Here is a 143,199-nt window from a genome sequence, read left to right on the forward strand (position 1 = left end):
TTATAGTAGCTCTATTTCCAACAGCTCTACTTCCAATAGCTTTACTGCCAACAGCTCCCCAAACAGGCCGCCTAAAAGTCTAAAACCCACCACATTACAAGAGGGAACCCTGAAAACACGCAGAACTCGACCGGGAGGGTAGACAGAGGAGAGGAGGGGCGGGATATTCTTTTGTTTTCTATTTACATAGGAAGAAAAAAAAATCTCGTAACCTGTACAGAAAAGAAAACAAGGGAAAAATCTCGTACTCCCCCTCTTCTCTCTTCCCCGAAGCCCGTCTTCTTCGTTGCCGATATATAAATACAAACAAATAGACAGATCTCGCCCTTTCCTGGGCTTTTTTTATTTTTTTTGAAGTTCAGATCTCTCTCCGCCTCGAAATCAACGTCGCCATGGACTTGGATCTGTGGATCTCCAAGGTCAAGGAAGGCCAGCATCTCATGGAAAACGAGCTCCAGCTTCTCTGTGAATACGTACGTTCCCTTTCTTTCTCTCTCCAGGGCATTCCTCTTTGAGTTTGGGCGTCTCGTTTCTCTTCGAGCTTAGGGTTTGATGCGTAGTTACGGCGTCGTTCGCCTCCATGTTGTTTATTTGTGCTCTGTTCTTGAATCTGGAAGCCTATCTGGTGGAAATTTAGAAAAATGAATTCCCTTTGAGAATCCTAGATTACAAAAAGAAAAACGTTCCATGTGATTTTGTTGCAGCTTATATTATTTTTCTGCAGTTTAAATGAAACTTATCACTTAACAGATAGACACTTCAAGCACCGAAAACTCAATGATTTTCGAGCCCTTCGCGTCCTTAACACGCCATTCTTCTAGCAGTAGACTATGATTACTTTAATTAAAAGATTTCATAAGCTAATAGGTATGCACCATGCAGTACGCCGTCAGTTCTTGTGCGGGTCTAGAGAAGTGGTTGTGTGATTGTATGTGTGACCCTTTTTTCTGTAAAATATAATCTATGGTGTGGGAGGTGTCATCTATTGAAGCATAATTCGAGAAATGGCACCTGAACAGTTAACAATCCATGGGTACCTGCTAACTTGTGTAGAAAACGACAATATTATAATAAATGGAGCATGGTGTGCCTGCATATGTGTGTCTAGGAGAGAGGCTGCATAAATCACAAACTTCCTCTTCTTGATATAATGCTCGCATTGGAGACGTCTGGGGCCCATCTGTTATGAGGGGAATGGTGGGTTGATACAGTGTTTAGGCCTCTTTTCCATGCACATGCACGTAGTTTTAGTCTCCTTCTGAATTGAGAACAAATGTTATCACCCTCCTTGCGAGAAGCAAACCTGGACATGTATACATACATGCACAAGTACACTACTTGGATATGTACAAGATTCTAGAATTCCTTTATCCCCCCAGAAAAAGAAGAGGGATTAAATTGAAGAAAGATCACATTCAGTACATGTTTTTTATGTATGGGATATGTTTCAGAACGCATGGGAGCCTTCAGTATAAAATACAACGAACATATTCTTTTTTTTTTTAATCGCTATTCATGCCATGTGTTTGTTCGAATACTATTCTTTTTTTTTTATCAGTCATTTTGATATCTTTCTAGAGGGTCTAATGTGCTTTGGCTTCTAAATCTTTTATTCTCACCATGCTAGTTGACCTTTATCTTTGATCTTCAAAACAGAATATGCCATACATTATTCAAAATTGTGGATTTGGTTTTGCCTTTTGGGTAAGGTTTTCATCTCAGCCGAGATATTGGTCTGTATCGATAGCGGCCACTTCCTGGTACAATATATATAAAAATACCAGGCATATTACCTCTTCCAATATGAACAAATAAAATACGAGACATCAGCTGATACAATAATGCAATCATTCCTTAAATAATTTTTAACTAATAAATCATGAAATTAATGCTTAAGTATAGAATCACAGATTTGTCATCTCAGCTGAAATTTCAATACCTTGGTCCAAAAATATCAGCCGAGATCTCAGAAAATCTTGGTTCTCTCCAAATTTCCCCACTTCCCATGTTGTCCGAGATCTTGGTTATTCTTGGTCTTGGACACCCACTGAGATAACTGATAAATTGAGAATTAAAAACCTTGCTTTTAGGTGGATGAATCTTATAACATTGTGTAGGAATATGAAATGAGATCCATCCACGAATGTTATGAGATATTGCAATTTCATCTGATAAGTAGGTTGTTGTCATTCTAGTCTAGTCCTGGTGAAAATTGAACAAGGTTGATGTTAGTGGTTAGGAAATAATATTAAAATGCCAGATTAAGAAGTGTTTATGTCAATAAAAAAATTATGGCTTCGTAGGTCATATTTCAGAAAGCAAATTTTCTTGATTACGAAGCTTTGTGAATATAGTTGATAATGCTTATTGCAATCAGTTAACTAAAACAATTTCTTGATTCTGGTTTTCTCTGTCATTTCTTAAGGAGGCACCTCAATAGCTAATCCATTAATATGTGGCCTTTTAATTTACTTATTTTAGCTTGGTTTGATTCCTTGATGTTCGAAAGAAGATATATGTAGTGTTCATATTAGTTAATTGTTCCTGTATTTTTTTATTATTATAAATTGAGAAATTCTTATTTGGATATTGTATTATTGAACAAGATATTATCTTTAAGTGTTACTGGAATATAGCGATTTTTGCATGCTAAGTAACTTCCATCCAACTTTGGTTCCATTCCTGTTGAAGGAAGTGGAAATCCATACTATGAAATGTGCTCTAGTCATCACCTTTGTCAAGGTCTAAAAATGCTAATATCTGCATGGTATCATTTTTTCCTTTTAAAATCTGACACTTAAACTGCATATCAACTCTATCATCAGTTTTAAAACCTTTGATACCAACATATTTTTCTGAAGAAAGACCAATATTGTCTATTCATCCCTGACCTGTCTTTTTCCCAATTTGGCTTTTTTAGAGGTTTCATCATGCATAGAACTGGAACTACTATTTTTCTGTTAGACTCTTATAGAGTTATATCTTTAACCTTTCCAGGTGAAAGAGATTCTTATCGAGGAATCAAATGTGCAGCCTGTTAATAGCCCTGTTACTGTTTGTGGTGACATCCATGGACAGTTTCATGATCTAATGAAACTCTTCCAGACTGGAGGTCACGTTCCCGAGACAAATTACATTTTCATGGTAAACTTCTCATGCTCTTCAAACAATCGTAGCATTGATGATAAAATGTTCTCTGTATGAAGAAGCCGTCTGGTGATTCAGATTCTACCTATGTTACTGCCAGGGTGATTTTGTCGATCGTGGATATAACAGTTTGGAAGTTTTCACAATTCTTTTGCTTCTCAAAGCCAGGTATTCCCTTGCACAAGAGCAATGCTTGTCGGTGCTCTCTTCTTTGTCTATCTGCTTTTTTTTTTTTTTGTCAAGTACTACTGTGCATTTGCTTGCATGGGTGTGAGAAAGAGGATATCAAAATGTGAAATAGGAATTCCCCCCCCCCCCCCCCTTTTATTTTATTATTTTAAAGTCAGTTTGTTCTTCTTCTTTTTTTTCCTTTCCTTTTCTTTTCTTGAAATATGCCTTCTGGTGAACCTTTCCTTCCCTCCTTTGCAACTAGAGGAGTCTTCCAAGTACAGGACCATCTAGTTATTGGTGAGTTTCTGATATCTCTTGGCTTACATCGTCTGCCAAATATTTTTAAGACTTCTATCTTATATCTTTGCATCTTGTGGATAAGTATGTGGCAGTGTTATCTCGACCTTAGATTCTACTCTCAGAGTTCACTCTTTCTCCTCTCTTCTTCCTATTCTTTCTGCTATTTTAAGTAAGGAACAACCTAAACTTTCAGTTGACGCTTTTGGGCACTTGGGACTTTCAGTCACTTCATTCACACTTGTCATCAAAACAAGAAGATATCAGTCTATTAGCAATTGGCATTTCTGGCAAAGAGTTGTGTGATCTGACAATACATCAAACTTGCTCTTTTTAAGCCATTGAGATGAGGGGCAGCTATTCTAGTTTTTTGCAGAATTCTATTCTTGACATGCGTATTTGAACTTGATATGCATGGACTTGTCGCCTTTTTCCAGTAATGTTGATTTGTCAGATTTTATGAGATTCTTTGATGTTTGACATTCCTATCACATGTTCAGATTTCTTTATGTAAAATGACAATTGCAATTTAACCTCAGATTGCTGTTGTTTTTTAGCTGATGATGTATGAAATTGGTGCTTCTTGTCTTCATAGTACTGCTTCTGTGAGTTGACACTATCACATGATTGTCTATTTTTATATGCTCTATTATAGTACAGTTGTTGGAAGAATTGTTCTCCAGCTTGTTCTAATAATAGCTTGTGGCTTATGCTAGATTCTAGATTCTTGTAAATTTTGTTGCCTTATACTACTCTTTTTTCTTTTGAAGAAAAATGCATAGTTCCATACTAACACAATTTCTGTACTGTTATCTTTTGTTTGCCGCTTTATTCTTGAATTTTATATCTTTTGGTTTATCTTTATTACATCTATTTGCAATGGCCTTTATGATTTGATATTTTTGCTTGGTGGGCCGTTTTTAATTTGTAAAATTTGTCTGCCTCCTATTTTCATGTTTTGGGACTACTTTCAGCCATTTTCCTTAGCACGTGAAGTCATTTTCTAATGTTTCTTTGGTTTTCGTGTGTATTAGATACCCTGCAAATATTACACTTTTGCGTGGGAATCATGAAAGCAGGCAGTTAACACAGGTATGCTGTTAATTTAAGTAATACTGGATGATGATTGTGAGGTTTGAGTCCATGACATAATTAGCATCCTTGTCCAAATTGTTATATGGAGCATTTACACCTTCTGTCAAATTTAATATATCCATTACTTTAATATCTTAAACATCTGGTGGGCTATTTATTTTGTCACATTGCAGTGGTATGCATCTTCAATACATTAGGTTTGTGTATGAGGCTTTCTACTTTTGTAATCAATTAAAAACCAACCTACCTAAGAGTTTGTACGGTTTTGTTTAAATTTATATGTGCTTTTTTCTTGAGAAAAAAATGCTACATTTAGTTTTTTAAAAGTTCATTTTGGCACTAGAGTTCTCAAACAATTTATGGGGAAGTATATCCATAAATCTTACGCTCTTCTGCCTTCAAAGGTTTTAGCATTTGATCTATGGTCATGTAATACTATGGTGGTATTCTTTATAATTTTACTTCTTGGAGATTTTGCCTCGTATTTATTGTGTCACCTTTATACTCAAAAAGGATGTTTCTTTGGAGGTTAGACAGGTCACTTGCTGCCTTTCCCAATTTGGTTTTTCCTTTATGTAAATTCTATGTTTGGATAATTACCTTATCCTCTTATAAGAATAACAAAAGAGCTCCTCAACATGACTTGACAATTGGCTGAATGGTGTCAAATTCAAATGTCTGGACCCCAGGTTGAATCATCAACCTAATCAGGACCCTTTCATATGGTTATGCTGCACGTAGTCCTCAAGCATTAATTCATATTCTGCTTTAATTTGGACCAGACCTTTTGAAATTTGCTGCTCTCTTTGTTAGAATTCCTTTTAGTTTTTCAAGTAGGGTCTGTTTGCTTGTTTGGAAATCTTTGGAAAAGGAAAACAAAATGAAAAGTTCAATTTTCTGCTTGCTTTGTTTATCCAGGCCAAAGTTGGAAATTACATTTCTATATTAATTTAGTTTTCCTACCATCAAAACAGCTGGGAAATTCAATTTCCCAACAACTTAAATTTTCTAGAACCTTTTCCTTGCAACCTAACAGACACTCACAAAGGTGGAATTCACTGAAGTTTCCCAATTCTCTGAAGAGAAATCTTCAGAGGGAACAAACTGATAATTTCAATTATTAGGTTTGCAAAAGCCTAAAATGGAAGCAAATCAATTTTAAAGCGGAGTTGAACAAGTCAGAATTTTTGCCGTGGTTTCTTCCTGTTTTAATATTTTCTTTATTTCTTTCTTGGTTTCTTATGATCTTATCCAATTTTTCTGTTTCTTCCTTGTGTAAGTTAGGTACATGACACTATCCCCATCAACCCCACTGTTTGTTTCTGTTTATCATATTGTTCATTTGTCATCAAGAATTTGAGGCTCATTAAGGCTGATTAAAGTAAGAAGATGTTTGTTTATTTGTACATGACAGCTGATCTTTTCAAGGTGATTGCATGGTGCGGAGGTATGGTGTGTGAGAACCAGTTTTTCTCCTCATCTTCTGCTTTGTGTTTTACACATGATTACAGTAATCAATCTAGGTGTTTATATTAATGGTTGATTTCAAATTCTCGTACTGATGTTATGACATTTTCTCCTTTCTGTGTTTCCATTTCAGAAATAAATATAATGAATTCGTTTGTTTTTTTGGCAGTCATAATTGTTAATGCGAAATTATGCAATGCAAGCTTGTTTCTATATGATATATGCTAATGAAAAATGTTGTTTCTCTTAGGTCTACGGTTTTTATGATGAATGCCAGCGGAAATATGGGAATGCCAATGCATGGCGGTATTGCACTGATGTTTTTGACTACCTTACCCTGTCAGCAATTATAGATGGAACTGTAAGCCACTTTCTCACACACAGAATCAGATGCACATGTCCGCATGCATTTTTTCTACTTATTCTAATGCTAGTTACCCCAAATACACTACTGTTGTAGGTGCTCTGTGTCCATGGTGGTCTTTCGCCTGATATACGAACAATTGATCAGGTTTTGGTCTCTTATCTTTTTAGTCGAAATTTTATCTTTGGCATTGACATTTTCTAAATCCTTTAGTTGGGGACATAGTGATTTTGCATCATTCGGCACAATCTACACTTTGAAGATAAGAGAATCTTCTGTTATTTTCAAAACTTGTATATCTATCTATGGTGGGAAGACACAAGCATATGCAGACAACAGCATGCAGTGACTTAGACCATAAGCTGTATTTTTTTATGTGATCAGAATTTTGAATATTTGATTGTAAATTTATTTTTTATTTTCAGTTTTAGGAATTTTATTTTCTGTTTTCAGAGTCAGCGATGGTTTTGTAGCTAGCGGAGAAAATCATTGAGGGGTTGTGAATTGCATGTGATGAGGTGAAGTATTGACAAATATGTGCATAGGGAGGGGACTCAATGGGCACTAAGGGGCAGACAAGAGTTAATGGGGCTGTCGGCCAGCTCATGGCATTTAGAGAACTCAAGTGTGGGTTCTTGGTGGGTGGGAAGACGCGAACAAATGGTCGTGATTGGACTTTGGAGGGGTCTTTATGATAGGGATGGTTGGTTGGATTGTTGGGGTGAGTTAACTTGCACACATGCATGCATGTATACAGATACTTTTAATCTATTTATGTATCTACTAGAGTCACATGCATTCCATGTGCATCGGCTGTTTTTCTTTTTCTTCTTCTTAATTTTTTTATGGGTTAGGGTTTGCATGCTATACACAGACATACACTTATATAGAATGAGCTATTGTGATTGTGTGGGCGCCCACATAATAGGACCTGCAAGTTCGGTCCTCATTGGATGACGGAGAGCCCAACACCGATGATTCAAGCCATTGGATGTGATCTACTACTTCTAAACTTCTTACTATAAAAAAAGATCGTGCGACTTGAAGACCCTAGCCTATGCATCTATTGGTCAAAATATATGCATTTGTTCCATATTATTTAAATTGTCCATTTTTGATTGGCCGACGCATAGGCTAAGATCTCCAAATCACATGATTTTTTTACAGTAAGCAATTTAGAGATAGTGTATCAGATCTAATGGCTTGGATCATCGATTTCGGACCCATGTCGTCCAGTTAGCACTGAACATAGGCGCTTTTGACGATTCAATACATAGCCTAGGATCTCTAAATTATATGATTATTTGAATATTTGATAGTAAACAGCTTAGATATAGTATATCACATTCAATAGCTCAAATCATCGGCGTTGGGCCCTCATTATCCCGTCAAGACCGAATTCAAAATAGAGGGGAAATGGAGAGAGAAGAGATTATGAGTTTATTTAGTTATTTATTTTGTGAACTCTGAAACCTTGAGGCAGACCATGTGAAACCGGCCACAAGGCTTTCCCGCTATATATTACTAGATAGCAATGTTGCATGGACATGACCACAGACACAAGAATTGGATTAGGACACATGACTAAATCGGATTAGGATATGTGTCTGTGTTTGACTCGGCAAGAGGAGAAAAAAGAGATACGAGGCGAGGATACATAGAAAAAAAAATAATGTTAACTAAAAATATATGTTAAGTCTTGTATAAAGGAAAATGTTAAAAGATATTATTTGTTATGGTCTTTTATAATGTATGTTTCTCATCAAACTTTCCAGTTAGTTTAAGGATTTTAGAAATTGACAATTTGCAAAATCATTTTTTAAATATTTACATTCTCAACCGATCTCTTATAAGATCAAAACCTCATTTTAAAAATTATTATGATGGGTTGAACTCATTGTTTAGTTAACTCTCTACCAATTTCTAAAAACTGCAATGAATAAGTTTTCATAATTATTCATGTATCTGGTTTGTATTTGACTTGGATAAGTATTAGACATGGATTCTAGGAGCTGGGTGCGAGTGTCCTGAGGTAGAGAGCATACGCATGTCAACATGGTAATCAATCCATAATTTGAACTTCTTACAGCTGTTTATTTTATGTCAATAAGAACTTTCGGCAGCTCATAAAGTTAATGTAAAACAGTTGGGACAAGACTTGATGCTTATGTTTACATGTTTACATGTCTACATGTGCACAAAAAATAATTATATTAAATAAGAAATTTAATTCTATTATCAAGTGGGATCATTTTGTATGCACTAAACGTTTTCTATTAGTTTTCTTTCTGGGTTCATTTTCTTATCATTTATTTTTCTGCTTTCTTGTTTGATACTTAGATCAGAGTTATTGACCGCAATTGTGAAATTCCTCATGAGGGCCCCTTTTGTGATCTCATGTGGAGTGACCCAGAGGAGATCGATACTTGGGCTGTCAGTCCCCGTGGCGCAGGTTGGCTCTTTGGATCCAGGGTGACTGCAGAGGTATAAATAAAAATGTTCATTAGTTTCATAATCTGGATTTCATCTTGAATTGACCGGTCCTCGTCAAAAGTCACCCATGCTTCTTGCAGTTCAATCACATAAACAATCTGGATCTTGTTTGTCGGGCACATCAGCTTGTCCAGGAAGGTCTCAAGTACATGTTTCAAGACAAAGGCCTTGTGACTGTGAGTTAATCATGATAGTCTAATGTGCCACTCCACTTTGAATGTAGTTATAGTTATTAGCTTTCATTCTCTGAGATATTCAATCTAATTTTATCGAATCACCCAGCCTAGGGAAATTTTTTTTAGTTCTAAATTTGTCCGTTCAGCTCAGGTTTCCTGAATCCTAATCTCTGAAATGTAACTGCTGAATCTTCTGGTTTGTCCAGGTCTGGTCTGCACCTAATTATTGTTACAGGTGTGGAAATGTTGCTTCGATATTGAGCTTCAATGAGAATATGGTATGATAGTACAACTCTGGCAGTTGTTCCTCATGGTTATCATCTTTTTTTGCCTGTCACTGAATGGTTCTGAATTTTTTGCATTTAGTTTCAATATGAGAAATTAAGAGTATGAAAATTATAGAGCAACATCTTAGTTGTGCACTCAAACTGATCGGGATTGGAACTGAATCAGACTCATGGGTTGTGGAGGCCATTTCAAATGATGTTTGGTGTTTCATTAATTATACTTGTGAACGGAATCGTCTTTAGCAGTTGACTGTTTCTTCTCGATGTCAGGAAAGAGAGGTGAAGTTCTTCACAGAAACAGAGGAAAATAATCAAATGAGGGGGCCGAGGACAGGGGTCCCATACTTCCTATGATGGTGGTCACTGATTCTTTGTTCTTTCATCTGCATCAGTGCTCTACTGCCTGCCTTGTAAATTCTGGTGGAAACATTAGCAGTTGGTCTCCTTGCGACAAAAGGAAATTCTGACCATAAAGGTGATCAAATATGTTGATTACTGCTGTAATATGTTCGGCTGATTAATAGTTTTGGTGCAGTGTTTTGAAGTCTGTTGTATATTATGATTCTTGGGACTTATGTTGCTATCTTACTTTTATTTTATCAAATAAGCCTTGACATTGGAATTAACAGCTCTCTGGCATTGGAAGATTGAAGGATCAACTCATACGGCTTATAATGAAATCAAGCAGCCGTGGTGAAAGATTTGCTTGGGTCTCATTCCAGGCCTCATGTCATGTGGATTAGCAGTGTCTAATCTGTAAATCTGTATTATGTTGTATAGTAAATCATTATCCTTTACATGTACTATTAGACAAATCTACTAGCTGCTGGTAACCCAATTATTTGTGTATAGGTCAGTTTGAAAGGAGCACAAATTGCCGAGTCTTAAGTATAATTTCATTCCTGATCTTGTAACCATTTAATAGGCTGCTGTATGTCCTAGCTTGGTGTTTGTGCTGCTATATGCAAATAAAAAGTGCCAATTTTTCTGATTTGTGCCTTTCTAACCTGTTTTGAGACTGCTGAGAGTCATGAAGAATGTTGAATGGCCGGTGGCATCTCAGACGACTGGAACTCATGAAGTATCCTGGTTTATGAGAAAATTTGGTACCCTTCAAATTTTGTGAACATGAAATTGGAAATAGTCATTTTAGTGAAGGAAGTGAAACAGTGAATTTAACTACCCAGGAATTACGATTTTAATATTTGTATGCAATGTTTGAAATCTTATTATGATGCAGATTATGCCAATTGCTTAGAGATCAGTAATTACATTTGATTATTGTGTTTTGTTCATCCAGATTTAGCATCATGGAACTTGAAAAAGTAGATCACAACAAACATATTCTAGCAACGAGGATTAGGAAGCACTAAGCTGCAGTACCAAGTATAAACATTTCCTATGTGACTTTAGACAAACATATAAAGCGAGCTGGCCGCTTAACACACCACAATCTTATATTACAAGCAACGTCAGGAGTTATATTTTGTTGCAGAAAAAGGATGCGTGCATTTCTCGTAGCTGATCTTATGGTTGATGTCATGACTGTTCAAATGCTTCAGTTTATTCATACTAATATATTACCTGACCGGTAGGTATATGTCAAATTCAGTCAGGTTAAGGTGCAGATCGAGCAAGCCTTTAGGTTTTACCTGAATCTTCGTAACACAAAATCCTCGCAACTCAAAAAATTTTAAATGATCATCACCGGGAAGATTGCCTTTGAATTCCTTTTCAAACTCTTTTGGACTGGTAAGAGCCTAATGGTCACACGGATCTCATTGAAGGCTTTTATTCAGCTCTTGGAATGTACTATTTGTTATGATATTTAAGACTCCCGTGAGACTTCACTAGGTGGATCTTTCCTTCCTTTCTCTTTAACGAGGAAGCAAGAAAGAAGGGAAAAAATAAGACTTAATCAATAGTTCCTAGAATTATCAAGAGCACCTAAACAGATCGATATTCTGAATGATAACCATTTTTTTTTCATTTTCTAGAAAACTTTCTTTTATAAAACGATCTGCAAACAAGTAAAAATTAGGCCTTACATTGCTCTGACTTGGTTTATTGAATAAGAGAGGTATTCAATCCCAATTGGAGCTTGATTCAAGCTTGACACCAAGTATTTGAGGTTGATTCATTTGTAAAGCGAATGACCAAATCATGAGCAAGCCTATTTATCGTGTTTTAGTTAATTTTTTTAGAAATCTAAATTATCAAGAGTTGACTCGTTTATGAATTGAACTTCATGTGAAATTTGATGTTAGTTTCTAATTGAACAAAGAAGCTTAACCAAGCCCATCATTTTTTTTTTGCTACATCCGATGACTCATACTAGTCTGGTGTGGATATATCTAAAAAAATCAAAATATAACAAGTTACGAAGCGCCCGGGCACCACTTCTTTGCCTGTCCAAAGAACTCCTTCAGAGTGATTTGCAATAAAGGAGGCTATTTAATACGCAGCTCCATTGACCTCCCTAAAGACATGCTTCACCCTGAAGACAATGTCACCACTAGCCATGCCTCAGATATCCCAAAGTAGGGGGTGGTGACCCTAGGCAATTGACAAGACTTTGGGGTTTGGTTTCCTATGGTACCTAGAATTCCACTATCCTCATTTTTTATCCCACTTGATTAGTAAAAACATCAACAAAAAAAATAACAAAATTAACCAAAAAGTAAGGTATATTTATTTTTTTATACCCAAATAATACTAGGTAAATGTTAGCTGCAGTAGGATACTAAGATAATGATCGAGTGAAGATAAAAATACTAAATATGCAAGTTATTCTCAATTATTTATCTTGCTTTCCAGTTAAACCATAGTCATAATAAACTAAGCTTAATCAAGACTAGAACCAATCAAGCTTAGGTTGAAATCACTTTTGAGCTGGAATGTTGAGAGTAAGCTCAATTTGTTTATCCCTATTTCAAGCTCGCTTCAAGTTTAATTTTGAATCGAGTTGGACACGGGTATAATTTATCAGCTTGAAAGTCTTAAATTGAACTAGAAATTAATTCAAGCTTGAAATAAGCTCAGTTCAAGCAGCAATTAATGCTCAATCCCAACTTCTTATTGAACTTGGTTCAGATCTAAATTAACATTTAATAAATTCAAAATTTAAATAATTAATGTATGCTTGAGATTAATCTAACCGAGCTCGATCGAGCTAGATCTATTTTTGGCGTAGGTTAAAATTAATTTCAAGCCTATATTTCTACTTCAAGAATGGTTGGTCTAACTACAAATTGAGCTTGAGCCAAGCTTCACGCTAGTCAAGATTGAGCCGAGATGGTGCTCCTTAGATCATGTTCCGCTCTAAAGCAGCCCCTAAGTCGCCTTTCCCTGGTCTTGCCCGTTACGTCAATGCACTGACGTATGGATTGGCTTGAAAACAATTAACTAAATTCTATTCTTTGACAGCCATTATTTCTGAAAGAATGCTCTTTCACAACTATTATGGATTGGTGCAATTTGCGCCATTCATGAATGGATCAGTCTTCTACGCCCTAATCTCATGAAATGCAGATGCCAAGATGCTTTACGTGCATGTTCTTTTTATGGGAGAAAAATAGCTTATATATGTAATTCTAATTGAGCCTCTTGTTCCGTTGCACAGCTTCAGCATTCACTGTCCATCCAGAGCAACCCTTTCCAAGTCCATATATGTAACTCCAATATCTCTTTATATTGGATGAGATGAAAGGGAGCTGAGAGGGAATACTTACAGTTTCTGCCATTTCTGAGGTTGTTTCTGAAGTCATTTTTCCATTTAGTCCAACTCTTTAATTTAAATCTGTAGAAAAGTTTGGCAAATTTAATACAGTTAATCCACTTGTGTAACTTTTGTTGGATTTTGACCCACATGACTAAACGTGGGTGATCACTAGTTGGTTATAGTAACTACTTATGGAGAAGTTTACGCTGCGTTATCCTTGATGGAAGGATAATTTCATGGGTCTCACCCTCTGCCTATAACGATAACACAAAATCGGTCTCCATCACCGTATGTTTTAACAGAGGTCAAGAGGGAGAAAAGAAGCTTTAATCATTCAGAAAATCCATGGATCCAGGTACGCTACCCTTTCATGATCTATTTATGATCTTATTTATAGATTTTTACATGTGGTATCAGAGCTTGGTTCATTCTAGAACTAGATCACAGTAAAAGGGTAGAACTAGATCACGGTAAAAGGCCTATTATTTGACAGTCCATCAAGCCATGGATAGTCCACCACGGCCGCAGGGACATGACAATGGTTGCTTGGCCGGCCGTCACAGGGTCGGACCATCCCAATGCCGGATCTGGCCGGCATATGGCATCGAGAGCCAACAAAGGATCCGGCATAGCTGCTGTCCATGGCCTCACTCCCACCCGATTAAAAAAAAATAAAAAAAGGAAGAAAAACTTACCGGATGATCGCCGTCGGGTGGCAGATTCTTGCGGGTGGCGCGATCGCCCGGTTAGTCACCGTCGGGCGGCGTTGCATCCGGCGGCAGACGGCATAAATGCTGATCGCCACTCCTCGCCGTTCCTAAGGGCCGACGGGTTGGGCCACTGGTGTTGCCTCTGGCAGCGTGCGACCGCCGGCGTTGCCCCTAGCGGCGTGCGACTGCCGGTGGGCTCGCCATCGGGCGGCGAGTTCATCGGAGGCAGGCGGCGCGCTCGTCGCCGGCGATTAAGGGGCAGGCGGGCTGGGTTTGGCGGAACCCTAGCCCGCCGCTAAAAGAGGAGGAAGACGGGTCGAGCTAACTCGTCTTCAGTTCTTTTAAAAAAAAAATTAATTTATGGCATAACGGGTTTCGGGTTTGGGTTTCAATCTGAACCCGGATTCGATAACCCGTAAGCATTAAAAAAAAGGCATAACAAGCATAACGGGTTCGGGTTTTCGGGTTTCGACTCGAAACCCGAATTCGTTTAGCCAATAAAAGGGAAATTTTTAGTTAAGCCCCTTTGCACATTTTATTTATGCAGACAGTCCTTCCAGGGCTGTTAGAAGAAGGAATTATTTTAATTCAGTCCCTGTTAAATGGTACACTTATGCATGAGTCCTTCCAGGGCTGTTAAAAGAAGAAAATGTTTCTGTTAAGCCACTATGAAATATTTTATTTATGTTGACATCCTTCCATGGCTATAAAAATCAAAATTATTTTGATTTTGTCCCTGTCAACATATTATGTATGCAGAGGTCCTCAAAATATTTTTATTTAGTCCCTGTAAACATATTATTTATGCAGAGGTCCTCAAAATATTTAAAATTAGTCCATGTAGAATATATTATTTATGCAGAGGTCCTTGTAGGATGATGTGATAAAATTTTCTGTCTTTTATTCTACATTTTTGTATACTTGATAGCATGATATGACACATGTACTGGTTGTGTAGATTAGTAAAATATTAAATACAAGTTTTATTTTAATGTCATATTATGAATTGTCAATTATGTGCAATGTCATTATTTCAATTTGATGTCTATATTATGAAATAGTTTGGTGGTTGCCAAAGTAACCCAACTAGAATATTTAATAGACATCAAGTCATCAAATACTCTAATCCCAGGTATTAAAATAGTGACTTTGCAAATTATGACTTACAGTTATTCAAACATGAGATATTATGGATTGGCCCAAAGGTGCACCACTTTCAAATGATTGATTTGCTGAGTTAGGATAATTATTGAGTATCCTTGATTTAATAGGTATTGGATGCTCAAAGGCAACAGACCTAATTGAATTTTTAACCTATATCATTAATTATTCCTAGGTGAATTGAGAATCACCATAATAGTAATTTAGTGTTTCATAATTACTGCCCAAAGGTGTATTATGGAAACACTGTTTATGTTATTCATCATTATTACTAACTCAAAGTATTAATGTTGTAAGCATTTTCTTATTGTCGATTTTTTTTTATTGCAGTATCTATTTCTGTTTCGCTTCATTCGCAAGCTTTATCTGTTACGATCTTTAATGGAACCAATTTCTCAGAGTAGAATGAACAAGTCCAGTTTCACCTAGGTGTTCTGGATCTTGATTTAGCACTCCAATCTGGAAAACCGGCTGACATTACTGATTTGAGCAGCTTGAAAGAAAGGTCTTTTTATAAGATTTGGAAAAGATCGAACAGACTGAGCATTATGTTTATGCGGATGAGTATAGCGAACAATATCAAGTCAACGCTTCCTGAATGTGACAGTGCTCAAGCATATTGAAAACTGTGGAAGAATGTTTCCGATCTGCTGATAAGTCTCTGGCTGGGACATTAATGGCTAAGCTTACCACCATGAAATTTGATGGTCCTCATGGGATGCATGAGCATATCCTTGAAATGACAAATATAGCTGCTAAGCTGAAGGCTCTTGGGATGGATGTGAATGAATCCTTTTTAATTCAATTTATTTTGAACTCCTTGCCTCCTCAATTTGGATCATTTCAAATTCACTATAACACTATTAAGGATAAGTGGAATATGAATGAATTGACTTGTATGCTTGTTCAAGAGGAGACAAGACTTAAGCAATAAGGACATCATTCTGTCAATCTTGTAAGTCATGGAGCCAAGAAGAAATGGAAGAAGCCAAGAAAGGGCATGAAAAGTGGACCATCCAAGGGTAAAGAGCCTCATCATGATACTGAGGTTCATAAGAAGAAACGAAATAAAGATAGATGTCATTTTTGTAAGAAATTGGGACACTATTAGAAGGATTGCCATAAACGCAAGGCATGGTTTGAAAAGAAAGGTGAGCCTTTGGCTTATGTATGTTTTGAATCAAACCTTTCTGAAGTTCCTTCTAATACTTGGTGGTTTGACTCAGGTTCTAATGTTCATGTTTCAAATACGATGCATGGATTCCTTACAACCCAGATGCAAGATCCAAATAAGAGTTTTATCATTTTGGGGAATGGGGTTAGAGTTTCTGTAACAGCTGTTGGAATCTATCGTTTGTTTTCAAACACTGGTTGTCATTTAGATTTGCTTCAGACTCTTTATGTTCCTTCTATTTCTAAAAATTTAATTTCTGTTTCTAAACTTGATTTTGAAGGATATTTCTTTAAAATTAGGAATGGTAGTCTTTTCAAAGACAATGTCTTCCTTGGTTCTAGTATCTTGTGTGATGGCTTATATAAAGTAAATCTTGATAATCATTTTGCTGAAACTTTTATGACCTTGCATCGTAATAGTGGAATTAAACGAAACCTGATAAATGAAAGATCTTCTAATTTGTGGCATAAAAGATTGGGTCATATATCCAAAGAAAGGTTAGAGAGATTAGTGAAGGATGAAATTTTGTCAAACTTAGACTTTACTGATCTCGGTATGTGTGTGGACTGCATTAAGAAAAAGCAAACCAAATACACAAAGAAAGTTGCCACAAGAAGTGAAGAACTTCTTGAAATTATCCATATAGATATTTGTGAGCCTTTTGACTCTCCATCATTTGGTGGATAGAAGTATTTTATCACCTTTATTGATGATTTTTCACGTTATGGTTATGTCTATTTGTTACATGAAAAATCTCAGGCAGTGGATATCCTAGAGGTATACATTACTGAGGCTGAAAGACAATTAGATAGAAAGGTGAAAATTGTCAGGTTTGATAGAGGTGGTGAATATTATGGTAGGTATGATGAAACAGGACAACACCCTGGCCCATTTGCTAAACTCTTAGAAAAGCATGGCATACGTGCTCAATACACTATGCCGGAAACGCCACAACAGAATGGAATAGCTGAAAGGCGTAATTGTACACTTATGGATATGGCTAGGAGTATGTTGAGTAATTTTTTATTACCCATATCATTGTGGATGGAAGCCTTTAAGATCGCTGTATACATATTAAATCGGGTTCCTAGTAAGGCAGTTTCAAAAACTCCTTTTGAGTTATGGACAGGAAGGAAACCGAGTTTAAGACACCTGCATGTTTGGGCCAGCGGAGGCCAGAATTTATAATCCACATAAAAAGAAATTGAATTTTAGAACGATTAATGGATACTTTATAGGTTATCCTGAAAAATCCAAAGGGTATAGGATTTACTGTCCTAACCATAGTACGAGAATTATAGAGATCGGTAATGTCAAATTTATAGAGAATGGTGAAATCAGTGGGAGTGATAAACCACAAAATGTGGAAATTCAAGAAGTTAGGGTGCAAGTTCCTTTATCCATGACTTCTAAGAAAATTGTTGTTCCTACAGTTGTCACATAGTTTAATAATAATGAACAACAAATTAATGATCAAACACTCCATGATGAAGTTATCACCACTGAACAAGTTGTAGAAAAATCACAAGGGATGACATTAAGGAGATCTCAAAGAGAAAGAAGATCTGCCATTCTAAATAATTATATGGTTTATCTACAAAAATTTGATTTTGATATAGGGACAAGAAAAGATTCAGTTTCTTTTAAACAAGCCATAGAAAGTGTTGATTCTACTAAATGGATTGATGCCATGAAAGATGAGTTGAAATCAATGGATTAGAATGAAGTCTGGAATGTCGTGAAGGTTGTAAGACAGTTGGGTATAAGTGGGTCTTCAAGATCAAGCTCGACTCAAAGGGCAATGTTGAACGACATAAAGCTAGACTAGTGGCCAAAGGTTTCACTCAGAAAGAAGGCATTGATTATAAAGAGACATTTTCTTCTGTATCTAAAAAGGACTCATTTAGAATCATTATGGCTTTGGTTGCACATTATGATTTAGAGTTGCACCAAATGGACGTGAAAACTGCTTTTCTGAATGAGAGTTTAGATGACGAAGTCTATATGGACCAGCCTAAAGGTTTTCCATTAAAGGAAAAAGAACACATGGTTTGCAAATTAAAGAAGTCAATATATGGTCTTAAACAAGCTTTCCGACAATGGTATCGCAAGTTCAATGATATCATCACTTCCTTCGATTTTAAGGAAAACACTGTTGATCGGTGTATATATCTGAAAGTCAGTGGGAGCAAGTTTATCTTTCTGGTCCTATATGTTGATAATATATTGCTTGCCAGTAGTGATCTTGGCTTATTGTATGAAACTAAGGTTTTTCTCTCAAAGAACTTTGAAATGAAAGATATGAATGAGGCAACCTACGTGATAGGCATTGAAATATTTCGTGATTGATCACGTGGATTGTTAGAGTTGTCTCAAAAGGCTATATAGACAGAGTTCTAGAGAGATTTGGTATAGAGAACTGTTTAACCAGTGTTGTTGCAATTTAAAAAGGAGATAAATTTAGTCTCATGCAATGCCCACAGAATGAATTGGAACGTAAACAGATGGAAAATATACATTATGCTTCAGCAGTTGGTAGCTTGATGTATGCTCAAATCTGTACCAGACCAGACATCAGTTTTGCAGTTGGAATGCTAGGTAGATACCAAAGTAATCCAGGGATGGATCACTGAAAAGTTGCAAAAAAGGTGATGAGATACTTGCAAGAAACAAAGAATTAAATGCTTACATGCAGAAAGTTAGATAGCCTTGAGGTGATTGGCTATTCGGATTCGGACTTTGCTGGATGTGTGGATAGTAGAAAGTCAACGTTTGGCTATTTGTTCCTATTAGCTGGAGGAGCAATCTTATGGAAAAGTGCCAAACAGACAAGCACTGCTTCGTCCACCATGAAAGCAGAATTTGGGGCATGCTTTGAGGCCACGATTCATAGTTTGTGGCTGCGTAACTTCATCTCGGGACTTGGGATTGTCGACTCTATTGCTAGGCCGCTGAGAATCTTTTGTGACAATACTGCAGCCGTTCATTTCTCCAGAAACGACAAATATTCTAATGGTGCCAAGCACATTGAGCTTAAATATTTTGTTGTGAAGGAGGAAGTTCAGAAACAATATGTGTCTATAGAAAATATGAGGACAGAGCTCATGATTGCAGATCCATTAACAAAAGGTTTACAATCGAAGACCTTTAAAGAGCATGTTGAAAGAATGGGTCTTTATTGTAACCCATGATGTTAATTGAGGATTGTATTATGTTTATTTCTTTGACACTTAGATATAATTGATTATGTTTCTGATTTTCCTGTTCTTCAAATATATGTACATGTATGAGTTTGAATGTATGATCACAGAAAATGTCTTTGACAAAGACATAATGTTTGACCATTATAGACATTTCTCATTTATGGACTGTGGTTAAATAATTTGCTAGTGTTGTGGTACTTGGAAGGAACTATGTCATTTTGTTGATATGGAACCGCCTTGACTCGCATTAGTAAGTTGTTTAATTATGGTATTATGATGACCCAACTGACTGTGGATTGGAATGATGTATGCCTAATGTTTATATCATTCTAACCAAATTATGGTCATATGGGCCAAGTGGGAGAATGTTGGATTTTGACCCACATGACTAAACGTGGGTGGTCACTAGTTGGTTATAGTAACTACTTACGGAGAAGTTTATGCTGCGTTATCCTTGATGGAAGGATAATTTCACGGGTCTCACCCTCTGCCTATAACGACAACACAAAACCGATCTCTATCACCGTGTGTTTTAACAGGGGCCAAGAGGGAGAAAAGAAGCTTTAATCGTTTGGAAAATCCATGGATTCAGGTACGCTACCCTTTCATGATCTGTTTATGATCCTATTTACAGATTTTTACCACTTTTCCCCTAAAAGAATGTTTTTTCCTCCACTAAATGGAAAGAGACATACCTACCTCAGTTATCTTGCAAAGTTAGACGCTGCATTAGTTTGATAAGCCCACTCTAAAAAAATTAGGTGTAGTAGTTTAATAAAAAAATTTACATAAACTTTTCATATTTCTTGTATTAAAACTCGAACATGAGTTGTAAAACATTTCGACTATCGGATCAAAAACCTTTTTTGACCCCCTTCAAAAAAAGGGGTTGGAGATAGTAAACTGATCTTATTGTGTATCACCATGCTGCATGCATTTGATAGACAATGAAATGTGAGATAGCCTTCCTATTTGTGCGGTGTGTGGTCGAGGTTGTCCTTCCTATGTGCAAAGAAGATAGCCTTGTAGCTTTCGCCAAGGAATATTACCAAACAAAACCTTTATGTTTTTCTAAGAATCTTGCTAACGAACTGGTTTCCGTCCCACTTCTTTTCCAATTCCAATGCGAGCATTGGATGCGAGCAAGGCATGCTAAATTTTCTCTAGACCCAAATCACCCCAAGCTAACAGCACAAGGAGGGCTCAGCCTCAGGTTTGTGCATCTCCACCTCTCCTCTCAGCATCGTTATCTCTTCCTCTCTCTCTCGCTCTCTTAAATTTTTCTCTCTAATTTTTTGCATATATCCAAGGAAAATGGAGCATCTCTTCTACCCGACGTCCTTCGACGATTTTCAAGTCACTTTAATAGGCTCTAATTTCTCTATTTATCTGGATAACGTAGCCTTGAAATCCAATGGATAGAAGAAAGTTTGAGAAGCCAGAAGGAATCCGGCCAGTGAAAGCTGCCATCAGCCTGTACGGGGAAAGGATCCAGGGAAGAAAGCCAGACAAGTACAAGACCACCCAGCTCCCACTCAAAGAGGTATTACTTGTCATATAGCTTTGTGCATGTAGCTTGCTTTGAATTTGTCTCAGCTTCTTTTTGCCATACGTTTCCTGTGGACGTGTACCGTTTCATCGATCCAAATGGCTAAATTGAGCTCAAATACGTATCCTGAAGGATTCGCATTCGATAACCGGAGAGCTCCACCGCGCAAAAATGGATATTGGAAGACTGGATGAGAGCAAGAATTTCGCCGAAAAGGAGAAGGCCCGGGCGGAATCCGAGCTGTATAGGGCGAGGAGCAGAGCTAAAGAGTTGGCTCTCCAAATCGAGGAGTCTGATGCCAGAGCAAGGGCGTGGAAACTAGGGCTTCAGTCGCTGAGGAAGGCGGAGTTTGGTGATGGTCGGTATGCTGAAGTGATGCGGGAGCTGGATGCTGCGAAGAAGGAGCTGAGCAGGCTGAAGCTTGACGTGGCCTCTGCTTTAGAAGCAAAGGCTAAAGCTGAGAAGGAAACTGAAGCCTCTCGTTCCAAAGCTAGCTCTTATTCCCGCTCGGTCGAAGAACTAAGAAGGGAGATACGTGAAGCAAATGAAGAGTATGTTCTGGTGGAGCTTGCCCGGATCGAAGCTGAAAGAGAGTTTCGAGAAATAGAAGCTCGGAGAGTGGCTGAAGCTGCTCGGTTTGCGAAGAAGATGGAAGCCGCTGAGAAGAAAATTAAGGATATCCGCGAGGAGATCGATCATGCTGAGGAGCTCGAAATGAAGCTCGAAATGACAAATTCTGATGTCAATGTCTTGCAGAATGAAATGGAGTTGGTTCGAGCAATGGAGAGGAAGCATCAGAAGAATGATTTGTTCGAAGTCATGGATAAGACAATGGAAGAAGAGCCAGAGAGTCGGTCTTTGCTACGATCAGCTGAGGCTGAATTGGAGGCGGCGAGGAAAGAATTAGCTTCCATTAAGGAGGAGGGATTTCAGCTTATGGCTTCCATGGATCTTGTAAGAGAGGAGATGATGCACACTGCTGAAGAAACCAATAGACTAAAGAAACTAGAAATGAAAGCAGATTCTACTGTTCAGCATCTTAATTCCAAGCTTCTGAAAGCCAAGTCTAAGCTGGAGTCTGCCACACGAGCAGATGAGAGGGCTAGAGCAATAGTTTCCAATCTCTCAGCTGCGCTGCAACAACTGCAAGCAGAGGTAGAGTCGGAGAAGAAAGAAAAGGAACAAGTTAGTGAAGAGACAAAAAGTATCGAAATGGAAATTAAGAAGACAGACTTGGACATTAGCTCAGCAGAGGAAAGATTGCAAGCTGCTGTACAAGAGCTGGAAGCAGCTAAAGCATCAGAAGCTGTCGCACTCAAGAAGTTGAGGAGAGCTACTGAAAGAACCATTAAAGCAAGAGCTTCATCGATCCAACACAGCTCTACTATAACTATATCCAAATGTGAGTATGACTATTTGAATCGGCGTGCAGCAGATGCTCATGTTGTTGCCGACAAGAAGGTGGTGGCAGCTCAGGCATGGATCGAAGCGCTGAAGGTTGGAGAGAAGGAGATACTGATGAAGACCGAGCTTGCTAGGAGGGAGACTGAAGAGCTCAAAGCTCTGGTGGAGAAGTCATTGGTTGCTCAGGAGACTCTGGAAGAAGAACAATATAATTGCAGACAGAAAGAGAACGAGGCAGATATTTCTAACTTGCAGCTTGTGGGAGCAACACCAAGGAAATCCCTCAGAGGGAATGGAATACCAGCAGCATCAAGAAGAGCTAAAGTGAGAAGGCTGTCAGCATCATCTGGAATGCGATATACTCGCTCCCCATCTTTTACTGTTAAGAAGAAGAGGAAGGTAATGCCCAGTTTAGCCAAGTTTCTAAGAGGTCGGAAAACTGGAAAGCAAAAGTGAGCTGCAGACTGCATGGTCTGCATCTTGCTGATACTCCTACGCCTGTTGCTGATTTCTGAAAAAATTTTATGCAGCTACTTCCAATGTTTTGTTTTATCCCCCTCTTTATTTTCCTTCTCATCAGTCAACTTATTTGTTTAATACATGGATGACACATATAACCTATACAAAAAAGGAAAAATAATAATATGCTTCTGTAATCATCTGTAATGCATGCGCATGTATAAGTATTATCTGGGTGAAATCTTTTTCCAAATGATAAGCCAAGAAAGATATAAACTCTATCAGAAATTTTTGGTACTTATGGTTATATCTAGTACTCTCATCGATCTCCAAGTACATAGATCATTAAGACCTGCTACTCTGTTGCCTTCTGCTGCACTCTGCAGGTTCTGCATTTGAGTATTTTCTACCTCCTGTTTAATTATAGAGCACCAACATATGTCAAAGCCCTTTTAACAATCTTGAACATTATTCATATGAAGATGCATTCTCGGTCTTCTTATTTTTCAGTTATAGCTTCCATCCATCACAGGGTTAGTGAAGCCAGCACTGTCCAATCTGTCAACAAAGCTTTACACAGCTCCTCCATGCACTGAAAGCACCAAGATGGCTTTGGTGTTTCTCCATGCCAAACACAAACAAGTTATTCTGGTAGAGATATCTGCAATTGCAACAATAGCAAGCTAAAGCAGGCTTTTTAGTATTCATAATTATTCTTTTTATGTTAAACTGCTAGTACCCCTTTAATAATCAATCTGAGACAATGTGTTATCCTTTGAATTTTATTCTGGTAGAGATGCTTATTTCTCAAAGCATGGTCATAAATAATATTTGAATTTCTGACACATTGACTTTTGAATGATGCCGAAGTTCATATGTGAAACCTAGTTTCTAGATGAACCAAGTCACTCTGGAGTTTATCATAGGAAGGGTATGTCACACATTACCCGTCGACTCTATGTACTCGAAACTTGTTTACAGCTATGAAAGAGGTCAGATATGGAGGGCAAAATTAGAAAGCCAACTTAATAAACCAATATCAGGGAGTGTGATATCTATTTCCAGAGCATGACTCGCAAGTGCTCCATAAATATGAAGGGCATTTTGGTTTCAGTAAATCTGGGAACCAAAATTATGTTCTGTCCATGATACCGTGCTTTTCGTTGATAGAGTGAACTAGTTTTTGCAGATTTAAATAGGAGTATTAGGGATTCAAACACCAGCCCAAATAATAGTTGTTAGTTTCAAACCAGAGGCATGATTAGACATGGATGATGCAGGACAGGCAATCTGTGTGTATAGCATGTTTATTGTGAAATATATGCAAAATTAAAGGTTTTTTTTTTTTTTTTGTTTTGCATCAGTTGACTGGCCTATGCATAATCCAGTATATATGATGTAAGTGCTTAGAAGGCCAAGATCATTAGGACTACAAGTTTAACAATGCTCATTATTTACCCCGACGAACGTACAAGGACAATGATTGATGGGTTAACTTAAAATGGACGGCGAACTAGATAGCTGCACAAGCATATGAATAGGGGAAAACCATCGGTGCTATCCTGACTTAATTGATCTGTAGAGTCATAATCTTGTACTAGACTATATTTGATATAAGAATGAGTTACATTGAACTAATAGGTAGAGCTCATTAGAATGAACAAGACCCAAAGGCAATCTATCCCCTACCTTTCATGGTTAGGATAACTTCCAAGACCAGCAAGGCTCCTCAGAGGACTGGTGCTGTGGATGGCATCCAAGGATCCTAGCTAGCAGAAGTACTAGCAGGACTGCAGGACTGAGAAATGTTGAGGACTAAATATAAAATGGCTGTCGCTCGAAGGACCAGGCATTAAGTTCTCTAATCTTGGGAAAAATACATTTGCCGTCTTACCTTTGGCCATTGTGGCATTGATTATATCTTAAATGGACAGCTAAACCAAGGAACAATTTATAGGCCTCTTTCTAGTTTTGATTTGGCTATCTATGAGTCTATTCTTTTATGAGAGAGATATAAGAGATTGCTCTCTCTCTTCTTTCTTTTCTAAATGGTGCAAGCCTGCGATGATATTTGTATTCAGGCTACCACTTGCTGCAGGCACAGCTTTTGTGAGGATCATTGCTATCTCTGGTTGAAGTCACTGGACAACTCGCACATCTTCGTGGGATGAAAACTTTCTCTACAGATGGGGCACGTATATAGCACAGATATGCATCCACTCATGAACATACGCACGCATGCGGTGCGCATGTGTCAAAACACATGCACACGTTTGTGCGCGTGTGCAAACAAAAACAACACATGCACACACGATGTTGGTATCTTTCATTGGTAGGCAAAGACCTTTGGTTACGAAATGTGCAGCGCATGTTTTTCAATATCTTGAAACCCTTTTAAGTTTAGCGATGGTAGATTCAATTTCATGCCAACCGTTGAGAGATTTTGCTGGTGAGTAAAGGTGGCAACGTATGATCATTTAATCTATTCAATTTGTTTCAACCCGTTTGTAGATGGACACAGGTTGTATCTTCGCATGAAAGAAGAAGTCACTTTCTTTCACACGAATCCACTATTAGATCACGCAATAGTGGCGTCGAGATCTGTGTAAGTTAATGAATGAAAGTTCGGAGTGCTTTGAGAGCTGTGCTGAATAGGATGTGATGATCGACACGGCGATAGAAAATCGATTATTCTTTTGTGTGAAAGATACAACTCAGAGCTATTGTAGATCGGGTTAGGGTACCTATTTAACAAAATCGTTAGTTTCAAGTCTGGATTTTTAACCTGTTAATGTATATGCCAGTTTTGGGTTGATAAATTTTCGTTCTATCCTATATCTGTCCAAATCTGATCCGATCCAACTTGATTGCCATCCCTACATGTAGGCTGGCATAAGAAGTGCATGCTTACCGCATCCTGCGTACTTATGCCTACCGGCTGTGAGAAAAAAAATGGAAAAATCTGTCATTACCATGCAGTCTGCACTGCTAGATGTCAAATATCCTGAAATCCCTGCCAACCCCGAGAAAAGCAGACGCAAGTACGCAACCAAACAAACCTAATTAAATCGAACAAATGGATTATTTCATGGCTTTGTTGACTTCAACCAGGTTATAGAAACTATTTGATCTAACATCGCGGACAGACTTTTATTGGAGAACTATCATCTCAGATAGAACTTTCTTTGGGCATTATCATATATATGTCGCCTTTAAGGGACCCATGAATAAGACTTTGATGGATCAAAGTAGAGAGATAGGGTGTTAAATGGGATAAATGGATGGTGATCAACTCTTACTTCCAAAGGCTCCCCTTTTAGACCATGAGCTTCAAATGAGCCTAAAAAGATAGCATGGAGATCATAGTCCACTCGCTTCGCTCCTAACAACGCCACTGATCGCGCTATCGAGGTCATATCTTCCATGCCTAATTTCAACTCATAATCCTGCATGGAAGGCCACCAACCAGTAATACGTGAGGTTTTTCTAAGATGTTAAACAGATGTCAAACCCACCTATCTATATATCAGCTTAAGTATTGTCCTGTATCATACTTTCAACAAATTTCTCTAATATTCTTACCAAAGATTACAAACATCTCTAATATTGAGGGACCAGAATGTTTTGTATTCTGGTTGTCCTCTTCATCTAGAAGGAGACTAGTTGTCCATATGGGATGCATGCTTAAGTGTGATGGAAAGTCGTGATTCAGAGCAAATATAGATTAGTTCTGCCTAAATGCTGATGTGGGTTTAACTTCTTGTTCTCAGATAGAGGAAAAATAAAACAGATAAGAGATTGTATAAGCATCTCTTAGATTCGATAGAAGTTTAACACATTCAGCTTGTAAATGCAATAGAGGTATATGTTTCTTAGTTTATCATGAAATACATTAACCGAGCTGAAGGCCAGAGGCGCTACGTTTTAATATAACTATGGTCAAATATTCTCAAACCAATTATATGCTTTAACTGTCCTATAAAAAAAAAATAAATTATATGGCTTATTGTATAATCCTTAAGATAATATATGAGTAAGCTTTTGAACGATGCTCAGTCTCTCTTCGAATGGTTTTACTTCTTTTTTTCGAGGTGTGGAACTTCATTAGGTTAATCTGATGGCACAGTTGTTACTCTTATTATATTCTAGTTGAATTTTTTAAGATCACTAAAACTCCTGGAAAGGAAATCCAGTTGGTTAACATCCATTACAAAAATTTGGATCCAAGGTCAAAGCTTTACATGTTCTTAGGAGTGGAATGGGGCGCATAGTGGAGTTTGCAAGATTATAAGAAAAGGCAGAGGTTGCCCTTATCGTATTGTAGTTGAGTTTAGTACGACTAGAAGTCTTTGAAAGGAAATCCAGTTGGTTAACATCCACTACAAAAATATGGATGCATGGTCAAAGATTTACACATCCTTAGGAGTGGAATGTGGCCGAGAGTGGAGTTTGCAAGATTCTAAGAAGACTATTGACAAAGATTTGATACTTTTTTGTTCAAAAATTGGTATGCAAAGAACTAAGTGTGAAATAAATACAAAAACTATTCAATTTCGTAGGGGTGGCAAGAAGATTAAATGATAGGTTAAAAGCAGCCATTCAATGGTAGTTACCCTATCCTTGATTCCATGCCATTCTGCATGCTTTGAAATGAGGGTCAAAAAGAGTGAGGAAGAGTAACAGTAGTTAGCACTTCTTTTTTTTTTTTCCTTCACCAATCGGACTATAACTTTTAACAACCCCCCCAATTTTTAATTTTTTTTAATTCCCCATCCTTAGGGACTTTTTTAGTCCATTATGTACACAAATACAAATAACTGTGCACACATGGATATAAGTGTATATAGGAAAAATATATGCAAAGATTAATAAAACTGTGTGCATTAGCTAGTATAAGTGTGTGCAATATTAACTATAAGCATATGCAAATCCTGTATAAATATGTGCGGGACTAAAAGTCGAATGCTACGATATCTCGGAGCAAAGGGTGGACGCAACCATTACCTCTTGGGCTTCCCTACGATATCTGGACAATGGTGGGAGATGGAGGAGCCTTTCAGACCAAGCATGTATTCCGTTAAGCTAATGACTGCTTATGTAGTCAGTCACTCCGGTAGTACCTTATGGGCTGGCGATGGAGAGTTGCCCCTAGCACTATATGGTATTTTGATTTTATTAGATGTATTCGTACTCACCAGGTATGATCCACTCGCTCTAGCAAAAAAAAAAAAAAAGCCGTATGCTATCAATTAGCCATATGCCAATGGTGGCCAGTCCCATCTTAAGAAGAAAACTAAAATTGAGTGAGACTAGGAAAGGAGATTATGGGTATTAATCAGTTCGGCATACATGAGAAAAGAAAAGAAAGTCGAAACAAAATCTAAAACAGAACAGCTCATGCTTAATTCAAATTATTGTCTGGAGCTCTTCCTTCTTCAAATTGCAAGGCATCTTTGATTGGCTGATTCTATCTTTGTTTGATGTGGTACATATTCTAAAAGGACTTGTTACCTTTATAATAATATTAATTAGTAAAAACTGCACCATGAATAGCAACCCATTTCTAAATGGCGTCCACTCCTGGGTGCAATTAGTTTTGTCCTTAGTTTCTTGACTTCCTCAGCCAAAAGAGAATTCCAACAAGAGGGCACCTTTTTTATTGGTAGACAAGCGGTAGTAGTAGCCTCAAGGGGATCGTGGTCAAGGTGTTTTTGGTTGGAATTCTTTGGAAACTCCGCATCTGGCACGAGGGGATGGGAGGTCTGGGCCAGCCGAAAAGAATGAACCTTTTAAGAATTATTTCCGTGCTGCAGTGGAAGTCATTGGGACTTGGCCAAAGTGGGAGTTCTTGTCACGTGTTCCGTCTTGGGCGTGCTCAAATCCACCACGCTAATCGCTTGGCGGGCACTGCAGGTTGCGCATCCAGTCCGCAGGAGACCGACCGCTGCTTCGGTCTTCGGGGACTGCCATCTCACTCACAAGTCTATTATAATTTTAAGTTTTTTAATATAAATATCTTTCTAAATATTAAATTTTTATATGAATATCTTTTTTAAATTGATATTTACATGTATATTTTTTATTTTGCTAGTCTACCCCTCTTTTTATTCTTATTTTTGCATATGTATCTGCACCATCTAATGCCGGTTTCAAATTACAATGACTAAAATATTCTTAATGGGTAGACGTGTAAAAAAATACATTTATGAGCCAATGACAATGGAAGACAAAAAAATAATTTCAAATTTTATTTTATTTTTTAATTAAAATAAATATGGTTTTTATTAACGGTGTTAGAAAAATCATTATATGAGGATCATTTGTGCAAAAGAGTATTTTATGAGGGTATGGAAATAAATATAAATTTAAAAGGGTATTTACATAAGTTTAAATTTTTAGAGGGTTTTCAGACAAAAAAAATTTATAATTTTTTAACAAAATTCTCCTACCTATATATATATCTAACGGTCGTTTGTAGCACTGAACTGCGTACAACGTGCGTCTCCCCTATGATAACGATATCCGGATTCGGATGCTTAGACTGTGCCTTGATAAATGGACAATTTCGAGGACTACAAATCTCGTGAAAAAAATAAAAAAATTAAAGATAATTGATTTGTTTTAGACAAATCTGTCATAATTGGATTAGGCTTTTTGCTGAGAGGCTCGGAAAATTTACATCTGATCTCGTGAAGCACCACGATCATGGCTCGCCAGAGTATGATAGACTCCTTGGTGTCAAAGTTATCTTATACATCTATCTCGTGCATCGCACCAATTAGCCACGATGGGCTTCTTCTTGGTGTGGAAGTTGTCTTGTAAAATTAAAATAAAATTCCTATAGCATTTTATAGGAAGAAGACTCGTATAGAATTTGTATTAGTTTCAAAACTGTATCATTACCGCCCAAGGATCCATGCGAACATATATTTAATTCTACATCGACTATATATTGGATAGATCTCAGATACTTATACATGATCAAAAAATTTAATATATGAAATATTGTAGCATGAGTCTATTTGAATTGATCACTGGTTGATTATAATATTTGTGCTTATATCATCGGTTATGTTTTAGGTAGATTTTGAATATTTTTACAAAATCTGGTTCCAAGTGGAGAGGGATGTGGGTATAGCTAGGGTAGGGTATGAGGCCCTAGGGCTTGGCAGAGATGGCACTGGAGCTATCATTGATGGCAAGAGCTGGTAGTGGAGCTGCCTAGGGCTTAAGAGGAGGGATGAGGGAGAAAGGATGGGGTATCGGGTGATGATGATGGCAGTTAGCCCAGTAGATGGAGGTGGTGAGGGGTGGCCAATTCTAAGTTAGAGAGATGGAGGTCAGGGTTTGTGGAGGTTGTGGCCGCTCCTTGCTTGAACAATAAAAGAGATGGGTTTCAGGAGCCAAAGGAAGCCTCGACAATTTCAACCTATCACTTCCAAAACGTTCATCAAGATCATCCAATACACTAACATGGCATGTTACTAAGAGCCTTTTATGTGGGTCGGGGTTATATCTTTCACTCAAAAGAAGGATTCACTTTTCTTCACAGTAATCAATCTAAGATTCATCTTCCTTCACACGAATCAACCATTGGATCACCACTGCACAGATCTCAAAGTACTTCGAAGTCTATTATTCCTCCGTCTGCAAAGAACTCAAGGTGATGAGTAGATGATCCAATAGTCGATTCACATGAAGAAAGTTGAATTTTTTTTTAAGTCATATATTGTTCATTACCTATGAAAATTCTTTGAGAGTAAACTAAATTATTATATAAATATAATTATTATAGAATTTATTTTTTTTTTTGTCCTTACAACATTTGTTATTTGTTTAAGTAAATGCACAATGGTGAAAAAAAATTAACATTATTTTCTTAAATCAACATTTGGTGAATAAGAATATTTTACCAACCAATTGTTTTTTCTAGGAAATGTAATATATGAGATGTTATGAGAAGCCTCTTAAAATATAATAACATCTTTTGTAATACTTTAATACTTATTCAAAATTTTGATACGTACCATGTAACAACCTAGGGCCTCATCCAAAATAACTAGTCGGTAGATATTATTTGGGTTTCTTGATCTTGTATAAGTACCCAATATCTACTCAGCAAATAACCGATGGACTAAACATACGCCCGTACGGATCCTCACATACTCTTCTTGTTTAAGCTATAACGTTCTCGTCTGGCTAAGGGTTCAAATCTATTCAAATCGAATCATAAACATCGCGATCGGCCCGTGATCAGTCCTAATGGATCCGTGCTGTAGTATCCTCTAGTCCACATAGGCTATGAGCCAGGTTGGCTCTAATACTATTTGCAATAATTTGTGATTTTACTCATAATTGCTAGTCGAAAGATATTATTTGAGTTTTTTAATTTTTTATAAATATTTAAGATTTATTCAATAAATAAATGATGTGGGACTAAATACATGTGTGTACAGTTCTTACATACCACTAACTTTGAAGAATGGTCATTTCAAAATGACTACATCTCTCTAAATGGAAGTATATCTCTCTGCTTCCAACACACGTGTTCTTGAGCTGCCACCTGCATCTGTGTGGCTACTTGATTTGCTTTCTTAAAATATCAACAGCCATGATCCATGGCGAATCTTAGTTGGCGAAAGTTGACCCCAGAATGGGAAAATCTCTTCTCGCAGCCAGTACACAGGACAGCTTTTTCAGCGAATAGTTTCGCTGGTTGAGGTAAGTGGCAGCCTTTTGGGTCAGTTTGAGCAAGAAGAGCTGTTCGGTGTTCTGAGTGGAACAGCGACTTTGATGTCTGGATCACTGGCGGCTGATGCCATGGCAGAGAGAACAGTGTCCTCTGGTCCACTGTCAAATTTCATGAGGGAATTGATGCGATAAAGCCGGTTCTTTCGCAAAGCTAAGATGCCAGAGATGGAAGAAAAGCAAGAAAGCCTATGACAGCAGACAGCCTCGCATTCCACGGTGGGCCTCACATGCTAACGGGCAACCCAATCATCTTTCTTGCAGTTGCTTGCGTGTCAGGTGAAGACTTGTAAGATTTGCTGTTATTTGTTTTGGACTTCTGAGCAACTTGTTCAAACCAAGAGAGGAGACTTTGGGGCCCATGCAAAATATGATACGGTTCTTTCGGTTTTCTTTTTTTTCTTTTTTTTTTGATATATTCCTTCAGTTTCTTTAGAAAAACTTTTTTCACCTTTTGTTGCAAAGTAAATCAATGATTGTGCACTTTCTTTCTTTCTTCCTTTAAAATAGATATTTTGACGGAAGAACTCCGTTTTTTAGGTTTCCTCCTACAAGTCTGGCTCTTCTGGTGCAACCAAAGAAATTAAAGACAAGCAATACACGATGAAGACATATACTTAGCTTTATTAGCCATACACTAGATAAATTATAAATATTTATATAAAAATTAAATAATAATTTTTTGGTTTTTTTGGATAAAATTTTAATTTATTATAAATGATATTAGAGTGGATCATATTCAACAATGATTCATTTAAATTGACCATTAGTTGAGTGGCGGCCATGTAATTTAATTTCATATTGACCACACAATAGATAGATTTTAGGTACTTATATAAAATTAAAAAAATTGAGTAGCACTTTTTAACTACCCTAGTGTTTTGGTTTCTTATGCTATGAAGAGGAACAACACTGTGCATGTAAACAAGGATGATATGCAAAACTTGTTGCTTAGAGTCATAAGTACTGCATCCCGTTACTGCCTTTAATTTGGGATAAGAATCATGCTTTTGATACCCTTCTCAAAAGTCTAAGGGCTTGTTTGATTCGCGGGAAGCATTTTTTTCCTAGGAATATAATTCCTGAGAAGAAGGTTTATAGGAAGAGAATGCCTAGGAATGTATTTTTGGCATGTTTGGTTTAACATGAAAAAGTAACAGATTTTTAGAGTGCTTATGTTTGGTTGACCATCCACTTTTCTGGAAAAGTTATGTATAATTTCTATTATACCCTTAATAAAAGTTAAGTTTTTAATGCCTCTTTAATGCTAAAGAGCTTTTTTGGAAAAAAATAAAGATAGAGTAATTTCCGCCTCATAAGAAAGTAATTTTCTCATGTTTCTTATGAGAAAGACTTTTCCATAAAATGTCGAAATCATATTCTCATTGTAATATAACTTTTTCATCTTTTTTCTTTGAAAACTTCAATCAAATAAGAGACATTTTATTACTTTCTGTTGACCATACCTTTTCCATTTTTTCCCTGCGGATCAAACGAGCCCTAATTGCTCGCTTAATTTGACTTGGAAATCTTTTCTCTTTCTTTTCAAAACAGTTTAATTGCCTAGATATATTAAAACTAAAGTAAATTAACAACTTTGTTCATTTATTACAAACAAATTTGTTTTCCAGAACAGTCCCTTCTTTCTAGAGAGATAAAAACAAAAAAAAAAGGAGATTGTAATTATCAATTTCCACGAGTTTTCCACACAGTATGCACCAGCATTCGGAATCCGTTGACTCGGACCGACCGTTGTGGTGGCCGGGTCGCTCGCTCCTGGTTCAATCGCAGGTCACCCAACGATTCGACCCATCCTCCTGGATTTCTCGGTAATTCTGTAACCTCTGAGTCACCAAGAGACTGGAGAAAAAAAAAAAAAAAAGCCCGGGGAGGCAGAAGAGTTATCTACTCGTTCTTCTTTTTCTTTTTTTTTTTTTTTTTTTAAACGACTGCTTATACTACTCTAGTATGAATATAATTATCAGAACCGAGAGAAATAAAATAATGAAGCCGTGGCGTAGCGGCCCCGTGTCTAACAAACTTCTTCAAAATATTGATCGGTAAGGAAGGCAACCTAGGCATGCAACCTGAGCTTCTTTTCTCCCTGGAGTCGCCTCCTTTCTAAGGCCGAGGCATGCAACTTGAGCTTTTTTTTTTTTTTCTAAACTAGGGCATCAAAATGAAATGAACCCTATTACTTTCCCTCCCCTCTCGCCCTTGTTTTCTTTTCCAAACCCGTTGCGAAATCCTGGGCCGATGGAAACCGAGTCAAACGATTCCGAGTTAACCGGTTCAAATCGTTTGACCCAGCAACTCGAATAGACTTTTGGAAAAAGCAGGTCCTCCGTGGACCCGAGAGGCTGCGGGTGCCGAGACGGGCCAAACGTTTTACTTGGGGTAGAAATTAGAAAAGAATCGGAAATTGATACCTCGACCTCAACTTTTAAAAGATGTACAACGCTTTAAAGCAATTCCACCCTATACCTCACAGAAACCAGGAAGACATGGATTACTTAAATGGGAGTAATCATAGCCCTACATGATGAGGCCAACCAGGGAACCGGTCCACACACCGACAAACGGCTATTTTGACGGTAAAATAATCCGCGTAATCGTGCACTCGCACTGACAAACGGCTACTTTTTATATACAAAGCAATGCGATTTTCTCCCACCTCTCTTCCTTCCTTTCCTTCTTCTTCGCCATGCTCTCACACCACTCTCCAATCCTCCCCTCGCCCTTCCAGCACCCAACTCTTCCATTTTGAGCGCAGATCTCGGCACAACAAGAGGTAAGCCCCTCCAAGAATAATTCCATGCTTCCTATCTTTTTTTCTTCTTCTTCTTTTTCTTAACCTGTTTTTGAGCTTTGCACAGCCGGTTCCTCTACCTTCCCGCGGTCAAATCGCACTTTCTCCTCCATTCGTTCATGGGTCCATCACCATCTCTCCTCTACTTATTTCTCTTCCTCCTCGTCTACGCTTGTGTTCCTCCTGTGAGTTCTTTGACTGAGGAAGGCTCTGCCCTGCTCTCCTTCAAGGCTTCCATCAGAGAAGACCCAGAGGGCTCCCTCGGTAACTGGAACTCCTCTGACCCAAACCCATGCTCTTGGAATGGCATCACATGCAGAGAAGGTGTTGTGATCTCCCTCAGCATCCCCAAGAAGAGGCTTGCAGGCTTCCTCCCCTCTGCTCTCGGTTCCATCCCCTCCCTCCGGCACATCAACCTCAGGAACAACCGCCTCTTCGGCAGGCTCCCCGCCGGGCTCCTCGCCGCCGCCGGGCTTCGGAGCGTGGTCCTCTACGGGAATTTCCTCTCCGATCCCCTCCCTCTGGAGATCGGCAACCTCTCCTACCTCCAAACGTTGGACCTTTCGCGGAACTTGTTCGACGGTTCCATTCCCAGCTCCTTGCTCCAATGCAGGAGGCTCAGGACCCTCATCCTCGGCCACAACAATTTCACCGGTTCCTTGCCTGATGGCTTCGGCAGGGGCTTCGTTGCGCTGGAGAAGCTCGACCTTTCTTACAATGGATTCAATGGCTCGATCCCGGGCGACATCGGTAATCTCTCTACCCTTCAAGGGACTGTGGACCTCTCCCACAACATGTTCTCCGGGGCAATCCCTCCGAGCCTGGGAAATCTTCCTGAGAAGGTCTATATTGATCTCACATATAACAATCTGAGCGGCCCGATACCGCAGAATGGTGCTCTGGAGAACCGAGGACCGACGGCGTTCATCGGAAACCCCGGTCTCTGCGGCCCGCCATTGAAGAACCCATGTTCCGCCGGTGCACCTTCGTCAGGTCCTTCTGTGCCCACCAATTACGCGCCTCCCGTGTCCCAAGCCAATAGCAACGGGAATGGAAGCAGCAGCAGCAGCAAAGGTCTGAGTAAAACCGCGGTGGCTGCAATTGTAGTGAGTGATGTGGTTGGAATCGGTATCATAGCAATGGTGTTCTACTGCTGCTACAGGAGGGCTACTTCTTCCAAGGGGAAGGAAGAGGGTGGGAACTCCAAAAGGGGGACGAAGGGAAGGAAGGAATGCGCGTGTTTTAGGAAAGAGGAGTCCGAGGCCTTGTCCGAAAATGTCGAGCAATATGATCTAGTGCCATTGGATCGGCACGTTAGCTTCGATTTGGATGAGCTCTTGAAGGCTTCTGCTTTTGTCTTGGGGAAAAGTGGGATGGGGATTGTGTACAAGGTTGTACTGGAAGATGGGGTAATCTTGGCTGTTCGGAGGTTGGGTGAAGGAGGGTCGCAAAGGTTTAAAGAGTTCCAAATGGAGGTGGAAGCTGTTGGAAAGGTTAGGCATCCTAATATTGTTACCCTCAGAGCTTATTATTGGTCAGCAGATGAAAAACTCCTTATTTATGATTACATACCTAACGGCAACCTCACTGCTGCAATTCATGGTATGAACTCAAACCATAACTTGCTTTAATTTTATTGTTTTTTTGCTAAGGATTTGTTGTATGGCATTCATTTCTTTCAGAAACATACAAAAGTTTTAGTACCATAGAGGATTTCTGATATCTTTAACTGTAATATTCATAAAGATCATGCAGTGTGCTTTTAAAGCAATCTAAGTTCAAATATGGGGACTTCAAATATCTTACAAGAAATTCTGATCAAGCCTAGATTGCTTTAGAAACACTATCGGGACTTCAAATATTAACAGCTTCAAGCACCAAGTAATAGTTTAACCACACAGGCTTTACGAAATCATCTAGGGAAGCTGGATACTGGAAACTCGATTAAAGTTTGGTGATAAAGTTATCTTCCATGAAGTATGTTTTATGAGAAATTATGATATTTGTTATTCTAGATGTTTTCTCACCTTCCTTCCGCTTCGCCTTCTCAAATCTATCTCAACATTGTCAGCATCCTTTTCTGAATTGGTTATATGCTCCTGTTGGTTACTCAAGCATAAGCAGTCAGTACTTAAGCCCTCAGAAGCCAATATTAGGATTTATATGGTACTTCTCGATCTATCTAAGACATAATAGATATGTATATATACATCCATATGTATATTTGTTTACTTCGCATATGAGTTATAGCTTTGTTTCATTATTTAAATATTTAGTGCTGGTTGTTATGGCTCTGATTTCAGGAAGAGCTGGAACAATGGCTTTTACACCCCTATCATGGGATGTTCGACTAAAGATCATGAAAGGGATAGCCAAGGGCTTGGCGTTTTTGCATGAATTCAGCCCAAAGAAGTATGTTCATGGAGATCTCAAGCCTAACAACGTACTTCTTGGACTAAACATGGAACCATACATTTCTGATTTCGGCCTCGGGCGTCTTGCTAACATAGCAGGAGGATCCCCACTGCTGCAGTCGGATAGGATATCTGCTGAAAAATCTCAGAGCCAGCGGTCAGATGTTACAGTCAGTCCTTCTGTGACTAAAGGATCATGCTATCATGCTCCTGAAGCATTGAAAACACTAAAACCATCTCAGAAATGGGATGTTTACTCCTATGGGGTGATTTTACTGGAAATGATCTCTGGTAGATCACCACTTGTTCTGTTAGAGACTGTGGAAATGGATCTAGTTCGTTGGGTTCAGTTCTGCATTGAAGAAAAGAAGCCCCTCTTGGATGTGTTGGATCCTTTTCTAGCCCGTGAACTAGATAGGGAAGACGAGATTATTGCTGTACTTAAAATTGCCTTGGCTTGTGTACAAGCGAATCCTGAAAAGAGACCATCAATGAGGCATGTTGTGGACACACTGGATAGGTTCATTTCCAATAACCCGAGGTAGCTATTTCAAACATATCATCTCATTTTGGCATCTGAGGTGCTGATCATTCGCAGGATTTTCAATGCCAAGTTGCTCATTCCAAGTCACAATTGAGTGCAGCATGCATGCATACTGCTGAACAAGGAATGTGTTGATTAAACATGATCGAGCAAGAGCATGCCAAGCTTTTTTTTCCCCCCTCATTTTGCTTAATAATGAAATATGGTTCCTTGTATGATCTCTTCCATTGTAGTGCTGTTGATATAGTTTGTGCCCAGCTTGTTCCAGTAAAGCATGATGTATCTATTGTATGACTGTTTGTCATGAATGGACAATGTAAATGTGATGGCAGGAATGTCTTGAATGCGAGTCGTGTACTTTTGTCTTGGAAACTTTTCCAACTATAGGATTGTTCAAGCTAGATCAGGAAGCTGGCTTTTGCAAATGTTAAATAACCAAGTAATATTTAAAAATCTTTGGAAAAGGACCACTAATTTTTGTTTTGTAAGATCATATATTAGTTTTCCTTTCATCATGAAAGTTTTGCTCAGGCATGTGCTATGCTTCCTGTGAGTTGAATGGTAGGAAGCACAGTCGATGATGGCTTTGTACCAAATATGTTAAGAAGGCTGGTCTACCTGTCTTCTGAAGCATGATGATCACTCTGAACCCCACTAGTAAGTAGCATAGACATCTCCAGTAGCTTAGTGTTTTGTTGGTTGCGAGCCATCTTGTCTTTGCCCTTGATCTGAGCTCTTCTAGATCTACATTCATACTGCAAGTGTCTCCCATCTACAACGTTGTTCTTGGACTCTAGCCATTTACTTGCTACAGCTGAAGGGCAGGTGGTAAACATCAGGCGTAGGTGCTCTGGCGACCCATCCAGCCAGGCTTGCAGAGCCACTTATGAGGCCCTGCTCAACCCAAACCTTTCCATGAAGAGTACAGTGAAGAAGAAGATCTCTTCTGAGCCACGGCCGATATGGTGGCCCTTGGAGCTACTGTCCTCCTTTTTGTAACTTTTTTTTTTTTTTTTTGACAGACTTGGCTGTTCCATAAAGCAGTGGAAGCTTGTACTCAATTATGATGTACCTGACATCTTCTTGTGTGGTTTGTGCTGCTCTTTCTTTGTGCCGCGCCATGGAGTAGAAGGGGAAGCCCAAGCTTCTCTTGAACCCAAACATGTTCTCCCAAAAATTTGTTACGTTGTCTCACATTCTCTTATTGTTTGGAGCAGGCATTTTTTAACTCCAGTACATTGGTGACATCAAAAACGTTTATCCAAATCATTACTGCAATGCAGCTTAATTTACTTCTAAATCCATAATTTTGGTCTTATATTTACTTTGGCATAGTGCCATTGAAGGATTTATGCGTTCCCTTTAAACTTTGCAGAGCTATTGTTGAAGCAAAGAGAAGCAAAAGAGTTTTAAGAATTATTGGACCTACCTACAAGCACAAGTAGCAGTACACAGGACCTTGACCACGAAAGACCCCATTTTAATGTTAATCTTGCATCTAACATTCTCATGTCACATGATTTTATGGTGCTGGAATGGCTTCTCGTGTGTAGAGGTTTAGCTTCCTCCAAAGCTATCTTCAAAATGCTGGCGGAGTTCATCAATACCATTGCATTGATTTTTTCTGGGATGGTTAGGGACATCTGTAACTCCCACTTAGTTTCTTCAAAGATCAAAATTGTTTTTGTCTTCTGGGAGTCTCTACCCTGTAGTTTTTTCAAAGTGAATTTCGACGGTAGTGCTTATAACGACCTAGGACCTCACTCAGAATGGTTAGCCGGAAGATATTATTTGGGTTCCTTGATCCTGTATAAGTACTCAAGATCTATCCAGCAAATAACTGATGTAGGACCAAACACACGCCGCATGGGTCCTCACATACTCTTCCTATTTAAGCCCTGACGTCCTTGTCAGATTAAGGGTTCAAATCCATTCAAATTTAAGCACAAACACTGCGATCAACCCATGGTCAGCCCCAATGGATCCGTGCTGCAGTGTCCCCTAGTCCACATAAATTATGGGTCGGGTTTGCTCTAATACCATTTGTAACAACGCAGGACCTCACCCAAAATGACTAGCGAGAATGTATTATTTGGGTTTCTTGATCGTGTATAAGTACCCAAGATCTACCCAACGAATAACTGATGTATGACTAAACATATGCCCACACGGGTCCTTATAGTGCTGCTGAGGGGGGAGACAACGAGAGTGTGGGCTTTGTTATCAAGGACCACAATGCCAGACTTGTGGTGGCCAAGAGCCGGCGGATCTTCGACACCTCTGTCATTGGAGTTGAGCTTAGAGCTGCGTAGGAGGACATCTTCTATGCAGAGGCATGCTCTGGGTGTGATTTATATTCATCTTGAAGGCGACTTGGCTATAGTGATCGGGTGGATTCGAGGTCGGCATTGCAATGGGGACGACACTCGGAGATAAGTGAGAGAGTGTGGCTCCTTTTGGGCCACCCATATTTACCGGAAGGCGAACAGTGTGGCCGACTAGGTGGCTTCCTTTGATGCTCATTATTTTGAAGAATTTCTCTAGGAGAACCAAGTAGCTATCTCTTTTTTTCCTTGCGCCTCCTTCTCTTTTTTGATTTTGTTAGCTGTTTTCACTTTTCATGCATGTTTTATACGACGCAAGGTTGTACCAAAAAAAAAAAACCATAGCGCGGAACCAACTTTTGCATCCAAAAAAAAAGAGCTTTATTGTCACGGGTCATACGAAGATTTGCGCTTTTTAAACAAAGCCCCGCACGGTATTGTGCTGAACTTGTGAATTGCACTGAACCCATCAGGCCATATAGCATATAACTTCTCTTTCGTATTGGGCTGTGAATAATTACTCATCAATTTTAGAAGTTTAGCTTCCTATGCCAAAGTTGATTTTAGTTTTACAGTAGTATCGCATAGATTAAAAAAAAGAAAAGAAAAGCTATAGATCACCTACAACTACTTACCACCGTTCAGTTTAACAGAGATGTGAAAGCCCGTGATCGATCAAGTATGGTATAGACGGACCCGACTAAAACGTTACCAATCTCGCTATGTTTGCACCAATCTCCAGGTGCCACATCCCAGTCAAGTAAGGGGTCGTCAGTAGTGGATGATCGGTAACAGTATTCATAGTAAATTTAGGATCTGTTTGAAAAATTCAGAAATATTGGACTGAATTTCCTTCGGAACAAGAATTGGACTCAACCCGTAATAAATATAGGATGTATTTGAACAAATATATGGGGGTGTTCCGAGATGGGATCAACAGCCAATCCTCCCCATTTTTCGTCCTATCCTTTGCTCCTCGCATTCTTCTTCTTCTTCTTATTCTTCTTCCTCCTTTTTTTTTTTTTTTTTTTTTTTCGCTAAAGACTCCTCGCATCCTTTTGACAAAAGCCCGATGGCACCGGATTAAAATATAGATAGAATTTTTTTATTTTGTTATTTTTTAGTTAAAAAAGAAACTCAAAGATTTCAACTCTATGATTAAAAAAATCAAAAAAATATAAAAAAATATGATACCAAATAAAACGTACGAACCAAATTAGTTATTTAGCAAGCTAATACATATATTTAAGTAAATCGATGCACAATTTCTAAAATACGGTATTTATAACTATATAATACACGATCAGATAATAAATACTTAGCAAATTAATAGTCTAATAATCCAATATACATTTCTAAGCAAATTAATGCACGACTATTGATCAAGTAATACACATCAAGTAAATTAATTATCTTACAAACTAATATACATTTTTAAGTAAATTGATACATAATTTTTAAAACATAGTGTTCAACCGTTTCTATATATAGTTTTCTAACTTTATTTAACATAAAATTCTATAAATTCTTAAATGCAAAGATTCTGAGAGAGAGAGATTTAGAGGGAAAAGGAATTTGGAGAAGAAATATCTCATAGATGAGATAAATACCGGATGATTTTTTTGGTATACATCTCATGACGAATTTTTAGCGGAAAAAGTTTTATTTTTATTTTATTTTTATTTTTTTAAGATAGACGCTGAAAAAATATAATACAATAAAGATCTATCTAATAAAATATTTTATAGTGTCCGCCCATGTGATTTTTTTTACAAAAGCCCTGCTATCGCCGAGAAGCACTTCCATTTGGAGGGAAAGGGATGGCGAAGATAAAACCGTGGGGAAGAACAGCCGTATTTTCCCAAGAAAAGCAGATAAAGAAAGAAAAAGAAAGTAAACAAGAAATAGAAGCCGGAGGCGAAGGCCATCAGAGGCGATGATGCTCCTCCTCCGACCCGCCGACGTCCGCTCTACTCTGGCGGCGGCGGCGGCGGCCACAGCCTCCTACCACACACCGATCCCCCCCGGGGCAGCGGCGGGACGAGAGGCGGGCGAGCCGCGTATCGGCCCAGTCCGTTCCTCCCCCCAGGCTGCTCTCCGCTTCGCTGGAGGCCGCCTCGGCCGTGAAGGATGACAAGAAGCCCGCCGTCTGCGCGGCCGACGAGCTCCACTACGTGCCGGTCTCGGGCACCGGATGGAAGCTCGCCCTCTGGCGTTACGCCCACTCCGCTGAGGTACCTCCATTCCCAATCCCCTTTTCTTCCTCCGTCTCTCCTTTTCTCTGTTCTTGATATAGATTGATGGGGATCCGTAGTCGCCGTTGAGGAACCATCTTTTGATGCTTTTGTTAGGGGTGAAGACGAATGTGATCGTGTTTGATCTGTCTCCTGGGGTGAGTTTTCCATTTATCAAAATTTTTTAGTAATTTTAGAAGATTTTTTTTGGTAAAAAATTCCGTGTCTGGTTAGTTTTAGCAACTTTTTTGGTTGCTCTGTCAAGACATGAACTACTTTTATAATTGATCAAACCACGCTTGTTTTGCGAATTCTTTCTTTTCCCCTATTTTTCTGATCTTTCTTGTTGTCATGAGTTCATTTCATTAAGAAGTTATTGGTATGTTCTGGAATTTGTATGATGCATGGGGTTGCCATTCCGTGGTTGTGGTCAAAGATATCAATGAGGGAGTTTTTTCCCCTTCTCGTTAGAAGAAAGGTCTGAGTTCTTGTAATGGGCTGGATTGTTCAATTGTGGTTTTATTGGAGGGAGGTTGTAGAAGAAATTTGTAAAACATGCCTGGTTGCAGATTAGCGGCTTTCTTGATTAGATGATAACATGGTGGATATGGAACATAGGATGGATATGAAATGATCTGATAGGCCGCGACGCTCGGAGAGTGACCCAAGGCCAAATCCCAAGTATCTGGGATGAAGCTTGGACGCGGAGAACCGTTGCATGCATTGCGCAGGAGCTGAAGCAGCTGTAAACGGCTACATGCAACGTGACTAAGTCAACTAGCCGTTGGAGATTGTTTAGCATTCCGTTTTCCATTCTGTTGCATGTTATTTGCTTTCTGTTATTTGCTTAATAGTCAAGATAGGGACTTTTAGTTTCGGCAATATGTACGTAGGATTTGTTAGTCATTTGCCTATTTAAGAAGCCACGAACATCAATAAAATCATCAAGCATTTTATCCAAACTACTTGTGGTTCATTCTCACCCGAAGAGAATACTTAGATAGTTGCGGTTGCTAGCTTAGCTCCTGATTAGGATCTAACATTGGTATTAGAGCTAGGTTGATGGCAACCAACAAAGAGAGAATTGAAGTTTTGGAGGCCGGACTCATAGGAGTGCAGGATGGGTTGCACCGAATGGAACTCGGCATGGCCGATAAGATACACCATTTGGGGGAAACCATCGATAGGTTGTCCGAGGTCTTGCTCTCAGATAGGGAATCCTCAAGCCACAACAATCATGATGGCGAAGGGCATGCTCGCTCCAACAGAAAAGACAACGACGGTGGGCGGCAGACCTTCTCCTCCAAGATGGCTAAGCTCGAGTTCCCTCAATTCTCAGGGGACGACCTTACAGAATGGTTCAACTGTGTGAACCAGTTCTTTGAATACCAGGACACCACTGATGCTCAAAAAGTTCCCTTGGCATCCTTCCACTTTGAGGGGGAAGCCAACCAGAGGTGGGCAGTGGATTCGCAGGGCATTCCGAGAAAAAGGACGGATGATGACTTGGGAGGTTTTTGAAGATGAACTTTGGGCCTTCAGATTGCGAAGACTTCGACGAGGCTCTCTCACGGGTCAAACAGGTCGGGTCTCTGAGGGACTACCAGCGAGAATTTGAAAGACTCGGCAATCGAGTTCGATGGTGAACTCAGAAGGCATTAGTTGGGACGTTCATGGGGGCTTGAAAACTAAGATTATAGATGGGATTCGTATGTTCAAACCCTAGACACTGAAGGACGCCATCAGTTTGGCACGAATGAAGGACGATCAACTCACACGGTCGAGGAGGTTTATGTGACCACCACTACCTGCACGAGCTCCACTAGCTCTTCCACCTGCGACTCGTGTAACATCGGCTGCGCCTGCTGCACCAGTCAGACGATTGACTTGGGATGAGATGCAAAAATGAAGGGCTCAAGGACTGTGCTTCCACTGTAATGAGCGCTTCACAGCGGGACACAGGTGACAAGGGCCACAGCTACTACTCTTGGAGGGGCACACTTGCACCAGCAATATTACATGTGAGGATGTCACGGAGGAACAACCACTCAATGATGACCAAGGAGAGCTACCGGAGCCAGAGATCACATTGCATGCTTTAACGAGATGGACAGCACCGAGAACCATGCATGTGACAGCCAAGGTTGGTCCTCATGAAGTCATGGTGCTGATCGACAGTGGGTCAACCCACAACTTCGTCAGTGACCATGTGGCGAGCCTGCTTCGATTGCCAGTGGTACCAACTGAGTCTTTCACTGTCCGAGTAGCCAATGGACAACGATTACGGTGCCAGGGGTGATTTGAAAAGGTATTGGTAGACTTACAAGGCACTAAATTTTTGCTCAACCTCTATTCTCTTCCCTTATCAGGCCTGGACCTTGTGTTGGGAATCCAATGGCTAGAAATGTTAGGCTCCGTGGTTTGCAACTGGAAACAGTTAGCTATGGACTTCTATTGGGAGAATCAGGCCCGAAGATCACAAGGGGTTGATGTTCGAGCTATTCAAGCCGCATCACTTAAGGAACTTACAAAGAAATTCCGCCAAGGGCACGCATTATTTGCTGTGTGCCTCCAAGCTACAGAAGCGGCGCCATAGGAAAACATGCAGCCAGGCATGCAACAGGTTTTGAAGGAATATTCAGACATGTTTAACGAGTCCTCGAGCTTGCCACCTGTCCGAGAGGTTGATCATTGCATTCCTCTCAAAGAAGGAACCAAGCCTATTAATGTCCGACCCTACAGATACGCCTATTATCAGAAAACCGAGATCGAAAAGCAAGTCCAAGATATGCTTGATTCGGGGCTCATCCGTTCGAGCACCAGCCCATTTTTTCACCGGTACTGCTAGTGAAGAAAAAGGATGGTAATTGGCGATTTTGCACGGATTACCGCGCACTCAATGCTGCCACCATCAAGGACCACTTCCCTATCCCTACGGTGGACGACATGCTGGACGAGTTGTACGGTGCCTCTTACTTCACCAAGCTTGATCTGAGGGCTGGATATCATCAAGTAAGAGTTAGTCCCCTTGATATTCCTAAAACAACTTTCCGCACTCACAATGGCCATTATGAATATTTAGTTATGCCTTTTGGCCTCTGTAATGCACCCTCTACTTTTCAAGCCATCATGAACTCTATATTTCGCCCCTATCTCCGGAAGTTCATATTGGTTTTTTTTAATGACATTTTGGTCTATAGTCCCACTTGGGATAAGCATTTAATGCATGTTAAACAAACTTTGGAGATTTTGAGACAGCATCAATTCTTTATCAAAGCAAGCAAATGTGCTTTTGGCCAACAAGAGATGGAGTATTTGGGGCACATTATCACACATCAAGGGGTGAAGGTCGACAACAACAAAATTACAGCCATGGTGGCATGGCCACGGCCTACTAACATTTCTGAACTACGTGGTTTTTTAGGCTTGACAGGATATTACAGAAAATTTGTCCAGAACTATGGTATTATAGCTCAGCCTCTCACTAATCTTCTCAAAAAGGGCAAATTTGGATGGCATGATGAAGCTGAAGCAGCTTTTCTTGCTCTCAAGCAAGCCATGACGTCCACGCCCACCTTGGCGAGGCCCAATTTCAATGACTTCTTCACCATTGAAACGGATGCATCCGGGGAAGGGATTGGTGCAGTTCTGTCCCAACAAGGCAAGCCTCTTGCATTTATGAGCCGGGCCCTTGGGGTTTCAAAAAAATCTTGGTTTACATATGCCAAGGAGATGCTAGTTATTGTGGAGGCAACACGCTTGTGGCGACCTTATCTACTAAGAAGGAAATTTTTCATCCAGACCGATCAACGCAGCCTAAAGTATTTTTTGGAGCAACGAGTGGCAACTCTAGAGCAACAAAGATGGGTGGCCAAGTTATTAGGCTACGATTACGAGATCATATACCGCCCAGGTCGTGAAAATTCAGCAGCTGACGCCCTATCATGCAAACCTGACAGCCCAATTCTCCATCATATGTTTGTACCAGAGGTGGACAAGTGGGAAGAGATCAAACGGGCTTCGGTGGATGACTCCTATATCCAGTCCATGGGCCGCATAGCCAATGACCAACCAGAAGGCCCATACATTTGGCGTAATGGGTTGCTTCTATTCAAGGGCAAGGTAGTGATTCCTTCTAACCCAACTTTAAGGGCCAAACTGTTACATGAAGTGCATGATACGAAGATAGGAGGACATTCAAGAGTCTTACGGACATTCAAAAAATTGGCCCAGCAATTTTATTGGCCCACTATGTGTAAATCAGTCCAGGAATATGTCAAGCGCTGCGAAGTATGTCAACGAATTAAATCTGAAACTTTGGCTCTAGGGATTTTACAACCATTGCCCATTCCGTGCCAAGTATGGGACGACATCACTTTGGATTTCATTGAGGGGCTGCCAACCTCCCATGGCTAGGACACTATTTTGGTGGTAGTTGACAGGTTAAGTAAGTCTGCACATTTTCTTCCTTTAACCTATCCTTTTACTGCTAAAACAGTGGCTGAAAATTTAGTTAAAGTGGTCATCAAACTGCATGGTCTGCCCTAATCCATCATTAGGGACCGTGACCCGATCTTCATCAACAAATTCTGGCAAGAGTTCTTCAAAATGTCGGGTACCAAGCTGCAACTTAGCTCCGCCTACCATCCGCAAACTGACGGCCAATCGGAAGTAGTCAACCGCTGTGTGGAGCAGTACTTGCGGTGTTTTGTCCACCAATGGCCGCGTAAGTGGAGCACCTACCTTCCTTAGGCTGAGTTCTGGTACAACACAACGTACTATACATCCACAAGGATGACTCCCCAGGCGCTTTATGGTCGTCTTCCACCCCCCATTCCAGTCTATCGAAACGGCCTATCACCGGTGCATGAAGTTGACTAGAGTCTCTTAACTAGAGATGAGCTGCTTCAACAACTCAAGATTAACCTCGAGGTATCTGTTAACTGTATGAAGCAAACGGCAGATCAAAAACGGCGAGATGTTTCATTCGACGTCGGTGATATGGTGTTCCTAAAGCTGCATCCCTACCAGCAACAATCAACTTTCAAACGTGGTCATCAAAAGTTGGCCAGTCGATTTTATGGCCCATATCCGATTCTGCAGAAGGTTGGGACTGTCGCCTAGGGGTGGCAAAATATGATCCGACCCGCCAACCCGACCCGTGTTCAACCGCCATAAACTAGTTTGGATTTGGCCTAAACAGGTTCGGGTCGTAAACAGGTCGACCCATTTAACCTGTTTATTAATTGGGTGGGATACGGATTTTAGATGTCTGATCCGTTTAAACTGTTTAACCTGTTTAATTGTTGGGCAGGTTAAACAGGTCTAAACAGGTTAAACGGGTTAAACAAATCTAAACAAGTTAAACGGATCTAAACAGGTCTAAACAGGTTGGGTTGGGCAGGTTAAACAGGTCGGGTTGGGTAAAAAGGTTAAACAGATCGAATCAGGTTGGGCAAACAGGTTACCTGTTTATTAAACAGGTTAAACGGATCGGGTCGGGTTACCTGTTTATTAAACATGACAGGTTAGGTTGTAATTTCTGACCTATTTAATAAACAGGTCGGGTTCAAGTTTATGATTTTCTGACCCGACCTGCATGTGATCCGATCTGTTTATGATCCGACCCGACCCAATTGCCACCCCTACTGTCGCCTACAAGCTACAATTACCGGAAGGAGCTCGCATCCGCCTGGTCTTCCACGTATCATTGCTTAAAAAATTCGTAGGAGATCTTGCTGCACCCTCCAAGGAGCTACCACCGGTTATAGATGATGGGGTTGTTATCTTAGAACCTCAAAGTATCCTTGATACTCGCTGGGTCAAACAAGGTGATAAGTTTGTTTGGGAAAGTTTGGTTCAGTGGAAGCATCTACCAGCAGAAGAGGCTATGTGGGAAAATAGTAAGTTGTTGCTGGAACAGTTTCCGTCTGTGGACCTTGAGGACAAGGGTCCACTTGGTGGGGGGAGTATTGATAGGCCGCGACGCTTCAGAGAGGAACCCAAGGCCAAATCCCAAGTATCTGGGATGAAGCTTGGACGTGGAGAACCGTTGCATGCATTGCGCATGAGCTGAAGTAGCTGTAAACTGTTACATGCAACGTGACTAAGTGAACTAGCCGTTGGAGATTGTTTAGCATTCCGCTTTTCATTCTATTGCATGTTATTTGCTTTCTATTATTTTCTTAATAGTCAAGATAGGGACCTTTAGTTTCAGCAATATGTACGTAGGATTTGTTAGTCATTTGCCTATTTAAGAAGCCACGAACGTCAATAAAATCATCAAGCATTTTATCCAAACTACTTGTGATTCATTCTCACCCGAAGAGAATACTTAGACAGTTGCGGTTGCTAGCTTGGCTCCTGATTAGGACCTAACATGATCAACATGTCTTCATTTATGTGGTTAAGCAAGAGATGAAATTTCAGAGTGGTAATTTCACTTTACATGTGAAAAAATATGTATTTTTCTTTTAATTCTATTTTTTTTTTTTGGCCTTCATACAAGCTTCTTGGGTTGGAACAAACTTACTGAGATAATTCCACAAGAAAACCTGCATACAGTAAGAGAATCCAAAGAGGAGCACATGAAGTGAAATTATGCATGGGGTACTGGTATGACCCCACTGTATCTTAGTAATATAGAAATATACGGAAAAAGGGAAAAGATGGTTTCCTTCAAGGGGATCCAGACCTCCTAATGACCACTTAGATAGTGGTTAACCTCAACATGCTTCTAACCCATTATTCTTTGAATCAAATTACTTACCATTATTTATAGAAATTTGTTACCTGATATGTAAGGAAGAGTAGAGACATAAGACCCTAAATAACCTACCCAAGATCCCATAATCTTTGAAACTTCAAACTATAATTATAAAAAAAAATGCAAATAGATGTATGCTTCATTCTAACCCCTCGAAACTATCCTTCTCGATTTTGAACTTTGACTAACACACCAGCCTCGAAACCTGCACTTAAATAAATGACCTTACAACTAATATAAAGTCCATAATGGATTTTCCTTACCAAAATGGCTAGATCAAACATATTGTATGCATCTTTTATATAGTGTCTCTGCTCCTCGAGTGTGAGAATGTTAATCAAGGAACTGAATGGATTCTTGTTAGCAATTGAGATGGTTGAATGTGCTCCACCTGTAATCTATTAGGACCACCATTTCCTAGACTATGATGGGAGATATTTACCATTTTCTTGACCAGCGGACCTATGGATAGAAGTCAGAGGGTAAAGTATGTGGGAATGCTCTTGTTTGCTGGAGCTGCCAAAAGGTTGGACAGATGTTGTGCCACAAATGGCTCTGAAAGGAAGTAATATTAGTGAATAAAACTCCAGCTTTTGGACTAGCATTGTGTTGCACTTTTTTTTTTTTTTTTGACAGAATTGCACATTTAGGATGCTGGTGGTAAAAATGGGTAACATGGAGATTCCAAAGTAAATGTCAAAGTGTTTGCATTAATTATATCGAGAAAGGTGTTCTATTGTTGGTTGGCGTGAAGTTCAAGATAATGCAACAAACCCTCAATTTGGTAGTCTTTTATCCAAGCTGATTATTTCCAGTCTTCCATCACCAAAGAAGAGTGGTCATTGATCTTTGGCCCTGGTGCATATTTCATAGCCTCCTACATCATATAGAGGAAAAATATTTTGTCAGGTGGTGAAAAGCTTTTAGGTGTTGGCAGATGTGAATGACTCCATGCTAGATAGAAAATTAACTAATTTTGCTGAAATTTTGTTTCAAATACCTGACAACTGCAATTTATCTTGGGCATTTTATTGGGGAATTTTGGGAGGTTATCTTTGACCGAAAATGCTTCTGCTCGAAGAGACCCCAATTGGTTTGATTTCCTTGGAATCTAGTCATTCAAAAGTAAGAAGAGATGAGAGGGGACAATTATGTGAAATTTGGCAGAAACATGGTTCTGCAGGACTATGCAGGTCAGCAGGTGTGAGGGAGATGACTTGGTTGTTGCATTTATGACCATTGAAGGGCTGACTTGGAGTGGGCCTTATTTGGGCCAATAGAGTTGATATACCTCCTTATTCTCTTGGGATAACTACCCATCTGGGACCTTATATCAGATTTGTATCATTTGTCTGATCTTGATTAACTGATGGTAAATCCTGAGTAAACTGTAGAGTTTCAAATTCAAAATCATTTGTATTAGAGGTGAGTAAGGTAGATTATTAGTTACACTAATGTGATTGCCTGTAAGAGTACTTGTTTAGAAGTAGCTTTGGCTGGGGTTCGCTTTTTATTCTGGTATGAACCCAAAACGTTATTGAATTGCATTTCTGTTCTAGATTTTGGGCTTGGATCCAATTCTGAATTTATGGATTATGAGGTGGGTTTTGGTAGGGTATCCATTTTGGATGTTGGAAACCTGTGCACGAGCAGCATGTTCAGATCCGAAGGGGTCTTCTTCATAAAATCATAACAAATCTTCCTCAGTTCATAAAATTTAATCACATGGTTGACTATTATTAGCCTGCATCTCCCTCCATTATAAACTTTGTGATCTTTGCATTAGATCTAATTGTCCATCTCAATAGCACAACACGAGAACCTTCTGGTTGCAAATTGTGTGCCGTATCATGCATATACATTACAATGAATGCATTATTTCACAGAGTGATTAAGGAAACTGGATCATTGAATACATAGCTATGATATGATTTATCCTTTTTTATCTTCTCACTTCACCCTGAGGCTCCTCTAGTTTGCCACCTCGAAATAAAAGCTTGGAATCACACAAAATATTTGTTCAGGAACCACTCTAAAGCGCAATATAATAGTCAACTTAAAGCACTTAATCTTGTAATCAACATACAATATCAATTGAAGCTGAGTACACAAGGAGTTTCTTGTTGTGTCAAGAATTCCCTAAGAACTTTTGATACATACTGGTCTTTTCACTTTTATTACAACTCTCTTTAATCTAAAAATCTAAATAAGTCTAAGGCCAAACTTAATTTAGCTAAAATATCCACCCCGACACATGCCAAAATAGCATTGTATTAAATAGATCGCTATCTCTTATGACAATAGATAGATTAACAGGGCTGGCCTTCTTATGTGCAGTTAAAATCAATTTTGGAGCCTATAAATTTAGGTGCATTGGCTTGCCCAACCAACTTGCAAATGTTTCAATGCAGACGAATAGTAATCATACTGGAAAGACATGACCTATTGGTGTTGTGGATGTACTACAAATCTGAATCAATGTAAGCAACTGGGCGAACTGCGAACCATCTTATGTTCCATATGATGGCTGTTGCCATCAGATATTTGACATTAGCTTCTGCCATCTAAGCTGCAATATGATGCATTGTTATTCGTTTTAGATTAGAGAGATCTGTTCCATATCAATTTACTGTGTGTTTGAGCTTTCTTTGGTTTCTTGGATGGTGTTTTGGCAGGGACAAGGATCCTCCTGGGTATGATGCTTAAATGCTGAATATGAGGTGGTTTTTGCATCAGACTTACAGCATATGTGTGAACATCCTCATATATTCAGCAGTCATCTTGTGTTTGTCAGCTTCAGTGGCTAACATCTGAAAACATAGAGTTGCTGCACTTGTATCATGGTAAACGGTTTTGTAAATGTCTAATCTAAATGCATAAACTCCTCGTGACCTAATCCACCATAGTTAATTCAGTTGGAATTATTATTATCTCTCCCTTCCATCCTTTGCATGTAAACCAGGATTGTTAAAGTGAACCTTGCTGTTTCTCATTCGTCTAGAATTTCTGAATAAAGGCAAATTGCCAATTTCTTAAAAAGAATTTGATACTCTGATTATCAAGTTTATATTATTTGGTCTAAAATATGTCTCAAGTTTGTATACTGAATTTCTAGTTGGGCTTGGTCGTTATAGTCACGCTATATTGAAGAATATTTTCTTTGGAACATAATAACTACTCACAGCAATAGTTTTCTAGTCATTGAACAAGAGCATTCAATCAGCTATTATTCTTTGTTTGTAAGATGTCATACTTAATAGCTTTTAGAGGTGCAGCCAGTAGAACGGGTTTTGCTGCTCCAATAAAATTCTTCTGCAATTCAATGTTATCTACCAAACTTTCATTTTTAGTTGTTAGGACTTTCTTTTTAATCACTCCGAATGAGTATATTTGATTATTTTGCCATCTGTAACTTTGAGCAGCATTAGCACCCACTCATCGATGTTTGTGAGGAGGTTCTTATATGCAATGGTCATCGAGTTTTTGCCTCTCAACTCTCATGCAATGGTCCAAGATGGTCGTTGAACATCATGGCTGTTGAACACCTATGCACAAATAAAGGAGACATGCTATCTGAGTCAACTTTAAAATATAGATAGTTTTAAACTGTTTTAGTTGTAAGCTTGGGAGCTTCTATGCAAGGACTGCATTGACCAACTGTGCTGTCTACAGAACTCTAAATTCAAGATTCCTTTTATGCTATATATTTCATTTTCTTACTGAAACAGTCTAAACAGCTTGTCGTTTTTTTTTGTGGCAAAGTTCGATACATCTAATGGTGAGACATCCTTATCTTTTATTGTGCTTGGAATGTATCATAATGTGCAATTACTGTACCTGCCGAGGTTCTCCTACAGCTAACAACTGCTTTCCATGATGGAGGGCTATGTAATAGAACTGGTACTTTTTCTTACAAGGATAATCTGCATAAATGCAATGTTCCGGTCCTTGCATTGGCAGGAGACCAGGGTCTGATTTATCCACCTGAAGCTGTCCATGGTAGACACACAACTTACAGAATGGTTGTTATACTCGACTGGATTCAACTAAACTTTTCCATTGATGAACAGAAACTGTCAAACTCGTACCTCAGCCTATGGTCACATACAAAGCATTTGGAAAACCAGATGGCCTGCATTATGCTCCCTACGATTTGGTTGGCGGGTGGCTGGTATGCTGCTAGTCCATCACTGCATTATGAGTAGGTGATGCATTTGAATGTTTGCTGATCCCTCGTGCTATTTTAGTTTCTTGATGCAGGCAATTGATGATTCTATCCCAGCATTATAAAGTTTCTTTCTCAGCATGACAAGCTACCTTTGTCTTAAGATTCAGGTGGACCTCCGAGACCACATTTCAGATGTTTGAGCCAATCAGGTGCCCGCATATTATTACATATGTTTCATATGTCATGGAAGATATGTTTTTCACAGCCCGCACTGGCTTTTTTTTTGTTGTTGTTGTTGTAGATCGACTTTTAAACTGCATCATACTTCTGTAGATGTATTGTATATGCTAAAAAAGCGAATGTTTTGGAAACAGAACCTCAATGATGTGACCAGAAGCCGTCTTGAATAGATAAGATAATCCATGCAAGCTTTTCTTTGTATTTCCCTCTATGCTGAGGTCTTGGTTCCATATCCAATGGGGGGTGCTCCAAGGTTTCGTTTGATGCTGCTTAATGGTAGGTAGGTTAGTTACTTGTGGTGGTGGGAATACGTGCTCTTGATATGAGGGCTTCAGCGCGGGAGCCAGTTCATAGTTAAGAGTTAACCAAGATTTTCAGGGCCTAAATGGCTAACGTGAGCCAAGAAACCCTTATAACCCAGCAGACAGTGGCCAGCTATGGTTTATGATGTTTGTGGCTTGGTTAGCTTGTTTGGGGTCTTCCTTCTCTTGTAGCTTGGTTCATGGGGGCTTGAAATGGTAGTTGGAACAGTTGCTGAGGCACTTTTAACCATTAACTTTAAACAGACTGGCAGAAGAGAGTTGCTGAGGTACACAGGTCATTAGATGTGGTTTCATTCATAAGAGACATGGTTCATGGTTGCTCCTGTTTCCAGCATCAGCTTGGAGCCTAGAACAGTTCCCTTGGATTAGCCAGGATTATTCATGTCAGTGGTAGGCACAGTGTGTTCCGACCTATAGCTCTTCTGGGCAAGTCATTTGAGCAGGAAATATCATTTGGATGTAAACAGATAGCTCCTAGATGAAGCTGCTTCGTAGCAAAATGAAAAAAGAAATTTTAGGTAGGAATATACTTGTTTCAATCATGATGTTTCAGTCATGATGATTGTCGTCCTTTAGAAGTATTTAATTTCAAGATTTGGGTCGCAACAACCATGATGATTGGCGAAACAGTCATGATTGGAGAAGACCCAGGCTATGCAATAACATTCAAACCAGCCCTAAATTTGGAAGAAACCGGTTATATAGTGATACTTCAGATTATTTAACCTTCAGGATGGTAGAAAAATAAATATACAATCAGAACTCCTATGTTATAACCATAGAGACCTAAGATGAGCAGAGCTTCAACACCAATGTGAGACTGGGGGCTGATGCAAGGCATGACTTGAAACAGTAAATGACGACTCCCTGAACAAACATTTGAATAAAATCAAGTAACAAATTTGGAGAAACCTAGGGAAAACTGTAGAAGAGAAAAAAATGGTTCCAAAACAGATGCCTTGGCATTGAAGCTGTGTTCTTACAGCATCACTTTTCTAGACACATACCTTACACCTCTGTAAACCACATACAATTACTCATTTGCATACTTACTCAACCACCGTCTAGCGACCTACAGATGTAATAATCCAATATGAGTTGGACAATTTGGATCTCTTCATACAATTGGTTTGGTGCAAGCATGTTTGGATTCAAGCTGAATCCGAAAACTACATTAAGGCACATATAAAATGGTTGTTTGCTAAAACAAAGATTAAATACATGGATTCAGTTTTAACTGAACTAGCACTAAATGAAGGTTGTGGCCAATCCTGCCAAAAGCCATGAAACTGCCATTTTTCTATCAGCAAACAGAACTACAAATGAATGCTCTGTTTATCTTCGGACCAAAGCCCAAAAGCTATACACAAGAGGGAGCACAAATGGCGATCTCAGTTCTGTCCTTGTATCAGTCTGCACTAGGCTTTAGGCACAGCTGTCTTGCAAACAGGGCAAGCATTCTTCTGAGAGAGCCATTGTTTTATGCAACATATATGATAGCTATGACCACATTCCAGTTTTCCCATTTCATCATTTTCTTCATATTCTTCCTGTACAACAGAGAATGAAGCACTCGACCTTCTCAAAGGCATGAAACAAAAACCACAGGTAATCGAGTAGATCGTAAAAAGAAATAGCTTACCTGACAAATGCTGCATTTCCATTCGATTTCAGATGAGAAGTGTATTGCTGAAGCATCAAAAATTGAATGTTCAACCTTCCTGAGACTGCGAGTGATCTCATCCTCTCTCAACCCAGTACTCACATATCCAATCCTATCGCTTAACTCAAGCAATTCCTGTGGAAGGGGAAAAGAGAGCACAGAAATACAATGTCATCATCCAATGCAACCAGAACAAGAATGAGAAAGCCAGGAGTACGAGATTGAGCACCTCATATGACATATTATCAACATCAAGCCGCCAATCCCGGTGTTGATCATAGACATCCATTCCTCCCAACAATACCCTAGTCTGGAACATCATGATCTGCATATTAAGACAATCTGTGTCAATGATTATTCAATGTCACTAGATATGCAATCTTCAGAGGTTCCCTGCTAGATAATGAGAATATTACCCTATAGCAATTTTTCATCTGCAAAACCCACTCAATTTACTTCTTGTCGCTTTTGAAATTTAGGCTACAGTAAAACCTCTTGGTTTACAACAAAACTTGCAGTTAATTCAAATAAGAAACTTAGACAAAGCTATAGCACTCCCTTCTCTCCATTGGCTTGAGAATTACTGCTTCTCACATTATATACATTAACCGTTCTGAAATTCTTTCGCTTAAAAATGTTTAAAGCGGACTGTTCGAGGTTACAAACCCATTTTTTCTTCTGCTTTGAGATAAAGGAAGGAAGACCCACCCACACTATAACTACCCAGCTCTAAATATTTGGGGATGGGCTACTTGAGACTCAAACCTGGAGCCTCTAGTTGCCAAACCAAGGAAAGTGGCCATTGGGATAAGCCTCAATTCACTTTTGTTGAACTGACAAAATTTTTATGATGAATTCAGTTTCAATTTAACAAACAAATTCACTGGTAATATACATAAAGTATTTGTCAAAACCTTGAAATCCATGAAGAAGAACACAAGAGAAAGCAGTTACAAAAGATTGCAAACTCTGCCTGCTACTTACCCATCAATTCGCAAAAGTTGTTTGGTAAGCTTCCAACGGAACTCCAAAACATGATTATAATAGATAATCTTACACTGCATCCTGTTTGCAAAATGTCCAACAGAAGTCTATCCTGTCACTCAACTAGAGAAAGTTGCACTCCCATAAAACATGGATTTTTTCAAGAGGGAGACCCACCTGTACCTTAATACCCAGGTCCAGACTTTTGGGGATGTGCCACCTAAGAATCAAATCCAGAACCTCTGGTTTCTAGGCAGATGGGTGTAACCACTGGGCAAGCCTCAGTTCAACCTAAGTCATGGATTTTATGACAAGATGGACTAACATTTAAACAGACATGACTCGACGTGAAACTGAGTACTATTGACACAACAAGCTGGCCCAGTTTTAAGACTACTCGTGTTCATCAAAAATTGGCCTAGAAAAGCACAGGCCACACTTCAAACTGCAAGTGTGGTTGGGCTGGTTGCAGGCCTAAAATTGGTGAGCTTGTTGACCTCACTATGAAAAAGCCGGGCCACATCTTATCATCATGCATAGTATAATTTCTACCCCCATCTTGCCAAAAAGGAAAAACCTAAACTACATAATCTCAGCAAATCTACAACTCTAGTTTCATAACTCAAATCTGCTCTGCAATTGGTAGCCGTAGTAGCTTGAGGATCAAGAAGGTCAAGTTTTGCTGGTTCTAATCTTTTTGACCTAAATCCATCTGTCCCGCTGCTTAACAACAAAAACCAGACTTTGCATGGTCTCTCAACTAGTAGTCCTTGATGAAGCACAGATGTCACCATGCACTCCTCTCTCTCTACCACGACAGCCAAGCTGATATTTGGCTCAGCCCATGCCCAAATAGTTACCATTCAACAATTTTGAGTTCACCTATGACCATGCCAAGAGCAGTCATTTGTACAAGGGCCTAGATCTTCTATTTCAAACCAAGCACAGATCCAACCTATTGACGGTCCAAAACATAAGGACATCACTACAGTTTACCGTGATAAGAGTTGTCAAGTCCTTGCAGTCCATGTTCCTAGCACCCTCACGGGCTACACCACCGGGAAAAGGAAGATTTTTTACAATTCATGATCTATAAAATGTACCCCATCTCAGTACCAAGTCCCGTACCGGTGCCACCCTATTACTATGTCGATACGCCCGATGGCATATCAAGTACCGGTACGCCCCCTATCGCATACTGGTACCGAACCGGTACGCCTTATACCACCCAATTCGGTGTCGTATGAAGTACCTTGATCTATATCCTGCAGCATGGATCAAATACAGGCCCTTCAATCAGGATCAGACCATGGGATCAAGATACGAACAGGATAAGCCAATGCTTGATAAAAATATAAAATTGTTTCAAGCTATATGACCAAGAAAACATGGAAAATAAAAGAGTTACAATGTTAAATTTGACAACTCTAAACTTTTTTTTAATATTAAACATAAACATAGCTGTCGACCTTGCCTTAATTTTTTTGGTTTATCATTTGGAATTCTCATTCCCCAAGCTTTCCTATCTAGGACTACCTCTAATGTTACACTTACATCAAATTTTTCATATCCTTCTTCACAACTTCCGTCTATGTCAACTTAAAATCTTCGCTTTCATTTTACCCTCCTCACCAATGCGCTACCGAATCTACATTGTATACACACATATCATCTCAACTGCTTCTCCATCACTTCAATCTCCATTAGTGTGATTCTTAAAGCTCCTCCAATATATTCATTTAAAAATCTAGCTGCCCTAGTCTAGTCACATTCATCTCAAATTTCTCATTTCTATCACATTCAACTTGCTTTAGTGAATGTTCTTTATTGCACAACATTCTGAACCACACAATATTAACAGCCTTATTTTTTGAATAATTCTTTTTTGAAGTTTCTAAGGCATGCTTTAATGACATAATACCACAATAGCACTTCTCCACTTCACCAAATATGCCATAGTTCTGTTACCTACATCTTCATCTATCTCTCCACTATATTAACAGATCCGAAACTAACAAATCTGATCACTCAATTGTACCTATTTGCTTGTCATTATTGATTAGGGCATCATCTTCATTTCCATTTTCACTTTCACTGTGCATTCCATATGCTTTATTTTTGTTTTGCTAATTCCAAGCCCTTATCCTCTAAGGCTTTACTCCCAATCCAATTAAACATTTAATCTTGCTCTTTTCTCATCAATGAACATTACATCATCTGCAAAGAACATGTCTCATCAGAGTCTGTTGTGCCGGTATCAGGCACCGTACTGGTTGCCCGGTGGGACGAGTCGATACGGGCCCGCGCTGTGCCGTGTTGGGCCTGTACTGACACAAGAGACCGTGGGAGAGAGGAAAAGAGAGAGTGAGCAGGAGAGGGAGGGAGGCCGGCGCTGGCCGGCGAAGGCAAAAAATTTCACGATTTTTAAGCGAAGTCGGTAAGCGATTTGCCGACTTCGCTTAAAACCGCAAAATTTTTTACGGCGAGACTTCTGTTTCGAACAAAACAGGAGTTTGGCCGCGGCCTCTGCCGCCTGCACCAGCGCCGACCTCCGCCGCCCTCTCCCTTGCGAGATTACTTTTCTAATACTCTATCATAAGTTTTCTCCGAGCTGATAACTACCTTTCGTGCACCCTTCTTTACATTTTTCCATAATTTCCCTAAAAAGATACCTCCAGTTTTTTGTCCTTAATAATTTTATTGTATCATTTATGCTTACACTTCCAGCCTACCAAATTAACCTTTTCATACATATTATAAGTTTTCTCCAAGTTGATAACTACCATATGTAGACTTTTTCCTCTTTCTTTATATTTTTCAACAATACCCTAAGAAGATACCACCATTTTTTCCTCTTGATAAAACCGTCCAAGAGGTGATGAGTGTTTGGCAAACCAAACCCATTTTACAAGAAATTAAATTGGTTTTTCAAAATGGTTGTCATTTTTTTCCTTAATTTTTGTTCTATCACCTTTCCCATGACTTTAGAGTGGCTCATGAATTTAATCGCCCTAGGGATGAAAATGAACTAGAGAATATATGTTCGGGTCTATATCTATATCCAAATCTATCCAGATATGGATGCATATTTCAATACCCAACTAAATCAGAATGTAAAGCCATATATGTCGAAGAAAGCATATATGGATGTACATACACAATTATCCATTCCATATACGAATATCCAATTCTGTTCCTGTATAGGCTTATATAGCTCTCATGAACTTTAAAAGAAAATAATTGACAATATCAACATGACTCTAACTTAAATTACCTTTCATACAATGACATCTTCCATTTGGTAGTTCATAAAGTTTTAACTTAACTGAACTATATTCGCATTTATATTGATACTGTCAATATTTGATTTGTACCATATCCATTGAAAACAAATATGGATATGAATTTTAGCAACCGATTAACATTCCTATCCATATTTGTCAACTATAAACATATATGAATATACTGATTCATATCTGATCTATTCTCAGCCCTAAAAAATGCACCATAAATAAAAAAAGTTTTACAACCCCTCGATGCTTATTGATGAGTCACACAATACTTCAATCATTTGACATGTGACTTTTAGAATCTCAATAAATAAACTGGTAAAAAAAGTTAGCCCATTATCTCCCTTGATTTTCCAAACCTCAACTGATATTTCATCTAACTCAAGAGTCTTAACCTTTGCAGCCTCCAATATACAAATCCATCTAGTAGAAACCTCATTTAATAGTTTCCAGAAATGACTTTTCCATCTTTCTTTAGTTTCGCAATATCTTACCAAGATAACGCTCAATCTTAAAGCATTTAACCGGATATCTTAAAGTTCCCTCTCCTTTACTTTAACTGTCAATAAATGTCATTCTCACCTTCTACTAGACCCAACCTATCTGAGAAATTATCACCATTTTGCATCTTTTTCGGCTTTCCTATATCTTTCGAAGTCCTTGACATATTCTTTGCTATTGAATCTTTGTTATTGAATATTTATCAGATTTTCATCTCAAAAAACACCACCAATGCCAAGATGCACTTGTACCACTTCAAACTTCTTTCCTAGTAACTCTCTTTAGCAATGTAACCTTATTCCTTGCATTACTTCTTTCTTTCCACTCTATGCACCCAGTATCAATAACTCATGACTATTCCCCACTCCCCAATGCAAGCCCATGGCTTCAAATACTTTTCTCCATTCTACACTATCTAACAATGTATCCATTCCTTTATAAATGCATAGCCACCTAGACTCTCATGTCCAACTTACATGTAAACGCTTATCAATGGGTTGGATATGCATCAAACACCCTAAATACTTATCAGATTCTTTAATTATATATTTTAAAGATAATAGAGTTGGTTCCATTGGATATACGTAACTTCGTCCTAAAACTTACCACTGCGTCATTGGTTTATAGGCATTAATATTTCAATATATGCACCAAGTTAGGATCCTTGAAATGCTCTATATAAAAAGTAATGAATACTTATTTCTATCTTACATAGGTGACCTTCCATATAGCATGTATGCTCCATTGATGGTAAATCAATCCACACCTGTTTAATGTGTCGCTGATCTAGTACTTGTACAACTATGAGGAGTCTTAGCTTATTAAGGCCTTACAATAGTGCTACATGATAATATCTCTTGTTCAAGCTCCATGCTATAACTAGATCCTAATTTGGAAAACTAATACCTTGACTTTTGATGCTGGAATGCATCTGGAAGCAACTAGGACAAGGGCATTCAGTTTTAGCAGGCCAAAACTTTAGATATAATGTTGCCATCTTAATTTACTTAATAAAAAGGTCAGCACAAGCTGATCAACAATGTAGACCCTAATCTTGTTCCCATTAAAATCTTAAGTAAAAACAACATAATTATGCTCTTCCCTTTGAAACTTCCAATGGAACCAAGCTCTACAACTTTCGACGCCAGTCACAATATTGTTTTACTCTTGAATCAAAAGCATAAAATCGATGACATGGAGTGATAAAATGTCTTATACACTATTTTCACCTCATACTAAGCTTATACTCTTTTTATACTGCCTAACATTGCATATGGAATTATGTCAGAGGAAATATGTAATATCACTAGATACACAATCCAATCTATATTTAAGTATGATGCACATCACAAATAATTTGAGTCTTTTCTTGGCTTTTGATCATTGATGGTGCTTAAAGTAGCATGAGAATACATATTTACTGACTACTGCATTCAGGTGTTTCTGCATAACAACACCAACCTTTACAAACAATAACTGTTAAGTGTACATCCTATTAAGCTCAATCAAAACTTTGAATCTTAAGACATGGTTTCAGGTTTAAATCAGAATCAAAACATCATAGTATAGAAAAGCTATTTCTAATATTTAATTACCAACATTGCAGATCTTCAGTCACAGCCCGAGAGTGCTTGAAATATAAGAGGAAATATTTTGTCGATGGAGACATGAATGTTAGTCTGCTAGGAGATGGTGGAAAATATTTATGGAGAATAAGATAACAGGAGAGATTAACATAATAAATATTGGTTATTCAAAATTATGTGAACTACAAAATAACATGAAGATAAAAAAACAAACAGATATCCATCAGAAGATAAATAAAGTCATAATATCTCTTTAAAATTTCTAAACTAAACGCTGAATTGAATACTTTCTGACAGTACAATGTTAGTCGTTAGACCATCAACTATAAGCAGACCACAAGCAAACAATGAAAATGACAGCCAAATGAAAGTAGAGAAAATCAGCATAAAGGAATATTTCCATGATAGGTGACCAACTATGAGATGGTGATCTTGATAATGATATTCTGATTCCACAGGAGACCACCCAGGATTATCAAATATGTGTTTGAATAAATTCATTTATAATAAATGTAAAAGTCAAGAAGTCTGTTATTTGAGGATTTTTTTTTTTGATGATATATGAAAATACAAGTTCCACTCAGGAAGCAATGGTAACAAACCAATCATATGCATAAGCATTAGCTCCAAAACATGAATAGAGGAAAACCAATAAAAACAAATTTAAGAAAAAATAAAAATGTAATTCAGATCCTCTTAGCCAGAGGCAAGAACAAGCATGCAGAGCAAAAATATACAACAGATTATACTAATAAAAATGAAGGATAAGTTGTCAGCATATCACCTCTTCAATTCCACCAGGAGAGCGGTGATATCCACGCAAATGACGAAGATGCCCTGATGGTAGGAGTTCAGATCCAAAGAAACGTGAGGGAGAATCCATGAAGGATGAGATCTGTTCTTGGTTGCTATCCCTTCTAGAAACGAAAGCCCGCTGCCAAAGAAAACCACTTGAGAAGGTCAATAACAATTAGCAAAATTGTACTTCTCCTTGATCCCGAAGATATGAAATTATCTCTGATAACGATTACAAGAATGGATCTAGAAAGCGGCAAAAGAGAAATCATACGATTTAATAACAAAATGAGCAAAAAAGATTGAAAACACCATCTACCCAATTCACGATAAGAACTAAAAGCAATAATATCATTGCGAATAAAAATTTGAAGGAAAAAAAAAACAAATTTCCAAATTAGAAAGAAAGACAACTCAGTGAAACCCGAGAATTACATAATAAACAGCAAAAATCACGATAGAAAACAATCAATTTAAGATTTAAGACAGAAAATTAAAAAGAGTTCAATGAATTCCTAGACGAAAGATGGATACCTCTCTGTGAATTCTCTCTCCATTCGGCCTCCCCCGACCGATCATCTGGTGGTGCGACACGACGCAGTCCACGGCGGCATCGGCCGCGAAGGGTATCCCCGGGGCGCACCACACATCGCCGCCGCCCGCCTGGCCCCGCCGCTCCTTCTTCTGCTTGGCCCTCCGCCGCCGGGGCCGCTTCCCCTGCCAGTCGGCGGACGACCGGACGACGGCGGCGGCGGCCGGGACCAAGACTTGGGAGGACGAGGCGGAGGCGCAGCCGAGCCCCCGGAAGGCCGCGGCTGCGAAGCCCTTCTTCTTTCCGCCGGGAGGCGGAGATGGAGGGGCAGGAGGAGGAGGAGAAGAAGGGGGCGAGGGGATGATCAGTGGGTTCCGCTCGGCGGCGCGTTTCGGGGAGATTAAGTCCTTCCGGAGGGGGAGAAGCCGCCGGAAGCCGCCGCGGCGGTCCGATGACGGTGAGGTGCCGTCAACAGAAGCCATGATGAGGGTTTCGGTCGATCGGCGATGGGAGAACAACGACGGTAACAAGAAAAGGTGGAGATGGGGATTAGCGAATTGTTGGCTTGTGAGCTTTTTGTTCTGGTTCTCTCGTTGCGTACGGCTGGCGGAATTAATTATGCTTAGAGAAGTGGAAGGGGGAGAGAGAGAGAGAGAGGTCAAGAGGTGGGAGCGGTGGGGTCAAAAAGGTCGGAGAACTCGGTCAATATATTTGAGTTTCTTTATTTTAATAATTAATTTTTTCACATGGAGGCCAGAGAGCAAGGGAGAGGCTGAGGCTTGAACTGGGAGGCAGCCCAAATCACGTTTCCTAATAATAAATGGGTAGATCACATAAGCATGGAAAGTTTTTTCCCAGGTGATGTCATGTTTGTTAAAAAAACAGCTGTTATGTTAGATTATTGCTAGATTTCGTGAAGGGGATGCATGTGATTTTCATTCAAGTAGAAACAGGTACTTAAAGGATGGAGAAGCTGGGCTAGATTGCTCAAGATATATGGAGGCACCTTTCTGATGACCCAGAGAAAATCAAAAACAAATTGCTTCCGTTCTTCAAAGCCAGATAGATGGATGATGCCGAACCGATAGCAAGCATTGATACTCTTATCCAATCTCAAAGATCTATGAACCAAAAGAATGAAAGTCTAATGAAGCCAGTGACTAACAGAGAGATTCAAAAGGCCTTGAGATCATTGTCAAGTAATGGATTCCCTTTTTGCCTTTTTAAGAAGTGTTGGCCTATCATTCAAAAGAGACGTATAGGGTAGTCAAACAATTCTTTGGAACGAGCGTAATGCCGCCTAATGCATAGAACAGTTTAGTAGCGGTCTCGCATTATAGGCCCAGAAGCTTATGTGCCACTCTCTACAAGCTAATTGCAAAGATCAAGACTACAATCTTTCTGATAAGACACTCATGGTACAAGAATTTATGCACAATCTCATAAAAGCCCCACATGTAGAGGTATAATGGCAATAAAATTTAACATGAAGAGGGCTTATGATTGGATCAGAAGGCATTTCTACGTCCTCTAGGGTGATGCACCTCATCTAAGAGCTCCCAACCTCTATTCCCTCAAGATCAACTTCAACAACAATGCCATGAATGATGGTGTAGAGGAAGGAGCAGGGTTCTTGATACGCAATCAACCATCCAGAGTGAACTTTTTCTTCTGTTCTGCGAATCTACAAGCCATAGTTGTTGAGCATCCAGCTAAAAGAGAGAAACGTGATAACTCGATATCCCTGGCAAAAATAGTGGCTATTACTTTTTTTGCTTTTTTTTAAAAAAAGAGTTGGGTTAGACCAAATGACTCGGCCAACAAGAGCTGTTGACTGTTGGCAGCTAGAAGGTGCAATATCTATGACATCACAATATCCATGGCGAAGCGTAGAGAAGCATGGGAGGGCCTTGTCTTTACTGTCACTATGCTTAGAGCCCTTGATGTAGTGTTTGAGTTTGAGGGAAACTCAAAGACAATGATCGGCTAGTTGTTGGAGAGCGTTGCTATTCAGGATGATCAGTATCTGATGGCAAATCTAAGAAGACCGGTGTCTACATTATGATCTTTCAAAACAGTTCATGTTTATAGAAAAGCCAATAGTACTACAAACTGAATTGCTGCATATATAGGCAACCATACAGGATCAGTTCTTTGGGCCTCCATCGCATCGATACCGGCATAAGACTTTACCGTACTCTGAGGCATCAGCCTGTATACTGGTAACTTAGCCGTCTCACCAAAAAAAAAAAAGAAACTCACGCAATCACTCCTGAGTAAACTTGGTAAACAAATTTTTGTACAATTTTTTCCTTAAGAAGAATTTTATGGTCGACTTTTTGGTTGATGGCGACAAAACAGTAGATTTCTACCAAATTGACTGAGGTAGGTGGGAAAAATTAGGGGCATCAAACAAAAAAGAATTAGTTGGGATAGATAATATCTCAACTTGTAGTCTACATGTTCATTAAAAAAAACTGGTATTTGAGTTTACCAAGTATTTTTCATGATTACAGTCTTCCGAGCATCAAGACCTTTTTATTGCATTAAGAAGAATCCCCTCTTTAGTTATAAGTTTCAGAGCTTGCACACTTTCATTCGTGAATAAATGCTTCCCTCACCTTGATAGGAAATACAAGAAAAACTTTCCTATAAAATTAGTCTTCCAAATTGACTTTCCTATGGTAACATTGAAAAACTTTCCTCAGCACATAAATGCTTCCATCACTTTGATAGGAAACACAAGAAAAAATACCCCCCAAAAAAGAGAGAAATTAAACCATTCTATGTCATAGATTTCGCTTTGGAGAGGAAAACAAGAGAAAAGATGCATTAGGCAATATCAGCAGCAGCATCGGGCCCAGCAAATTTAGATGCTTTCTCAGACATCCTACCATCAGATTCTCATTTCCTGTAAAGTTCAGAATACATATTATGGGCATTAAGAACAAAAAACCAGAGATACATATATACGGGTCAAACAGATAGTCAGATTTGCCTAACATGTAACCGGACAATATATAAAATAAGCATTACAATAAAATCAAACTTTGGTCTCTAGAAGTAACTACCCATGATGTGTCAGATTTGCCTTGCATGCTAGAAAAAAGACATTGAAGGCATATAGCGCAATTAACGGAATGATATTTGTGCTGTGCCAGCATATTGCATATACAAGACAAAGGATTACAATTGACATGTGAAAAGAATTGATAGCTTACTCCGCTGCAATCACCATTATTGGATTGCCAAACACTAAATAATAACCTTCACAAGACCTCACTAGTTTCAACAATCATTTTCTTCAGAAAGACTAGATTATGCCAACAATACAACTTCGAAAATCCAGCTCCTCACCTCGCACAGCAATAACTCGGGAAAACCGTGACAGGTCCTCAGCATCCCATGGCCGACTATACCACTTCATAATCAATGAGAGACATTCCTTGTCCTATTTACCCAAAGTTCAAAACCTACGATAGCCAGTTATCACTTTAAGAATGGTAACTCCAATAGTGAGAATATCAGGTAACTCATAATCTTGCTTCTAATTGTGTCCCTAAGTGACTTAATTCAAGTCGCATCCTCAAATATTAGAGAGACTCAAACACCGTGAATATTTCTGTTTGGTTCATCTCCATACAGCCATAGATGAAGTATAATCAGATTTTAACCTCACATAACTAGCAGCCTAAAGCATGGGTATGGCGTTTGTTCTCCCTCATTATACTCAATTACTTTGATGATCTGGACATTCTTCAGTATTCATTTGAACTTGCTATGGATTTCAGAACCTAATCCCACCCACAAATCTTTAGCGTCTGGGCCAAGAAAAGCAAATGTCCAATACACTATTCCTAATAATCAAACTAAAAGAGAGTGCATGCTTTAGATGGCTTGAACGAGATGCCTTTATCCATGAATGCGCGAGAGGTTTACTATTCAAGAAGGAATATAAGGGCATTATAAGGGTCGAATAAGAAAGACTTTAAGTGACACCCATCTAACCATCCAAAGGACTTGAAAAGCTTTAAGCTAAGCCAGGGAAAGGCTAGCTAAAACTAAAACTGTAACAGAAACAGAAGAGAAAATACAGCAATATGAAAGAATAAACTAAATCTATGCAATGTTGACAATCCACAGCCCTTTAGCCCGTCATGAATCCTGGTGTAAACCAAACAAAAGAAAGTTAGCCTATAACAGCAAATTGTTAGAAAGGCACTCTGTATTTAGCAGCAATTACTGAAGCATTTCTCGCAACGATAGGGTTAACTGCATTATGCATGCTTGGGGCAAGTCTTGCAAGATGTGTACTTTAGAATGCAGTAAAAACTATGTTAGTACTTGATGTGATTTTGGTAGAGCTAGTTTACGCAAGCACATTATGATAAGTCATGCAAGATAATCTTAAATTGCAACAAAAATTGTTAGCCTCACCAGTACAAATAAGTATAAAAGTACAGATAAATACATGAAGTAAAGCAATTCTTGCCATTTATAGTGCCTTTACATAGCCAACATGGTTATACAAGCATGGACTTGCACAATAATATTATAGGCATCTATATGTATTTTAAGTTGCAACTAATTAGATATAAGTCAATGAGTACTGGTCTTTGATTTTATTGTTATTTAAATGCTTTTCTTTTTACCGTGCGGGATACTCCTAGAAGCCAAGGCTTGGGATTGATCATAGAGTCAAAAACCTCTGTCACTGGAAACATTTTCCTGTTGCTCCTTCAACCTTGTCTTTTTCTGCAATCTTTTTCTGCTTTCAATTCCACCATTTTCCTTGCCCATAAGCTAGACCAATTATCAATTTCTTGTCTTCAAGCTTTATTTTGATCAAGCATATTTGGTGATAGACTTTTCTTTATTATCATGTCTGATTGTTCAGCAAGAGACAGCTAAACATATAGCCTATCTTTTGCATCTATGAATTTGCTAAACAAAATTCATAGAGTTGGAACTCACAGTGCTTGTTAAGCTTGAAAGAGTCCTTGAATTTTGCGCAAACAAGTCAAAGCTCAACCACCAAGTTTACAAATTGAAATTGCAAAGCCCATTTTCGTTTGGTTTCATTTGCTTTTTCTCCTTGACACATGGTATTATATTGTATTCTTCTTATAAGAAAGGAATTTTTTAAACTGAAGGAACGTTGAATAAACTCTTAAATCTTCAATAACCATAAAAATTTAAAAAGAGAGAAAACATACCTAAAATGTCATCAATTGCAGTTTGAAGACTATCTGAATCGAGTTCATCTTCTCTTAGAACTTTTGATCCAGCTATGTCTGCCAAAATATATGAATTTTTATTTTGATGATCATCCTCAGCAATAGGTGATGGTATCTGCAAGAAAGTTAAAAATAGGTTCAGCAAAAAAAAAAAAAAAAAAAAAAAAAAAAAAAAAAAAAAAAACCAGGAAACAAGGAATTAAAAATTGAATTGTAAAACTAGGGATATACGTAAATAACCCAAAAGATTTAAATGACCAGTACAACTTAAACTTGCACTTGGTAAAATAATTCTCAAAATCACTAACTAGGATCTATTTAAAAGTCTCCCATTAAGATGCTTGTACACAGACAGTGTTACATGGTTCACTGGACTTCTAGCATTCCACATCTGGAATAATTATTGGGATTGAACTCTCCAAATAAATGTTGAAGAATTTGGATAAACTACAGTATCTCGGATAATAACTAAATGATACCTTCCAGGAAGAATCTAGTTAATATAAAATGCACATTTCAGAGTAACTATACTCAGCTAAACAAAAGCAAATGGATATACTATATAGCAGACTTGCCTCTAACTTAGAATAAGTATGTTGCTGATATAATTCTTGATATTGTAATTCATAAATTGGAATAACCATGTACATTCCTCCACACAGTGGCACCGACAACACTCAACCAGTTAGAATAACTCAGTCAAATAAATATTTAGCTACATATAGGAAAGAACAAGAATTATATAGTGGCTCTGGTACAACTGACCTAGTGTATAATATTATCTAGTTTCATTTATGGTTAAGGTGTTAGACTTTATGTGGTCTCGCAACAGTTAATCTATGGAAACTCTTGGAGTCAGGCGCACAAAGCTACATTCCCAGAAGTCTGCATAGGGAAACGATTTTCCTTTTCTTTCTTTCTTTCGGTAAAGCAGGGCCCATGCTTGCACCAGCAAAGAAGGGGGAGCAAGTCCACCTTCCTCTTCTCTCTCTTTAATTCTTAGAAAGGCATGTGCTAAGCACATGCTAAGTATTAGTGTTTTACAAAGGTTGTAGGGCTTGGCCATAAGGTATAGCAAATAAGGGCAAGCCCACTGGAAGATGGTTCCTTTTAGGCCCATAAGTCTTGTAGGCCCGGTAGAAATTTTAACCCTAGCATACAATTGGATTCCTGTGACCGGTTGGATTCATAGAAAGGGGTCCACATATATTCGGTTCGGTCCCATCTTCTCATAACTACAAAAAAACCCTTGAAGTGACTCCCATCAAGTTTGTGATTGGAGAGAAGGGCCTGATCATCACTGGTAGAATGATTCAAAATAGTCAAGATCGTCCAACGTTGAGAGATATGCCCTAGACCTCATTCCGTTCTCAGATATGCTCTAGATCTTACTCTGTTGTCCTACATCATCACGATAGATCTTGCCGTCCTAACCCTATTTTGTGTCAATTTCACAATAACAATTGTAAACCATAAATAACTTGACAATAACAAGAAAAAGATGTTAATTAGCTTATTCGATATTATGTTGTTGTTGGTCCATATAAGAAGATATTCAGTACTATGTTGTTGTTGGTCCATAAAAGCTTTTGTTTATAAAGGGTACGCGGTGTAGCATCATACACACACACATACATACATATATGATCAACAAATTGCTGAAAATATAACAGATCAATTTAGGAGATTTGTGATAGTCTATTACCTGTCAGTAGGGACAAGGGAGCTCTCTCTCTCTCTCCCTCTCTCCCCCCCCCCTGTTGCTAAATGTAAGGAGTTTGATTTGGTTCACTTATGACATTTAACGCTTTCCTTTAGAGGAGCATTTAAAGTAATAGAATAAACATGCATCTCGGTTTAAGTTTAATGAATGATATACTCTTTATCAATTTCAGAAGGAATGCTATCACTAATAAGATAATTTATTTGGGAAGCACAACAGTAGATTAATAGAAGTTATAATCTTTGATGGAAAACAATTTTATACATTTGCAGCTATAAATGACAACATTCTTAACATAATCAGCTAATTTTATTTTTTAAAAATTTTATATTTACATCATCATTACTAAAAATAGAATTGATTTCCAAATCCTAGTATTTCTTATGATGCTTTCTGATCTTATTGTTTTCCTCTTTATTTCTATAAGTTCTTTAAAATGTTTATTGACTGACAATTGTTCAAATGAAAATATCAATCATAATGAAAGTACTCAATAAATGCCATTTAAGCTACTACCACTCTATACTGCTCTACTTACCAGCAACAGATCCTAAAGATACCGTTTGTTGTTTGTTTCAAAATGTTTAATAACTGATAATTGTTATGAAAAGTCAATAAGAGAAAGTATTCAATGAATGCCTTTTAAGATACCACAACTTTTATCAAACGAAATCTTGTAATATAATGGTGAACACTAAAGAAGCATTATAAAGTCTGATTCTTAGTTTCCTAATTGTATATTTATATGGTAGGAGTTTCATATAGTTCATTTTTTGAAAAGAATGACATCCTTAATACCAGAATTGATGGCTCTCCAGTGGCCAATATCTCAGTGCAAGTCATTGCCCCCGCTCAAGAAACAACAGCATCAGCAGTTGCATAAGCCATATACATTGTATGCAAGAAGCTTCATATTAAAAGAGCAAATTTAGATACACTAAAATAAAAACAATTGTATACATACACTGGAAGTTGATATACTGTTGAGATCAGCACTGACTACAAAGAACAAATTTACAAATCTCAAGAACAGTTGGTAGAAAAGTATAAGCAACAAATTGAACAAAATTGTAAAAGCATTTAGCAATAAATTTAAACCAAAATACTACAATCTCTCTCTCCCTGTGTGCACACGCACATGTTTGTTATCATCTCCTAAGACAGAAAAAATAGACATAATAATATTGGAGCAGGCTAAATGAAATGGTCAGGTGATTTGGAGGAGTTATCTGATAGCCACAGGCTCCTGAAACTTGGAAAAAAAAGAGAGAGAGAGAGAAGGCAGCACAGAAATCCAGCAACGCAGTATGAATTTAAATCTTGGGCAATAAAGAGGCCCTAAACATACAAAATGAATGCTGGAGATAATAAGGTGATTTTATTTTCCTTGAGATTTGCCAGTAGGCTGATGTGCAATTCCATTGCAGATGCATCTTTTCAAACCACAAGCAACCAACTCATGGAACATATTTCTTTAGCTGAAGTTTTTCATCAAATAGTTCGGTATGTGATTAAACTCAAATTAGGCCATTAAGATAGACCCTGTCTTAACTTCAAGGACTTGCTAATCCTTGGAAAACTTTGTCAAATGCAAGAATCAGTTTTATCTGGTTGTTAAAAGTTTGCTCTAGCTGCCAGTTCCTACCTGCCAACATAGGCATAGAAAAGCAATAAAGTTAAGAAATTTATTAGGTTTTCTACTAAAATCTATGCAGATATCAGAAATAGAATGAAGATGGCAAAACTCAAGGAAAATGATAGCCCTTAAAAAATGCTGGTCCTAACTGAGATTTATTGCTCAGCTCCAAGATCCTAATTGTGAAGTCTATTAACTGGTAGAATCCCTCTGCATAGCTTTGTTATGTTGGTCCTAAAAGTTTCTTCAAAAACTGACTCCATAAGGGAATTGTACATATCAGAGATCAACAGGGTCTTTAAACTACTGCTTATGGTAGGTGCCTTAAAATCCAGCATATTTTTTTATAAATCAACTCTATGTCTTGAAATTTGACATAAACATGAAAATCAAACTGCCTATAAACCGATTGAGCTCTAGGCATGGCAGTTGAATTTGATTTCACATGTTAGAGGCTTTGCATTAAATTAGACAACTGAACACTCAAGCATGTTGGGAGAGCCTGATCACTTACCAGCAGATTGGTAATTGCTTCTGTAAAAAAGACTGAAGGGAATTGGCAACATATGACTCTAATTGTGATCTTGAGTTCACCATTGTATAAGTGAGGATGCTAACAGGTACCATATATATCATAGGCGAATGAAATTCTTCAATCAAATGTGAGTGTTCCTTGGCAAACCATCTTTTCTTCTTCGGTGGAAGGTTAATGTGTTGTAAAGCAACAAGAGGAAAAAAGAGTTAAATTTATTATTTTAGATATTTACAAGTTGAACCAATTGAGAATAAAGTGATAGAACTGCTTTATATAGTATAAGCATGTGCAATGAAGATCTAATATGGGCCTTATCTAGGAGAGAGAAAGGTCAGGATATAGATGAAGGCCTAAGATACACAATTTGCAGTTGTGAGGAAGGACGTGGGATAGGTTAATATGACAACAAATGTGATAGGAACTAAGCGTGAAGAAATCATTAAGCCAAAACAAGAAATTGGGAAGGCTTGTTTATTCAGTCATCAATAATAAGTTTGGGTTCCCACGATAATAATGGCAGATTCTTTTGAAAAACTGCATAAATGGAATAAGTATTGCAATGAACAGTATCGCAAGGAACAGTGTCTTTATAACAGTGCATGGAAAAAGATAAGTTAACAACAGATCTGCCAGGTACCAGGAAATGAAACAACTTTTAGAAATTAGCTAAAACTTTGACACAAAACATATGATGAATGGCATTACAAGATGAAGGACTAATTTATATAACATAATACTGGGATGATTGCCACACTTCTAAGCAGGAGCCTGACTTATAAATTTCACAAAACATGATAGTAAAAAATCTCTCCAAAGATAGTGAAAATGGCTTAAAACCAATACATATAACACACAGACACACACCACGCACGCACCCACCCAGCCAGCTTGCAGAATGTATGTATGTGAGAGAGTAGAGTAGAGTTAAAATGTGACGCCTTCACAACACTCCAAATAAGGTCAATCTTGATTGGATGACCGGGTGCCTAGCATTGATGGTCTGAGCTGTTGTATATGATTTATTATCTCTAAATTGCTTAGTGTCAAAAAAAAAAACATATGATTTGGAGATTCCAAGCATTTACATCACTTATAAATCTAGTGGTCAAAAATGGATAGTTTAGATAATACAAACAATATATATTTTTTGATTACTAGATGTCATGAGCTAGGGATCTCTAAATCATATGATTTTTGGATAGATTTTGTGAATTTTCGATCTCCTAACTGTTTTGACTTGTTGTCCAGTAAGAAAACACGTAAAATAATATGATGCATAGTAAAATGTTATCCTTCATGGGAATTAACAACGTTTTACCATCAGAATCAAACATTTTGACATTCCCAAAATCCATATGTTCAAACCCTTGGTAAGTCGACCATGGACACACAGGATGATGCGTTCTCATTGGAAGAAGAAAATGAAGCAAGAAATCACGGGAAAAAAGAACAAGCAGAGGTGAGTATAGAAAAACTCACGGGGTGAGCAGCAACCGCCGGTTGTTCTTGACGAGGCTCTTCATCTCACCACCGCCGGTTGTTCTTGACGAGGCTCTCCATCTCACTGTACCCCTCAGCCCCTATCTGCCATATGATGTACCTGTTCTGCAGCTCCAGAAGCTTCTCATAGTACATGTTCAGGACCGCGACATTGATGGCACCGGCACCCGCCGAGCCCCCGAGCACGAGCACCACCTGAGCCTTGTCCGACCCAGCCTTGGGGAAGAAATGCGTCCGAGCAACCGCCTTGGACGTGTGCCTCCTCAGCGAAAGCCTGACGGGATTTCCATACACCAAGCCCTTCTTCTTGGGGAGATCCTTCACGCAAGCATTGATGGCGAGGAAGATCGTCTCGGCGTAAGGCGGGACCACGCGGTTGGTGAGCCCGGGGAAGCTGTTCTGCTCCTGGGTCGGGATCTTGATGCCCGAGAGGGCCGCGGCCAAGCACACCGGCGCGGCGACGGAGCAGAACAGGTGGAAACCGAGGAGGAGGTTGACGGGGTGGAGGAAGGGGCGAGCAAGGCGGGCGCGGCGGACGGGGTCGTAGTCGTAGCCCTCTCCATTCCGGTGGCGGTGCCGCTGAAGAAGATCTTGGCGTCGGGGCGTGCGTTCTCGAGCTTGTCGGCGATGGCGATCGCCGGGTAGATGTGGCCACCGGAGAATACCATGCGGAGATCGGCGCCGGGTGGCGGCGGGATCGGGGTGGAGCTGGGGAGATCGGGGCTCTCGCGGTCGACGGCGAGGCAGCAGGTGAGGTAGTAGGCAGTGGAAGAAATGGAAAGGATTAAAGAAATGGAAGAGGGGAAGGAAAGAAGGGGCCATGCGGGCGGGTGATACAAGAATACCATCTTCTCTTCTTTTTTTTGTTCCCCTCCTCCTCCGCGCACTAAAACAGATATATCATGGATACAAATATAAATGGCTCATCAAAATAATTAATCATATAAGAAACTACCCAATCTACTACCCCGTTGGCCTCACGATATACATGCTTTGCCTGAGCGGCCATCCCCTCACACATTATAGCTCGAATGTTCCTGAGTAGTGGGTGGCTATCACCAACATCACCCGCGCCTTGATGGATCCAACCGATGACTATCGTCGAATCACCCTCCAGCACTATAGCGCATGCAGGCAGAAAACGTCGAACAAAATTCAAGTCGGATCAGGCTGCTCTCAGCTTCGTCCCTGAGACCGAAATGTCAAAAATCTGGCACCTTGGAGTCCGGACCTCTGATGATAAAGCTCGCCTCTCTCCTGCTCCCGCCATTCAGAACACATCCGTCGAAATTCACTTTAAGGAAACTTGGAGGTAGGGGCTCCCAGGTGAAAAATACTGTGTGAAGCACTCCATGAGCAAAGAATTTAAAATCTTTTCCTGCTCATTTTTGCCAAGTTGACTAATATGTAATACCCAAGTTAGATATCTTACATAAGAAATCTTACATAAGAGAACTTACGCATAATGTTTATGTTTTCGAGTAGTTATACAATGTAAGTTTCAAGCGGTTCTTTTTGTCAGGTGGAGTTCAACTAGTACCTTCATCCCAATTGCCGGGATTAGTTTGAAATTGAGTTATTGACCTACCAAGACAGTAGATGATTCCATGTTATTCTACACTGCAAATCCACAACATTACAGCCAGATGTTTCCTACCAGATTTCATTCCCCTGACTACTAAGTTTCTGTCTGAAAGTTAATTGCTAAAAAATATATTTATAATTTCACATAAATAATATATTAATTTTTTATTTGTCATGCAGACTGTTGTTTTTTTTTTCCACATTGCTGGAACATTGTTAAAATCTGCCCACAAGATCTTGGTTTTTTCTTATTTTTTCCCCCAATTATAAGTTCAGCACTTTATGGTGTCATATTTGAAAAGAGATCTTGAAAGAAACAGTACTTGCAGCATATTGGTTATGTCCAGAAGTGGATTCATATCAATGTTGTCTGCTAATCTATATATCTTCACCGTAAATATAATAATACATGCAACAATTGTGCTTGCTTGTTATAACTTGCGGTTTGTTCAGAAGTATATAGATATACACTTTTAATGATCTTATTTCTTTGAAAGCTTCGTGTGGTTCGCTCATGGAGGCAGATCATGGCGTGACCATATAAAAGTAGTCTCTTCATATGTGGGGATAAAGTTGTATATATCTTATATCCACTAGATGTTGCTTTAGAGTTTGTGTTCATAAGATAGTATATATATAGGAAGTGGAGGTATCAAAAGGAGAGAAGGGAATTCAAATAAAGATCTAAATCATGTGCCATTGCAAAGCAAAGGCATGGAGCAAAGAAAACTCAAAAATTCTACACAAGTCAACTTTAAAGTAATCATGCACAAGATTTTGGGGGTATATATGGCCTTTAAAATCTATTAACACATGACAAACGTAAAAATCACAATAACCTTTAATCGTGCGCAAGGTTTACATTGTAGTTTCTTTTTCATACTGCATACTTTTTTTGTAAGGCCATAAACTACACACTCTTTTTGTAAGGCCATAGTTGATAATATAAACTTGATTTGCTTTACGGCATGCACCCATAAGAAATTTGTTTGGATTACCATACTAATGAAGAAAGATCAGCAAGCAAGGTAAAGAAGAGCTCCATCTTGTGGCAATGCCAAGCAAGGTATAGAAGATCCCTTGCTTTTGGTGCTATTTAGTAGGTCGATCCTTTGCGTATCTATGTCCAATACTTTTAGCCGCCGGGGGAGTTCTTAGCTCCCTCTAATTTGGAACCAAAAAAAGGGAAAGCCCCACTTTTCTTACCTCATATATAAGCCGGAGAAGTAGAAAGGTTTGTCTTCGCCCATATTCTTGAATCCAATGATGTGCTCTCCACCCTTGCTAGTAAATAGTAACAAAGGGCCAGTTTGGGTGTCTCTTGTCGCAAGTTCTTTAGGTACGGATGGTATGGGATGATAGAAAAATATAGAGGCTATGTATAATAGCTTTGGCTTCCTCATCTCTTCTGATCGCTCACTGTATGGTTACTGTTGCTTCGAAATATCAGGGAGTTGATAAAGGGACCGATGTATTAGCTTTCCAAAAGTGACCAAGGGGTACTTGGGGGTTGTATTGTATGGAGGGACACTAAACATTAAGAATCAAAGAGGAGGAGGATAAGAGAAAATAGACCAAATTGTTAGCTCAATAATCTTTGCACAGCTTGTTATAGGCAGTCAACTCTTGCGACGTGTCTTTCTCGAAAATCCTAATTCCACATTGTATTATATTATATTATATATGTGCATATATATATAGAGAGAGAGAGATAAATTGATCGATGATCACCAACAAAATTAAATCAGAAGAACTAGAATCTTTCACCTTTAGAAAGCGCTTATGTCTAATAGCTGAAGCCGCTGTTCTCATTTCCTCATTGACCCATCAAGCAACAAATACGCTATTAGAATAATCCTTTCCTTTATGGTACTTAATGTATCTCAAGAAGTTTATAATATATGTTACTAGAGTGTTCCAATCCTAGTCCAAAATTTTTGTTGCATGTTTATCAACCATTCTAATCCGAGTCCAAATTTATAACAAATGTTTCTTGAGTATTCTGATCCAATGATATAATTTCAATGGAAATGAATAACCCCTGTAGAAGAATGTTCTTAGTCATCAAGAGAAAAGAGTTCCATTTGCACCGCACACAATGCCCATTTGGCGAGAGCCAGTGCACATCCGCCTTCGCCCGGCTCATCAAAGAACCCTCTTAAAAATCCATTAGATATCGTTATTATCTGCTAATTTTTTTCAAATCCTTATCTGCTATTTGAAGAGAGTGAAGTTTTATAACAGGATTATAAAACTATTTATAGTCGACTCTGCTGTTTATACCCAAATTTTGCTACATTTCTTCAATAAAAGAAACGAACAACGCACTACAGGCATTTCAATTGGTAATAGGGAATACTACCAGACCTACATTAGAACTGATTTCATTAAGCTGTTTTAGAAAAAAAAATCTTGATTACTCTGACACTCAATCTAAAACTTCTTGAATCAAGCTGATACGACGTCCCAGGATTTGAGGATCAATGATTAAAGAGAAAATTCATTCACAATCATCATTGAAGAACTTAATTAGAAACTTAATATAGTGCGATGGATACAAAGTGTCAGTCATTATTTTGAAATGTCATTATTTGAGAAAAAAAAATCAGTTAGCTACTAAAACAAGATGGTAGTTATTGTTAAGGCCCTCGGATTTGATTGGAGCTTTTTTTTTTTTTGTTGGATGATTTGCTTAGAGACTTGCTGACTGCTTTCTAGCGACATTTTTTTTCAACAGATCATGGAAGAAACAGAACTTGTTACTTATGGGGGATTATGTCCAGAGGCTAATATCAATTTAGTCTGCCAATCAATAAATCTCCCTATTAAATATAATAACAAGTCTAAAAATTATATTTGCTCGATCATAGTGAAAGAAAACAGAGTAAATAAAATGCCCCGTGGAAACAAAAAAAATCTTTCGACTTGTGGTTTCTACCATGGTATGCTAACATACGAAATTTTGAGCGAATCCTCTCCAAATCGGCCTCCTCCAATATGCTCCTCTCAGGAGATTGGATCAGATTGGCTGTGGAAAAAGATTCTGATCCCGCTCCGGCTTTGTGACTGACGTTCCTTGAGTTTTCTAATCCTACAAAATAACTCAAACTGCAAATAGAATATTGTCCTGATGAAATTAATTTTGTAATGCGCATACATTGAGTGTTCTAATCTGGGTCTAAATGTAGTTTAAATGAAGTGAAAAACTTCTATAGCAATAAACTAAATAGAGTTCAATATGAATTGGCTACTTGAGTTTCAAAGAGAATTCATCTACGATCATAATTGATGTAACCATGAGATTCATTAGAAACTTAATGTAGCGAGACTGATATAGAGTGTCAGTCATTATTCTGAGTGCTAGATTCTTGATTGAAGAAAAAATAAAATTCAGCTAGCTAAAGCTAGGTAGAAGTTATTTGATAGGGTTTTAGTTGTTTGATTAGTGCCCTGATTAAGTGAGACTGTTACATGCATTCAACCATTCTTTTGTTGTATCAGTTCCTTGGTTAGAAAAGGCTCATCCACTTATTACGAGTTTCAGCTGCTTGGTTAAGAATATAAGCAAGTAAGGCGGAGCCAAAGTATTGGTAACGCTTTTGGAGCTTCGAGTTCTTCATTAGTAATCGAGTCAAGATGATAAAAACAAAGAAACAGTGATCTATTAAAATATCAGCTCCTTTAACTGGTTATCTAGTTGAATTAGATGGACTCTTGAGTATAGATTATATCCTTGCAGCTTTCAGGCATCTAATTAGGAATAGTGAATTTGTTAGTACAAACTATTAGTAACATCTTTAAAACTTCAGTCTGCTGTCTGAAAGCCTGATCGAGTTGACTAATACAAAGTATGAAACAGAAATGTTCCTGTTATTTTATTGGAATCTTAATAACTGAAGATAATGACCATCAGCTTTCAGAAGAATCTTCATATTGCATGAACATGTGCCATTATTTTGGAGAAGAGGTAGCAATTTAAACATGTCGAAACTATCTATTGAGCAATATGTGCTCATTATTAGAATTTATCGAAAACCCAAGTCAAAATTTGCAAGAAGACTGTAGATTTCAGCAAAAAAAAAAAAAAAAGAATCCAGCCAGCAGATTTGAAACACAGCATTCAACAACATGATTGGATTTGACCTGTCTTATCCTCATGTGCTTTGACTTGTGCAGCCCATATCAAGGGTTCGAACCTGATACCCTTTCTCCAGCCATCATCCCTACTCCAGACATCAAAACATTCAACACAACGATGAATCTTTCATAAGAAACAATGCAATCCAAAGCTATTCCCACTCGAACTCTAAAATATTCATTCAATTTCTAAATGGATTAAACACTTTAAAATGGTTCTTTTGCCATTTAATTCAGCTTCTATCATGGCAGTGAATTCAGATTGTTCTGTTGCAACGGTTGCAAGCTTTCTACAGCAGTGACGTTATGGACTGCGTTAAAGGAATAAGGGCATTGAATAGGTTATGCCCTTGATGCCGATACATGATGAGCAAACAAAACATGATCTTAGCAGTGCAACAAATATAGAGGATCCTGGGCAACATGGTTTCAATTGGGGAAGACACCAACACAAGATGTTGATGCTCTAACTTTCTCAAAAGAAAAAGGAAAAAAAAAAGATGCCGATTCTCTAACTAGTTGGTAGTGGCTCAAAGGTAAAGGTAGGAAGTCTATCATGTTTTTTTTCGTGGAACCTAGGGAAAGACAGGAATGAGATGCTCTTCACCTGGTCATACGTTACTATTCAAGAGCATGCTTGCAGAATTTTCAGAAAATTCTGCTTTTCTGCAGGAATATGCAATATTCATAGCAAGGCAGCGTCTACAGAAAATGACCCGACAAAGAAGGGTAAACTTCTGCCGTAGTTATTATGTTTCCACATCCCTGAAAAATCTTGCTTTCCGTTTTCTATGTACCTGTAAAAAAATTTTCAGTTGAACTAAATCAAATGGAGTGGACACAATGCTAACTTGCTGTTCGCAGTGATATCAACCTTCAACTGTGGTGCCATGCAAAACACCCCACCAAATCTTGTCAAGAGATCCATCTAATTCCTCCATCATTCGAGCAGACAAGCTAGCTGGAGAGAGTTTTTTATCGCATGATGGCCACATTCTTCATGCAGACGCATAACGTCATTGGTGAATGATATATAGTAATGCTTGAGTTGTCTACGGCATGGAATGAGTTGAAAAAGCTCTCTTTCATGGATGTATATAGGCGTATGTGAGTGGATTCAGACTCTCAGATTGCTGTTGATTCTTTTTGAATGGCCAATTCTCATGCTCTGATAGACTTGGCCCATCAAAGGAGGAGATTGGAGCTTTTTTATCTGCTCAATACGCTTGAATATCACCCATCATAACGAAATAAGATGTTGGCCGGCTGGCAAAGGGGCAAGGTTCAGCAATGAGGCGCTAAGCTTGAATGGTTATATTTGTTCCCTCGTGGATTAGAAATGGATATGTAAAAGAAAAATAAATAGATAAAGAAAATTTAGTCCCAAGTAAAAGAGTGATAGGGTTGAAAAAATAAAGAAATTTTCGTTCTTATAATGATGACAAACACAAACCAATTGGATTATGAAGAGCAAAAAGATTTGTCGAGCAAAGAGCTAAAAATATAGTATTAACCAAACTAATAATTAATTATACAATATATTGAAATAAAGAGTAATATTTAAATATAATTAAATGCAAAAAAGGTGCTAGGATGAATAAAGAGGAATTAATTTAGGTAACTATGGGCATGATAAGCTGGAAAAGATCTTTTGGAGGAAGGAGAAAGGATATTATAAAAGTAGGTTTTCGAGTTGGGTTAGATCGGAACTGAGCCAGTTCGGATTGTTTTTTTTTTTTTTTACCCAAATTATATCTTATATAATATTCGAGTCCGGTCAAGTCAAAAATTAGAAAACCCTGATTTGACCTGGTTTTCAAATTGGTTTTAATTTTTTGATGCTGCTCAACCTACGGGTCTTCAAAGATGATTAGGGTCAGGTCTGATCGGGTAGGAAACCTGATCCATTTGCAGCTCCTCTTCAAAATTATTTAAGGGAAGCTCATACGGACGGCAGAGATTAAATGACAAGCGAGAAAAAACGTGCCAACGGATAACAAAATCGAACCCATAGATCGGAAGCACGGTAGAAAGAAAAGAATAGGATGCGGCCTGCGGCTCTCTTGCTACGCCGCTTCCTTTGCTGCTGTGCCAATGGAGCTCCCCCTGCGATCAACAAGAAGAATAATCTCGTCTTCTTGGGTTCCCCTCAGGTCTCTCTCGTCTTCTTTTTTTTTCCCTTTAAAGAAAATAATTCTGGTTTCCCGGTGGGCTGTGTGCGGGTAACGAGTACGATTGCAGGTATCGGCATCTGTTCTTGAAAAGTTGATCGATGCATCGAAAGCTCCCAACTCTATTTTCCAGGTTTCAGATGATCCCTATTACCTCTGAACTTGAAAACCTGCAATTTCTCTCTGATGTCATGCATTCACTTTGATCTTCTTTGTTTTGTTATATATATATATATATATATATTTGGCTGTATTTGTTGTTTGACTTGTTTCCAACAAAATCACAATTTTCTGATTTTATTTGTAAAATAATTGATTTTGTTGTAGCTGATATTGTTGTGGGTGTGAGTGTGTGTGTTTAAAAAACACTCAGGTATGCTTTCTTTAATCTTATATCTCGGTCGAGGAAACAGAATTCTCTGTTGTGGAATTCAGTTCTCAGCTTCCCAGTCTCTTTTACAATTCGATGGCGGTAGTGTTTTACAAGATTGATTGAATGGATAGAATAATTAGAGTGCTCAAAGAGAATTTTTTATTTAACATTACCCAACAATTTTTTATCTGCTAGCCAGTTTCTTTTGAATACGAGAATTTGATTTGAGATCGCAATGTTCTGTTCCTCCAGTATTTTGAACTTGTCTGGCCGCTTGGCTTGCTAGCTGATAGGTTCAAGAATTGAGTAATTTGGTTTAGCTTGCAGCAATTGTTACCCAGCCGCCTTCTGGAAGAGATAGGGGCAGAAAGCTGATGCCGTCCCCAGTTGCACAATATGCCCTGGATAGTGGATTCCCTCAAGATCTCATATTCACACCTGAACGAGCTGGGGAGGTATATGCACTTTGACAGAAGTTTTATGCAATTTTAGATGGAACTTGTTCTTTACCTGTCCACCGTGTTGGGTGTTTCACGTTGAAAGGATTTAACAAATACTGATTTTCCTTGAAGAGAACTGTTTAATTTTTCTTAATTGTTATAATATGTCATTCCGTATATGTCATTGGTGACCTCTTTATAAACACCTTGGTTTACTCAACTGGTGTCATGCCATTGCCAAGAATTGGCATAATAATGCTTTGTAGACTTCTCATTCCTGGAGTTGTATAGTGTAGGGGACATTATCTCAGTTTTCCATCACACTGTTCAGTTGTTTGCGAATAGCATTCACCTTTACATGTTTTCTGTCACAAAGCAAATGCTCACTTACTGATTAGAGCATGAAACAATTGATTCTTCTGTCCATTTTAGTTTTTTCCAATGTTTTAATGCACATGCTCATGGGATCCATTTAGGATTGAATTAGATGACATAATACTGGCAGCATGATTCAAGGTAATAGTAGATTGTTTATGTTGAAATTCTGGGCTCTCTTTTCTCCCTAATTGCGTGTTAAGAGGATCATGTCTTCTTTGCGTGAATGTCGGTACATTATCACTATTTCCATTGATAGATAGTAGTTTTATGGAGCAACTTCGTGACATTAAATGGATTTAAATTTACTAGGGGTGATTGTTACTTCGGCTGCCTCAGATTGTGCCTGAATTCCAACCCACACCAAGGCTATAAGCATCAGTACCAGTGGGTGTACTGGTCGCTTGCTGACATGGTACATGCTATGTTTTGCCGTGCCAGCACAAAATGGTATATAGGCACCATGCTGTCCCATGCCTGGTCTCAATACTAGCCTAAAATGGTAAAGCATCCAGCACTTGAAACCATGATCTATACTCATGGCTTCTTCCTGATGCATCCAAACCACTTTTCCAATTTATCACTTTCTATTGTTGCTTGAAATTGGAGCAAAGAAATCAGCGGGGAGAAAAGTCGATACATCAGATCCAAATTGTATTGAAGACAGAGGTAACTACTTGGTGGCCTTGGTCAAATATTGGAAGCTTCTTGCAAATATTTTTCAAAACATATAATGCGCAACTCTTCTCAGTCCACAATAACTTGCACTCTTAGCTAGAAAAAAGCAATAAGGCTCAGCATAGCCATGAAATAAAGAATGATTTAGAATTTATGTCTATTTGCAAAAAAACTTAGTTTGAATAATCCATCCCACAAAAATCTTTGCTTTATTTATAAAAGCTAAGGATGCTCTTCTGCTGTTTCTATGAAAATACCATCTCTTCATATTCCAATGGGCGCTTATCTAATGGATGTTTCTTTTAAATAATGCATCTCTCACCAAATGGCTGCTTATTGTCTCCTTCCTAGTGATAACCCTTGCCAAAGAGTTAGTAATTATCGAATGGTTAACAGTTACAAGTAATCAGCAGTGGTCGAAAACCATGTAAGAGGCATTAACTGAATTGCTTAGATTCTTCTCTGTACTTCATTCTTTTCTTCAACCATTTCTTTGTTTTGTATCTGCCTTTAGAAATGGCACCATGATAATCCTACAACAATCTTCAAAATAAAAATATAGATAAATAATAAGAAAAGTATAGTGTTTGCCAATAGATAATTTTCATGAAATTATGGTCAAACAAAGTCCCAAAAACATTGAATGAGAGCTTTGGATCCTAAAATACTTAAAGATCTAACCAGGCCGTTCTCAGACTATAAGGGAAGGCTTCTAGTTTGGGATGTTTGCTGTAATCAACCTTGACTTACATGCTTGCAAGGGCTATTCCCTACGAGTGAACCTACCTCCTCATAATTACTCCACATCAAATGGTTCAGTTTTTTCTCTTTTTTTTTTTGATAGAGGCCCCCCTAGGTAATGATCCACACAGCGGGGGTTAGCCCTCCCCTAAATACCGCTAAACCCTCAAAACTTAGTGAAGGCAGGATTTGATCAGAGGTCACCAGTCCAACTGCCAAGGACTTTACCAACTTGGTAATTATGGTTCATTTGGGACATGAGTGTCGAGGCTAACCATGTTGCCAAGAGAAATAAAATTTTTAGAAAGAGGTTTCGTTAAAACAGTATTTACCCAATCATTCCAAGAGCAATCACTGAAAGTTTAGGAGAATATATAATTCGGATCAGAGAAGTACCATATGGATGAGCTTTATCTTTTAGGAAGATGATCAAAATAACCTAAGGTGACTGTTTATAATAGGGTAGAAGCTAGAAAAATAAAAAAAGCTGTGTCTGTAACTGGCCATGATATTATATGCCCAAACATGTGTTGCAACATTTGTTTATAAAGCTCCATAACAAAACTCACTACCACCATAGTAGGGGAAAACTTAATATTATCTTATGAACAATTTTCTTGGAGACTCCAGCTTCATTAATCTTTCTTAGAATCCTGCTTCTATGTTCCTGGTGCTTCTGTTGCATAATGGACTCCCTCCAAAAACAGGCTAGTTAGATTTAATGTTGATCCAAAATTCAAATTGCTCTTATTATGTTATATACCCTGTTACGTTTATTTTTCTTGTCAACATATAGCAGAACACCTGAACCTTTTTTAATAAAAAATATCAATGTAGACCCCTTGTGGGTTGCCTTCATTTCTTCCTATTTGAATTTCTTTCTTTATGTGCAGAGAAATCACATTCTCTTGCATTTTTATTTTGCTATGTGTTATTAATTCCAGTCGCATAAAATTTGTTCTTCTTGGCTTTTATATAAAATCTATTCAAAATATACATGAAGGGTCTTTTTAGTTTGCATCCTCTTGGTGCAGGAAACCTTTTTAAGTGATCTGAGGGCACTGAATCCAGATCTTTGTGTTACAGCGGCATATGGGAATATATTGCCTCAGAAGTTTCTTGAGATTCCACCAAGTGGTAAGTTATAGCGGTACATTACTGATCTTTTTTTCAGTTTTTTGGTGGAGAAAAAGAATTCCTCTCTTAATGCATAACCAGATGTGACATTTACTAAACATCCCCTTCTGGGACATCAGCTCGCAATGCTGCTTAATGCTTTTTGCATCATCACGCACTGTTATCCGAACAGACCAGTATAAACATGCATATCATGTCTTTAACTAAAATAATATCATATCATAGATATACTACTTATTCCATATTTACTGATAGTGATAAACCAAACCCTGACTTTTGGGATGAGTATTGATGGTTAAAAGTAACTGGTGCATTTTTCCTTCTCTCTCAGGTATTAACTGGTTGCTGCTTGAGCATGCAGTAGCATGCTTATTATTTAAGAATTTGTTTGTTAATTCTTCAATGTTCTTTGACATCGAAAGTGATTTTCATTTCATTATTATGTGATGCAGTTATGAGCCTTGAGCTTTGAAGAAAGCTATCCATTTCTTGTTAGACATACAGAAATCCTATTTCATTTGACTTTTTGTTTTGAAGAGTACCATGTATTATAGCGAATGTGGAAGTAGTGGTCATAAGGCTTTGCACAGGATCTGATTTTGGTTGTAGCACACAGAAAGAAATATTCTCTCCAGTTAATTAAGAATTAGATCATTGTTTTGTATATTTCTAGAGCTTGCATATTCCTTATACTTTGAAGTTTGGAATTTAGTGTTCGATACTAGTAGAGAAGATAAAATAAGAAATGAATATATTAGAGGAGCTTTAGGAGTTGCACAAATTAAGGACAATATAATAAAAAATCAAATGAAATGGTATCGACATGTAAAACAAAGATCTAAGGGGGCTCTGGTAAGAAGAGGTACATTGGTTTGTGTTGGAGGGGAAGACCTAAAGTAATATGGATGGAGGTTGTGAGGTAGTATATGGAGAAACATGGAATAACATCAAAGGTGGTCCTAAATAGGAATATTAGTGAATGAGGATCTATGACCCCAAGTAGTTGACAAAATGATAGATGGTTATAGTTATGATATGCTAGTAAATATGGAGTGGCGAAAATCATCCATTGATGTCTTACAGGTGCTTTATTCCTACACCACGTTGTCACCATTATAACTACCTATATTGGTTTATCAGAATTACTGCACCAATACACCACTTGATTTTTCTTTTTTTCAGCGTAAGTGATTCTACAGCATGCTGCCATGCTGGTTAGAAACTGACTGTAAGAAAGTCCAGGATGCCTGTTTTAGAATGAAATTATTTTACTTCATATGTGATTCTCAATCGTGGCAAATCTTTATCCCTCTTATGGCTGAATCAATGCTGATAACTTAATACAGATACTAGAAACACAATGCCCCCAATAAGCCTGTGTCTTTCTCATTTTCTCCTTTCTCTCATTTTCTTTTGGTCCATCATTTGTATTTCTCCACTTTTCTCCTTCCTTTCTCTGTCTCGTTTTCCTTCATCTCTTCTTCCTGATTCTTAATTCTGCCCTAAACCTACTAAATTTCAAATACCAAACAAAGAGATTATTGAATGGACTTGAAACTGAGTTCTTTTAGCTGCAGCGCTGATATATGAAGCTGTGTTTCCTTCGAGCTACTCAAGCTGATAATTTTTCAACTTGGAATCACCAACTAACAATGGAAGATAGCTTATGACTTGATTATTTTTTACAGCTGCCAGTAAAATGAGTTATATAAATAAATAAACTAGATTCAAAGGCGATCAAGGACCTGTAGCTTGTCAAATTTTCCTTTTTTTTTCACCTACATGGTCATATTTATAGAGGATAAGTGATTTCTGTTGGGAAAAGGTGATAAATGTTGCTATGCTATTTGTTTTCCTGCATCCATATTTTTGTCATTTTGTTGTGGTGTTATGGTGTGTTTAGATTTTGGGTTTATCGTGTTGCATACGCAGCAGTTGACATTCTGGATCTTTTAGGGCTGTTGTATGCTTTCTTTGTGTAAATTTTACTATCAGTGGTCATGCATACATCTCCAAACCATGATTTTTATATATGAATTTGGTTGAAAGGACCAACTAAGATTTAATTGTTGGTGGAAGAATAGGGATACATCAACAGAGATATTGGAGGATTAGTACTTACTGATCCATTTACAAAAAGTTGGTGTCGGATAACTGGACAATGTTGACCTGAATTTATAGTTTTGTAGAGTTCCTAAAAACTTTATGTTGCTGGTTCCATGTATAGGATAAAGGGATTTTGGATATGATCTCTCATACTTAACCTCAGCAAAGGAATGTATTTTAAATGAATCAGTAGAGATAAAAGGGAAATTTCATTTTTAGCCGGGGAACAATCTCTAGCATAATATTGTATGATTGTTTAGTGGTAAGTTACTGAAGGTAATTGATATCATTAGTTTCATCCTTCTTGCAGTTAGGAAGAAACTTTTGCAATGGATTGACATACCTAAGCTTTTCACTGTTTTAAACCAGAAATTTGAGAAGGCTAGGTTCAAAATTTGGCCAACTTCTCATTTAGAATGAGGAAGCAGATATGGTCTGCTACTGTAAAGTTTAAGCAATATATCGGCTACTGTAAAGTCTGGGCAATATATCAGCCTGCTTTTATTGCAATGATCACTTTCCAGAAGAGATATTTTCTAAACAAAAAGGAAAACCAGGATTCTCATAATATGTTTCCTAACCCCTCTTATTTGCGAGTGTTCTGATTAAAACATCATTGAAGTGTGAGGATGTCAGAGAAGTCCTTATGAGCACCCTCACTACCCAGCCATAGTTCTGCTTTATGTTTTTTCTGCCGGCCCATTCTTATTTTTTTATACTGAGTCTAGCAAATATAATCATGGGAATATTGAAATTGATTAAACTACAGTACATTAGATACCCTCTGGTCTACTGTATATAAGGCATGCTTATTTGTGGAACCATCTTTTATTAAGATTTTCAAAAGGAAAAAGTGGTACTTGAATAGGCAGCTTTTAATCTTCAGTTACATGCTCCAGATGCATAAGGTTTTTCATTTGATTTTTCTTTTTCAGGAACTGTTAATATTCACCCAAGTTTTCTGCCTCTGTACCGTGGAGCTGCTCCTGTTCAAAGAGCATTGCAGGTTTTTCTTAGTTTACTGCTACAATCCAGTCTTCTTCTTCTTTAACTTGCACATTTATGCTTTTTGTTTGTCTGGTTAGGATGGTGTTTCGGAAACAGGAGTATCGATTGCATATACTGTTCGTGCATTGGATGCTGGACCAGTCATTGCTTATGAAAAAGTGGAAGTTGATGATTATATCAAGGTATACCACTTTTTCTGTTTGGAAATGGTTAACGCTGAAGTATCGTTCAATATTCTTTATACATCATTTATAGTTGAACATTTTTTGCAGTAATAACCAAATAATTTGAAACTGAAAGTGCTTTTGAATTGCAATAAGTGAAGTTTCCATTCTTGTGGTCAGAATAAATGTAGCAGTGAATCCTGCTCGGACAGATGCGAATAATTGTTGTCTTATGTGATTCAATATAGTTTTCAGCAGGCCTTCTGTTGCTTGGTCCCTTACGAAATTTTTTCTTGTGCATCTGTTATTTTTACTTAGTCCATGATGAATATTTCAATGTTTGCTTGTGTACCTTACAAAGATTTTTGAATTTTGTTGATTCTCTTTCAGGCAAGTTTCTCTAGATGGCTGAGTTAATATGACACGTATTAATGTTCTTTTAAACAACATTTTGTCAATGTCTTAGTTTTGTGTCTGGCATATCTCTGGTACTGATAGCATTTCCTTTGCTGAATATCTTTGCTGGTTAATATCCACACCCACCCCCACCCAAAAAAACATATTACAACTTAATTTCTGGTTAAGAATAGTTGAGGAATTTCTTTCTTGACTTGGTTTAGCGACAACCTGATCCGAATAATTCATGGTTTGAAGTTTAGACAGCAGACCTGGAATTATGACCTGTTCTTATGTTTCCACGCCAATTTTCTACCCATTGTGGTGAAGTCGGGCAAAATTTGATCCAAGTCACCAGACCTGTTTAGACCTGTCGATACCTTAAAGTTACTCAAAATTATGCTTTTACCTATAAATTTCAAAGGCCAATCTGAACATGCCTCAAGCCCAGCCCAAATGTAATAAGCCCCAAAGTAGGACAATCACTCATTTGTTTCCCATATCAATAATAGGGCAACCGAATTCAAATATCTTGAAATTCTTATCGCAACTAGACAGTTAATTTCATTCTTCTTTGACTAATGTGAAATATTACGAATTTGACAGGTATAATATAACGATATATTAGAAACTATTTGAATAAAGCTTAGCATAGGTCTGGCTTTTATCAAGGTGTCAACACTATCTCATTATTAGTTAGAGTTTGCTGCCATCAATGAGAAAAGCACATCTTATTTATTTAAATTTTGTAAATTTAATTACAAGAAGAAAATGTTCTCTCTCATAGCGTGAATTCTATTTCTAACCCTTTAAAATAATGACCTTTCTGTAATAAAAAATGTTTTAGATAAAGTTGGGTTTTCATGATACTCATCCAAAAAAAAATTCCGAACTATAACTGAAAAGAAATTTTAATTATTTTAAAGCTTTTTCAACCTAATCTACAACTAAAAGGGGAATTTTTTGGCACTAATTTTCTGGAAAGTCAGACTCGAAGACCAAGGCATCAGCATAATGCTGAAAATTAATTGAAAAAAAACTTATTGTAATATCAGAACTTCCTTTGGTGAACTTCTTTTTGGGGAAAAATGGCTAATATGCTAATTCACTAAAAATGATATTACTGCTTATCAAATATCCAGTTTTAATTCTTCAATGATATGAAACTATGATCTTAGGTGCTTTCTTGTCAATATGATGCTTGTGGCATATGGCTTCAGATAGCTGCTTAGCCTTTGTTTTTGCCTTAGTTTATGGCATATACATATACGAGACAGTGGGTTTGGAGGTATAACTTAAAAATGCTGCAATTAGATATGGAATTCAAATGGTATAAATTATGTCTATTTTTGTGAATCTGATAATTGAAATCTTTAAAACTTTTCATAGCTGATCTTGCAGTGTTCTGTGTAGGCACCAGAGTTGCTCGCAGTGTTATTTAATATAGGTATGGACGTTCTTTCTGTTCTTTTTTAAACATATAACTTTCTGTTTATTGCAGTTTGTACCCCATTTTATTTGATTATGGGACTAATTGTTTCTTTACATGGAGTATCGTGTTTGCTTCTTTTGATCTGCTGTTTCTGCATTTTGAATTCCTTTAACTAATGTAAGCATGTTTTTGAATTGATAAATTTTATTTAGTTAATACATACGTAATGGTTGTGGTGGATTTGAGTGATCTGTCTAAGTAAAGTACTATAGTGGCCATCTAGCATTGTGGATTCACCTTGAAGAACAAATTGCACAAGATGACTGTGTTGAGTGGCTGCGCCGGGGTTGGGGGGGGTGGGGGGGTTTGTTTATCTCAACGAGTCGCTTATGATGTCTAGAAAGAATGTTATTTCTTCAACTATAGAGGAGAATGATGTAGCTTGTAGTTGCTCAGCTTCTATATATTACAATAGTCTACAACTTGCGCTTGGTTAGGCCTTATTAGCAATGTTGCTTGCCCAAGCACCATAACATCATGATGGTTAGTATTGATTAATTTGATGCTGAAGTCATCTGCTGAATCTATAAACACTAACATAGGCAGAGGAAACTAATTTATGGAAAAAGAGGTTTCTCATGGGGTTTAACGAGATTGATGAATTGTAGGAGATTATCCTTTTGAAACCCAGAGGGTGGAGGCTGCATGAGGCTGTTAGCTGTAGTGGCAATTTACAGTAGGATTGGATGGCATCTGTAGCAGAAGATAGGGTGATAAATCACAAGACACTTTTGTTGCTCCAAAAACACATCTGTTATTCCTCTCTCAGCTCTAGCATCTCTTCCATAACTTCCTGCATTTCAACTTGACGCCCGACTTTATCACATCCAGCATCCGTGAAATTGTTGTTCACTTTTTCCTTCTCTTGTGATCGACGGCTTTCTCCAACTTAGCACACGAATGCATCTATTCTATGGAAGAAAACCATAATTCAGCACATGAAAGCTAGCAAACCATAATCCCATACATGTATTCAAGATGCTGGTGCAAATATCTCTACTGCAGTCACACGTCATATAACAGGAAGCATACTGTTAGCAAACTAGGACCCAAATTCTGTACAATAATACTAAATGTCTCATAAATGTAACCTTGTATTTATGCAGCTTCTATTGTCTCGTAAGCCTGATAAATACCAAGATTTTAGTTTTTTATGGTAATTGAACAATTTTTTGCTCAGAAAATTGTCTGATTTGATGAATTTAGTTATTCACTCTTCAGAACACTTTAGTAATTGTTGTTTTTTGCTTATAGGATCAGAACTTCTGATTCGTGAACTTCCATCTATTCTTGACGGGTCTGCAAAACTAAAAGCTCAGCCACAGGATGACTCAAAAGCAACTCTGGCACCTAAGGTAGTTTATGGAACATATGTTACTGAAGTTTGCATTAGAAGATTCCTTTAATTTATTTTAGTGTCTAGTCTTTTCAGTTTTGACTTTAGTTATTATTGGTAATCACTTATTTCCTCTGAAAAACAAGTGTTAGAAGTTTCACTTAGCATTGTTTTACATGGTCCATGTACTAAATATATTAGCTACATGAATTGTTTTCTTGATGAGGTTCTTGCTAAATACACTGATTGAATTATCTCAGATGTATCAGTTTGCACCAGGAATTTGACAGTCTAGTACTTTCTGAAAAGAACTGCACTTAAAAAATGTTTTTTTTTTTGACATGGTATACAACTAAAATTTAATAATGAACAAAGCCTACACTGGTAGCATAGAAATATACATATGCAAGAGTGCCTGCATGCATGTACATTGCTCATGTATTTGAACAAGACTGTGCTATCCTGTAAAAATGATTCTCGGAGCATATTTATATAAGAGTGGCATTATGTTATGTTAGTTTTGGCTGGACTTGTCTTGAGCTTGACCTGAGAACTAAAAGTTTGATACTAACCTGGCTATGATACACCTGATGGCTAATAAAATTTCAAAAGGCCCTCAAGTAGTCTGAATGACATTTTACTACATCTGGCCAAGAGGATTTTAATTAGTAAACTTCAACAAGTAGTTTCATTATGGTGACAGAGTAAATGATAAATGCTAAACTTCTTTGGCACTTCCAAGTCAGGGAATTTTACAAATTCTATTAAGAGCATGCATAGAATGTCAACAACACAAAATGTCTATAGGCTTGCCAGATGCTGTGTATTAAAATTTGTGCCTAAGTCAGGCTTCAATGACAAGACTTCAGTAATTACTTATATTGACTCAGCAAATTACATTCACTATCCTAGATTTCTTTTAAGTTAATTCCATAAAATGCGGCCTGAATTTTTTTCCTGATGTATCATTTTCTAAATTATATAGTTAGGGACATGATGAACTACCTCTAGAAACTGGGAACTAAAAAATCAACTTAATCCTATGCACATCCACCATCTTTATCTGAAAAATAGAAAGAAAAATTTTCTTAGGTGGGGCCACTGAGAGGAACATGAGCTGGTGTGAAATGCAGCCAACCTTTTCCTTCTTTCCCTCTTTATTTCCTTCTTACTTCTATCCTTTATTCTTTTTGCTATTTTCCCCTTGCCCATCCTTATCTTTACCTCACCAAACGGAAACCAGATCCCCTTTCTTTTTGCCCATGGGAAGTGAGGCTACATATATTCTATTCTTCTTTTAGTAAGGGAGAATCTAGCAAGACTGCCTTGGTTATGTGAAACCTGATTTGGACTAGCAGTGGCTGACTGGGATAAGTAATGTTGACTAACTAGAATAAAACCTAAAAGCCAATGGTGGACTACAGTGATATAAAATATCAGCTATTCATCAAGTAAATATTTAATTTAAGCAAACGCCCTAGTCAATTTAAATTAGTGTTTCATACCTCCAAACACCTAAATTAAAATCCCTGTGACTCGCATGACAATGATGTGGACTAAAATCAGGGACATGGCCCCATGGTTCCTCTTTCTCAGCAAAAGCCTGTTTGGACTTGGACTTCAATAGAAACTCCAATGAATGATCTAGTGGAAAACATATACTTGAACATTGAGGTTAAAAAAGGCGAAGCAATCTGGTGGCAAGTTCGAATATCCTTGTATAGAATGGGGCAGAAATTCTAATTCATTAAAAGTATAAAAATTTTCAGAATGCACGGTATAATTTCTGTCAAGAAATGTAAAAAGAAGAAAAAGGGGGAAGAAAATAAAGAAGGAAATAGAAGGAGCAGATGAGTGAATTAACAGAAGAGAGAGGAAGTACAAAACAGGATAACACAGATTATCTGTCCATGTAGTCCTATTCATTATGGCACCAGTCGATCAAACACTTATGGGGAACTGAACAATTTATGAAGAGGCTAAGTAACATGCCATATATCAAAAAGTTGCAAATAGCCAAGGAAAGTAACTTTTTGTACAACCTAACATATACAAGAACATGTGCAATAAGCACCTTACACAATCGATGAGTACCTGTGAGTTTCCAATCTTATGTAGCCTATGCCAGAATAATTACAGGAAGCTAGAACATTTCCATGTCTTAAAGGTTTTAGGAAAATGAGCTTCTATAATTTTTAAGCATTATTAGTTCACAAGATGTGTCTTTCATACAGTACAAACAAAAGATGTTTGTTTCTGGAGGCTTTAAACTTTAATTTTGTTGATCTGGAATTGTTACCAAGTTTTGACGAGTATCCAGAAAGAAATCTGCAAAGTGCAACATCTTACCATTTATTTTGTTGGATAAGTCCTTCATTTTATTTATAACTTATGAAACCATTTTGTTTTGTCCCTATGTGCAGCTAACTTCAGAGGAATCATGGGTTTCATTTGACCAAGATGCTAAACTAATACACAACAAGGTAAAGTCTCATGGCCTGTGTGCATTGTTTGGGGCGGTAGTGATTACAAGCCAACTTCTCTCTAGGTAAGAGCATTGGCAGGTTGGCCAGGAACTCGAGCCAGGGTTCAAGTCATTGACACCAATGGTCAACCGAACGTGCTAGAGATGAAGTTAATTACAACAAGAGTTTGTAATGCTTGTGACAAAGAGGCTGAAGGAAATGAGATACTTTTCTCCAGCGGTAAATTGCTGATTCCATGTGCTGGACCATCTTGGCTTGAGGTGCTTGACATATCTAACATATTTCAACTTGCAAACCCTTTGTTTAATGAAGCCTTTTTTTAATTTTCCTTTTCCTTTTGTTTTAAACAGGTCCTGGAGCTTCAGCTTCCAGGGAAAAAGGTGATGAGTGCTCGTGATTTTTGGAATGGCTTGCGGGGTCAAAAGTTGATGAAGTTATCTTTGGAGTAAATTTAATGTAAGTTCTAAAATTTTGCTTGTCCGAAAAAACATACTATACTCTTTCTTTTTCATTTGACAAATAACGTGCGGTCACAATTACTAAGTCGAAAACTAGATCTAGGAAACCTCTCATGACAGCCTACCACCTGCATTCCAAAGGCCTAGTTTGTTATAGAATCCTTTGACTTGTTTGAACAGTCTTGATTGAGGCTCCTCTCCAGGATTGCATATGATTTCTTGGATGGTATCTTCCTCTGATTCTCAGCATTTATTCCCAATTGCAAGAAGTTTTTTTATGATTGCCTACCTTATAACTGAAAAAACTTACATTGTCCTACATTATCTCCTATGGTAGTTCAATATGGAATTTATGTCATTTTGGTTCCTTTTTAGCCTGCTTTTTGGTCAGCATCAAGTCTTTCTGGGAGATCATACCTTAGGCTACATCTGGAGGTTTTGAATTTCAAAATCTCGAGTTCTGAACTCTTTTCTCAATTTGGAAATGTTTTGGATTTTGATGATTGAAGATTTTTTAGGTGTTTGGTTAGAAAAAAAAATCAAAAATAAAAAATCATTGAGAGGCAGAAGGCCAAAATGCGGCATCATGATTTGAAGGCTTTATAAAGTTTCATTGCGTGACCAAATACTCGGTATTGTAAAATAGTAAATTCAAAAAGCATCTAAGGTTATCAAATATCATGATTTTACAGTGCATCCAAACATACCCAGAAATTTCTTTCTTTTAGAGATAACAACTTTAGTCATGTGTTATTAAAAAGTATGTTTTAAGATTCTCATAGGCACTTAATGTGTCCTAGGCATCTTTTAAGCATATCCAAGTTTTGAAGATCAACCGCTGCCACATTAGTCCATGAATATGAAAACTAGAAAGAAAGTCTTTCAAAGAGTGGGCCTCTCGATGACTCTCCTAATCTGTACTAACACTTCAGCAATTCCTCTGCATGGAGGTATTCTCCTTCATTAAATTGGGCACCAAAACCTCAACAATGCCAGATATATATATATATATATATATATATATATATATATATATATATATATATATATATATATATATATATATATATATATCAAATTTGTTTGATGTATTATTCTTTGGATGGTAACTGAATTTTGATCTGCTTTTCAAGGCCTGAATCACATATTTAACATTAACTTATGCCTTGGAGAGGCTTGTCCTGGAGGATGGTCTCCATCAATTTTTTGATTAATTAAATTACTGCCTTAATAGCAGGTTTTGGCAAAAAATAGAAGTGTTGTCGGGTCAAACGTCTCCTTTTCGTAGTTGTTGAACTGTGAATACCAAGTTTGATAAGGCCAGTGAATCCTCCAGGTTGGTGAGTGTTTGTCAAACTGTTTGAATGTTCAATCCATGTAGTCTCCTGCCTTCATGGTGCTATCAAAGTACACAACATTGGAGGAAAACCAGGTACCGCAATTTCTATATTAATATTAATCTTCTTGGTAGATGAAGTTGCTTTCGAGTTATTTTTATTTTTTTATAAGAAATACAATGGGAAATGTACCACTGAACATTGAACCAAAAACCTCTCCCCAGCGCATGCTGAGCGGCGAGCAGTTAGGGCAGGCAACCAGCAGAGTGGAGTCTACTTGGTAGATTTTTTTCAAGTGTTCGAACTTTGAGAAGAACTAGATGGGAAAATAAATTTCAGGATTGCAAAGTTACTATAAGCTTTGAATCAACTTATACTGTGGTTCTGAAAGGTGGAATAGGCTTCATGGGTTAGATGTTTGTTTGCCCAATGATACAAGAAATTCTTATCAAATATTCAGTTTAAACTAACTTCCTATAAACATTTAATCACCTTATTTATGATATTAAAAAAGAGGATTCCACAAGAAAGAAAAAAATAAAGAAATAAACATAAACAGGTTTTAGATAAGCTGGTTGGCACTCGTGTTGAGAGTTCAGGGTTCCCAATTGGATGGTGGATGACACTCCCATCATCATATCTCTCAAAAAGAAGTGGAAAAAAGAAAAACTAAGAACAACTTCTGTATTAATTTACGTGGTTCTGCTTGAAAGTCTCCATGCACAAATCCCTGCATCGCCGCGAAAAAAGAAAACGAGATGGCTGGAAACACTTCGGCAGGAGGTGCAAATCCTACGCAACTCTGGTTGTACTGCATGTCCAAGCCTGGAAAAACTCTGGATTTTTTTTCAGTGGATAAGGTGGCCCAGGTCCTGGGCCTGGAGTTCGAATTTCGGGTCAGAAATTGATGTCTTCCAAAGTAACGTGACTGGACTTCATGCATGAGCTTCGGTAAGGTCACTCGAGCAAGCAGCCTGGAAACAGGGGAGGGTGCACACTAAGAAGACAAAGCTCAAGGTGGCGATTCATGGCTACAAACAAGCGGGATGTCGCTTTTGTTTCCAGGAGATGCAATCTCACAAATCCTTTGTTCCTTCTCGATTATAATATGATGATTAAATGTGAACAGTGACATAAACCTATCACTCACCAACATTTTGTTGGTTCTCGCTGGCATCCGATTTCTTGTTCTCGAGTCTCACCGCTATTTGGTGGTTGGAGGTGGCTCCGGAGACTGCCCCGGCAATCCGGCATGCACCGTGTGGATGCAGCCAAATCATGGCATTAATTTCTATAGATTTTATTCATCAAGCATGCATCTTAATGTATTATTATAAAGATCAGCGGCTGTAATTAGTTGCGTATATGATCGTGCTGGTGCACCCAGTGTAGGCAATAATAGTCTTTGATAGCCATGGATGGAGAGCCGTGCCTTGGAATTATTTGAGTGGTGCACTTCATGATTAAATGCCTTCTTAAGTTTGAAAAGCATCCGCTGATGGGAACAAGCCGAAAGGGGATAAGAAGATTTTGTCCTCCCGCTTTGTAGTCAAGCCGAAAGGGGGGGAAAAAAAGCTCCACCAACGTTCAGTAAAAACTAGTCTTGGCCTCGCTTTTCCGGTCTCTCTCTCTTTTTTTTTTTTCTATCCATCTTTTGTACTAAATATAGGGTACTAAATTCTCTAAAAATTTAGAAAGAGGATTTCCGCCAAAAAAAACAATTCCTTTTATTATTGTTATTCACCAAGTTAGTTTAGCAGCGCTCAATCTCCATGCATGGTACTAAGTTTTGATGGCATGAATGTTTCTCCCAAGATCAAAATAAAAATGGTCTGTATATTTTTTTGAAAAATTGCAGGTCTCTGCACGAAACGTAGCCTCGTGTTGTTAAATGCACAGCCGTGGAGAAGGGACGGGAGATTAATGCTGGTTATAGTTGTGGGCCATATGCACTCCAGATTTGGTATGAACAGTAACAAACCCAACTGTGGAGAGTTATTACTTGCTTATATGGATTCTTATATACTTCTTCTGTTTAAGCCCCAACATCTTTATCAAGCTAAAGATTCAAATCTATTCAAATCTAATCACAAATACTACAATTGGCCATGGTCGATCTTAATTAGCTTGAGCTACAGTATCTCCTAATTCCACAAAGGTCATAGGTCGAATCCACTCTGATATTATTTGTAGCATCTCAGAATTTTATCCAAAATGGTTAGGCGGAAAGAATTCTTTAGATGTTTTAGTCATGTATAAGTATCTAATTTTTTTTATAAATAATCAACATAAAATTAAATATATGCTAGCACAGGTCATCATATAAATCATCCCCTATTGAGGGCATGTTTAAGAAATTACAGCCGACCTTAAAGGTAGGTTCACGTGGGCGGCGGCGGCGACCACGACGACGACACCGATAATAAAAAAAAAAGAGAGAGAAAGAGAGAGAGAGAAACCCCAAAGCGCAACAAATGCATATACTAGATGGAAACAAAATAAACATAATAAACAAAGGTAGAAAGAAATAAAGAGTTTTTTTTTTTCCTTTTCTCAACGATGCCCGGGCTAAAGGAATATACGAATTAACTATGTTAACGATTATTAATAATTTAGAAGGTAAAAAAAAAGCTTTTTTATTCAGTTTTACGCAAAACAAATATTTTCTTCATAAAAAACACTAAAAGGATAACTATAGCCTGATTTATATAATATTCTCTCAAACAAATTCTGACTTGATAATTTCTATAAATAACTTAGTCCACCTACCATGAATGTGGATCATATCCCAACTCCAAGCCTTATATTATTCCGCCTAATCTGCGCCGAGAACAGTCATATCTACCATACATTTACCCGTGATGTGCATGAACCAAAAAAGTAAATAAAATTGGATGAGGAGGAGGAGAAGGATATGCTGAAGATTTGTGAAAATGTAAATTTCTAGGAGGTAAGACCCAGCCCTCAACGTTTCTACTAGCAAAGGAAGACCCAAGGTATTAAATTTTGCAAATGGATTTTTTTTTTTTAGTACAAGTCAATGGACTTATTTATAGCATCTGAAAAGAAGAAAAAAGAAGAAGAAAAGATTGATGAAAAGAAGTATGAGATGGTAAATTATAACTTATTGAGAAATACAAAACCACCATAATCATGCTATATTTTTTTTTTTTGACAAGTGTTCAGCATATTTTAAGAATAATAACTACTCCTCAAGCAAATGGAAGACTAAGGAGCCTCAGGAAAGTGCGCAAAGGTCATCAAAAGGTCATGTCACCAGTTTCGTCAGTAGGAGGGTATACAAGTAATGGAATCCACAAATAATGTTTCTGCTTGCGATCAAGTGGCTATGAAGGATGGTCTTGTGACTTAATCAGAGATTAAATGCACAACGTGGACGGTCCATGCATCCTCGGCCACACGGCTTTGATTGAGACTTCACAGGAATGTTCTTATGGTTTACTCACACCGGTCAGTCTTCTTCAATACTACTGCACTTAATTCAGGCTTAGTAGACCAAAAATTAATAATTAGCAGGCAATTAGAGCGGCTAAAATAATCCTTGGATCCTGCTTATATAAATGCACAAGATCTCTTCCATATTCCTTAGCTCAACTCTCTCTCTCTCTCTATCTCTCTGTGTGCGTCTGGAGCAAAATGGGTGCACTTGACTACGTCTCGGACTTGTTCAGTTTCACAAAAACAAGAAGAGCATTGAAAAGGAAAAAAAGAAAGCCGCTGCAGGTGAGAAGAGCAATGTCGAGACCATAAACAACCCTTCATATCCCTCTCTCTTTTTGTTTTAAGAGCACGCGAAGAGAAAGGAGTTCTCTTTTTCCTCTGCATGACATATCTCAGTAAGAAGCTAAACAGCTTTATCTGGTTTTTTTGGTGTCTATCAGACCGTGCAGATCAAGGTAAAGATGGACTGCGACGGCTGCGAAAGGAGAGTGAAGCATGCTGTTGAATCGCTGAAAGGTAACAACACTCCTCTCTCTCTCTCTCTCTCTCTCTCTCTCTCTCTCTCTCTCTCTCTCTCTCTCTTCTCTCTCTCGCTGTGTGTGTGTGTGTGTGCACGACGCGTGTTTGCGAATCATGTTTTTTTTTTTTCGCTAAGGTGTGAATCATGTTGCTCAATACGATATTTGAGTGAGGTTGGAGCGAACAAATAATATAGATAAGATTTAATGGTTTCTTCAAGTTAACTGAAAGGTATCCAAAATTAGTCATGAGTACTGGATTCTGGAAAATGGAGGAGGGTTACATCTTTCGCGTGAAAGAAAAATTCACCTTCGTTCGCACGAATCCATTGTTGGATTACCCACTGTACAGCTCTCATGGCACTCCAAATCCAATTATTCATTCATCTACACAAATCTCAAAGTGACCAGTGATGATCCAGTGATGGATCCAGGTGAAGGAAGGTGAATCCTTCCTTCCTTCATGCCAAAGATACAACCCCGATCCCTGAAAAGTGGTAGTTTTGTTTTATATATATATATATATATATATATATATATATATATATATAACCCTAATGGACACTACTTACGTTTTATATTTTTAAAGAAGATGTCTCCGAAAAAACAAGAACAAACTCAGTAAGGTGGTGAAACTCCTCTGCGACTGTGAGCAATACCGACTGACAGGGAAAGATGAGGGGAAAAAAAAACACTACTTTAGAAGAAGGATCATTTTTTTATTCCTTAGCAAGCTTATCCATATGGTTAAATTAACAGTGATTGCGCGATGTTTCCTGGAACTCGATACAAAACCAAGAATAAGTCAGCAGTTGGAGTTTCTTATTTTCTTCTTACGTTGTCTCTGTCAGTAATTTATTTGTTAGTCTCCTAGCAACCGATAAGAAGAGAGATGGCCTAATGACGTCCAACAGGTGGAGCAAGTTGCAGTTTGATAAGTTCATTCGTGTACCAAACTAAGTTATCCTTGAAAAATTAAAAAAAAAAAAAAAAAAAAAAAAAAAAAAAGTAGAGAACAGGATAAAAGATGTATTACTCTTATAAAAAGAACAATCTCATCACTAACGCCTGTTTGGGGAAGCTTTTGGAAGGCCAAAAAGTACTTTCTGACGCTCCAAAAGTACTTTTGGATAAAAAAATATGTTTGGTAAAGATTTTGAAAGCTGTTTTAGCTTTTCTAGAAAGCTAAAAACAGTTTTTTAGGAGAAACTCCATTTTGGAGCTTTCCGAAAAAACTGTTTTGAGCTTTGTTGGAAAGCTATTTTTTTGACCAAAATACCCATAATAAAATATAATAATTACATATTTTATCCCTTTATAAATTTAAAAATTTGCTGGAGCCCTAACAAACAACCTTGCCCATAGATCAGACTCGCTTCCGTGCAAAAAAAATAAATTCTTGTTTCCTATTATTGTATTATACTATAAATATAATATAATATAATATTATAATATATTAATATGTTATGTTAAATAATTTAATATTATGTTATACTATGAAAAATGAATATATGCTAATAATTGTACCTTTGTTATTATATTATACTATAAATATAATATAATATTATATTATATCATAATATATTGATATGTTATGTAAAATAATTTAATATTATATTAAATAATTATCCAATAGTATACAATGTTATAGTACTATATTATAATAATATTATATTACATTATAGTAATATTATATTATATCATATATTTATGTATTAATACATGTTATATTTTATTATGCTCTGTTGTATAATCTATGCAATGTTCTTTACGGTCATTTTGTAATACTAAAAATATTTTTTCAATTTATTTACCAAAAATACTATAATACTCTAAAAATATAATTACTAAATAGCAAATAATTTTTTATAAAAATTTTATAACAAAAAATCCTCCTTCTAGAAGTCCTACTGCAAATAACTTTTCAAACAGGACCTAAATCAGGTCATGAAGAGTGCTTTCAGGTGCTGCTGGGCAAGACAGCTGTTGAAGGGTCATAATTTCTGATTTAAGCACAAGACTGACGTGCGCATGGTCTTTATTAGGTGTGACATCGGTGGACGTGAACCGAAAGCAAAGCAGGGTGACGGTCAGCGGCCACGTCGAGCCGAACAAGGTCCTCAAGAAGGTGAAGAGCACAGGAAAGGTGGCAGAATTCTGGCCCTACGTCCCTTACCACTTGGTCGCCTACCCTTACGTTGCTGGGGCCTATGACAAGAAGGCACCATCCGGCTTCGTGCGCAATGTGCCTCAGGCACAACCTATTCCGAATGCAACCGATGTGAAATACATGACTTTCTTCAGCGACGACAACCCCAATGCATGCTCCATCATGTGAAGGAGCTCAAACTTCTTGGCGAACTCCTTAATGAAGAAAAGACACTGCACTGGAAGATAAACGATCGATCGAGTTTTAATTAAGACGTAGCTCATGTCACCATGTCTTAGAGTGCTAATTATGACTAATTAATCTAGTCCTACTCTTCTGTCCGTTGCTTCCTTTGTAAATGCACCAGAGGTAGCTTTTGAGGGTATGCAAGACATAATAGCATAATCCATATTTTCTTTTAGCAAGGTATTGGCATAATTCAATAATTAGATTACTGAAGTTTGAATTTTTATATTGATCACTATCATATTACCCATGTTTAAAGAAAGTGAAGGGACTCGAAAGAGAGTATATATTGGCGAGCTTAGTGCCACATTGGCAACCAGGAAAAGCGATATTTACGAGTTTTAAATTGATGGAGCACTAACTATTTCTCATTGTTAAAGAGGAGCAGGAATTGTAAGGATAAATAAAAGTAATTATGATCCTTGCATATATACGTCTAAGGCACTCTAGTTTTTTCCTCACATTTAAGAATGAGATGGAACCAAAAAAAAAAAAGAAGATTGTACTGCCAACATTACTGACCCATGCTTTAGATTATTATAGAATTACAAAGTGTGAAGAAACTTTAAGTGGTGTTTGTCACGCCGCTTCCTCATTAGTAGTAACCCTGTTTTCGCCTTCGAAGGTTTGCTGTTTCGATAAGAAGACTCTCCCCTATCTGCTGTAATTCAATAAACGTGCACATGCAAAAGAGAATTACATGCAAAACACTGACATTTGAGGGCATAATTTCAGTTTTTGTATAGGGTCATTGATAAATTGCTCGAACTATTTGGCAGGCTTACAAACCAAGTTGCAAGTGGCCAACAAGCCTTAGCTCTTTATTATCCCTCCCCATTTGAGGAGACACGAAGTTCGACCATTGAAAGTGGCACCACTAGCGGATGCCTCTGCACACTTCTTGTTGCTTGCATGAGAGAAAATGAAGAGGGAAACCCTCACTTAGCACAAAAGATTAGTGATCATTAGCGAGCAGAAACTTTCTGAAAGGCTAGCAAACTCGTGAATTTGATTAATTACTACGCAATATATATTTGTCTAAATTTGGGTTCTTGAATTAGGAAAGAACGAGGCATTTGATCAAGGACGATAGCAATATAAATGCAACTAATTAAGTAGTTTTTGGAAAATAAAGCAATATCATGTGAAGGCCAAGTCAACTTGGGGTAAGAGACCTTCATTTAACCCTTAGCTCAAACCCTATTTATCTAATTAGGTCAAGAAGAATAAACCTTCGTATCAAACCCATTTGTTTTATATAGTGTGTCATGGATTCATTTGTCACTCATATCTTAAAAAATGACACAAAATATGGCCAAGAAGAGGGAGTCTGAGGTTGGGCTTCAGTAGGAGAGGATATAAATTGAAGGACAGGAGAAAATGGAATACATCCTAAACAAGCTGGCAGCTTCAATTTTTTTGATGATCTTTTCTCTTAACCATGAATTTGGTGGTCTTTCTAATCACCCAAACCAAGTATTAATTACTCGATTAGTCCATGGCCCATTGCATTCCTATCAATATACCAGGTTTTTGAGATAAAGAGTTAGTATCTTGCAATCAACAACGGATTTTCATGATTTGTCAACGATCGGGGGTGGATTATTTATTGAATAAGTTACATGATGTCGAAACCAGCAGTCTAAATAAACATAGACTTTTGGAGAAATCAGGTCTGATTTGATCTGCCTCTCCAAACCATCACTTTGCTTGCTTCTTAGCTTCTTCACACACACAAAAAAAAAGGCAGTTTGGCTATTATCCAACAGTTTTTAGCCCATGATCAAGCATTCCATCATCTTTTTCTTTCTACTTTCTTTCCTATTTTTCATTTGTTTTCGATTCATTTGGCCCACATTCATTTCAGATGCAACGTTGAATAGGAGGAAGAGGAGAGATAGACAGAGGAAGAAGAGAGAGTGATTGCAGAAGGGAAGATTAGCTCCTTTGTTCATTAATCAAACAGTGTCATCATAGCTTACCTTTATATAGATGAAGGTGGCTTATGTACAGCTAATATACAGTCAATAATACAGCTAGTATACAGCTACTAAGACAAGACAAGTCCTGTACAGCTATACTGAGACAAGACAAGTCATATATGCAGCTAACATCCTCCTTCAAACTCAAGATGGTAGTAAAGATGCCAACTTGAGTTTGCGAACCAAATCCTGATGACATCCCGGTGGATGGGCCTTCATAAAAATATCAGCAAGCTGATCTGCAGAAGCAACATATATCAACTGAAGAGCGCCTTGCTTGATATGATGCCGAATGAAGTGGCAATCTATCTCAATATGTTTTGTTCGCTCATGAAGCACATCATTATGAGCAATCTGTATAGCACTTATATTATTACAATTGAGAGAGGAACCACTGGTCAAAAGAACACCCATGTCATATAGTAGCCATCGAAGCCATAAGAATTCAGAGGTAGTATCTGCCAGTGCACGATACTCAGCCTCTATACTGGAGCGAGAGACAACCGTATGATTCTTACTTTTCCAAGAAATGAGAGAAGAACCAAGCAAGAAATAATAGCCGATGGTAGAGCGACAATCTGTAAAGTCACCAGCCCAATCAGCATCAGAATAGGCTTGAATATCCAAGGTTGAGTGGGCTGAGAAATAAAGACCGTGGAACAATGTACCCTAACATATCGGAGGATACATAAAACTGCTGCATAGTGTGTAGAGCATGGTGCATGCATAAACTGACTAAACAGTGGGAATGCATAAGAAATGTCAGGACATGTAACGGTCAAATAGATGAGACTACCAACCAACTGCCGATACAAAGTCGCATCTGTCAATAGTTCATCATCAGTAGGAAGAAGCTTAGCATTCATTTCCAGAGGACTCTCCATGGTCTTGCTATCTGTCAACTCAGCATGAGATATCAACTCGGAAGCATACTTAGCCTGGAAAAGATAGTAGCCATCTGAGCTGGATGTCACCTTGAGACCCAGAAAGTAGCTAAGGGATCCTAAATCCTTCATTTTGTCCAAGAAACTGCTAAAGTATATAAATCCCTGAGACGTCACTTCCAGTAATAACTATATCATCTACATATAGCAAGAGAAGAACAATGCCAGCCTCAGATCGTCGAAAAAATAGTGTAGAATCATATGCACTAGGCGTGAAGCCCTGCTGAGTCAGGACTGAGCTGAACTTGAAAAACCAAGCTTGAGGAGACTGCTTAAGGCCATAGAGTGCCTTAAAAAGACGATAGACCTTTCCAGGCGGATGGGCAAAACCTGGAGGAGGTTGTAGATACACTTTCTCAGCTAAATCACCATTGAGGAAGCATTTTTAACATCCATTTGATACATCTTTCATCGCTTAATGGCTGCAACTGCAAGCAAAGAACGAAATATGGTAAGACGTGCTACTGGAGCAAAGGTCTCCTCATAATCAATACGATACTCCTGTGTGAATCCTCGAGCCACAAAGTCGAGCCTTGTAGCGTTCCACTGAGCCATCAGCACGAGTCTTAATCTTATACACCCACTTGTATCCTACTGCGGTTTTTTTAGGAGGCAAGTCAATCAGATGCCATGTATGAGTATCTTGAAAGGCTTGGAGTTCATTAGTCATTGCTTTTTGCCAAAGAAGATTAGAGCTAGCCTTGCGATAATTGCGAGGCTCATAGAGAGTAGCGAGAGCAAAAAAACAGTGGTAATCACTAAGATGAGAGGGGATAGATCTTACCGTACAAGAGCGGCGAAGGACAGTACTGAGGGGGGCTCAGATGATCCGGTTGGGATGATCGGATCAGTGGACGGTCCAGACCCATTGGAGTCGGTCGTTGAGAGATTGTCTGATGAGCTCCCATCACTTGCAACTAAAAAAGAGTCTGAAAAAAGATCAACAGTGGGGTTATTGAAGATAGGAGAATACTGAGGAGGACCCGTGGAGAGCGGAGAGATGCTAGTAAACATTTTGTTTCCAAAATTAAACATGTTGGGATATACGAAGTCGCTTGGTGATAGGATCATAACAACGATAACCTTTATGTTCGATACCATAACCAAGAAAACAGCAGAGACGTGAGTGTAGTTCAAGTTTAGTACGCTCATGTGAAGGAAGCAAAACAAAATAAGCACAACCAAAGACTTTTAGGAAAGAGTAATCAAGAACCTTCTTATAAAGAACCTCATATGGTGATTTATTTGAGATCGTGGGAGAAGGTACTCGGTTGATGGTATAGACTGCTATAAGAGCAGCCTCTCTCCAAAAAGACTCAGATAAGGCAGCAAAAAGAAGAAGGAATCTGACAGTGTCCAAAATGTGACGATGCTTTCGTTCGGCACAACCATTTTGCTGAGAGGTGTAAGGACAAGAACGATGGGATACTGTTCCATTTTATTTAAATACTTTCATGAATGAGGTAGAGGTATATTCAATGGCGTTGTCACTACGAAAAACTTTTATGAGTCGACTAAACTGGATTTTGATCATCTGCTGAAAATTACGAAAGGTATCAAGCAACTCAGAGAGATCATGTAAAAGATAAATCCATATACACCGTGAGTAGTCATCAATAAACTAGACAAAATATTGTAATCCTCCCTTAATCTCAATAGGAGCAGGTCCCCAAATATCATAGTGTATCAAATCAAAAGGTGTGGTGGAGAAAGAAACGTTTTTATTAAAGGGTGGAGCATTTTGCTTACCTAAATGACAAGAGACACAATCAAAAGGTTGACAGTTAACTTTTCCCAAACAAACGCTCGTAAGAAAGCATGCCCCAAACGAGAATGCCAAAGACTCGAGGAGACAACAACAACTAATGGAATAGGACTAGAGCTAGGTACACGTAATGATGTGAGCTCAAACAGACGACCAACTTTACGCCCAGTCCCAACGAGTTGACCCGTCTTCTGATCCTGCACTTCACAACCTTTGTTAGTAAAAGTTACCTTACGGCCATGTTCCATAAGTTGACCAACAGACAGCAAGTTAAAAGATAATTTTGAAACAAGATATAAAGAAAGGATAGAAGTAGAGACAGAACCTACATGGCTAACAACCATATGGGAGCCATTAGCAGTGTAAATAACGGGAACAGGATTCAAGTTAGTTTTCAAGGAAACTAAGAAGGAATCAGAGATCATGTGATTACACATGCGGAGTCAAGAAACCAAAAGGAAGGTTTACCTGAGGTGGTAGAGAGGGTAGTACGAGATGGAACTGGATGAACTATTACCTCAATATCTGTTGTAATAATGGATGAAGTGGGTATAGAAGAAGAAGATGAAGATGCCGACAAACTAGTAAAAGCAACAGTCGCAGTCCGATGTGATGAGGCCGTCTGAGCTTTCTGAGTTGTTCTCTCCTCAGCTTGTTTCTTTCTACACTCTGAGATTTTATGATCTATTTTGCCACAATGAAAATATCGTTCCTGAAATTTACTGAACCTTTTTTAAGAAGAAATAAAAAAAATGGATAAAATATCAGCTGATGTGGTCATAATTAAGGTACCAAACAAGACTTTTTTCTGCTATTTAGAAGATATGACTCAGAAGAGATGACCGATACTCTTCCGTTTATAATCAATACCTGGCGCAAATAGACGAGCAAAACATCTCTGTGTCACGTCTCGGTGTCAGGGAGATGTGACCACAGGGGCTTCCAGTGGCTTTGCTCAGAGGGAGTGGCTCGAGAAACTGCTGCACAAGGCAAGCTAGACCTGATGCGCTCCTCTCCTCCTCTCTCGGGAGGCGTTGGAGACGTGGCATTTGGAGACAGCACTGGCAAGAAATCCTGCGCCACCGGCGACTGCGAAGCCGGCGAGGTGGGGTACAAGGGTGGGGCCGTCCTCCCACTTGGGGACTTAGATCCTGGAGACCCAGGCCGAGCTCCGAGCTTGGGTTCTCAAGAAAACTCCTGCTCGGCGATCGCAAAGAGTTCGCCTGTGCCATAGGTTCTCTATTTAGAAAGGAAGAGAGAGCAAGATGGCGGCGGAGAACCTTGTGGTGGCGTTTCGCACCATCGGTAGATGGGATCGAGTCTTGATAAAGAGGAGGCGGGCGGGCTCGGGTCTTGACAAAGAAGAGGCACCAAACCTAGCTCCTCTCCTCCCTCCGGCGGAATGAAGAGGGGGCGACGCTCTTCTCCGGTGCTCTTCTCCGGCTCCTCTCCTTCGGAACTGGCGGCGCTCTTCTCTGGCGCTGGACGACGGACGGGCCGGCTCCTCTCGCGACGCTCTTCTCCGGCTCCTCTCCCCCGGAACCGGCGGTGCTCTTCTCCAGCACTGGACGACGAACAAGCTTCATTGTCCCCTTCTTCGGAGCCGTCGCCGGACGATGGTGGATAAGCTCTGCACTGCCACGGTCAGCCGGTCTTCCACCGAAGCCGCAAGTAAAGGTATGTGAGTGTTAGATGTTTGATACAATGCCACCAAGAAAAAAAGTATCCTGGTGGTGCCTACCGCCGCCGAAGAAGAAGTGGCCGACGGTGGCCTAAGAGAGAGAGAGACCAAGGAAAAGAACTGCCTCAGGATCTTTGAGGCTATGATACTATGTTGAATAGGAGGAAGAGGAGAGAAAGATAGAGGAAGAAGAGAGAGTGATTGTAAAAGGGAAGATTAGCTCCTTTGTTCATTAATCAAACAGTGTCGTCATAGCCCACCTTTATATAGATGAAGGTGGCTTATGTACAGCTAATATATAGTCAACAATACAGCTAGTATACAGCTACTAAGACAAGACAAGTCTTGTACAGCTATACTGAGACAGGACAAGTCATATATACAGCTAACATGCAAGACACTAGTGATTAGAACTTTAGATTGGGAGTGGAAGGTTAGAATCAACTAATCTCCATACAAAATTATATATAGCCTAGAACTTTATAAAAAGAGACAATGTGATGAAATTTACCTTTTAATTTATCATTTAATCCAAATTGTGGTTTCGTCAGATTATATACTGCAACCCCTGACATGATATGTTAGTATTATTTTCTTATATTATTAAATTTGCTCCTTCTAATTTTTCTTGAGCATCATGGAGCTTTAACCATTAACATACTTCACATGCAAGAAAGTCCAGCAAAAATTGTGTTACATGAAATCACTTCAAGGAAAAATGTAAGATAGAAAAAAACTGAAACTGCCTCCTTTATTATCATAGCAAGTTCAACTTAGGCATACATTCAAGCTCTGTAAGGTAGTCACTTCAGCTAACCTAATGATAACTACAAAGCGGCAAGTAGAAAATAAACATGACTCAAGCCACTACCTAGTTCTTCCCCTTGAGCATCTCTCTGAACCAATAAGCTGACATCTTAGGGTACCGCTTTAGGGTTCTAAAGTCGACATAGACTATCCCGAATCTTGATGTGTAACCTAATTTCCATTCGAAGTTATCAAGCAAAGACCAAGCAAAGTAACCAATTACGTTTGCCCCATCGTCGATTGCCTTCTTGAGCTCGGTTATATAGCTTTTGTAGTAATTGATTCTCGTCGTGTCATGCAAACCTTTTGGCAGAGTCATGTTACCAGGATCATCCATTCCTGACATCATGATCATCATCAAGTGAGGAACTTAGCCCAGATTACAGGGGTAAATTAAGGGGGTAAAGAAAGGAAAAGAAAGAAATGGTTTTGAGTATTTGATACCATTTTCAGATAGGATCATAGTTGGGTTGCGATAGTGCTCCTTAACATAGCTCACTGCTTTGTACATCCCCCATGGTACAATGTAAAGCCAATCAGAATATGCCTGCAAATTTTGTTGCAGTTTTTTTCTCATTCAGTACAGCCAGTTTATCTTGTTTAAAGCAAATAAAGTGAGTCAAAACCATTGAAGTCACAATTTTTTGGAATAGAAGGTTAGGTAAACTTTTGCCTCTAAGACTGTCATAATATCATCGATCAAGAACTAACATCGAAGATACGAAAATATTACGTACCCGTGGTCCAATAGGCACACCATTGCGTGCATCTGCAGAATTCAGGAGAAATCACAGGAGTTTAATTAGGAGTCATATAATGCTATGTCATGGTTTTATCATCCCAAAGGAAGTTAAGGACTCACAAGCAAATACGACGTGCCAATCGTTCGCATAACGAGTGGGCTTTTGCGGCTCAGACAGATGTGAATCATACATGTAGTAGGCAGTGTATTGGTTGATGCCCACATAATCTATAGAGCCATTCACCATCTTAACCTCTTCCACTGTGAATTTTGGAAGCCTCTCTTTAACAATGTTCTGCATTGTCTTTGGGTACTCGCCATATATGATAGGGTGAAGAAACCTGCAAAGTAGGTGAGATGGAGATCGAATTTTTGCTAGAGTAATGAATGTTTCATTCCTTTGCAATGTTTCGATAATTACCATCCCAGATGGAAGTCCCTTGCTCTTTGAGCTGCTGCATGGTCATCTTTCGAATCGGTCAGAGGCTCATACCAAACAAAATCCAGGAGAATTCCAATCCTGCCTTTCTGTTCAGCCTGGCATGCATGATTACATTGGGAATCATTAATCTTTGCATCACAACATGTTAATAGCAAAAAGCATCTAAGAGAATCCAATCCTGACTTGCTGTTTAGCCTCTCAAATATTATTATCTTGAAACGCCTGAAATTTTTGTCTGTCCAGTACAAAATTGCCTTACGAGTCTTCTGAAACTAATGACATGGATTTAATAGGCTTTACGCTTTCTCTTTGAGTGTGGTCGTGCATCGATAGGACATGCTTATGCAAATTAGTTGTTGTGATTAATGGCCATGCATGCACATGACTTTTGGTGTAGAGGACAGGATATAATTAAGAAGGCAACAACACCAGTTCATGTAAAGAAGCAGTCCATCACAGTTCTCAGGATATATATATATATATGGTGGAAACATGGGAATTGGAGTTGCTTACCTGATACTTCTCACGGTACCTCTTAACAGCAGCAGCATGAGACAGGATGAGATTATGGGCAACAATATAAGGCTCGGTAGCAGAATTCCCACCGGCCGAACAGTTTGTGCATCTTCCTGGGGCAAATTTGCCATCATCATATCCAAGAGCTGCCACCACCCTTGGCTCATTGAAAGTGAACCAATTCTTCACTCTATCACCAAATATCTTGAAACAAAAGTCAGCATAGTCTGCATATGCCTCCCTGCATGTTATGAGCCAATGATCAAGCTCCAGATGAATTGGTTTTTTAAAAAAAAAAATTATTGTGAGAAATAATCAAAAGACAGGAGATTTTGCTGCACTGGTAACCTTTCCTGTTGAGGATGAATCTTATGGACTTGGAAAATCCTAAATTCTGAAGCAAACATTTTCAGTGACTTGGGTGCAAGATGACAAGGTGTAACTTTTCTTTCTTTCTTTCTTTCTTTCTTTCTTTTTTAAATAGATAAAGAGTAAGTGGAAGCATGTATCAATACGTGAATAGATTCTATGTATGCACATGTTTGGATGTTGTCTGAAAAAAAACTGAGAGGTTGTTGTCCTTTAAAGATCATCCAAGGCTTTAAAGCTGCGTGGTCTTTAAAAGGAAGGCTTTGAAGCTGTGATAATTACAGATTCATTTCAATGAAAACTTAGAGACTAGAAATGGCCATGGGCTGAGCCATGTTTGGGGCCTAATTTCAATACTCAGGCCGAGCAAAATTTCATGGAGCGAAAAGTTTTTGGCAAACCTTTGGCTAAGCCGAGCTCACCCTGAAAACCCGAAATTATTTATACTAAAGAAAAGAATATTAGGACAATTAACTGCAAACTAAATAACATCAGCCCATAAACTCTCTCTCTCTCTCTCTCTCTCTCTCTGTGTGTGTGTGTGTCCAAAGAACTTCGAGTACGTACCCTGTTCTCATGCAAATTAAATCCTTTTTGTTAAGAAAAATAAAGTATCAATTTTAGTTTGGAAATTTTTGTTATAAAAGCAAATGGTTGTGACAAATCTAAGAAGTACCTAGAGTATTAAACACCAAATATTGACTCGATGATCTTGAGCCAAACTTAGGTACAGAAAAAGTCAAATTCTAAATGGACCCGGCCTGAAACTTGATTAAAAATAAATAAAATTTAGGCCCGAGACCTGCCCGTGATCAGCTCTACTCCATAACTAATAGAGTGAGGGTGCCGTTCTGCATGAAGAGTAAAGCTTGAGCATGAAAGTCCACGAAAAAAAAGAGCAGGCATCGACATGCAAAAGATATTCAGTGAAGAAGCAGAGCTTAAAAATCATAAACTTACACAATTTTTGAGCTTAACCATCCATTGTACTGCTTCTCAAGTGCTTCTGGGAGGTCGTAGTGATAGAGATTTGCATAGGGTGTGATACCTAAAAAATCATAGAAACATAAGATTAGTAATTATGATCAATCCATGGACTCGAGAAGCAGAGACGGCTTCTGGCTGGGACACGAAGCTTACCTTTCTTTAGCATGTAGTTAATCAATCTATTGTAATATGCCACACCTTTCCAATTTACCTTCCCCACTCCATCTACATTCATAGCAAAGTAAAACAAATAAAAAATCGAGTCAATTTTCTAAACATGAGAACCCATTTATTAAGATCAATCAGTGTCATCAAAATCTCGATTACTTGGAAATATCCTGGACCACGAGATCGAGAAGCGATATGCATCAAAATTCATCTTCTTCATGATTTCCACGTCCTCCTGCACCATCACTGCAACGTTTAATGCAAATCTTACAAAAAAAAAATCCAATTCTGATGACTAAACCTCAGCCCAGCCTTCACTGAGTCAACCCAGTGAAAAGGATTGGACAAAGAGATACCCCGGAGTTTTATTATTCCAATAATTTTCTCTTTTTTCTCTCTTATTATTTTTTTTGCTTAGGATGGAATTATTACTTACCTTGTAGCGATGGTATTCGTCTACTGAAACGTCCGCTGTGGCATTATTTGCAATCTCCCCTGTTTCAGTTAATATAAATTCGGGGGAGTGAGAGTTGACTCAGAAATCCAGCTAGATTTTGATAAGCCGGAAGAAGAAGATTCGAAATGGTAAAAGGTACGGACGGTTGGGATTTAATTACTTTACCTGGGATCTTGACAAAGACATCCCAGATGCTGGGGCCACGCCCGTCTTTCAGCGCCATGCCCTCCACCTGGTACGCGGACGCCGCCGTCCCGAAGACGAACCCGGCCGGGAAAGCCTCCCGGCTCAGCCCGCCCGTGTCGAGCCGGACCCTCGACGGCGTCTTGGTGGTGCCCGCATCCGCGGCGGCGGAGCACCGGACGACTGCTAGAATAAAGAAGAGTAGTAGGAGAGGAAAAGGCCTCATATCTAAAACTGCATGCGGAAGAAACATGGACTTGATTTGAGTAGCCTCGAGTGAGCGTGGCGGAGAATTTATAGAGGCGAAGTGGAGTTGGATAGGATCGAGAGTCACAGAAAGAGAGGCGTAAGACGCGGTCGGAGAGCGGCTCGGCCACCTTTCGGCAGCCGTTACGGCTCTCCACTTTTCCGATGACGATGATGAGAGGATGAAGCACAGTTTTCGGTGGGTACTAACTGCTTCCTGGTTTTCATCTTGTGTTGCTATTTTTATGTGATTAGGGTGAACGGTACCCAATAAGGAGGAAGATTATTATTTATAAAAAAAGAAAATTTATTGAAAAGATCAGGAGAAAAAGGCTAATGGAGGATGGATTGAACTCATGGAGTCGGATTTGGTGGACTCGTGGGAAGGAAGCAGGGTCGATAAATACTATGAGTTGGTGTTATTTTTCTGCTTTTTTTTTTTTTGTGTGTGTGTGTGCGCGCGCGAATACATCCCAGTGCATGAGTTCGAGAGAGCTGGCTGACGAAGAGGTGAAGGAATAAAGTTTGGACAACTCAAGGGAAAATTGTTACGGTCGGCTACTTAGCAGCCAGGCGGCCACTCGGCCATAACTGTTTATTCTCACCGGTGCAAGAGTGTTAGAAGAGTAATTTTTTTAACACACGGTCTGTATGCATATATGTACATACTTACATGTCCATGCAATAAGCTGGGTATTTTATACAGGGTCGTTTCGGGTATAAAAATCTCCAACTCGATCCGATCTTATTTAAAAGTTTCAATGAGTTTTACTTTGATTCTACGTCCAACTTGGTAAGCCATACCTTTATAGATAATATTTATATATTATCGGATAAGTAACTAAAAATAATTTTTGACCAATAATGATGATACAGACAGCAAGGATTTCTTTTTTCTTTATTATAATGGAATAATAATGTCTTTAAAATCTTTTATTAACTCATTTATTTGAATAAAATCTTAGTGTTACGTACGGCGGCTATTACCATAGCATGAGACGTCGAAGGGGAACGTTGGAGCGCATGGCACGGATTTCAAAATCCTTTTGTATGATGCTTTCAGGAGTGCAGCGTGACGCGGATGAGATGCACTGCGCCGGTAATTTACCTAATTTCGCTTCGCTCACCGGCGTGGATCAGATCAACGGTGGCTATGGATCAGATCAATGGCGAGTTGTGGATCAGATCGATGGACTTTTCCTCCGTAACGGAATCCGCATCATGCGGTAGAGATTTTCGTCCGCTTATGCGGAGAAGCGGGATGGCATCGGCTGGCGGTTGGATCGTTTTCTCTCTCCTATGCACCGCCCATGGACCACCCTCCACGTGGTGCATGGGGCTCAAGCATTCGCTCCTGCAGTAGTGCACCAAGATAAGGCCTAGAGAAAAAAAAGCATATATGGTTGATGGGGAATACCACCATATTATATACATGTTGATGTATGATGTAGAATAAAATTTCTTTACGACCACGTATTTGACTCTAATACTTAGCCTTTTTTTTTCCTCTCTTTGATATTTTGCTCCCGTGGTAGTGCACAAAAATAAGGCCTAAAAGAATGAGCACTTATGATTGATGCAGCGCACACATCCATATCATATACATGATGATGTATGATGTAGAATATAATTTTTCTACAACCGTGAATTTGTTTGATTCTCCATGTAATACCCATCCTTCTTTTCCATCTCTCTTTCATAAATAATTTTCTCTCTCCTATGCACTGCCCATATCACATAGGCCACCCTCCACGTGGCGGCGCACAAGCATTCGCTCCCATGGTAGTGCACAAAAATAAGGCCTAAAAAAAAAATAAGCACTTATGATTGATATAGTGCACACATCCATATCATATATACATGATGATGTATAATGTAGAATATAATTTTCCTACTACCACCAATTTGTCTCGTTCTCTAGATAATACCTACCCTTTTTTTCTTTTCTTTTCCTCTCTCTTTGATAAATAATTTTCTCTCTCCTATGCACCGCCTAATCACATAGGCCACCCTTTATGTGGGGACGCACGAGCATTCGCTCTTGTAATAGTGCACCAAAATAAGGCCTACAAAAAAATTGAGCACCTATGATTGATGCGATGCACCGCCATATCATATATACGACGATGTATGATATATAATATAATTTCTCTGCAACCACCAATTTGTCTTGATCTCTAGGTAATTCCCAGCCTCTTTTTTTTTTTTCTCCTCTCTCTCTTTGATAAATGATATCATGCATTTGAGGACAAGGACTCGGATAACATTCCATCTTTTATTCTTTGAACCGAGAGGAGTCGGGCATTCTGTATGGGCCGGTCCACGTTGCCCTTCTTTAGCTCCTTTGGCCATATCCAAGGTGCTGTTTTCATCCCATGTGAAATGTATGCAGCATATCTACGTAGCCTAATACAAACCAAAAAAAGACAGCAATAAATGGTATGCTTCGAGGACTAGGGATGGATCTGGCTCCTTGTGATGTATTATCATATTGTACATGATCGACTGGTATCATACTATGTGCAGTGCATGTGATTAGTTCGGAAGAATTGAAACATTATATGAATGGCTGTGATACCATCTCGACCAGTTTGAGTTAGCTTATTCTCCTAGTTAAGCCATCATGTAATATAGATTAGTCTGTTCACTTTTTAAAGTTTCATTTCTCCCAAATTTTGTCTAAATCCAAATTTTGAATGTAGGGCAAGGATTCTTCAAATATAAATTCTATTTCTCAATAGAATTTCTTCTCTCTCTTTAGGGTTTTGAGAGGTGTCATTTTTCGGACGAACAAAGCGTATCTGCAGTCATAATTAATTGAACCCAAAAGTAAATTCTATTTTCGGTAAAGGAATTTGGTTATTTTTTAAAAAAAAATAACAATTTCAATAAACACTAATGGAAACATCAAGTGAATTTTAACTAGTCCCTGTGTACCACCTACTAAAAGTCGATGGCAAGAATTTTGGAATGAAGGCAGCCACCCATGACATTCTCATCTAGTTTGCCGACAATAATCTTAATAATGTTTGAATGTAGGACCAGGATTGTGCAAAATATCAAGTCTATCACTTTTTTTTGTTGGATCCCTCTCCTTCTCGAAAGGTATCCTCCTTGTGTGGACAAAGAGAATTTGATTCATAATTGATTTAGTCCGGATAGTTTCTATTATCGATCGAGGAGTATGGATAATTTCTTTACAACAATAATCTTAACAAATGCTAGTGATAGTAGTAAGTGTATTCCAACGGGCTATTACGATCCACCTACTAACAGTCAACAATAAGAGCCTTTCAGGCCATTCATATCTACCGAGAGGTGAACAGTGTAGCTGACTAAGTTGTTTTCTGTACGGCTTATCACTCCAAGATTTTCTCTGGAAGAACCATCTTTTTTTTTTTCTAATTTTGTTGGCTGCATCACACCTGAAGTGCCATTGTACCAAAAAAAAAAAAACAAGAGCCTTGGTATGAACTAAGAGTGCTAAACCTTTTTTGTGGGTAATATCTCTATAAAAATGACATTAATATCTTATGAAATGCCAATGACAATTTCAGCAGATCCTAACTTGCCATTTTGGTCCACCTATATGAATCAATGACAAGAGACAAGAGGATGAACTGAGAGTCGTTCACTCTTCTCTAGCTGGTGACCTTTGGAGGAGCCTTTAAAGTAACTCATTCACCATAGACGTAATCTACTGAAGATTTGTAAGGCAAGCCTTGGAATCAAACCTATAATACATTTCCATTCAAATCACCCAAAGTGAAGGCTTGCCAGCTCAAACTTAATTTTACTGAAACTTCACATTACCAGCCATATGAGAATTCTTCACAGATAGCAACCATTTCCAAACTTTGTTACCAGATTGGGTCTGATTGGGCTTGATAAATCGTGATAGTTTAACATCAGCTGCTACGTAGGTCAAGAAATTCTACTATATAATTGGGTACCAAACAATAAGCATGGCTTCCATCAAAGTTGGAAACGTCAATTGAATGCTGTGTCATATAAACAAGAGTTGGGCTGCATTGAGCCTTCGGTGAGAGCTCCATCTTATATTTAGACTCGGACGACGCCATGCTAAAGCCCATAAATGAACCAAGTTGGCGATGGCCCAATCAGAACGAAAGCTATGGGCCTGACTCCCCATGTATATAGAGCTTATGACTCATTATCAATGATGACCTCGGAAACGCCATTTACAACTTAAAGGAGTTTTCTTATTATAATTTTGCTCGATGTTTAGAGCGAGGCCAAGGAAGCAGGGTGCCTGACTCCCCATGTATATAGAGCTTATGACTCATTATCAATGATGACCTCGGAAACGCCATTTACAACTTAAAGGAGTTTTCTTATTATAATTTTGCTCGATGTTTAGAGCGAGGCCAAGGAAGCAGGGTCCAGCTACATTGTTTTCAAGTGGCTCAAAAATTTAATTTGCAGTGTTCATCTGGTACATAAAAATGATCTTTCCATTTCAATCCAGAGAGACCAGAAACTACATTTAACCAGATCAATTGAACAGGCAAGAATAAGAAGAAAAGGGGCAGAAAATACAAGTAAGTCAAAAATGTATGGATCATCACCATAATTCCCTTAAGGGGATAATTCCCTGATGTCATTTTGAATTTCGTTAGTTTTCTTCGAACATTTCATTATAGCTTAATTGGACTTGAAATTAGATTAACATTCTCGGTCCAATTAGATTTATGTTGGCACCTATACTATAGGTTTGGCTGCCTAATTAATATCTCAAAGTGAATTATTGCCAAGGGCACTCTCATCTTCATTTCGAAATAAACACTTCATGCTTTCGATGATGGAAATGATTCTTTGTTGGCATTCCTCTCCACAACAGAGACAGGCTAAACTAGGGCAAGAAGTGGACCGGTTTGGTCCGAGCAAATATGCTATCATTAGATTTGATGCAGAAACTCAGCTTGAAGAATGACCGGTCCTATCGAAAAAGCAGGTTCGAATTATATAATTAGCTGACCATCATTGTTAATCACAATGTGATGAATCTAAAACATTTCAGGTGCAAATTAGTCTGAATTTGGTCCAAGCATTGCCAAAATTTGCTCATGTAACACCCAAGATCTTATAGCAGTTCCCTCTCAACAAAAATCAATCGAACAAATAAAATAAAATACTAAAAATAAAAACCCTAATATCCACCGGCCAAGAGAGCTTTGCGACAACATTTATTATCATTCTGATACCAATGTCTTCTTTGGTGGATTTTGCCTCAAAAAGATTAATGCAAGATAAATGCTGACAAATATCAGACTTTTTTTCAGGTGGGTTCAGGTTTGAAACTTTGGGTTTATTTTGGGCTCTATTGGGCTCGATCCAATGCTTGATCAACCTAGGAATTTGAAGCAATTCCCATGCTAGCTTAAGCAAGTTGTTCAAGGTGACAACTCATCTCACAAATTTTATATCTGAATACCACACAACCTTTATTAGGTGCAGCCCAATGCTTCCTTTTGAAATTAAAGAAGGATGGGAAGGAAGTTGTAACATTTTCATGATTCCATCACATGATGTATTGTGTGGGACTGCTTCCACTAATGTTAAACATAAATAACAGTCCCTAACCCAACAAGTACATGGAAGCTAGTTTACTGCCTGCACCTGTAGTTCAAGTACCACCAAATAGAAGACTCCAAATTCCTGAACCGCCAAATTTCCTGATTTCTCGCAATCATAGGCACTATAGCCCACTCTTATGAAAAGGATTCAAGGTTAGATATTTCATGTATATAGGATGCTGATGGAGGCCTTAGGTTTGTCCCTCAGCCATTAAATATAATGAATATGCCATGGAAGAGGGTGTGGGCAATGCTTGTTGCCCATCAAAGATGCCTTGTGGCTTGTTATCATCCTTTCATTATAAGGATGCAGTGGGGTTTTTAGGTTCGTGTCCACTTTGTTCTTCAAACTACAAAGTTGGCGTTGCTCTGAGGCTTGCAAACACTTCACGTGAACGCAATGAAAAGCGAAGTTGGCATCTTCCAATAATAAATTCAGAGCATCAGAGGTGTCTTGTTCTTTTGCCTGCCGAATGGCTTTCTCCCACCTGAACAAGCAAGAAAGCAATTGACAATCCCCCTCACCCTACGAACTGGAACCCGCATGCAGGCCCCCCATCCACTAATTGAGGGCTGGTGCTGGAAGGAAGGGATGTTTCTAACTAGTATTATTTGTCACCAAACGCCATTAGATGATGGCTTAGAGGTCAGCCATAGATGATCCTTTTGTTTGATAGGTTAAGGATGTTTTTGTTCGATGCCGGCGGGACCTGTTTATTTGTTTATATCTTAATTCTTTTGAAATAAATTGATTAGAATCTAGTTGAAAAGCAAGCTATCATCTTGTCATTTTCAGATGGTTTTGTCTCGTACGCCATGAAATTTTGATGTAAGAAAATAATTATAATCTTCATGTCTTGTGTATCGTTTCGTTTATTCTTAATATTTCTCTCAAAAGAAGATTCATCAGTAGTTTCCATTGGCAAAGTTCATATCTCTTCATTTTTGGTAGAGAACCACTACAGCCAACAACCCCTGGGCAGTTTTAGTTAATCTCATGAATTCTTTTCTTCTCAAAAAACAAAAAAAAAACAAAGAAAAAAAAAAAGGAATTCTAGTCACAGCCAACTCAGCAAGCTCATCAATGTTCATTGAAATATATAACCCAGCATTTATAAGTGGAAATTTAATAGGTCAAATTTAATGCAGGTTACTATCCAGCTTGATATTTAGTTTCACATTAATTTGAATCTACTCCTCAATAAATTCTTCAATCAATTGGATAGTGTCTGGCCAGGTGCAACCCAAAGGCTTTTGTAGTTTTTTTTTTGTTGTTTTTTTTTTTGGCGATTGAAAAAGGCCTTCATAGTTTGTATCACTCTCCTCTACAAAGGTGGCCATGCGTTTGAACCACATTGAAACGCTTTTAAGACGTTTTACATGGCAGTTGGATTGTTGATGGAAATTAAAGTTTGTGACACAATGCGCAGTGTGAAGGCCTCGTACGTAGCCTGTAGGACCTTATGTCAGGGATGAGCCATGAGGGCCTTTATTTAGCCATTTAAGTTTATAAAAAAAGAAAAATAGAAAACAAAGAGGAAAATAACTTAATTATCCACACTATGAAGAATATAATCTTTCTCATATGGTTCGAAGGTATTGGGGTGGAACCATTTCCTACTCCGAGATATTTGGACCATGGGCAGTAGGAGAGCTGACCACGGTTCTCCGCAATATTTTGTTTTCAGATTTTATCAGATGTATCCGTACTGGTGTAGTGTGAGGCGCCCGTTTACGAAAAAAGATTCTAAATTTTTAAGGAAAAGTTTCGGTCGCAGAAGATTCAAACTTTTTATCACATTATTATAGGACCTTTTTCCCTTTGATATGGTATATCAAGGGGTTAATAATCCAGCCTTTTAAGACTTCAATGGGTAAAATAATTTTTTTTAAAAAAATCTAAATTTCATGGATAGGTTTCTTAAAAAGTAGAAACAACTGGGAAGGGGTCTCCGAGGTTAAGGATCCAATAAAATAAAGCCTTTTCAGATTGTTTTGTCTCGTATACGAGAAGAATCCTGCCGATGAGCTCAAATTTGTAATTTTCAATTCTAATCGAGCCAAGAGTTTTCTAGTAAAAGAAGGCTCGTAGATTTTTTATGAGAAATTCTTATACGAGGAAAACAAATAAAAAAATTTAGATAATGTAGGAAGTTACAAAAAAATGGGAAAAGGAACTTTATAAAATAATTTAGATTTGAAAATCTAATCAAGCAAAAGATGTCTGAAAACGCATTATGATGGATAAAATGATATTAACATAATTTCTGCCAAAAAAATATCTCATGACAGTCAATAACATTGCCGTGTTTCCATCTTGCAAAGAAACAAAATTTTTGTCGACTATTTTATTTGCATCCCATAGAGAGATAATATAATAAAGAAATGCAATATTTACCACTAGCAATAGCATAAGCTACAAGCTATAGTTGAAAGAACCTTATGGTTTTGATTTAGTTTTATGCTTTCCTAAAATGACAACATTCGTGGCAAGCACGAAAATCGACGATTAGCATGGCAACATTTTTCAAACATTTAGAAGGGGATCATCCTTACCTTCCTATAATCCTATCATATAAACTCCCATCTTAATTTCAAAGGTTGGCTCTCAACCAGAATTAAAACCTCAATCTCTGCCAATGCAGTAAGGATGATACCATTTATGCAAATGCTCGGTTGTTAATATAAGATCATTTTCAACTATACCTTACAATCATTTTCTAAGATGCAGAACAAGTAAAGAGGGAGATGCTATTGACTTAATGGACTTACTAATATGCAATATGGTGTTAAAGAATACAATTCCTTGAAAAAGAAAATTAGAATTAAAGAAGATAAATATGAAATTTTGTGATATAGAAGTATAAAATTATGACTTTCTTATACCTACTTAATTTGGGTATCAACATGAGTGCATAGAAGCCTCTATAATTCTACTCATACTTTGATTCCATATTTCGTTCTCCTACCGCATAATGTGGCGTAGGCAAAATAAGATGGTAAACAATCCCATGGAAGAGGGAGGAATAGGGAGGATTATCTCAAGCTGGTGAAAGAGTGCGGCTTCTTTCAAACCGCTCATGTACATTAAAAAAGAATAGGGAGGATTATCTTCTTTTTTTTGCTTAAAGAAAAGGTGAAAGGGGGAGGAGAACCTTCTCCACATAGCAACCCCACATTGGGCCCCTCTCTCATCGAGACATGTGCGATGCGGATAGAAAGCACCCCCTACCCTCTTGGAGGTAGGGGCATACTTATGTTTCTAATACCTTTCCCACCTCGCGGGCCGCTCCACTTACGTGGCAACCTCCTCATAGGTGAGTACGTCATTCCGGTGCCACCTTGGTACCAGCGGACCAGTAGCACTTCCAGACCTCATATCCAAACTTGGAGCATCCGGTCCCCGAATTTAATCGACGTCCGCGCTTTTTGAACCTGGAACCACTTGGTTGGAAGTAGAGCTGATCAAGGGCCTTCTGGCCCGCCCAGCCCGACCCAAAATTTTCGGGCTTGGTCATTAAAAAAAGGCCCATGGGTCGAGCCTGGGCAAGAAAAGCGGCCCAACCAAAAAAACGGATCGGGCCATTCTGGCCCATTTTCAGATTCCAAACAAAGAAAAAATCGGGTCTGTTGGGTCGGATCTATCGGGTTGGGCCGGGCTAGACGGGCCTAGAACTAGATTTATAAAGTCAGGTCGGGCATGGACAAAAATTTAAGCCCGACAGTCGGGCCTGGGCATAGCCATCGGGCCTAATTTCTGCTGTAGAGCCCAGCCCGAGCCCGATCCGGCCCGAATTTTGATCAGCTTTATTTGGAAGCAAACGTCCTGTTCCTACTGAGCTACCATCTTCGTAGCATAGATTAGCTTCTTAGGTGCAAGTAAAATTTATATAAATAGGAAAAAAAATCCAACCAAGTGTTGCTTTGAAGTTCGTGCTGCATCAGGCAGGTGAACAGTGGAAGGTCTAAGTTCATGGTGGAGACCGGCGGATGTCAGTGGCGTTGAGGTAAATAGAAGATAAAGCGAAGGAATTGCGATGAAGCGATGAAGGACGCAGTATTTAATGTCATGTGGCGTTGCGCGTGCCGAGCAGCTGGCAAGCAATGATGGCAGGGAGTGGGCGGTGGCTGCAATTTTTTGCGTGCTCCCACTAAACAACACACGAAACTAAAAATATACATATAAATATAAATATAAACACACCGAGGACCGGAAAAAAAAAAAGAAGGAGAAAAAGGAATTTATCAGAAAACCCCCTCGTTTCGACTGAATTGCCCGACCGGGTGGCCCGTCCCGGGACTGCCAAAACGGACGCGGCAGCCGGGGCGGCTTTGGAGAGAGATTCTCGCCAGCTCAAGCCCAAAAGGGTAGCGGAGGGATGGGATCAAAAAGTGCAAAGCCATGGTAGGGGTAAAATTTAAAGTAAAAAAATTAGAAGTTCCTCGGAACTCCGCCCGGCCTCGTGGTCCGTGGGGGTTGGGGGGTGCTCTTGTGGTCAATGGGACGCCGTTTTCTCGTACCAAAGTGTAGAGACAGATAGCCTCTCGTTATCTTATCTTCTCGTGTCGAGTGGGGTGGGTTCCGGACTCGGCCAAGTTAGAGTCTGGCTGACGTGGTACCCGGGATGGAGAGCTGAAATGTTGGGGCAGGCTCGCTCCAATAAGATAAGTATAAATTTTGGAAATTAAAATGGTGTGGATAAATCATTTTCTGAACTTCTGATTAGTATTTTTTTTTTTTTTTTGCTAGCTGAGTATTATTGCTAATGCTGCAAGTAGGTTGGATTGATTCATGACTCATTTTGGAGAACTCGTGGGACCGAGTCGAATTCTAAAATTGAACTCGTTCCATTTTTCAGGTTGGATCTAGGTTTACTGAATTCATATTCGACCAAATTCGATCCGATCCGACCCATTTGATATTTAGATAATTTTAGATTTTCAATCCTACAACTCGACTCAAATTTGTAAAATTATTTGAACATGTGGGTTGCAGCCCACAAAGGTGCAACCCAGACCGAATCCGATTTGGACCCGATCTGGTTTCGAATTAGACTCTAATTTTTTGAATTAGGTCCAGATTATACACAGATCCGAGCCATCCTGAATGACTCATTAGGTCAAAAATTATAGCGGTAGACCGATTCAGCCCAATCTTTTATCTGGGTCTAAAATTAGGATCCAAACAAAAAATCGAGCTGGGTCGGGATCACTCATGACCCGACCCTACCCATTTGCACCTCTAATTACTGCTCGTCTGCTTTTCACCAAGTTGAATCTTGCACAAGGAGCTTGTTGATCCTCTACGTGCAGCGTTATTTATTTTTAAAGAAAAGTATAAAGATGAATTTATTAGATCCCTTGGACTATGAGTGGAAGCATTGTTGCTTTTGGTTCAAGCAGTCTAGATTGATGCTTATCTTGTCGTTATTACGCTAAGTAACATGATTGTCTCCTAAAAGTTTATGCTCCATGTAGATTTTCAGCCAAAAAGAACCCCCCATATGTATAGTTAATGTTCTTTTAGTAAAAAGATTAAATTGAGACTGAGCAGCCGTTGTTAATAATAATAATAATAATAATAATAATAATTTAAAAAGGCCTATTGACAACCCACAATGAGAGTTGCCCTCTCCTGACACTAAACCCTGCAACTTTGATGTAAATAAAATTTGAAGATAAATAGGTAATGCAGTCAATAAGAGACATTGTTAGCAACCTAGATTTGTAGTTCAATTGACAATTTGACATTGATCATGGACAACCAAAGATGGAAACCCTTTTCACTTTAATGTAAAAAAAATATAACTGTGATTGCTTTAATAAAAAGGTTAAAACCAAGTACTTGTATATAATCACAAACTTCCTTTCCCCATCCCAATATATTATTGCATGCTTACCTGTTCAAATGTACCAAAGTCAATAAATTTTCGTACTTGAACTTGGAACAATAAATAATTAGCTGAAAGAAAGTGGTATCGTTCACCAACCTATTAAAATGTCTCTACAGTCTTATCATAGAACTTCGTACATGAGTTTTAACACGAGATCTCTCATCGCCGACAATGTACCATTGGTAAAACCCCTTTAATTTTAGTTTCTACTCCTTCAATTTTTAACAACCTCCCACCCACTCATACACACCTCTTCATTTAGGGAGGCAAGTAAGAAATAAAGACAAAAATAAAGCAGAAGAAATATAAGTATATGAATGTGTGTATAAATATGAGAAATGCATGAATATTTACTGGTATATATACACCAAATCCAATTCATATCTAAATAGGATCAAAATTTAGAATCCAAGCCTTATTTATTTTAATTTAAAATATATTTTTGTAATTCATATTTTTTTTAGATGATGTTAGATAGAGAATGATTTATTAAATTTTATTGTATTAATAGTGGATTAAAGTGAGAGTGAGCCTCGGGGACTATAATTTGGATTTTATGAATTTGAAACACAGAAACAACATCTTGATAACTTTTCGGACTTTACAACAATGGCATCCTCATGCATTCAATTATCCTTTTTTTTTGTCAATAATGGATTCAAATGGCTAGTTCAATCCACATGCAACTCAAGTCTCAACATAATAATCTAAATCTTTGCTATTATTTTCATGATGCATGACTTTCGTATCCACAAATATAAAAGAAAAAAAATAACTACCTAAAGCTTCACCACCAAAACTAATATAGAATATAAATGACCTTAAATACTTGCATCTTCCCCCAAATCCCTCCTCTTACGTGTTTAAACAACTGCCATTCACAGCTATAATAATCATCAATTTACCCAAAATCTCTAGTTGGACCACCCAAGCTAATGCATGCCATCAACTAATTGGACCAAGGTGACCAGAGGGAGCACGTTTGTGTTCATCTAGCATGGAGTTTAGAAGCTCCATTTATCCATAGAAGAAAAACCTATAATTTGGGGAATATGAAGGCATGAATATCTCTTATTATTAATTGTACTGAAAAAGCTAATAGCAACAGAAATAAACCCAGATAATAACAAAACATGCTTACACACCAATCCGAGCTGCTATCATTTTATCTTTCACTAATGTCCTTTACATGGCTCAAAAAAGAAGGAACCCTCCCAATACAAAACCAAACAAATGTCATGTGCCACATCATGAAAACCTTTCAGTATTTCAATTAAAGCTCTCCATAGAATCAACAGTGGCTTTTAGTTAGAAGTGTAGCTTATTATGGATCAATTGCAGAAACAAAACGAGGAGGACCTCCTCCGGCAGCAAAACTCCGACAAAGTGCTTGTCAAAAGAAACGGATAAACTTATCTCCTTCTATTTGTATCTAATTCAATTTTGGCAAGTGGATTTTGTTCTTTTTTCTTAGTTCTTTGCCTGCTATAAATGTCTTCATATAATCAACATTCTAAATATATATATATTAATTCTTAGTAGAATAACACAAAAATTATAGGCAGACTTCTTCAAAGTTTCCAACTCTAGCATACCCTCATCTACTTGTCTTTATTTCATCATTGCAATGCTCATACATTCTGTATGTCCTTTCGATTGTTTTTATTCTGCAATTGGTGCGTGCGATGCTCTTCTCTTTGAACAACCCATAAAATATACAAGGAAATTATGAGTAATAAATTAATTGTAATTTTTCCAGCATCTTAGTTTTTGTGTGCACTTTGTATCCTGCATCAACCGGGATTAGCAGGAGAGATTTCGGGCTTAAAAATTTGAAAAGTATTTTTCGCAATATCTAGGCTTGCATAATTAATTCCACCAAAGATATTTTTGTCACATCTTTCAAAAAGATTAGGATATTATTTAGATTTTTTGATCTTATATAAATACCTAAAATTTATACAGCAAATAATCTGTGAAACTAAACACATCCTTGCATATATAGATTCTTATAATTTTTCAGATTTTTTCTCCGAAAAGTCTTGTCTTTTTTTTTTTTGAATTCTCCGTCAACCGATGCAGCCTTTTGTTTCTGTTTACTTGTTTATTTTTGTGACCAAACAGTCCATGAAGACCGAGTTGAAGCTACAAGTTACTGGTGAAATAATGGGAACACATGCATTTATAAATAAGAAAATTATTTCCTCGCAACTTTTTTTTCTTTTCAAATCCATTCCCCAATGCTGGAAATATGACACGCCAGATGAGGTCAAATCATGGCACATGAAATGTCAACTAGGATGTTCCATGAATCAGGCAGCGAATCTTACCTTTCCATTAAAATTTATACAAGAAAATCATACAGCTAAAATTAAGTTCTTAGAAGAATGGAGCGATATATGAGACCAGGTGGAAACATTCTCCTCCCAATTAATGCCTTTAGCCTGGCCTCCATTTTCCCAACTCCATCAACAAACAAATCATTGGCCTTCTTTTCTTTTCTATGTGCAAGCACAAGCAAAGTAAATATCTGGTTTCTTTTCCTTTTTTTTTTTTTGTTTTTTTTGTTGAAACGAGCCACTCAGGAGAATGTATGCTCCTACGCAAGCATCTAAAGCCACCATCCATCAAAGTTCCAGCAACATAAAGCAAAAGCTTACGATCTTTGCGCCGAGTCTCCTTCCATGCACATGCGGTCTGACCCACCCCAATCTACAGGAGGACATTCTCCTCGGCACGCTAAAACTAAACTCATCTCAAACTCGAAAGGGGCAGCGCAAAAGTAATGGCGGTAGAGAAGTTTAGTAAAATGATAGAAAGAGAAGGAAGGCTGCTAAGCATTCTTTCCTTTTTCTCCTGTACCAGTGTTACCATCTCGCGGTAAAAACGGGGAGGACCAAGGTGGCCAAAAGGACAGAGGCTATGCATGCGTAGAAGTAGGGGGAAGGCGGGGGGGCCCTTGTCATGTCGCCGGTGCTTCCCTTACTGACGGTTTTCCTGGATTTAAACGTCAAATCACATCATCTCTCTCTTCGATCATCTGCTTCCTTCGTTTTGGCCGTCGGATGGCTTTTCAGGGCCAGAGGCTGGCAGGCTCTCCCATATATATTGAGTAGAGCACCCTTGTGGGGGTTTAATGAGAGCTTGTAGCAGAAGAGGAAGGTGGGGAAGCTAGAATCCATTCATGAAGGAGTAGTCCTCTTTGTAGCCAACCCTTTTCACCACCATCGCCACCACCCTTTCTTTCAAGGAGTAGTGGTGGCTTAGTCTCTCTCTCTCTCTCTCTCTCTCTCTCTCTCTCTCTCTCTGGCCAGAGTTATATTTTCTAGTTTTCTCAGAAGACACATCAACAGTAGTGGAAATGACTAAAGATGATAACTTTAAGCTCCTCAAGATACAGGTATCACATCCTTTCCTCCCGTTCTCCTCTCTTTCTCGGTGTATAATATCCTTATAGCGCGCCTCCAGAAAGCGAAGAATGTGAACGGGAGCTATTTTGATGGGTTTGTTTGTATATATGTTGTTTCTTGCAGACGTTCATCCTCAAAGTGAACATACACTGCGATGGATGTAAGCAGGAGGTGAAGAAGATTCTTCAAAGGATCGAAGGTACTTTGTTTTCATATAGCTGTCTTTTCAAGAAAGAAAAAAGTGAGAAAAGTGCCAAAACTTAAGGTGTTTTATTACTTGATGGATTTTATTTTGTTTTATAAATATGGTTTCTTATTTCTTCTTAAATTCGACAGTAAACCAAGGTCTGAAATATCTTGACATGGAAATAAGTAGTTGAAATATTCAAGAGTTGTCTGGGTATCCATTTTATTCATTTTCTTTTACTGTCTCTAACCTTCTGAGTACGACAGTGGCGAGGATGGATAGCGTTGTCCTTCCACCTCTACAGTAAACAAATTGATAGATTTCTTAGCACACATGGAGGTTGTCCTTCTTTTCTGCTTCTTGTGGTTCAGGGCCTTTGTTTGTGTTGATGCGTGACAATCTATTAAGAATTTAAAATATGGAATTGTTCATCAACGAAGATATATCCTTTCTTTTTTGTTTCTTCCTCCCCCTCATCCTAGAATTTATTTTCCTCCGATATGTAAGAATTGTAGTGAGAAATAAAGTTTTGATAGTTTCTTCTCGCTGTTTGGTCATTACCCCAGCTCAAAACTTTGCAATCAGAGAAACAAATATAAGATAATAGTAGTGACATTGCAAGAGGGCAAACTCTGGATACTCCCGGTCCTGTATGACCATCTTGTTCGGCTTGTGCACACATATCTGATCCTTTCTCCATCTCATTCAGGAGTCTATACTGTGAGCATAGATGCAGAGCATCAGAAGGTGACGGTCTCAGGAAATGTGGACTCCAAGACCCTGCTCAAGAAGCTGGCCAGATCAGGCAAGCATGCAGAGCTCTGGACTCAGAAGCCCAACAACCAGAGCCACAAGCCCAACCAGCAGCACCAAGCAGCTGCCCATTCCCTAAAAGATGGCACCAAGAACAACAGAGGCAACCCCAACCAGGCCTTCTTTCAAGGCCTCAAAGCCTTCAAGAACCAGCACGACAAGCTTGATTCCTTCAGCTCCGACGACGACGACTGCGAAGACGACGACGCCGACGCCGACGACGACGACGAGGATGACGTTGACGAGCTTCGGATCCTTGGTGAGAAGATGAATCAGCTCAATCTACTGAGGCAGGCAAATAATGCGGCAACAGCAGCAGCAGCAGCTAATGCCAAGAAAAATGGCATTGCTGGTGGGAATGGCAACAATGGAGCAGGAAAGAAAGGTGGTGGAAACCCCAACCAGAATGCAGGGCGCAAGGGCCCAAATGGGCCACCAGACCAGAAGGTCTTAAACGCCGCACTCCCCAACAACAAGATGGGCAATGCTGCCCACTTGGGTGGCGGCAGTCTTAATGCAGCGGAAGGCAGGAGGGTGAGCGACATCAATGGCCTGATGGGCGCCATGGGAGGGCTCCAAGGTCTTGGTGGGAACAATGGCTTGGGGTTCCACCAAGCCCAGCAGCAGCAGCAGCAGCTAGGGACCACCTTCCCCACAGGCTTCCCAGCGAATGGTGGTGGTGTTGGGGGGCTTGGTGGGGCTCATCAGACACCCATGATGGGGAACCTGCAAACCTATCAGAATCATCCATCCGCCATGGTGATGAACCCCAGAGGAGGACTCAACAACAGCAGCATGCTGATGAACGAAAGCAGGTACATGCAACCCCAGATGATGCACAACAGGGCTCCTCAAATCCCTCCATACACTGGCTATTACTATCCCTACCATCCAAGTCCCTATCTCTACCACCAGCCAGAGACTGGAGACTACGGTGCCCATCTTTTCAGTGATGAGAACACCAGTAGTTGTGCTGTCATGTAAAAGGTTATAGATGCACTAGGATCTGAAGGGTGCGAAGTATGTGATAAAAAAGTACTAGGTACTGTTGGTGTTTTTTTTTTTTGGCTTTTTTCCTGTTGTTTAAGGCTTGCTATAAATGGTTCGTATATGGTGCTCTATTTGACGCCGATGGCAACCTGTGGTATTTATTTGAAGCAGGTATTAAAAGTTTATAATCCTATATATCTTTCCTATGAGCTGCCTTTTGTACACTGACTTGTTTTCTTTTTTTGGGTTTTGGAGACTGTGCTTGTGGGCTTCTAAGCTCTAATTATGATGTCCATGGGACACTGGCATGGTATGTGGCTTGGTGCATGGCATATTGAATGGATTGTTGATGAGAGGGGGCTGGTCAACTAAGGGTTTTGCTGGCAGAATTTGTCTCTTGCCTTTTATACAGGAGATATCATGACAGTGGAGTAGCTTGCAGCATCCCATGTGACATAAGATTTTCGTGCTGGATAAGTTAATAATGAAGTACTGAAATATGATATCTTCATTGTATCAGAGCTTTTGATTCTGCCGAGTATAAAAGTCTGCCACCTGATTATTACTCATGCAATTTGGGTAAGAGAGTGTTTTAGTTGATTATTTGTAATCAAATTCATATTCCTTCATCTTCTTGGAACCTCAATGATTTTGAATTTTCAAAAACAAGTTTCTTTGGTTGATCGTTAGAAGTTTTAAGAGAATTGAGGCAATTTTCTAAATTTCGATTGTGAGACGAGAAAGGTTTTGTTAAGTTGAATGAGCTGACCTTTTTTTTTTTTTTGCAGACATGCCTTTAATTTGAAACAGATGATACGGGGTTTGAGAAAACTGTATTTTTTTCCTTTGCACTTGGATTTTAGACTTGCGCTTAAACCCCGAAGCTTGAACTTTTGTTACCTTGGGTTCGCTGCTTCATGGTGAAGAGCTAAATGCGAGCAAGCTGATGGAGTCATAGGGTTGCCCGGGTGCTTGTCCTGCAGTTGTCACTTTGCCCACAACTGCTCCTATGTCCAAGACACCGACAACCCATGATGGCCCCACCGTTGCTAAATTAACAAGCATCCTCGCAAGCTCGTAGCCCAGGAGTTGATGGTTCCAAGGACAGGCAATAGGTGTTGTGAGGATCCTATGTCACCTAATTAAGGATAGATCTTTAGCACGCTTGAGACATATCCTCAGAGAGAGAGAGAGAGAGAGAGAGAGAGCTACTAGTTTAGTTTCACTAATTCTGAAGCCCTCCAAGCTTGTTAGGTAAGTATTAGTATTGCTCATAACAAAGAATGCGAGTGCTGACGGCCAAAGTAGACACTATTTGGAGTGATCGAGCAGCTAGCCATCAATTCATGTGACACCTTTGAGATATCTGTAAAGCCTGAAAATTTTCATCTGCTCTCTTTCCTTCGAGACCTAAGAATGGGCAAGGAGTTCCCCATCGCATATAAAGCTTATTTTCTACTTTGGACTCCTCTTGCAGGAAAGCTGTTTGGGTGATCTGCCAAAATTTATCCACCCTCCATCACAAGATGTATATATGTAATGTTTTCTGTCATAGCGGAACACTCATAATTCTTATTAAAAAAAGGAAGGAAAATATGCACAAGCGAAGCGAACAATAACTTAATTGCTTCAATTTCTCATGAACCAATTTGCAGAAATACAATTAGAGATTATAGTTTCGGTGACCAAAAAGGTGATAGGAACATGCCAAGGAAACAAGCGCATTGAAAGTGACTTTGCATTAAAGTAATAAATGCCACTTCTTTCCTCCGTCAACTAAAATTCACTGTCTGAAAGCCAGACGGCATCTACCTCCTTTGAAAAAGAGGCAGCCAAGGGGGGAATACAAGGACTGAGAAGCCATGGCCATGTGACGTACCCACTGGTCCTCCCACTTTTGGGTGGTAAAGAGATTTCATAAATGTAAAGGGGAGAGAGAGAAGGGCATGGACTCCAAACCAAAGAGTAGTAGACTACACAAAAGCTGGGATTAACTGTTAAAAGGTGGACATCCAAAGCGCTACCAACTACAAAACCTCTTTGCTAGCCTCTTGCTTTTGGTACAAGTGAAACGATACGAGGACAGGGAGCGTGAGAATTTAGGTAGGTACTTTTTTTTAAAAAAATTTTATGGATGAATCAGAGTTGCTTGGTGAGAAGAGCCCATCGCCCTTTGACTTGTGCGCACGGAGCGTGGTAGTTGCAGCACGCGGGCCTGGTTTCAGGTCCCACGCCATATCCTCCATTCACAATGGCCAAATCCACGACCATATCTAATGTCCTGTATTCATTCGTGTCACGGGTTGCTTGAAGTTCTATAACCGGAGCTGCATGCATACAGATTATTTAAATATCCGTAACCCAAGTTGCATGATAAATTGAATTGCTCATCACGCTGCAACACAATTAATATTATCTGGTGGTACAAATCAAAATAACTACGGGACTAATTACAGCCACTTAAGTAAATTTTTTTAATTTTTTTTCTTCTTCTCTCTCCTTCACTTCGGTCCTTTTTAAAATCTGTAGCTATGCAACCTATCCTCTCCTAGGCCAGGTGACTTCGATGCTGTATGTACGTTGAGTGCTCTAACTTTGTATCCACCCGCAACATGCTCGACAGAATGTTTATCAAAGATGTTTTTTTTTTCTAAACTAATTTTAAAATACTAATGGACTTCCTTGTAAGCCAATTACTATAATTTAAGTCGCAGTGCAATTTCTACCAAAAGACCCTAAACACTCCTTGATGGGGAAAGCATGATAGTCAAAAGCAAAGCAGTTAATGATATTGGTGTTTCTACCAGCTGATCACTTAAAAAAATTATATTTATCAGACCAACGGAACCGGGACAAATTAATGATCCCTCTTTAGTTCGCCATATCCATACTCCATTATCCCCGTACATATGCAGTTGTCTGTAGATACTGTCGGTACCAAAACCCGATATAAGATTTTGATCTGTGGTAAAACATATAATTCGGATAGGAGAACAAACACCCCGCCCCCAGCCAACACCCCCCCCCCCCCCCCCCCCCCCCCCCCCCCCCAAAAAAAAAAAAAGCATCATGCAACAGTATGCATCAAGAAAAATCATGAAGATATGGGATATGGTTGTTAGCGACAGGCAGTCAATGTCATGTCACGCCCGGTACTAATGCAGCTGGAACATTCATATTTCATGATGGTATTGAATAATAGATTGGCAGATAGACTGATCACTGTTAAGATCTCTCGTGTCCCATTTGTAATAAATCTCCTTTCCAGTTTCATTTTCAGGAAGGCATGTTACAAATTTTACGAATTGTAACGTGCCATGCTGCTGCCATATATATATATATATATATATATATATATATATATATATATATATATATTTGAGGCGGATGATTTTTACCGTCTTAATACGTACATATATATAAAAAAAAAAATCAAAAGACAATAAAAGCTTTCTCTCTCCGACCCATAGAATGTCTCTAGCAAGGTTAGCTACATACGAAGCCATCCAATCAGCAGCTTCGTTGGCTTCTCTGCAAACATACATAGCCTGAAAGGCTACCTCGTCACAAATCATGGCCGAGATATCCCCCGCAACGCCTGCCACATTTTTTCTCCATTGGACCCCCAGACTTTCCGTTCTTTACAAACTCCATCGCTCAACTATCACCTCATGCAAGGGTTCAAACCTTGGACCTACAAACCTTTAACCTAAGTCAGATCCTAATCCATGCTAATTGTATCCCGCCACCTCTCCATTCTTAACCTAACCTATTAGGATCTAGATGCATGCATCTCTACTTATATCCTCCTATTTTCATATTAAACTTACTAAATTCAGGACCAAAATTGGCCAAACTCAAAATCGACCAAACCACTCTGCTACACATCCGCTTCATGCTTTCAAAAACTTCCAACTAGAAAATAACATCTCTAACCTTTTCGGTTTGACCCAAAAGTATGGGTTACTTGATAAGGTTGTATAATTCTAGCTTTTAGGTATACTTGCTTTTGTATGATTCACTAATCCAGCTAAAGTTTTCTTTTTTTTTAATTGAAGTATAAATTTAGAAACAGCATATGCTTTCTTAGAATAAATCCTAAGATCTTTCTAGAGTTTAGCGCGGAGAGTGCTTGATTTCCTCAGCCGAGTCCCCGTCGCCTGGGCAAAGTCTTCATTTTCTTCTACAACAGTATCCGGGTGTGCACATGTGAATGGAGGGCGATTCGTGCACGGTAGTTCGGCAGATCTCTGGGATAGATGCTTTGCTTGAAGTCAACCTGGCAAGGGGGCTCTGCGTCTCTGACATAAACAATACACAATTGCGAAATTGTTAATCTCCCACACCATCCCAAAATGATTGAAGACCTGCCCTCAAACGTGTCTCAAACATAGGGAAGGGCTAGAGCTCTCAACCCCAGCCAAAAAAAGTCGCCAATCCTAAGAACGAATTGCCAGTCCTAATTACCATACACGAACAAGAAATCACAAGCCTCAAACCAAATTTTAGGGACTAGCAGATTTAGCTGAAGATTCCAAAAAGACCATTTTCTGCAGTTTTTGCAATCCTGTGGTCAATTAAAATATAGACAAAGGATCCCTTGGTGCGACAGATTACCAGCCATAATTGCTGTTCCAAGCTTCATTTCATGCATACCCTAAAAGCCCTAAAAGATGCTAGGACCATTTTGATCAGACCTTGTTCCTCTTGGGACATCATAAATAATATTAAGCAGCCATTTTATTATCACTTGTATCAGAAAATAGGGGAGATCCAGATGCTTAACTTATACAGGCTCGTTAAGCGTTAGCAAATTTTCAGGAAAAGAAAAACTTCAAGATGATGGAATACTAGATCTTTACCTGCAGAATTGCTTTCTAAGGGAAGGCTACTTAAAATTCATCAGATAACAATACAACCATGTGTCTCTCAAGGAGATAAATGGATTGAGCTAAAGCTTGGTGGGAGCCCACCACGGGATTTAACTCCTGCAGTGCAAAAAGTACAGACTGGAGCAAGAAGGTCAATTTGAAACATAAATATAGCCATGGGGAGGTTAATCCAACAAGGATTTGCTTTCAACCATTGTTCAAGCACAAGGCAGTCCAAGAAACACCTATTCTGGTTTACCCTTGTGATGGTGCATAACAAACTCGTCTAAAATCTGACAATGCCAGTATTCAGAGAGTTTATTTCACCAATTTTCTTTCTTTTCGTTCTGGGGAACGGAGGTCCAGTCCTTGGATTAATTGCCATGAAACATTAGTGCCATCTTTACCAGGCATTGAATCCGTGGCTCTTGGTTTCCATGGCCATCTTATTTTCAATACCAAGATCGTGCACAAGTGTATATAAAGCGGGGATTACTCTGAATCGAAACAGGCAGACCTTCTTTTCGAAACACACACCGTTCAAGGACTGAACCTTGCGGCAAAAGTAGAAAATAACAAAATATATAGTAGAAAATAACAAAATATATAGAGCAACCAAACTCAATGAATATCAACAGAAATTTGCCTGTGTCCGGACCAGTTTTCATTTTTGTAATTTCAGTTCTAAGCAAAACTACGGTCCAAAATACATAAAATTTAAGACTATTAACAACAAGGACAACTACATATGCCTATCTACACTGCTCTAGCTAGTCATAGTTATCTATAGGTTACCCTACTTCTTAACAAATTGCAACCAATGAATATTAAAGCAATAAAGAACAGCTTCAATAAAATTCGGGAAAAAAAAAAAATCAAATGTTAATAATATTACTCCCACATAAACCTAGAAAACCACATGTACAATGCCAGTTAACCACATATAAGAGCATTCTAGAAACCATTTGGAACAATCCACAATCCACTTGAAACATTACCAGTCATATTAAACAATCATTGTATGATCTACTTTGTCGGTTCATCAAACATTACAGGAAAAAGATTAAATGATTTTGTGCATATCTAAGCTACTTAAACTATCCAGGTTTGTCATTTCAAGCTGCGCATGTGTATAGAGAGACTAATAGTGCTACAAATTAGGTGGCTTCATATGTTGACAATAACATAGGCGCTGTGCTGGGGAATACTTGACTCATCTGCGCCCTCTCAAATGCGAAGGGTTGTATCCATGCTAGGGCTGTGTAAGGTTGGCGTTTTACCCCAAAAAAGAAAAAAAAATCTAGGTTACGGTTTCTAGGGGCAGTACTTGGTTTCAAATTATGATTGAAATGAAGGGTTTAAAGCTTAGGTGGTTTCTATCAAATAATAGAGCCAATCTAATATAACCTTCTCAGAAGACAATAGGGATGATAATGTGTGCGTGTGTTTTTTTTTTTTTTTGGTGGGGGGGGGGGGGGGGGGGTTTGTGTTGTGGGTTGTTGCAAGATAAAAAGATGGTGGAGAAAACTGAGGCTGGAAGAGTCCATAAAATGGAAAAGGAAAAATGTGGAAACCACCATATCGAAAAAAGAAATAGCACTCCTGCAACAAGTCTTCAAATAGTCTAAAAAACAGTATAGCATTGAATGAGTCTTCAAATAGTCTTGGATAACCACTCAAACTTCTATAAATAATAATAAGCCACTAAAACAAGGAATAGGATACAGTAACTAAAATGGGGGCAGTGGTCACAAACCATTACAAAAATCATCAGCAGCAGCACCACCATCATCATCAAAGCCTTACATATCAAATATGAGATTTACTATAGAGCATAAGTCTAAAATTAAGAATGATAGAATATCATGAATTCACTAACAATAATGCATCAAGTTCGTCATTGTTAAAATGAGCTGTATTAAAATATGCCCTTTCCCACTTATCACACACAAAAAAAGGTTTAGTTTGCCTTTTCCCGTCCAGTCTAGGAAAGAAGAAATTTGGCTCCCTTCAAGGGCAAAGAACCTCCAGTTAGTCCACTTCAAGCAGGAACCAGCCTCCATTGTCAATGGGAACCAACCTCCAATTGGCCCATTTCAGGGGGGGAATCAGACTCCTTTATATCTTCTAGAAGAAGAAGAAGAAGAAGACAGTTTTTCAAGCTCTAAGCTTATTCATAGCCAACAACATCGACAAAGAACTCTAAATGGGAGGCTGGTTTCCTCTCTAAGTGGACCAATTGAAGGTTGATTCTCGTTACAAAGAACCGGATTTCCTCTTTTTCAGACTCCAAGGAAAAAGGCACACAACTTACGTAGATAACCCTTGCAACTAAGCATTTCCATCACCTAATATTATGTATGATTGAACAACTACTACATGCCACCATCATTCCTGAAAAAAAACTACATGCCAGCATCAAGTCACATGCATAGGAAATCATGTCCTTCAACATTGCAAGTCCAGCTGAATGGATATCTAGAACACCAATTTGTAAATATTCATGAACACAGACTACTTCTTGAAGCTACATATGCTGGAGACAATCATATGCAATATAAACCACAACTTTATTAAGGCATAATCTGCTATTTATGCCAAAGTATGAATAATGAACAGAACATCAATAGCAATGAAACAAGATGAATATCCACAGAAATTTGCACATGTTCAAACTTGCACTCGTTTTCATAACTTTTGTCCTGTGCAATAAGCCACTTTCCTTCCAAAGAGCACAAACTTTAAAATCATAAACATACATGAGTGTATATCTCGATCAATTTTTAGTTTTCCTTTTATGAAGAGCGCATTGTGTCTGAACTAAACCAATAATCAGCAAATCTACTCCAGAAACATAATAATGCTAAAAGAGATTGGCGAGAAGCACATGACTCACCACATTCTGAAGAATTGTTTATACATATATCTTAGTGCTCAGCACGGAATGCATGTTTCGGTATATCATGTCAAAATCAGCAGGCAAAAAGATGCATGACATAATACAATAATACAATACACATTAGAAGATAGATTGACAAAATACAAAGATGAGCACACATGTTTGGATATGGCAAATACATGCTTGATAATTTTAAGCACATTAGATGCTACAAATCAGGATGTCATTGCTTTTTGACTCATTTCCGGTAAGTGCCACATAAAATATAAATCATATCAACAAAAACAACTTTCATTGTAATGTCAAAGCAACATTAATCTAAAAAGAAGGTTTTATAAAAATACGCATGCAACATAAGTTTGGGTGTAATATACCTGGCACATATGGGTTACTTGTCCGAGCATCAAGAGTAACCTAGTATAACATTAGATGCACTATGTCAACGAGCGGTATTGATTGTACTAGTTACATAATCCCCTTAGTTAAAAAGGCTTTTTTGTGATTGTGAAATATTTTCATGGTCCTATAACATAATACAATACACACTAATATATCCAGTCATGTGCCTCTCACAAATGGGTTCATATGAGACTCATCTAAAGGACCTTTCTTGAAGGAAGCATGGGCATGAAGTTTTGACCATCATGATTAAAGGGGGGATCTAGAAAGAAGACCTCATTGCCACCAAATGAAACAACTCGAAAACAACAAATACAGGAAGTAGATACCAAAACTATAATGAACTAAACAGAGACATTGTAATTTGGGATTTCTAATATCAATAATTCAATTAGGCAACAAGATGAAAAGGGGATTTTGTTGCTAGCAAAATGCATAGTGGTAAGGTATGAGTTTGCATGCCGATGTGACCTCAAGGGAGAAGGGCAATGGATGTAGGTATTTCTTCCAATAGAAACTGTCTGGTACTTGAGGTTTGGTTTGGGATAAGTCCACATAAATAAGCAACACATAGCACCAAGAAGAATGGCAAAAACATCAGTATAAACCCACAGAAACACGGAGTACCAAGAAAATGGCAGAAACATCAATATGTACCCTTGATATTTTGAAATCCCCACTGAATTTGGGGTAGATTTGGTTTGAGTGCCCAACTGAATGGGCACTGCATTACATAGTTTGCAGATGGCAGGCTAGTGATCATGTGGCCTATAAGGGTTGGGTGGCTACCCCTGGCTGTGTAGTCTACACTAGCCTACAGGCTAAACTACCAGAACAAATGGCAAAGAAGATTGTGCACTTCTAATTTTTCATTCTTTCCTCTAATGAGGGTAAGGGAATTCCTTTACATATCCATTTTTTCTACTTTGTTTTATGCTAAAGATGTAATAAATAGCTGCTAAGGTTCAAGATTTCAAGTGAGACAAAAACTTCGGCAGATAGGTGAGTAGATTACCCAATAAATCAGTAACCTAGCAGGCTGAAATGGCAACCAATAAATGAAAATAAAAAGAGGTAATGTTTTATACAAAGTAATTTTAATTATTACATGACCTACCAAGCATCACCATTAGGTTGTCCCCTTCCTTTTCTTCAACAATCTGCCAAAATTTGAACTCTTCTTCTTCCTTTCTTTGATTTTAAGATAAATTTAAAGCATATACATTGATGCTAGCCTAGAAGATCCATTAAATATTTTATTTCTCCTTTCCTTCAAATTCTTCAATTTCCTAGTTTCCTCTTTTAAGATCTTGTGAAAATTACATGATCTTTTCATCTAAGGAAAAAAAAAAGATGGTGAGATAACAACTAAGAAATCAGCATCTCTTTTATTTTCTCCTTTATTATGATATGAAATGTACAATAAGACTCGCCAACATGTTTATAAAGGTTAACTAGAATCGACTTTTTGACTTCTAAACCAACATACTGCATTATAAAGTACAATTTCAATTAAATACCACATTTTAGATGTTACTAGACTAACCTCAAATAACCAACTTTATCTTTTCATTTGGGGATAGTGAACGATTAGATAACGAGATAAAAATCGTTTAGGAACTTTTACAAGCTTTTAATCATTTTTTTCTTTTTAAATTAGAATAGGTCAAAGAAGCATTGCTGTGAATTTGTTCACAGATAACTTGACAAAGCTTGTTGTAGTAAGGGACTAGTACAGTCACATTAAGGAATCATATTTATCAGCTAAGTGTTGGTTTAGTTTTTCGAGTTATACAGGCAGAAAGAAATCATGTTTGATGCGATGGCATTGAAAATAAAATATCAAAAATTAACAAGTCAAAAAAATATGAGAACCCACTCTCCAATAACATTAACAAAGTAGCTGAGGACATACATAATTAGTTAGTGGAATTAGTGCCCACTAACTAACCATCATCAAATAAGCACCAGTAACTGCCAACTGTTTTCGTTAACTCAACCAACTATATAAGATAAATGATTGAAAAAAAGTAATCAACAGCCTCTTTCTTCACTGGGGAAAAAAAATTTCTGCCACTGAAATTTAACTATCTAAATTGGATAGGATAATACCAAAACCTGAAGAATAGGCCATGAAATACACAGCCAGTCGCCAGTTGAACTCAGAAAAAAATAGATATCTAGCTCCTTCAAACCCCATCAATCGGTTTCATGTCTCAACTTAGTCCTCTTGATCTTCTTCACCACCTTGTCTTCCCATCTGTTTGTCATTCCATCCTTTCCCTTTTTCACTTTTGCATTCTCCTTGGTCACCTTCATCACCTTCTTCGATGTAGTCATTCCATTATAACTTTCTTCTGCACCACCATCCTTGTGACCACGATCATTGTCCTCACGACCATCCTTGTGACCACGATCATTGTCCTCACGACCATCATTCTTGCTACTCTTAGCCTTCTCCTTTTTCATCTTATCATCTTTCTTTAACTTCTTCATTGCACCCACTTTCTCCACTTCATCATCTCCGGAGAGAATATCAACATCACCATCTTTCCCAGCATCATAATTTCCATCTGACACTGAGTCAACAGCACTACTACCTTTCCTGCCTTTCTTATCCTTTTCCTTCTTCACCTCTCCATCCTTCTTCAGCTCCTTCTTCTTTGCCACGGCCACCATTGACTCACCCTTTCCTTTTCTGTTGCCCTCTTCCTCCCTATGATTCTTATTATCATCTTCTCTCTTCCCCTTCTTCTTCTTCTGTTTTCCATCTCCCACCTGCACACCCTCCTTTGTCTTATTCTTCTCTGTCTTATCCTTATTAATCGTTTCCTCCATCCTTGCTTCCCCTCCCTCTTCTTCCAGGATGCCCTCGTCCTCGCTCTCGCCATTTAAAAAATCTTCATATCCAAGGTCAAGATCATCTGATGTGTCCATGTATGGCACTTCGTGGATCCTCCTTCCCTTCTTGGGCATCTCCTCCTTCATCTTTGGCTTCTCTTCTTCCTGAACAACCTCTCCTTCTCCGATGGGATCTTCAGCAGCATCTTCCTCCATCTCATCCTTCTTCTGAGGCACGCGAGGCACAGGCACCTCGATCTTCAGGCCCAGCTCGGGTACCGCCTGGTAGATGGGAAGGGCGACGGAGTTGACCGCCTTGACATGGAGCGAGCGCACATTGGCCCACGTCTTGGGCACATGCCCCATGGCCCCCTCGATGGCAGCCATGACGTTGTCGACGATCTGGTCGCGGGACATGGAGAGGCGGCCGACCTTGAGGACGCTGCACGAGCCGGCGCGGAGGTGGAGGAGGGTGGCGTGGAGGCAGGCGCGGAGCTGCTCGGGCCAGCCGGGGCGGTAGAGGTCGAGGGCGAGGGGGAGCTTCTTGTTCTTGAAGAAGTGCTTGCCGAGGAGGCGAGGGAGGAGGGGAAGGACGGCGCGGTCGGCGAAAAAGAGGTCGTGGGAGTCGCAAAGGCGGCGGCGGGCCTCGAAGGGGCGGTAGTCGGCGGCGAGGGCGGAAAGCGGGATGGCGTCGGAGAGAGGGAGGGAGAGGCAGCGGGCGCGATCGAGGGCGGCAGCGGCGGTGGTGAGACAAGAGGAGGAACGACGTCGGCCGGATCGATCGCGGTCGTCAAGAAAGAGGCAGGCGGAGGTGGAGGCGAGGTCGTGGAGGGGGTGAGGGAGGGGGATGCGGTAGGGGTTAATGCGGGACTTGGGAGGGATGCGCTTGAGGGTGAGGACGAGGTAGAGAAGGTCGTCGTCCGGGTCGAGGAGCTGGGCTTTCTGCTGCTGCTCCGTCCGCGACCGCATCCACTTGAGGAGGGCGTCCACCGCCTTCCCCACCGCCTCGCGACTGATCATCCGGTAAGAAGAAGAAAAAGATAATTCGGTTGTTGCAGCGCCCGCCATTGATTGGTTAATGAGAAAGAACAGGAGGACGGTGATGATAGAGGAGAATGATAGCAAGATGAGCGGGGAAGGAGGAGGAAGGAGGCTTTCTGCTGCCGCCTTGCTCGTCTCCGTCTAATGCTGCTCCAAAAAACCCTAAGCTTTGGGGTTGTGGACGGACGAAGGAATCTCGGTTCAGGCAGACCGGGCTCGTCCCAAGGATTGAACGAAAACTGGTTTGGCTTAAGACGGTCAGGAGCCACTGGGTCCGGTCGGGTCACGCTGCATACGAACTCGTAAGAAGAGGTTGTTCTCTTTGCTGCGCCGCACTCTTCTCACCGTTGATCACCAGATTATTGAGCCAAGTGTTTGCAAATAAATAAACGAGACGATACGCGTTGCTGAAAGAAAAAAAAGGGGAACAACTGCCACTCTTCTCTCCTGCTGTCTTCTTTATTGCCCTGAATTCGTAGAGGGGGTCGAAATTTTCAACATCTCAATTCCTGAGGCAAAGCTGAAAGAAGCCTAGACTAGCTTCAGTCACGCGAGGGCCAATACCATTTTATCATAGTATGACTCAGCAATTGTGGTTGGCCAATGCCATCCTACCATAGGATGACTCAGTAATTGTGGTCAGTTGTATCTGGGAGCATCCTAGAGAGGTAGGATGCCACCATCCCCTACTTCGAAATACTTAGGATATGATTGTGAATGAATCATCTTTGGTGCAGACTAAAT

General features: G+C 38.7%; 10 protein-coding genes and 1 pseudogene across 49 annotated transcripts; 7 read left to right on the forward strand and 4 right to left on the reverse strand.

Moving 5' to 3' along the window:
* Positions 1-341: 341 nt before the first annotated feature.
* LOC103721558 (phytochrome-associated serine/threonine-protein phosphatase-like) lies at positions 342-10,488 on the forward strand. 10 transcript variants are annotated; one of them, XR_015967900.2, is made up of 11 exons: positions 342-473; positions 2,998-3,144; positions 3,248-3,315; positions 4,650-4,707; positions 6,428-6,538; positions 6,638-6,688; positions 8,882-9,025; positions 9,096-9,210; positions 9,417-9,488; positions 9,768-9,972; positions 10,127-10,488. XR_015967900.2 is itself a non-coding variant. In XM_088702704.2 (10 exons), exons 1-10 carry the CDS (start codon positions 393-395, stop codon positions 9,601-9,603), a joined length of 855 nt encoding a protein of 284 aa, XP_088558830.2. In that variant the 5' UTR covers positions 342-392; the 3' UTR covers positions 9,604-10,488. The 10 variants fall into 10 exon arrangements, 4 of the variants coding, with proteins under 4 accessions (XP_088558830.2, XP_038981745.3, XP_038981744.3 ...); XR_015967899.2 differs by having other exon boundaries at positions 9,115-9,210; positions 9,577-9,972; XR_005511660.3 differs by having other exon boundaries at positions 9,115-9,210.
* Positions 10,489-20,436: 9,948 nt separating this feature from the next.
* Positions 20,437-23,056, forward strand: PMI2 (PLASTID MOVEMENT IMPAIRED protein (DUF827)). Of its 2 annotated transcripts, none has more exons than XM_026810214.4 (3): positions 20,437-20,679; positions 20,777-21,009; positions 21,148-23,056. In XM_026810214.4, the coding sequence occupies exons 2-3, from the start codon at positions 20,881-20,883 to the stop codon at positions 22,873-22,875; spliced, it is 1,857 nt and encodes a 618-aa protein (XP_026666015.2). In that variant the 5' UTR covers positions 20,437-20,679; positions 20,777-20,880; the 3' UTR covers positions 22,876-23,056. The 2 variants fall into 2 exon arrangements, with proteins under 2 accessions (XP_026666015.2, XP_008810056.2); XM_008811834.6 differs by having other exon boundaries at positions 20,471-20,679; positions 20,869-21,009.
* An 11,192-nt stretch (positions 23,057-34,248) lies between these two features.
* On the forward strand, positions 34,249-37,752 carry LOC103721560 (receptor protein kinase-like protein ZAR1). Its single transcript, XM_008811827.5, has 3 exons — positions 34,249-34,417; positions 34,503-36,037; positions 36,739-37,752. The coding sequence occupies exons 1-3, from the start codon at positions 34,284-34,286 to the stop codon at positions 37,392-37,394; spliced, it is 2,325 nt and encodes a 774-aa protein (XP_008810049.3). The 5' UTR covers positions 34,249-34,283; the 3' UTR covers positions 37,395-37,752.
* Positions 37,753-41,657: 3,905 nt separating this feature from the next.
* Positions 41,658-53,256, forward strand: LOC148715321 (uncharacterized; the record flags this gene model as incomplete). The annotated part of the gene is made up of 7 exons (XM_088705690.2): positions 41,658-41,951; positions 42,032-42,109; positions 51,055-51,198; positions 51,393-51,410; positions 52,539-52,716; positions 52,788-52,888; positions 52,978-53,256. Coding segments are annotated over 7 exons (843 nt in total), but the record flags the coding sequence as incomplete, so codon positions are not given.
* Positions 53,257-54,546: 1,290 nt separating this feature from the next.
* Positions 54,547-63,485, reverse strand: LOC103721561 (uncharacterized). Its single transcript, XM_088702765.2, has 5 exons — positions 62,802-63,485; positions 62,257-62,406; positions 55,341-55,436; positions 55,091-55,246; positions 54,547-54,998 (listed from the first exon to the last, which is right to left on the reverse strand). Exons 1-5 carry the CDS (start codon positions 63,279-63,281, stop codon positions 54,867-54,869), a joined length of 1,014 nt encoding a protein of 337 aa, XP_088558891.2. The 5' UTR covers positions 63,282-63,485; the 3' UTR covers positions 54,547-54,866.
* Positions 63,486-65,315: 1,830 nt separating this feature from the next.
* LOC108511818 (uncharacterized) lies at positions 65,316-74,302 on the reverse strand (annotated as a pseudogene). Its single transcript, XR_016395858.1, has 5 exons — positions 73,479-74,302; positions 73,410-73,447; positions 70,558-70,666; positions 68,016-68,151; positions 65,316-65,710 (listed from the first exon to the last, which is right to left on the reverse strand). The product of XR_016395858.1 is annotated as an uncharacterized LOC108511818 (transcript).
* A 6,809-nt stretch (positions 74,303-81,111) lies between these two features.
* On the forward strand, positions 81,112-99,289 carry PDE194 (formyltransferase). Of its 29 annotated transcripts, none has more exons than XR_015967956.2 (15): positions 81,118-81,304; positions 81,393-81,455; positions 82,016-82,150; positions 84,964-85,066; positions 85,398-85,487; positions 88,108-88,178; positions 88,258-88,362; positions 90,154-90,187; positions 91,487-91,587; positions 93,992-94,051; positions 94,117-94,314; positions 94,405-94,510; positions 95,750-95,944; positions 97,708-97,812; positions 99,029-99,289. XR_015967956.2 is itself a non-coding variant. In XM_088702798.2 (13 exons), exons 1-12 carry the CDS (start codon positions 81,197-81,199, stop codon positions 94,501-94,503), a joined length of 1,167 nt encoding a protein of 388 aa, XP_088558924.1. In that variant the 5' UTR covers positions 81,118-81,196; the 3' UTR covers positions 94,504-94,510; positions 97,708-98,987. The 29 variants fall into 29 exon arrangements, 14 of the variants coding, with proteins under 14 accessions (XP_088558960.1, XP_088558924.1, XP_088558908.1 ...); XR_015967957.2 differs by having other exon boundaries at positions 99,036-99,289; XR_015967963.2 differs by having other exon boundaries at positions 95,849-95,944.
* A 142-nt stretch (positions 99,290-99,431) lies between these two features.
* On the forward strand, positions 99,432-102,403 carry LOC103721562 (heavy metal-associated isoprenylated plant protein 22-like). Its single transcript, XM_017846292.5, has 3 exons — positions 99,432-99,593; positions 99,752-99,827; positions 101,875-102,403. The coding sequence occupies exons 1-3, from the start codon at positions 99,507-99,509 to the stop codon at positions 102,165-102,167; spliced, it is 456 nt and encodes a 151-aa protein (XP_017701781.4). The 5' UTR covers positions 99,432-99,506; the 3' UTR covers positions 102,168-102,403.
* Positions 102,404-109,329: 6,926 nt separating this feature from the next.
* On the reverse strand, positions 109,330-113,726 carry LOC103721564 (beta-glucosidase 1-like). The gene is made up of 11 exons (XM_008811831.5): positions 113,250-113,726; positions 113,064-113,122; positions 112,787-112,862; positions 112,613-112,684; positions 112,433-112,520; positions 111,101-111,344; positions 110,567-110,682; positions 110,266-110,486; positions 110,141-110,172; positions 109,848-109,950; positions 109,330-109,742 (listed from the first exon to the last, which is right to left on the reverse strand). Exons 1-11 carry the CDS (start codon positions 113,518-113,520, stop codon positions 109,468-109,470), a joined length of 1,557 nt encoding a protein of 518 aa, XP_008810053.2. The 5' UTR covers positions 113,521-113,726; the 3' UTR covers positions 109,330-109,467.
* Positions 113,727-127,772: 14,046 nt separating this feature from the next.
* Positions 127,773-130,610, forward strand: LOC103721563 (uncharacterized). Its single transcript, XM_008811829.6, has 3 exons — positions 127,773-128,404; positions 128,538-128,613; positions 129,311-130,610. Exons 1-3 carry the CDS (start codon positions 128,366-128,368, stop codon positions 130,396-130,398), a joined length of 1,203 nt encoding a protein of 400 aa, XP_008810051.3. The 5' UTR covers positions 127,773-128,365; the 3' UTR covers positions 130,399-130,610.
* Positions 130,611-140,430: 9,820 nt separating this feature from the next.
* LOC103721565 (uncharacterized) lies at positions 140,431-142,806 on the reverse strand. The gene has a single exon (XM_008811832.6). The coding sequence runs from the start codon at positions 142,480-142,482 to the stop codon at positions 140,773-140,775; it is 1,710 nt and encodes a 569-aa protein (XP_008810054.4). The 5' UTR covers positions 142,483-142,806; the 3' UTR covers positions 140,431-140,772.
* Between the last annotated feature and the right edge of the window lie 393 nt (positions 142,807-143,199).

This window comes from Phoenix dactylifera, chromosome 1, assembly GCF_051530095.1.
Source record: "Phoenix dactylifera cultivar Ajwa chromosome 1, Ajwa_hap1_PhDact_Kaust_v1.1, whole genome shotgun sequence".
Lineage (NCBI taxonomy): Eukaryota > Viridiplantae > Streptophyta > Magnoliopsida > Arecales > Arecaceae > Phoenix > Phoenix dactylifera.

Excerpts from the sequence above, each read along its gene's own strand:
- LOC103721558 (XM_039125817.3), top strand. The coding sequence starts at position 393 with ATGGACTTGGATCTGTGGATCTCCAAGGTCAAGGAAGGCCAGCATCTC. Across the intron at positions 3,316-4,649 it reads CTTTTGCTTCTCAAAGCCAG|ATACCCTGCAAATATTACAC; the intron begins GTATTCCCTTGC and ends CGTGTGTATTAG. Across the intron at positions 9,489-9,663 it reads TGAGCTTCAATGAGAATATG|ACTCATGGGTTGTGGAGGCC; the intron begins GTATGATAGTAC and ends GAACTGAATCAG.
- PMI2 (XM_026810214.4), top strand. The coding sequence starts at position 20,881 with ATGGATAGAAGAAAGTTTGAGAAGCCAGAAGGAATCCGGCCAGTGAAA. Across the intron at positions 21,010-21,147 it reads CCCAGCTCCCACTCAAAGAG|GATTCGCATTCGATAACCGG; the intron begins GTATTACTTGTC and ends CGTATCCTGAAG.
- LOC103721560 (XM_008811827.5), top strand. The coding sequence starts at position 34,284 with ATGCGATTTTCTCCCACCTCTCTTCCTTCCTTTCCTTCTTCTTCGCCA. Across the intron at positions 34,418-34,502 it reads AGATCTCGGCACAACAAGAG|CCGGTTCCTCTACCTTCCCG; the intron begins GTAAGCCCCTCC and ends AGCTTTGCACAG. Across the intron at positions 36,038-36,738 it reads CCTCACTGCTGCAATTCATG|GAAGAGCTGGAACAATGGCT; the intron begins GTATGAACTCAA and ends CTCTGATTTCAG.
- LOC103721561 (XM_088702765.2), bottom strand. The coding sequence starts at position 63,281 with ATGGCTTCTGTTGACGGCACCTCACCGTCATCGGACCGCCGCGGCGGC. Across the intron at positions 55,437-62,256 it reads CTCCTGGTGGAATTGAAGAG|ATCATGATGTTCCAGACTAG; the intron begins GTGATATGCTGA and ends CTTAATATGCAG. Across the intron at positions 55,247-55,340 it reads TTGATAATATGTCATATGAG|GAATTGCTTGAGTTAAGCGA; the intron begins GTGCTCAATCTC and ends CCCCTTCCACAG.
- PDE194 (XM_088702798.2), top strand. The coding sequence starts at position 81,197 with ATGCGGCCTGCGGCTCTCTTGCTACGCCGCTTCCTTTGCTGCTGTGCC. Across the intron at positions 81,305-81,392 it reads TCTTCTTGGGTTCCCCTCAG|GTATCGGCATCTGTTCTTGA; the intron begins GTCTCTCTCGTC and ends GTACGATTGCAG. Across the intron at positions 91,588-93,991 it reads AAGCAACTCTGGCACCTAAG|CTAACTTCAGAGGAATCATG; the intron begins GTAGTTTATGGA and ends CCCTATGTGCAG.
- LOC103721562 (XM_017846292.5), top strand. The coding sequence starts at position 99,507 with ATGGGTGCACTTGACTACGTCTCGGACTTGTTCAGTTTCACAAAAACA. Across the intron at positions 99,594-99,751 it reads AAAAAAGAAAGCCGCTGCAG|ACCGTGCAGATCAAGGTAAA; the intron begins GTGAGAAGAGCA and ends GGTGTCTATCAG. Across the intron at positions 99,828-101,874 it reads TGCTGTTGAATCGCTGAAAG|GTGTGACATCGGTGGACGTG; the intron begins GTAACAACACTC and ends GGTCTTTATTAG.
- LOC103721564 (XM_008811831.5), bottom strand. The coding sequence starts at position 113,520 with ATGTTTCTTCCGCATGCAGTTTTAGATATGAGGCCTTTTCCTCTCCTA. Across the intron at positions 113,123-113,249 it reads TGTCTTTGTCAAGATCCCAG|GGGAGATTGCAAATAATGCC; the intron begins GTAAAGTAATTA and ends TAACTGAAACAG. Across the intron at positions 109,951-110,140 it reads GTGTGCCTATTGGACCACGG|GCATATTCTGATTGGCTTTA; the intron begins GTACGTAATATT and ends CAAAATTTGCAG.
- LOC103721563 (XM_008811829.6), top strand. The coding sequence starts at position 128,366 with ATGACTAAAGATGATAACTTTAAGCTCCTCAAGATACAG. Across the intron at positions 128,405-128,537 it reads TTAAGCTCCTCAAGATACAG|ACGTTCATCCTCAAAGTGAA; the intron begins GTATCACATCCT and ends TGTTTCTTGCAG. Across the intron at positions 128,614-129,310 it reads GATTCTTCAAAGGATCGAAG|GAGTCTATACTGTGAGCATA; the intron begins GTACTTTGTTTT and ends CATCTCATTCAG.
- LOC103721565 (XM_008811832.6), bottom strand. The coding sequence starts at position 142,482 with ATGGCGGGCGCTGCAACAACCGAATTATCTTTTTCTTCTTCTTACCGG.